Source organism: Elephantulus edwardii, unplaced genomic scaffold (genome assembly GCF_000299155.1).
Source record: "Elephantulus edwardii isolate Elephantulus edwardi_28Jun2011 unplaced genomic scaffold, EleEdw1.0 scaffold00015, whole genome shotgun sequence".
Classification (NCBI taxonomy): Eukaryota; Metazoa; Chordata; class Mammalia; order Macroscelidea; family Macroscelididae; genus Elephantulus; species Elephantulus edwardii.
In genome coordinates, this window is record NW_006399765.1 from 17,765,411 (window position 1) to 17,883,283 (window position 117,873).

A 117,873-nucleotide genomic window follows, 5' to 3' on the forward strand; every position below is an offset into this window, starting at 1 on the left:
AATTTTTATGGTATTATTTTTATGTGTACCGTCAAATCAGATCTGACTGGTACAGGAGGAGATTGCCCCTTCCTTCTCCAGCAGAGCATCTGGTGGATTTGAACTGCATACCTCTGGGATTGACGAAATAGTTTTGGGGAGAAGCCAGGGGGTTCTCTGTCCCTTCCACAGTTCACTTTACCTGTCGAGCAGGAGTCTCCAAGGATCACATGCACACTCAGAAGTGGCCATGTTGTCATTCCTTTGTAAAGAAATTCCCAGGTGGTGGCCACCTCCACCGTGGGGGAGACGCAGGGAGTCACCAACAACACCATGAGATCACTGTCACTGTGTGTAGAATGCAACTGAGGTTCCAGTGGGTATTCTGCCCAAGGTCATGGATAATGTAACAGAAACAGAATTGGGTCCAGTGGAGGCCAGAGGCTGAAGGAGACCCCTGCCATAATCATATGATCCCGGCCCCTCCTGAGTCCCTGCTCCCATCTCTTCTGGCACAGACACATCCCCGACAGAAAGCGCCAATCTCAACGCGCCCAACAGCCTGGGCGTCAGCGCCCTATGCGCCATCTGTGGGGACCGGGCCACGGGGAAGCACTACGGGGCCTCGAGCTGTGATGGCTGCAAGGGCTTCTTCCGGAGGAGCGTGAGAAAAAACCACATGTACTCGTGCAGGTGAGGAGTCTGGGGCCTTGATTTCTTCAGCTGGGAAATGGGGCACACTTGGGCTAATCTTCTTCCCAACTGGGGCCCAGAGGCATGTGTCCTTCCAGGCCTTTAAAGCTTCTCTCATTTCTTAGGCCTTGAGGACTGAGATGAGCACATCTGGTCGAGAAATCCCACTCACTTCTTGGGAGGAGTTGGCCTGTCTTTCTCCCTCAGTGAGGCTGGTGGATTCAAACTTCTCACCTTTGATTTGTCAGTGCAATTCCCTACCCACTAGGACGTCAGAGCTCCCAAAAAGTCATATTTCTTCTATTGTGCTGCTGTGTTGGAATCTACTCATAGCTGCCCCTACAGTGGGTTCTCGAAGGCTGTCAATCACATGGGAGGAGATTATCCATCTTTGTTCCATGGAATAACTAGTGGATTTGAACCACCAGCTTTTGGGTTGGCAGGGCAATTCCTTACCCACTAGGCTACCAGAGCTCTCTATAAAATTTTGATTGTTGTGTATCGCTGAGTCAGAACCAACCCATAGCTGACACTCCAGTGGGTTTTCAAAGGCAATAGTCTCACAGGAGGAGATTGCCCGTCTTCCTCCCACAGAGCAGCCAGGTGTACTCAAACTCTGTGTCTTCAGGATTGCAGTGCAACTTCTTACCACTAGACCACCAGAGCTCCCCATAAAGTTATTCACTTCCCTTGATAGAGCACTTGCTGAATGCCAGGCACCATACTTTCTTGGGAGCTCTGGTAGTGCTGGAGCTAAGGACTCAGCTGTGCACCAGAAGGTCAGCAGTTTAAGCCCATCCGCCGCTCGACAGGAGAAAGAGGTGGAGGTCAGCTTCTCCAGCCTTGGAAACCCTACATGGCAGTTCCACGCTACCCTGTGGGTCACCATGAGTCAGAAGCCACTCCCTGACCCAGTAGTGACAGCAATAGTAAACTAAGTCTTACACACATTGTTTTACTGGACCAGACTACTTATTCCCCAGTTAGCAAACAACGACCCACAAAGCTTAGGATCTAGACTCCTCTAAAGTTTCAGAGAGTGAAGCCATCCTTCAGCCTGGTACTTTTCTGGAATGAATAAGGGGTTGACTGCAGACTTTTCCACTTACCACTCCCCTTTTCACAAAGACTTTCCATTCAGGGTAATAGCAATAACAGAAATAATAGTGTTGTGTTTATGTGCTGTTGAGTTGACCACAACTCAAGTAATAATGCTGTTGTTGTGAGGTGCCATCGAGGATGACCCTACAAACAACAGATCTGAACCTTGTGCCGGCCTCACTTGAGCCCACTGCTGCAGTCACTGTGTCAGTCCAGCTCCTTGAGGGTCTTGCTCTCCTTTGCTGACCCTCCACCTATCTGAGCATGATGCCCCTTTCCATGTAATAATGCTTTTGTTGTTGTTGTTTACTGTTGAGTCAGAACCGACTCATAGCTGACCCTCCAGTGGGTTTTCATAGGCAGTAAATTGCATAGCAACAGCTAGGGGATTCGAACTGCATTCCTTTGGGTTGGCAGTACAACTCCTTACCACACTAATCCAGCAGTAGTTGTCAATTATGAGCACTTGCTAAGCACGTGATATGGATGATCCCACTTTTACTTGCCAACACCTCCCTGAGGTGATGAATTAATGTACTCATTTTTTAAAAATTATTTTTGTGCATGTGTACCATCAAATTAGATCTGACTGGTACAGGAGGAGATTGTGCCTCCTTCTCCAGCAGAGCATCTGGTGGATTCGAACCATGTACCTCTGGGATTGCAGTACAGCTTCTTGCCCCTAGGCCACCAGAGCTCCCTTAATGTACTCATTCTATAGATGAGGAAACTGTGGCTTAGTAAGGACTAGGAATTTGTCTAAGGTCACCAGGTTCGAAGCAGTGAACAGCCAGGGCAGACCCTCACTCAGGGCCTTACCCTGGTCTGTCACTCTGCTGGACTGTTTTTTCCTCCTTCAGGAGAGCAGTTCATGCAGGCAGCCTGCCATGAACATCAGGCATTCAGAGTCTCAGAAATGACAGTGGCTGGAACTCAGAACGCGAGGGGTCCCTGCTCAGCTCTGCCACTGACTCAGGGCCACGTGTAGCCTCTCTGGGCCTCAGTTTCTTCATATTTACCAAGGTGGAGTTGGACTGTTGTCCACAAGGCCTTTCCAACTCCTGGTCAGTTAGCAAGGGGGGTCCTGGCATGAGAGATTTGAGTAAACGGGCTGGGGGGTTGGGGGGGTCAACCAGATGGTCCATGGTCGTGGTTCTTTCCTGGGAGGAGAAGGCTGTCTCTTCTCCATCCAACCATCCAAAACCTTCTCCAGATTTAGCCGGCAGTGCGTGGTGGACAAGGACAAGAGGAACCAGTGCCGTTACTGCAGACTCAAGAAGTGCTTCCGGGCTGGCATGAAGAAGGAAGGTGAGCCCAGCTCTCCCTGCCCCGCTGCCCCACCCACACCCAGGGCTTTGAGAGTCATTTACGACTTTATGACTAGGTGACAGGCCCCAGGGTGACCGGCTCCTTAGCCCAGAAAGGACTTGCTAATAACCAGGGGAGGGAGGGCCCAGAAATCTGACCATAGGGAGGGACTGGGTTTGGTCTTGGGAAAGAGTCAGAGAGATAAGGGCCCACCCTCAGCAGCTCTGTAATTGCCGGCTGCCTGTCTCCACCACTGCAGGGCAGCCATACTGGGGGCGGGTGGGGGACGGCGGTCCAAGCCACTATTTCAGACATCACTCAGATCTCATAAATATCATCTATTGGAAGCTCTATTGCCAAGTTTCCTGTCCCAGAGCGTGTTATCCAATTCCTTGAATCCTCATCTGTATGTACCAGATGATCTCCAAAAGTCTTCCATGTTCTAGAAAAATGAAAAGAAGGCATCAGACTTGTCCTGAGTGAAGCAGGATGGGAAAACGGGAACATGATATTAAGGAAACTTTGCTCCCAGTAACTAACTACCAGTCGCTGAGCTGGGCATTCCTCACCTTTGGGGGCCCTTCGTGGTCCTGGTGTTCCTGTGTGGTTGGCACTATTACTGTCCCCTTCTTTTTATGGATGAAGGAAAGAGGTCTTGAAAGGTTTAGTAGCTTACCCAAGCCCTCACAGCTGGTCAACAGAAGACCTGAGGATTGAACCCTGAAAGCCTGGGGAGCAATTTCAGTGTTGTTTAGACAACTCTGCAGACCCCAGAAATATTGAAAAAATTGTTTTCAATCCAATCTCTTAGGACAAGACGGTTTGAACTCCTTCTCAAAGTCGTCTGCGTTCATTTCCTAATCTCTTTCTTTTCTTCTTCCCAATCTCACTGCTCCCAGGTCAGGGACTAGCCCCAGACCTCCAGTTCCAGCATAGAGCTAGGCCACCTGACCCAGACCAAGTGGAGTTCTGTACCAGCACACACACGCCATCCACCCCACGAGCAGGAACCTGCGAGCCAGCCTGTCCCAAGCTGGCTAAGGAGGGGACACCGGGCTTTAGTAACCTCCTTCTCCCTTGACTTCCTTCGAACCATTTTCTCTGCCTGCACCTTCGCAAGCACCTTCTGTGCCATTCAGAGTTGGCCCTACAGAGCTTATTGTCTGAGCACATAAGCCTTGTTGGAAGAGCTGGGCCTGCTGATCCCGTAAAGGAGGAGGGGATTTCCAAACTGCAGTTCTAGCCTCGCTCTGACCTCGGTGATTCTCACAGTGGGAGAGCGGCTTTTCCAAACTAACAATGCTTCTCCCTCCCCTGCCCTCCCCTCCTCACTTTTCAGCAGAGTTGAGCCTCTCTGGCCTACTCTCCCCTCCAAAGTGAGACCCATATTGTGGAATGAGAAATATTATGAACGGGAATGTGATACACAGTTGGCAGCAAGAAATAGATGAAGAACTACAATCTAAGAGCAGAATTGTCTGGTTTATATCAGTGGTTTTATTAGTCTTAATTAGAATTCTATGATTTTCCAGAGGTGTTTATTCAAAGGCCTTCTGGTCAAAAGAATGAGTGAATCTTCCATGTTGAAATCTCATGCCTTGAGATGGGCAAGCGAGGAGAAGGGTTGGCAGCTCACCTCAGTAGGTGGCTCCCTCCATGAGCTGGAAGCAGCCGGTCCTGCAGCAGTCAATCTGTATTTACGCTCCTTGTTAAAAGTACAGAATCATTTCCACGTATGTAACTTCAGGCACACTTTAGGCTGCCCTGGCCTCCAGTTTTTCCATTGATAAGATGAGGGGACTGGGTAGATGGGTCTGGCTCTGTGGATCACACCTGTCTGGGTAAGAAAGGACATGTGTGCTTGTTCTCTGGCCTTCTCACTGAGCTACCACCAAGCCACCAGTTTCTATCTCCTGGAAGGGGCTGGAACTTCCGCCCATCCAGCCTGAGCTTGACGTTGAAAATAGATGTTTGCTTCTTGACCCAGGAGAAGGGATGTCAAGCCAGGATTGAAAGGTTGCCTGATAGCAAGTGAGTGGGGCCTAGTAAACATTAGCACTAATTTGCATACTTCTGTTAATCAGAGGACAGCTTGGGTGCAAATCAGTTAGTTGGTTGCTTCGAGAAGGTCAGGGCTGCAAAGTGTCCATTTTGCTGCCATGGTCAAGATCTGGGGAGGAAGATCATTCCTGTTGTGGTTGTTGTTGTTCTTAGTTGCTACTGAATTGACTCAGACTCATAGTGACCCCATGTCCAACAGATCGAATCCATGCCCATTCCTGTGCCATCTTCGCCCATTGCTGCAGTCACTGTCGTTGGAATAAGTTCATTTCGTTGAGGGTCTTCCTTTCCTTCTCTGATCCTCCACCTTTCCAAGCATTGTTAGTTCTGCCTGAATTGTATGGAGCTCCTTAGGTGACAAAATGATTAATGCACTGGGCTGCACTGAAAGGTTAGACGTTCAAGTCCTTGTGCAGGTTCCTCAGAGGAAAGGCTTGCTGATCTACAGAGCGCAGTCCTCCATCTGGTCACCTTGAGTCAGAGGAGATGGGCTTTACCTACATCTTACAGCCTCACCATGGCCCCTTAGCCCTGACAGGACGTTTTCCACAGCCTCTCAGTGGGAGCGTCACTGATTGTAAGAATCAGGACAAGCTTTCATCTCTCATCCTTGGTAACTTCAGCAGGATCTGAGAGGGCTGGAAACCAAAAGCAATCCTTGAGCTGTAGCAAGTATGAGCTGGAAATGCAGGATTATAAACCAGCCTAGTCTATAAAAAGCCATCAAGTCCATTTCCTCCCCCCTTCACAGAGGAGGAAGCGGGAGGCACAGAGGGAATGTGATAGGTCGAGACTAGAACCCAGTTCCCCAGTGCTGAGCAGACACCAAGTTCACTGGTGGAGTCTGAGGTTGGTTGGCCTGGAGACTCCTTCTCTGGCTTAGATTCCTGGGCTTTCCTCTGGCCACAGGAAAGGGTTCCAGCTCTCAGGGCCTGTCCATCAGCCTGGGAACTGGTCCACATGGCTCTCAACAGGTTCCCTGAAGGCACAGACACTCGAGGCAGAAACCTGGGGGCCCAAGATTATGTTTCCAACAACCACATACTGGAGAGGTGGACACCCGCCAGGGCACAACCATCAGTCCTGGGAAGTGCTCAGAGCCTGGGGTTTGAAGCCCAGCCCAGGTTGCAGGGCCTGAGCTCAGGGCTCATCAGGGCTGAGGGAGGGGCAGGTGTGGTTGGCGATGGACCCTCCTTGGACTCGAGGCCCACCACCACCACCAACCCTCTACCAGGGGCTCTCAGAGAAGACAAGCGCATCCTCCCGTCCGCCTCTGCCCCTCTGTTAATATTCAATAGAAGTTGCATTAGGTCCCCGACCCTGCTAATACTGAGCAAACATTTGGAAAACATCATTCCGTGACTGAGCTCGCGCCGGGCACTGATAACACCAGCCTAACCTTGAGGAGCCCTCCCGGCAGCTGCTGACAACAGCCTTTTATTCTGCCCGCCTCTGCCACCGGCGCCCAGTGGGTGCGGACGGCCTGGCAGGCCCAGGAGTCACAGGAGGGTGGTGGCAGGCAGGGCGGGGTGCCAACCGGGGCAGGAGGGCTGAACTGTGAGCCGGGGTGACCAGTGGGGCCTCAAGAAAGAGGAGTCTTCTTACCTCCACTAAGAGAGAGAGGAAGGTTCCCTTTTAATCTCCACGGACTCCCAGGCTCAGGTGGGGGTATTTGGGATTTCTTCGGATGTCTTCTCAGCAGCTATGGATGAAATCAGGGGAAAGCTTAAGAACTGAAAAAGTCAATGTTCTCTTGCGAGATAAGAGACTGGTGAGAACAAGAACTGGTCTCATGCCACGTGTCTGCCCAGTCACGCCACAAATGTGTCCTGAGCACCTACTGTGTGCCAGGCACTGTTGTAAACACTGGGGCCACAGCAGGCAACATCTTGGTGTTTCTATTATCTGGATGTGGTTCCTGTTTTCTGGAATTTTTCCTTCTAGTGGAGAGTCAGACAGTAAACAAATGAGTAAGCAATTCTACCCTTAAAGACAAGGAGAAACCTAGAGGGGACTAAGGCGGCAGAGCCTGCGGGAGGAGGCGTCACATGAGACTGGGGGTATCTCAGAGTAGGGGGCCTTTGGCAAAGAGACATGAGTGGAGAAGCTAAGCATTATGGGAAAGAGTTCCCAGCATTGGGCACAGCAACTGCCAAGAACCCCAGGGGGGAGTAGGCAGCACGTAGATCAGAAAGTTGCTGTTGTGAGGTGTCACCAAGTGGATTTCTGACTCATAAAGACCCACGTGACGGAGAAGAACTGCCCCTGAGGGCTTCCTAGGCTGTAATCCTTACAGAAGCCGATTTCCAGCTCTTTCTCCTGTGTAGCATCTAGGTGGGTTTGAACTGCCCACTCTTCTGTTAGCAGTGAAGTGTTTAACCACCACACCACCAGGGCTTGTTGGAGGAAGGGCCAAGACAATAGGGTAGGGGGAGGTGAAAGATGAGGTCAGGGAGGAAACAGGATGGGACTTGGAGGGTCTGGTTGTTGTGGCGAAGGGTGTTATTATACCACCTCAGGCTCTCCACCAGAGTCAGCTTTTAACTGGATTCTTCTCTCATCTGGGGGGTCCTGGGTAGTGCAAATGGTTATTTCCCTCATCTGATAACTGAAAAGTTGGGCAGTTCAAGTCTACCCACAGGTGCTTCCAAAGGGAAATCCGGCCATCTACTCCTGAAATGCCAGCCATTAGAAGCCCTCTGGGCAGTTCCACTCTCACACAGAGGGTCGCCAGGAGGTTAACTTGACTCTGTGGCAACTGGGTTAGTTTGTTTTTTTTTCTGTCTTCTGAGGCAAGATGCTAGGAAACGAGTGAGGAGAGCCCTAGCCTGACCCCATGTGGGTAGGTGAGGTGCTGGGGCCCCGCTGAGGGGCGCAGAGAGGTACCAGTTGAGGGGACTGTTGTGTTGGGATCACTGACAGCTTTGGCGGTGGATTTGACGTGGGGCATGGGGCGGGGAGGTATCCAGGAAGACACCCGGGCTTTTCCCTGGAGAGATGGAAAAAGCTGAGGAGAGGAAGCCGGAGTGTCAGAGATGGGGAAACTGAAGCATGCCAGGAGGATGTGGTGCCCTCGAGAATGCAGGCGAAGGTCTCCAGTTACCTCCCACCTTCCAGCTTCAGCAAAGTCTCCTTGCACAGTGAGGCCACTTGAATCGGAAAGGGATGGAGTGTGAGCAGTGGACAGCCCACTGACGTCTTAGGTCAGGACTGGCCCGGATAGGGGTGAGCAATGGGACCTTGGTGGCCAGAGACCCAAGATCCCAGCACTTGGACGGCCTGCCAATGGGAATAAGGGGCCCTGCTTTGAACTGCTGTCCTTGAGAGGCTGAGACTACTGAAAGGGACCATCCAGGCGGGTAGGGGCTTCTGCCCGAGGTCTCTGTCCCAGAGCTCCGCGCTGGCTTCACCCAGAGTCATTTGTGTTGCTTGTTTCAGATACTTGATTTTTATATTATTATTATTATTCTTGTTCATTTGGATGGATGTTTACAAGTCATATTGGTTTTTCATTAGATCATTCATAGACATTTTGTTTTACAATATGAATTACAGTTGATTGAAGTCATTAACTGCACTGTTTATTCAGCCCCTGGTTGTCTGTTGCTCTCCCTCTCACTCCACTCACCTATTTATTAATTTCCACTCTCCTCCCTCTCCCTTTGTTTCATTACACTGGCATCTGGAAAGAAATGGGACTCTTTTATTAAAAAACAGGGGTTGAGAACCTCGGACCTAGTCAGACACCTTCTTCAATGTTCCAGGCTCACCATAAGCCTCCTTACTAAACCATTAGTCTCTTGGATGCCTCTCCTGATGAGTGGCTCACTCTTGGACACGTGTGTGTGTGTGTGTGTGTGTGTGTGTGTGTGTGTGTGTGTGTGTGGTGGGGGCACAGAGTAGAGTAGAGTGGTTCTGATGCTTGAAAACTTCTTCCACAAGCCAAGCTGGAAGCTTTCTTCCCTCATCCCCCCCACGCTGATGTAGGTGTTCTGCCCCTCCTGGGGCCATCCCTCCCACCCCCACGTGTGTTTCCTTTCCTCCAAGACAGGCTTGCATCCTCTCGCTGAGTCGAGCTCTCTCCCCGCACCCTTCACTCACGCTCTGTGAGCCACGTGGCCCCCTTCTAACCGCCTACCACCCCTGCCTCCTCACAGCTGTCCAGAACGAGCGGGACCGGATCAGCACACGCAGGTCCAGTTACGAGGACAGCAGCCTCCCCTCCATCAATGCCCTCCTACAGGCTGAAGTCTTGTCTCAGCAGGTATGGGGGACCCCTCCACTCATCTAGGGATCCCCCACAATAAAGAAGAAGAATAGGCTCACCCTTCTCCAACCCTGTTTAGCCAACCTAGGCTCTGGAGCGGGGGGGGGGGGCGCCTCTGATATCTAGAGGGGAAACTGAGTCAAGAGATTCTAAGTGCCACAAATGTCTCATGACCTGCTTTGTAGTAAAGGCAGGACTTGAACCCAGGTCTGGTGCCCTTGGGCACTTTCTGGTCTCTCTTCTGCCTGCATTTGTAGACTGAACAGGGTCTTAACTCTCCCTGAGGCCTGAGATGGACTTAGCATGGAAAGGACTAAAGAGTGGACAGAGGGGGCAAATGGGCCCAGCCACCCCTTGCTGTGTGACCTCAAACAAGTCACAGCCATCTCTGATATCACCAATGAGGATCGTAATGTCTACCCTTCTTCTCCCCTGGGGCCAAAGGGTTCTTCTGAGTTCTAGGGAGCTTGAGGAGGGGCTACAGGGGGGCAGGAAGTAAGGGAGGGCCCAGGAGAACCCCCTATCCCTCAGCTGTCCCTCAGCTGCCACCTTCTGCTCCTGTGCTTATTCCAGAACTGGGAGGGCGCCCATAATGCAGAAGCCCCCCCTTTCTCCAGACATGAAGGGCGCTGTGCAAAGGACAGAGTGTGAAGGGGGACTCGGCCATCCTTCTCCTTCTCTCTCTTTTCCAGATCACCTCCCCCGTCTCTGGGATCAATGGTGACATCCGGGCCAAGAAAATCGCCAGCATTGCTGACGTGTGTGAGTCCATGAAGGAGCAGCTTCTGGTGCTGGTCGAGTGGGCCAAGTACATCCCAGCCTTCTGTGAGCTCCCGCTGGACGACCAGGTGGGAGCCGGGGGCGGGGCCGGGGCACACAGGGGCCTGCTGGCCGGTCGTGGGTACAGCTGAGGGGCTGGTTTGATGTTATGTAGTGAAGCATGCCTGGTGTTCACGTGCCCAGGAGATGTTTGAATTGCTTTACAAATGTTAACCCCTTCAGATGACGACACTGTGAGGTAGATAGTATCATTTTCCTCATCTTAGAGGTGAGGAAACCAGGACACAAGAGAGAGATAAGTAACTTCTCAAGGCTACACAGGTAATATCCTGCAGAGCTGGGATTAGAACCCTGGCAGGCACGCTCCAAAGTCCACCCTCTAACCCCCGCACCTTGCAGCTCTCCTGGGGTGGGGGGTGGTGTCAGGAAATTTGAGCTTGAGCCCTGACTCTAAATCTGTGTTATCTTGGACAAATTACTTCCTCTCTTGAGCCTCTGTTTTCTTTTTTTATTATTTTTAATTTTTTGTGTGTGTACTGTCAAATCGGATCTGACTGATACAGGAGGAGATTGCTCGCTCCTCCTTCTTCAGCAGAGCATCTGGTGGATTCCAACCACATGCCTCTGGGATTGCAGTGCAGCTTCTTGCCACCAGGCCACCAGAGCTCCCTAGAGCCTCTGGTTTCTTGTCTGTAAAATGAGAACAGTTACTTACTGAGAACGGTCCACTATTATCTGAAAAGCACAAAAGCATGTCACTTGACATCACAGGCCATCCTCAGTGTTAGTTTATTTCTTGCATCCCACCAAGACGCGTTGTCTCAGCACTTTCTTTCCCAAAGTGCATTCACTGTGATATCAAGTGTCCCAGGGAAATAAGTGAGACTGGGTTGAGGAAGTCTGAAGACAGATGCGTTTGTGAGTTTCCACATACAATGGCTCCTGCACAGAGCAGTGTCTGAAAGGAGAGCTAGCTGACCTGGTCCCCATCCTGGCTCTGAAGGCAGCTTGGGCTGAAGACCTGGCCAGAAACCAGCTCCTGGCATATCTGCTGAGATGTTTTGGGCACATTTGCATAAGAGACTTACTAAGTACCTTGTCTGCAATTAAAGTTTCTGAGAAGTTCTACGGTTGGGCTGCTGTTAAACTTTGAGGAGCCCAGAGCTTCCCAAGCTCTTTGGTCCCCAGAGTGTACAGGAACATCTTGTGACATCCCACAGGCGGACACACAGCATGAATGCTGGTTGGCTGGCCTCTGGCCTCACACAGGGCTGGACAGGGATTCTCCTCCATTGGGGAGAGCTGGCGGGGCAGGGATTTGGGCCAAGCTGCCCCTGCAGCTCCCCTGCTGCTCGTGCTCTGTCCCCTGGCCCCTCTGTCGAAGAGTCTCCATTAATGTTTAATCCCTTCTCTTCCCTCCCAGGGGCTTATAGGGTAACAAGACACCCCCAAGCCGTACAATTGTTAACCTTGATTTCCCACCCAAACTCCCTGGCCAAGGCTCAGAGCATTCTCGGAGAGCAGTGATGGGTGGCCTGTAACGTGGGAAAATCATTAACATCCCCCCCAACCTGCCTGCCCACCCCCAGAATAGCCATATGTCAGAGCACTGACTGTTGGAACCAGGAGGTCCCGAGCTCTCCTCTTATGGACCAAAAGGGACTCATCTCCTTCAGGACGGATGGAGACATCTGGACAATTAGGAGGCACTGTCCTCCAAAGGACACCCCAGTTGTGTCACTGATGCCTCTGGAACCAGCTTCAAAGTTTGCTGATTGGCTGGTTGGTTGGTTGGTTGGTTGGTGTTGGACGTCAATCCCTGGAACTCTAGAAGGTTGGGGGTAGTTGGACAAGAGGACTGAAGTCGAGAAAGGCAAAAGGATTTGTCCAAGGTCGCAGAGCAAGTCAGTTCCAGAGCTGGGCTCCCAGGCCAGGTCTCGAGCCTCTGGAAGAAGAGCCCTAACTGGCGCCTGACATATAATAGATGCTCAACAAACAGCTTTTGCTGCCCCTGGGCCAGGTCATGGAGAATCTCTCCCAATTCCTTTCATTTTCTGTCATCCTCACTTACAAAGCTCTAACTATACAGGGATAAAGACAGGTGGCTGTCCAGGAAGAGCCAGAGGCGGAGAGAGAATCAAGAGTTTGTTCATTCATTCAACAACTCTCCCATTCACGCATTATTTTGTGTTTGTTGAAGGCTTGCTGTGTGGCAGGGTCCCTGGAGTCCTAGAGGGGCCTTCTCAGTCTTCCCATCCAAAGCATCCCTCCTGCCTCATTGCTGTCCAGCTCACCACCCTTACCTCCGTCCTCCCTCCATACTCCTTGTCCCTCCCTCTTCTCCTCCCTTCTGGGCTCTCTCCCTCCTCCTTCTCTTCTTCCTCTCCTCCCTTCTCCCTGCCCCTCTCTCTTCCTTCATTTCTACCTCTTTTCTCTCCTTTCTTGCATGCCTTTATTTAGCTCTATCAACCTCTATTCTATTTATTGTTTTCTGCTTCATTCTCTTCTCCATGCATCTCTCCCTTGAACAGAAGCACCATGGAGCTGCAGGCCTCTGGCCTTGTTTTATTTACCATTGTGTCTCTGAGCGCCCTGAATTTGGTAGTCACTTAGCATGTGGTGATTGAAAGAATTAAGTGGATTCGTAAGCAATATAATTTTACTTGTGTGACCTGCTTAAACAAAACTCTCTAAATTCCTTGACCTCAGCTTGCAGGTAAAACCCGTGAGAGGACCAGCTGGTGTTCATGCAAACTTTAAAATGGTTCTGGAAGGGCGGCTGCTGTCCTGTAAACTGGATTGGTTCCACCTTAGAGTTCGGTCTTCACAAACTATACCTTGTCCCCCCTACAGGCAAAGGTCTGTCAAGCTGAAGACCACAAAGACCACAGCTTACACCTTAGCCTGGGGAAGGGCATCTTTGAGACCAATAATTTCCTCAGAATTCCTGTAACTCTCTGAGTCTCAGGGTCCTACAGCACCAAATGGCAGCTGTTCTGTCCTGATCTGCAGGACCATGATCTTCTCCTCTCCTCTCCTCTCCTCTCTCACACATACAGACACACAGACTTGACTGGGAATCTTGCTACATGCAGAGCTTCCTGGGCCCCACTCTATACGTAATGGAACCAGAATCTCTGGTAGCAGGACCACAACATCCCTAGTTTTATAACATATGTTCCATCATTTTCTGTAGCCAGTTCATGGGTAAAAGTTCAGAACCCACCAATTTAGAACTTTGAAGGGATGACGTCTTAGCTCCTTTGGAGCATCTGAAAACCTTTTAGTTGCTTCTGTTTTCGCCATTTACAGACCCAGCCCTCAGGGGAATAGCAAGTGCCTGTGGGCCCAGCAGAGCTAGGGCAGGGTCAGCCCAGGGGCTCCTGGCTCTGAGCCGCATGGCCTTGCCCTGCCAGGGTTCTCCTCGGGCAGTGTCCTCAGGGCCCTGGTTCAGGTAGGGAAGGAAGGCAGCAGTGCTGATGTCCACGTTATTGTCCGGGGAGAAAGAGGCAGGCAGGGAGCATTATGGTAACCTGGTGGCCACTGAGTTGGAAGCAGCAGCCTCCCAGGGATGCAGACACCAGGACACTGTCACTTCTCTCTACCAGGTGGCCCTGCTCAGAGCCCACGCCGGCGAGCACCTGCTGCTTGGAGCCACTAAGCGATCCATGGTGTTCAAGGACGTACTGCTGCTAGGTGAGGAGTTGGTCTGACCTGGACAGGGCTCTTTGGGGTACAGCCAGTGAGGTACACTCCCCAATATGGGAGAATACCAGGGGGACAGGCAGGGGGAGGGAGTCGGCTCAGAACAGCCTTGTCCTAAAGTCTATGAATTGAGGACTCAGCTCTCAACTGAATACTTCCACCCCCTCAAGATGCAAGGGATTAAAGTTTCCCAGCATTAAAAATAATAGGACACTCTGAGAAACAATAATGAGGAAGCATTGGGCTGTTAACCAAAACGTTAGCAGTTCAAACTCATCCAGGAGCTTTGCAGTAGAAAAGCTTGGCCGTCTGTAAAGGTTACAGCCAATAAAATCCTGGGGGACAATGAATGAAAATGTGCATGCAATGAAAAATTGACGAGTCAGGTCCTAACAACGATAACAGAACTACAGTTAAAGCCCAGCCGGGCTCATCCCTGAGTTCACGGTGCCTTCATGAGCTTTTTAGAGTGGGCCCAGAATGGCACATACCACCTGTGCCTCACAGCATGCTTATTTCTTTTTTAAAATATAAGGCATACTCTGTGCCAGGTACCATTCCAAGAACTCTATATACGTTGACTCATTTAATACCAACACGTTACAAGTTGAGCTGTATAGTTTATCCCATTTTGCAGATGAGAAAACTGAAGCACAGAGAAGTTAATTGAGTCATTTGCCCACAAGTGCCCAGTGAAAGAGCCAGGCTTCAGTCTGGGCAGTTCAGCATCAGAATCTGAGCCCTTAACCTTTATGCTTGGTGCCTCCTCCCATGTGAGCTTTGATTGTCATCAGTCTTTTGAGTTGTGCTAAGGAGTGGAGCTTGGACAACATGAAAGGAGTCCTAGAAAGCAGGCTCCAACCTCAGCTGGCTGACTTCAGGGAGCTTACCCCCCTGATCCTGGCCTCAGTTTCCTCATCTGTCAAATGGACATGACAAGTCCCCATGGCTGCCTACCTCTATGGTGCTGGCTACATTGCTGACTGCAAAGCACACACCTGGGCAAAATCAAGACAGTGGTAAAGGGAAGGGTGACCGCCCCTCATCACCTCCTTCCTCACCCACCAGGCAATGACTACATCGTCCCCCGGCACTGCCCGGAGCTGGCCGAGATGAGCCGTGTCTCCATGCGCATCCTCGACGAGCTGGTGCTGCCGTTCCAGGAGCTGCAGATCGATGACAACGAGTATGCCTGCCTCAAAGCCATCATCTTCTTCGACCCAGGTACAGGCCAGCCTGACCTTCTGTCATGCTTCTCTTACGGGTCACATGCACAGAGTTCATCACCTCCTTTCACACTTCAAACTGAGAAAAGCTGTTTAACTGGTCCCATTTAACAGATGAGGACAACTGAGGCTCAAAGAGATGGCATCAATGTCCCTTGTGGTCAGTAGTGACAGACAGGGCCACAGCACTCTTCAGGTTTTCCAGGTTGCTTGTGATGTAGACTTGGGAGGGTGAAGCCGAGCAGGCTTCCTGGAAGAGGTGAACTCTAAGCTGAGATCTCAAGATGACGAGAGGTGGGAGCTAGGTGAAGGGATGAGGAAGGGAAGACTGTTTCAGAAACAGCGTGTGTTGAGGTTGGGACAGTGGGACCTCAGCTGCTGGACCTGCCAGCATAACACAGGCCATATACTTTCCTTGCTCTGTGCCTCAGTTTCCCTCTGTATAAAATGAGGAGGTTGTTGGGTGCTCTTTTGAGCATGTTCGTGAATCCTATCCCTCTATTCCAACCCCCTCTCAGTTCTACCCTATAGGAAATGTGGCAGAAACCTGATTCTGTCTGAATCTTGTGTTGTGTGCTGTTGAGTCGGGACCAACCCATAGCTGGCCCTCCAGCAGGTTTTTAGAGGTTGTTAATCGCATGGGAGGAGATTGCCCATCCACCTCCTGGCTAGGGAGCCACTTAGTGCTAAGATGCCCTGGCGCTGAGGACCTTGAATCCTCAGCCAGCCCAGCCAAGAACTTGCTATGTGATTTTGGACCATTAGGTACCCCATCGTCTGAGCCTCCTAAGTTAGGGTCCTGACTCCTCAGACCCACCACCTGGGTCCCCTTGCCCAACCTTGCCCACCTCCTCCTGTTGCAGATGCCAAAGGGCTGAGCGACCCGGGCAAGATCAAGCGGCTGCGTTCCCAGGTGCAAGTGAGCCTGGAGGATTACATCAACGACCGCCAGTACGACTCTCGAGGCCGCTTCGGCGAGCTGCTGCTGCTGCTGCCCACGCTGCAGAGCATCACGTGGCAGATGATCGAGCAGATCCAGTTCATCAAGCTCTTCGGCATGGCCAAGATCGACAACCTGCTGCAGGAGATGCTGCTGGGAGGACCGTGCCAGCCCCAGGAGGGGCTCCGAGGTGGGCAGCAGGGCAGGGACGAGAGCTTGCGGGCGTAGCTCACCTACCCAGCTCCACTGCTTCCTCCCTGGGCGGCCGGGAGCAGGTCACATCCCCTGTCTAAGCTTCAGCTTCCTCTTCTGGAAAATGAGACAATGGTCCATTTGTTCAGCCGCTGACAGTCTAGCATTGCTAGTCCTTGTTATAAATGATGAATGCTCAGCAGAGAACTAGATCTCTGTGCTCCCGGAAATGGTGTGTATGTATGTGTATCAGAAGGGCCGTTGGGAACCAGTCTATAAAGAGCAAAGTAACTACAGATTTTTATAATAAATTGGTGGAGGGAGACCTTCTTAAAGTTGGGACTTTTATTGTAAGACCTGATGGATAAGGATGAAAGGATACAGAAAAGTCACACACACGCACCCCCAAAACAGCAAACTCATTGCCATCAGCTCGTAACTGACCTTCCAGCCTGTTTCCAGAGGCTATAATCACATGAGAGGAGACTGGCCATCTTTTTCCATCAGAAAAGCTGGTAGATTCAAACCACCTAACTTTGGGTTGGCACCATGATGCCTTAACCACTAGGCCACCAGGGCTCCTGATAGAAAAGTCAAGAGGCGAATATTCCAGACAGAACTGATAAGTATTAAGGGCCTGTGGCATCAGCAGCTTATGTACTGAGAAAGGCAAGACTGTGAGACACAGACGAAATTGGACCAAAAAAAAATCATTAGCATATGGTGGTAGGCTATGGTCAGAATCTTTTGTTTGCACTGTGGAAACTGTTAGACAAATGATAATCAGCCTGCTGTTTTCAACAGATGACTCTGTTGGCTGGAGAGTGGACTTCAGGGACTTAAGAATGGAGGCAGGAGACCCTTAGGACATTACTGTTGCTGACCAAGTAAAGAATGGGATAAGGCTGGATTGAGACATGATAGTGGAAATGGAGTAGCACAGATAATGTTGAAGATATTTTGGAGGGAAAGCTCACAGGATTTGCTCATCAGTTGTATGTGTGAAGTGAGGGGAAGAATCAAAAAAATGACATCCAGACTTTTTCTTTGAATGACACGAATGGTGGAAGAGTTATTCCATAAGGAAGCTGAGCTTTGGTGGTGGTGGCTGTGTAGAGAGGGGTCGAGAGATCCAGTATGGGCTTTAGTTAAGGCTGGGATGATGTCCAAGTTGAGTTACATAAGATACCAAGGAGGCAACAAGAAGTATGAATTTATTGCTCAAACCTAAGCTCAAAGTTCAGAGTGAAAGCCAACTCCATGGTTTTCCAATGTTTCTGAAGGCAGAGAGGAGGCACTGTTGAAGGAGACAGAGGCAGACTAGCTGGGAGTTAGGAGAAAACCCACGAAAGTGCTGGAGTTTATAATCCATGAGCAGCACAGTTTCAAACAGGGATGTAGCAGAGAAAGACAGAGACCCACTGGGTTTGGCAACCTGGAGACACTTGGTAGTTTTATAAAGATCTGAGTCAGAACGCACTAGGAATGCAAACCAGAAGGGGAGCGTTCCAAAGCCATTGAAAAGGACATTGGGAAATGACAGAAGTGGAGACAGTGAGCGTAGACAATCTTCTGTGTATATTTTGTTATGAAGGGGAACTCTGAGGGAATTGAAGATTCTTGCAAAGACAAGCGCACAATTGAAGGCTGTGGAATCGAGGCAGAATTAAAAGGAGAATAAAGACGGGTGATAGATGTGTACAGTGAGGCCCGCAAGCTCAGTAGATTTGAAGAATTTCTGCAGTGACAGTACTGGGTTAGGTGTGTTCTGGATGATTCATTGTGGGGACAGTCATGTACATTGTGGGATGTTTACTAGTCTCCCTAGCCTCTTAGATACCATAACTTACTCCAGCTGTGACAATAAAAAAATGTCTCCAGGCGGTGCCAAATGCCTCTTAGGGGGAGAAAATGACAAACTCACCCTTAGTTGAGATCCTGGTTAGAGTGTGGCCACAGACTAGATGGCAAGCGGTAGGGCAAAGGAAAAGAGAAATTTGGTCAAGTAAAGAGGGTACGGTGTCTCTGGGTCAACCATGGGGGTCTTGAAGTAGTCAGAGCAACCGAAGCAGAAGAGATGAAGACGACGGTGAGCTGGACTGAATGGGAAGTGGAGATTATCATGCAGAACTCTCAGAGGGTCTCCTCAAATGACATGAGACTCAAAGGAGCTAGAAAACAAGAAATTATTATAAAGAGGTAGGAATTCTCACCTGGCCTCTGCTTCTAGCCCTTCCCCATTCAGTGTTTATTAAGTGCTTTGTGTATGCAAGGCAAGTGGGGATCTTACTGGTGAACAAGAAAGAGGAAGAATCCTCCCTGCATGGAACTTAAATAGACAAATTATCACTGAAACAGTGAATTACAAGTGATAATACCTGCTCTGATGGAAGAAGATAGGGTTCAATGGGAATGTGATTGGATTAGATAAGGCAGAACCTCTGTCAGGAAGTCACATCTGACTGCTTGGTTGGCAGAGAAGTAGACAGACCACAGGTTTAAGGAGGAATAAATAACAGGGCTTGGTAATAGTGGGTGTAGAGATGAGTTCAAGACTGCCCAGGTGGGTGGCCCGGGTAACCTAACTGTCTCTCGAGGTGCATTTGGATATGCTTCCAGCTCCTCCCACTTCCCCATTCTCATCAAAGCCTCATTGAGCTCCTGGGCACAGTCAGGCCATTTGAATGAAGGTGAATGGGAAGTGAAGAGGGCATGGCGTCGTCAGTCCCAGGTGTGGACGCAGTAGGAAGTAGTTTCTGTCGCCCCAGAAACGCAATAAGGAAGGTGTCCCTGCGGATTCCCAGCAACCTCACCTGTGAGCCAGCAGCCTTGATGGTCATGAACTTGATGGAAATGAACTGAAGCCCCCACGTGGTGCCATAGTGGAACCAGCACGTGCAGCAGCATTTTACTGGCCCCAAGGCACTGCTAGCTATGACAGAGTCTCTCGGTCAAGGCCTGTTGATGTTTTGGTTTAGACAATTCTTTGCATTGGCGATAGTCATGCGCACTGTGGGTCACAAAGGAGCGCCCTTGACCCCCACCCATTAGATGCTAGGAACGTATCCCTGCCCCACGCTCACCTCCAACTGTGGCAGACTTAAATGTTGCCGGGCATTACCAGGTAACCACCACCGGGACAAAACTGCCACCAGTAGAGAACCATCATCATCTGATAACTCGTTTAATTCTCCTTTCAGCTCTGTGCATATGGGTTTGTTACACATTCGTTGTCATTGAGATGTGCCTTGTTTCCTCTTCGGTAAAATGGGAACATAACGGTGTCTATCCTCTAGGGTTGTTGTGAGAACTGAATTCTTTAAAACACAAAAGTTCTGTAAAACAGTTTCTGGTGCATACATGACAGGGATTCTACAATTGTTAGCCATTATTGAAACAAGTGTCCTTTAGAGGCCTAAAATCCCAATACTATCATTACTGTATTTGTGAATATGCTGTATCACTTAATCACACTCTGTATGATTTTATTACTTTCTAATGACTTTTCTTGATCAGCTGTTGGATTCCAGATATTCTGACTGAACCTCAACGAAAAAATAAAAATACACTTTTAATAACCATCCACAGATATAATGCTCAAAGACAAAGGAAGGAAAAATAGATTATAAATACATTATGTGATCCAGAAGAAAGGAAGATTTGCTTCCTACTGGAAGTGGGAGGAGCAAGAGAGATTTCCCTAAAGGAGGAAATCTCTGAGCTGGGATTTGGACTTGTAGCTTGGGATGGGGGATCTTTAGGGAAGAGTTCTCTAGTGGAAGCAATGGCAAAGATCCTAGAAATAGGGCCACAGGTGCTACGTAAGTAGGGCTATGTGGCTGAGCAAAGGTATGAAAGATGAGGCTGGAAGGTTCTTGAGACCAAATGGTTGAAAGGCTTGGATGTTAAGGAGATCTGAAAGCCATTGGTTAATATTCTAACACTACATGCAATCAATGCCCTACTTAAACAATTTCGGAGTTTCCTTATCTAATCCTTTCCAATCCCTTGTGCTCTCCTGGTTTGTGAAGCCTCTCTCTGCATAGGGATCATAAGCTCTACTTATTCTTAGCTCAAGAATAAATCACTATTAATGAAGCGTGGGCAAGTTAATTGGACATATTTGAGGAAGATGATGCCTCAGCGTCTGTGGTCCTCATCCCTCTGTTCTAACTGGGCTCTCTCTTCACCTGCAGGGTCCTCCAGCGATGCACCCCATACCCACCACCCCCTGCACCCTCACCTGATGCAGGAACACATGGGCACCAATGTCATTGTTGCCAACACAATGCCTGCTCATCTCAGTAATGGACAGATGTGTGAGTGGCCCCGTCCCAGGGGGCAGGCAGGTGGGCAATCTGAGGGTCTACCTACAAAGGGGTGAGGATGGAATCTGAGAGAGGGGGCAAGAGAGGGTAGGTTGGGTCTAGAAAGTGAAAACTAGGATGCATCAGTGCTCTGCTATAGGGTAGAGAATGGAGGATGAGATTGCTGATTGGTGAAGGTGTTTGTTTATTCAGTGAGGCTGTCTACTGGGGTGCCGACAGTCTCCACGGAGAACAGCTGTTTGGGGCCGAGGCAATCCACACGGGTAAGACTGCTACTGGGTGAAGATAGTCATTGAATGAAAATTTGCCTAGAAGATATTGTCCATGAGGTAAAATTGTTCATGAAGTAAGGCTGCCTTTTTAGCAAGAACATCTACTGGACCAGACTATCCAGGGGGGCGGCAATAGCCACGAGGCTACACTGCTGTTCTCTTGGGTAAAATGTCAGAAGAGTGAGTTTGTCGCTTGGTCAATTTCTCCAAAGAGTAAAATTATCAATGGGATGAGGTGGTCCCCTGAAATTGTTTCATTTCATAGAGTTTGTTCTTTGAGAAAGTTGTCCATTGAGTGAAGCTGTCAGTGGGATAATATTGTCTATTAAGATGAAAGTGGATCATTGGATCAAAGATACTCTCTAACGGGGTAGGACCGATTAGGTTTTTTACACTAATCTCTTAAATACTAGAGAAATAGGTTTGTTTGTTTTTTTTTTTTAGTCAGTCAATCCGACCCTTGGGTCTCATTTACTGTTGCTTTTTATTGTCTAGCAAAAGAACGTCCCTGTCACATGTCCCATCACCTTTGGGGAGAGTCAGATTGGGCCCTGGGTTGGGAGAAGCAGCCCACACCTTCACTGTAGATGGTGGAGAGAGCATGGAGGTTAGTGAAGTTTGAACAGAAGGCTCTGGCCACCAAACCCGCCCCAGCCACAGCCTTTTAATCTCATAAAGTTTAATCTGTGTGATGTAGGTTCAAGTGGTAAGAGCCTTTAGGAGTTACCTACTTCAAGTCTCTGAGTTCATAGTGATGAAAACAAAAGCTCAGGAAGGGGAGAGAGCTCTCCTGTCAATCTTTACTTGTTTGAAGGTTTGGAATTCTGAACTGTCCTTGTCTCTCTGTCTCTCCAGCCACCCCTGAGACCCCTCAGCCTTCACCGCCAGGTGGTTCGGGGTCTGAGCCCTACAAGCTGCTGCCGGGAGCCATCACCACGATCGTCAAACCCCCCTCTGCCATCCCCCAGCCAACCATCACCAAACAAGAGGTCATCTAGCAAGTCGCTGGGGGTCGGGGGCTTTGCTGGCTCCCCCCAGCCCCCTCAAAGACACCTGATAATCACTTGACCACAGCCAAGGAAGGCATGCCAACAGGCCAGTCCCGGAGCAATAACGGAGAGACTTGGGCTGAGGGGTACCTTCTCTGGCCAGCCTTCATCCCCTGCTCTGGATGAAGGGGCTTTGACTCGGGGAGACTGACTGCAAAGTCTCAGCTGCCGTGGACAGCTTTTCTCATGCAGAAGCCACTGCTTTCACCTTCACCCATCCCCACCCCCGGCTTCTTCCCCTCAAAGGACAACTGTGTGGAGACAATCTGGAACCTTCTTCCAGCACCGTTCTCTTCTCTCTTTCCAGGCACAGCACCCTTTGAGGCTGAGTCAGAGGGGGGCACCTTACCCTCCCAGTTCTGGCAGCCCAACTTCAAAAGCTCCTCCCCTCTGTTGTCAGTTTTCTCAACAACAGCAAATCGAGTTGCTGTTGTGTTGGTTCTGACCTGTGCTGGCCTCATGTGTGCCAGAGTAGAACTATGCTCCGCTGAGCTTCAGGGGCTGACTTCTCAGAATCAGATCACCAGGCCTTCCTTCTGAGGCACCTCTCAGTGACCTCAAACCTCTCAGCCACCAAGAGCATTAAACGTCTGCACCACCCGGGGGGGTGGGATTCCACTTTTTTCTCAAGCCTCCTCTCCAGAACCCTAGGAAAGCGCCTAACTAATTCCTCCAGTCCTTCCAGGAACGTGTCTAAAGATTACGTGGGGTCCACACAATCTAGGAGCCCATTGCTCTACCTCACCTCACCCCACATCCCTTCTTCAAGGAGTTGGGTAGGTGTTTGGCGTCATGACTAGAGGCTTCCAATGGTGAGAGAACCATCCAAGGTTGACAACTGCAGTAGCGCTTGGAAGGAGGCTGGGATGTTAGAAAAAGCCTGTTTGAAAGAGGTGATGGAGGAGGTGAGACAGGACATTCCATGGGTGAGATCACACCCTGGACAAAGGCTGGAGGGCAGAAGAACGGTGTGGGAAGAAGATAGTGAAGAGACCAGGCTGTCTGGAGCAGGGAGAGCTTGCTGGAAAGCCTTGAGTGCCAGACTGAGGTGTTAGACTTGAAGCCATGAGTAACTGGGTTCTCAGATGAAGACAGCCGTCTTACAGAGCTTTGTGCTCGGCAGCCCAGATTTCTCGACAGCTGCTTCTGTGCATCCAAGTTGAACATAGTCATTGAGAACTTCAAGCCAAAGCCTCTATTTGATTGGACATAGGGTCACTCTGAGCTGTAATTGACCTGACAGCACCAAACAACCACAACAATAGAAGTTAATGACGGATTCAGACATATCAACGCTTGCAGGAATACGGCACAGGATCAGGTCACGTTTTTTGTTCTGTTAACAAAGTTAAGTCATAACTTGGAGCCAACTCCAAAGCAGCCCATCAACAGGAACAGAGGGGTCCAGGGAGAGAGGGAACAGGAAGTCAGACAAAATCCACAGGATGAGTTACAGTGTAGGGGTGGAGAGGAAAGAATGAGGAACGAAGGAACACACACACACACACACACACACACACACACACACACACACACAGAGGAATTCTATTAAAGAGGAATGATGCCCCAGGGCCAGGAACTCTCTGAAGGCCTTTGACTCTGACTCGCATCATCTAATTTAGCCTCTCAATGGCCCAGGAATCACTACAGAAGATAAATGTGACCTGCTGGCAGTTAAGTGGTTTTTCTGGAGCTTACAGAGGTAGTAAGTAGCAGAGAGGTCTGGAACGCAGGCCAAGTGCCCCATCAGAATGGAAGGCTGAGTATCCTCTCTAAAAGCTCCTCTGTCCTTTCTGTCTGCTTGACCATCTCCTTCATCAGGGGAGCTCTAGTAACCTAGTCTGCCTTTTTTTGCTAGTGTGTGGTTCAAAGCTACCACAGCTCCTTGGTAGACAGATAGGTAGTCTTTTTCTGTTGTGATTTCCAGCCAGGGGAACCTGTTGGAGGGTCCCCATGAGTTGGAATTGACTGACGGCAATGAGTTGAGTTTTCCATCAGCCTCAGAAGCCACCCAGGCTCCCTCCTACAACTAAGACTGTCTCCAGGTTGTATCAAAATCCATTTAGGATCCAGGATCCTCTTTGCTGATAAGCACTGAGGGCCTCTTTTTACTCTTCCCTCCCCAAGTATTGGAGAGGGAGAGCAGGAGGCTGGGTCTTGGGAGTCGGCCTGGTAGCCAGCAGGCGGGACAGTGGTGATGAGAGGAGAGGACAGTGGTGATGAGAGGAGAGGACAGTGGAGATAAGGGAGAGGACAGTGGAGACGGGAGGCATGCGAAGGGTACAAGACCTGCCTTTGAAAACAAAACAAACAAAAAAAGACCTGCCTTTGGGAGCACCACTCAACGTTTTTCCCAGAAACATGGTTAATGTTCCCAGAAGGAACAGTTAGCACCTCACTTCTTCAGAATCTTGGTGACTGGGGAAATTCTGGAAAATACTACTGGCCAACAGGAATAACAGAGCTGTGTCCTAGGACTGGAAGCATGGTCAGGCAGAAGAGGAAACCGCTTCCCTGGCTGTCTAGCCCACCCCAGGTGTGACCTACCTAGCAGATGGAGAGTGCCAGGCACCATGTGTCCAGGAGAAATCTCCCCATCTCCAGAGCTGTCAGGGCAGATTCCCAATCTGGGGAGAGACTGTTCCCTTCTCAGGGCTCGCAGTCATCCTCAGCCACCCCTTACTCCTCCAAAATTTCCAGCCGTAGGGCTCAGATTGGTCTGGGGGCAAGGCAGAGATGCTACAATCATCTGCTCCGCATAACTACTTCCAATCTTCATTCCTTCACCACCAACAATTACTCAGACTTCAGTCACGGAAGCTAAGTCAAGATAAGAATTTTCTATGGCACAAAGTAGGGGGTGTGTGAAGGTGGCTTCTCAAGTCTAACAATCTTCTGAAACAGTTCTCGTCCTAATTTTGCCTCTTTTGGGGGAAAAAAAAATAAAAGGATGGGAGACACCCAGCATGGGCCCCACAAGGCTTCTATCTATCTACTCCCCGTTCCCATGCAGAATCCACACAGCTTTGCCTTTGATAGTGGACAGAGGAAAGAATTAGAAATGGATGTGGCTGGTTTCTTGTGATGACCAAGCCTATTATTGCTTTTGCCAAGTTGTTCTGTGATCTACTGTGATCAAACTAATCGTGAGACTCACATCAGGTTGGAGGATCCTGTCTTGTCAGACCACTGAGCATCTCCGTGTGGGTGGGACTGTCCTCAGCTTCCACGCGGACGCCTGCAGGTCCCAGTCACGGCAGCCCAGCAGGGCAAAGAAGCAACCAACATTTCTTACTTGTGTATATTTTGACAAAAAATTTTCTAAAACAAAAATAAATGGCACGTGTGTTTTCTAACTCCTGGGATCAGCGTTCTTTTCTCCTTTCAGGCTTTTACAGACAAGAATGAAACTGGTTGTCCAATTCCTTAGCATGTTTAAACTGTGCTTTCCTATTTGTAATTGGTTTTCAGTCTTCAAGAGGTAAGCTGCTTAGACATTATTGTTAGCCCTCACTTTATAGATGAGGAAACAGAGGCTTAGGGGGAAGTTATTTTCTTTAAGAGGTTTCAATGAGAATCTAACTCAGGTCTCTGAATTGAGCGAGAATGAGAGTTGATCCCCTCTGCTGAGGAGGCGCACAGGGCGCTACAAAGCAATAGAAGGATCTAGGGAAATGATAGGAGGGCTCAAGAGGTTGTCAGCTTCCAGTAGAGTCCAAGAAAGAGCCCTGCACAGTCACCTCCAGGGACCTATGTCAACCACGTTCACCTACCAAGAGCGGCAGACGCGATACATTTCCAAAAAGCAAGAGTTGTGGTTTGGGGCTTTGGTTCTGTTTTTGCTTTTGTTTGTTTTGTTATTTGTTTTGCTTTAGTTTTGCAAGTGTTTTTTTTTTTTTTGCAAGTGTTATTTTTAAAAAGCCTTCCCAGCCCTCTTTGTAGTTACTCTGCTTTTGTGAACCTTGGCCATTAGAGATCATGGCCTTAGCACCGTCACTTGATGGTGTGCTGATGTCAGCGCTCCTGAGAGCTAGTTGTTAGTTTTCTTCCTAATTCTGTGCTTAGTGGGACCATATGCATCACTGTCAATGACAATGGCTACAAATCTTGGACTTTTCCCCCAGAACATTCACTGATGGGTGTAAAAGGGGCTTTACTTATGGTGGGGCTGTGGTACCCCTAGTATAAGACACATGTCTGCAATATTCTAGACATGGTTGAGCTGGATGGCCCTTTAAGCACTTCACAAAAGGACAGGGAGGGGTTTTGATCTATGAGTCAAACATTTTGGCAATCAGTGTACCCCTGGGCAGATCTCTCTACCTCTCTACCCCTCATCTGTAAAATAAGAATGTACTTACCTATTACACTGAAGGTTTTTAAATTTTTTTTTTAAAGAAAAGATAAAAGAATGCACATGTTGCAAGGAGGGACCAGTCCTTGGAGAGGGACATCATGCTTGAGAGGGTGGGGGGACAGCACAAGAGAGGAAGACCCTTGATGTGATGGATTGACTCAGCGACTGAAGTAATGGGGGTAGGTGTGTCCGAGACAATCAGATTGGCTTGGGGTAGGGCAGGGTTCAGAGCTATTGTACATAAGATCGCTATGAGTTGCAGGCAATTTAATGGCACATAACAATAACAACTTAGCTCAAGAGACAGGATTAAATGGGATGACATGATAGCTAACCATGAGAGCTACATACTGATCACACACACACACACACACACATCACCGTAGTTCCCCGCATCTACTGGGACTCATGAGTAGAAACTCTTTCTCGAGTACCATATAAGTAAGAGGTTAACCATGAACTTCTCCAACCTCAAGAGCACCCATTAGCTTCCTGTCTGACCCTGGGGTCATTCTCATCTTCCCCTGTCACTCTCCTCAGCTCATCAGAGTCAGGAAATGTTTTGCATAATGCAATGGAAGCCTTGTCCACGCCGCCTCCTGCACGGCCCTGGGGTGGGGGCCCAAGGAGATTCTTTCAGTCCTGGAGTGTGCTGCTTAATAAATCCGTATCAAAGCCATAAAGCCCGCGCTGCCATAAATTCCTCTGGCCTTGGCTCCTCCACCTCATCAGCCCTTTGCCCCAGTTTATCTCAGATCTCACCGTTTGGTTTCCATTTAAGTTGCAAAACAACAGCACTTTGAGTAACAAACAGCAAATCTCCTTCTCCCCATTTCAGAGATGATGAAACCAAGGTTCAGAGAGGTGAAGGGACTTGACTTAGGTCACATAGTGAGTGGCTGAATGAGGACTTGAGATCACACCTTCTCCACCTACCCACGTAGTCTGATTAAGAATTGGGAATTCTGTAAGATCTCCTTTTGGAGCCTCTACAAAAGGATGTTCCTTTAACCATGCTGCTCAAAACTTCTTAAGCCCACCAGCCCAAATGGAGCTCATTTCTCAGAGGAGAAACCAGAAGGGACTCTGGGTGATAGTCTCTGAAGACCTATGAAGTACAATTGACCCACCATCTCAGATGGGTAGGATTCTAGAGCCCACAACACCTTTGGTCTACATTTCTCAAACTGCTGTGTCATATGTAAAATTGCAAAACCTGATTCAGGACACCTGAATTCTAGGATCCCAATTTGCAATCTGATGACAGTGGAATGAAAACTCAGAATCATGATGTCAAGGACAACATTTATTGAGCGTCTCCTCTCTGCCAAACCATTATTGGGCACAATTCAATCCCCGTGACCACCCTCTGAGACAGACAGTCTCGTTCTGTTTCACAAATGAAGAAACCTGGATTCAGAATGAGGACGACACTGGCCCAGCCAGACCCTCGCCCGTAAAGCTGAGAATCAAACCATGGGTGTCTGACGGTGCCGAGGGGACACCGTTGATTCATGGTGAGAGCAGGAGAAGTAAGTCAGTGGTGAGTTAGTTCATCATGTGGCAAGTGGCCGTGGACAAAATCAATGCCGAGGCGCCCCAAGCTATGAAAAAGCAGAAATATAGGCCGAAAGGAGTCACACCCCAAAGACACATTACGTGATTCCATCCATTATGACATTCTGGAAAAGTCAAAACTATAAGGGACAAAAAACTCTAGTTTTTAGAGGTTACTGGAGGAAGGTAGAAGGACAGTGAAAGAAAGAACATAGATTCCTCAACCAGGTGGGTTGACACGGTGACCACAGCAAAGGGTTAAGGTGTATCAGAGACAGTGAGGATGGCACAGAATTGGACTGGGTTCAGATCTTTCGTTCATAAGGTCACTATGAATCGTACTCAACAGCATCAATAGCAATAGTAGGCTGCAATCCCAGAGTGTGTGGTTCGAATCCACCAGATGCTCTGCTGGAGAAGAAGAGGCGATCTCCTCCTGTACCAGTCAGATCCGATATGACGGCACACACACACACACACACACACACACACACAAATAATAATTTTTTTTAAAAAAAAGACCCAATAGTAGGCGCTATGGTGGCTCAGTGATAAGAAGCTGCAATCCCAAAGGCACGCAGTTCAAATCCACCAGATTCTCAGCAGCATAATGGGCAATCTCCACCAGTGTGGTGTACTGTCTCTGAAAACCCACTGGAGGGTCAGCTATGGATTGGTTCCAACTCAATCACAAACAATAACAACAAGGATTTGAATACAAAGGGGCAGAAAGGAGGGGAGTTCTGGGATGACGGAAATGTTCTATGTCTTTTATTGCGGTGATGGTTACATTTCTGCATCTGTTTGCCAAACCTTGTGAACCATACACTAGAAAGGGTAAACTTTAGTGTATGGAAATTATACCTTCTTCTTTTTTTTTTAATGGAAAAAGAAAGCACCAAATTACTCATTTAAAGAGGGAGTGTAGATAGGGAGGGGTCTCTGAGTCACGCACACAGTTAATGAGCACAGATACAAATTGGAAGGCTGGAGGCCGGTGTGCCTTCTAAGAAAGTCTTAGCAGTCTACTTCCAAAAGAGCTACAGAAAAACCCCCAACACACATGGGGCTCTCCTGAGACAGAGACGGCTCTTCAGCTATTGGTTTAACTGGTAGACAAGGAGGAGACATAGTGAGAGCTTCCCTCTGAGCCTTGTCACCACTGAGGCCAGAAAACCAGAGGTGGGGGGGGGGCCTGGAAGGGAAAAGGCCCTAGGATTGCTGTAGAAGGGACCTCAGCGAGCCTCGTTTGGGACATACTATGTGCTAAGGGTGCTGCCACCCCAGCACCCTCGCTGGCTTAATGGCCCCCTGATAAGGGCCTGCGGTGTGCTGAATTAACTGCGCTCAGTTTACGTTGTTGTTAAGCACCGAGGAGTTGAGGACACTCATAACAAACCTACAGACAACAGCTCTAAACCCTGACCTATCCTGTACCATCGTCATCAGCTCTGACATGCTTGAGCCCATTGCGCAGTCTCTATCAATCCATCTCATTGAGGGTCTTCCTCTCCTGCACTATTCCCCCACCTCTGGAAGCATGATGTCCTTTTCTAAGGAATAGCCTTTCCTAGCAACATGCCCATATGAGATAAAGCTTCACCATCCTTGCCTCCAAGGAGCACCCTTGTGGCCCTTTCTCCAAGACGCCCCTGTTTGTTCTTTTTGCATTCCATGGGATATTCAGCACTCTTCTCCAACACCACAACTCAAATGCATCAATTCTTCTGTCATCCTTATTCATTGTCCATCTCTCAGATACATAGCAGGTGACTGGAAAGACTGTGACTTGAACCAAGTGCACCTTAGTCTTTAAACTGATATCATTGCTCTCTAGGGCTTTGGAAAGACCCCCTGACAGCAGACTTTCCCAGTGCTATACATCTCCTGATCTCCTGACTGCTGCTACCAAGGGATTTGATTATGGCTCTAAGCAAGATGAAATCATTGACAATTTCAACCTTTTCTCCATCTATTTATTATGTTGCCAACTGGCCCAGTGGTGAGGATTACAGACACAGGGACATGACTCGTCCTGGGGAACTCAGTAATAAGGAGAGAAAACCCCAGCTGGTGTTCCCTAGGAATGAGTCGGCGAACACACAAATTATGCCCTCCTTCAAGGTGCCAAAGCTTCCCGAGCAAGTTCAAGCTGAGGATATGAGAACGTGATATTTTTAGAGAACTTGGAGTCATAAAACTTGTTCCATTTCCCCAGCTTGTGCAACACCCAGCCCTTCCCCCTGGAGCTCTGAAATTGCTCCCTGGCCTTGGGAAGCACTCTGTTCCCCGCTCCCCCCCAGGCTTATCTCAGGGGGAGAGTGAAACTGTAAAAGCCTTTATGGCTTTGAGATCACGTCTGGCTGAGGCAGTGATTGTTGCCATAAACCTGAGCTTGTCCCTGCAGGGTGATGTCCTGAGTCAAGGGGACCGGGGAGCGGCCAACTGCTGAGCCAGGCATTTGGGGGCCTGTGGTCAAGTCCATCAGACTTATCTCTTGCTCACACAAACCCCAAGAGGCAGCAGTCACGACCATTTTTTTCTTTTTTTTTTTAATTCTCTCACACACCTTTGTTCCCATTCTGATATCTCTAGAGTTAGCATGAATCTTGGATCAGGCTGTGGCCATCACAGCCTAATTGGTTTAGTGGCAAAATAACTGATGGATGCAAATGGACTTGCTTCTCATCTCTTTTTTAAATTTCTTATTTTTATTATTTTTGTGTGTATACTGTCAAATCGGATCTGACTGGTACAAGAGGAGGTTGCCCCTCCTTCTCCAGCAGAGCATTTGGTGGATTTGAACCACATACCTCTGGGATTGCAGTGCAGCTTCTTGCCACTAAGCCACCAGAGCTCCCTCTTCTCATCTCTCTTAAAGTGATTTCCCCAGCCAAACCATTTCAAGTGTGCCTTCCCCAGAGTTCTGAAAGGGAGCAAGATTCCATGCTGTTGGGAGGGTTTATAGGAAGCTTTCTGCGCACTCATATTTCTCATTATCCCAGCCAGCAATCCCAGTCTGACCAAGTCCATTGTGAACAGCACCATTCCTTGTCCTTGCAGGTCCCCCGGTACTAAGGATTATGTGTCTGAAATCAACCCAATATAACCATCTGACCTTGGATCAGGCAATACCAAACTCTCGCCTTATGTACCTGATGGAGAAACTGACACCCATTGGTTTGCTTAATTTGCCCAAGGTAATTAAGCTTAATTTGCTTAAGGCTATGGCAGCACAGGATCTGCCCCTCAAGGCTCAGACTCACACAGCACCCAAACAGTGCCCTTTCCAATGGCACATGCTTCTTCGATCCAGAAGAGGTACACTGGAAAAGGAGGGCAAGGAACTCAGAGCCGATCACAAGAAAGGACTTCCTGATGAGAGGGATTGCCACGTCATCAAGAGACTGTGTGAAAGGTCTTTCACCTGTGGCTTGTTAAGGCCAACAGGTGATCTCAGACAGCTGCACTTAGGGAGCTGATGAGAGCGTCCGGTTGTTCAGAGGATGGGGCCAAATTACATCAGGAATCTCTTCCGTTCCTATCAGAGCTGACCTCTTCCCGCTTAAATCATGGCTTTGTAGCATCCCTAGGACAGAATCCAAACTCCTCCGTTGGGCTTTCATAACCTAACTCCTTATCTGTGACATCCCCATCCACTCTCTCCTTTGGATATTCCATCCACGCCCCTTTGCTCTCCTTGCTCTTCGACACACCAACCTGTTCTGATTTCACAGCCTTTATTCTAATACTCCTTTTGTCTGGAGCAGTCTTTACCCGGCCCTCGCCATGTTGCTGCCAAGTCAACGACAACTCACAGCAACCACATGAAAAATGGGTATGGACCTCGCGCTATCCTGTGCCATCCTCATCATCTTTGAGCTTGTTGTTACAGTCACTGTGTTAGTCAGTCTCACTGGGAGATCAATCTTCTGTCTTTTACAGACCCTCTCTGTGAATCCACCTAACGCTTCTTTCCCCAGGAACAGTTTTCTAAGACTGTAGCCCACTTCCCTGTCTTGAAGGAAGCACCTGTAAGCATCATCTTCCCCGAGTCCCTTATAAAAAAGTATAAAATCCATCCTCTTAACTCCTAGTGAAGGCTGGTCTTCTGCTTGAGAGCCAGCCCGGCAGTTTCTCCTCAATAAACTATCTTTCTTGGCCTGCACTGGGTTCTGTCCTTCCTTGGTGACCTTACATCCTTCATGGTTCAACATTCCCCCAAATGATAGACTGTCCTGTAAGGTAAACAGTAACACCAAGGAGGTTCCTTGGAACAATCAATCAAAAGAGATCAAGAGGGCAACACTTGCCTGGAGATCAAGTTCAGAAAGTGAGAAGGGATAGGAAGGTGCATACATGAGAGCAGTTCACTTAGAGAGGAAGTTCAAAGAGTGCCGCTCCATTGCAGAGAATGCAATCAATGCCCAAAACAAAATATATGTTTTGGATGTGAAACCAATTTGCTCCATAAACTTTCAGTCCTATCACAATACAAAGTTTAAATAATTTTTTAAAAGGCCATGTTGTGCTACCAAACACATGAAAATATATTCAATGTCATTAGGCATCAAGGAGATGGCAATTCAAGGTCACCACGAGATACCATTTCAGTCCCACTGCCAGGGCGAAGATAAAAAAAAAGACAGGAAATAACAAACGTCAACAAAGATGGGGCAATCATTGTTGGTGGGAATGCAAAAGGAAACAGCCATTGTGGAAAACAGTGTGGCATCTCCTCAAAAAGTGAAAAATACAACTACACTGCTATAAAGACCTGATTCCAACTCACAGTGGCCCCATGCGGCAGAGGAGCACTGCCCCACAAGATTTCCAAGCCTGTAAATCGTCTGTCTCTGGGGGAGCAGCTAGTGGGGCTGAATCAACAGCCTTTTGATTAGCAAACCAACCCTTCACCCACCGTACAACCAGGGCTCCTAGGTCTACATTCAAAAGACTGGCAGGCAGAGACTCAGAGACTTGTACACCTCTGTTCATTGCAGCACTGTTCCCAACAGTCAAATGGCAGAAGCAAATGAAACACTCATCTACATCCGAATAGATAAAATGTGATACAAACAGACCATGGAATCCTACTGAGTCAACAGGAGAAATGAAGACTTGAAATAAGCAACAGTACATGAATGGAGCTGGAAGACATTGTGTCTGGCCTCACTTATATAAAGGTTCTCTTACTGCCATCACGTCAGAATCCACTCATAGCTGACCCTCCAATAGTTTCTCAGAGGCTGTAAATTGAGTGAGAGGAGATTGCCCACCTTTGGCCCTCAGAGCTGCTGGTAGGTTTGAACTGCCGGAGAGATGCTGCTTTGGGGTTAATATCACAACTCCCTACAAACTGCACCACCAGAGCTCTCTTACACAGAGGCAAGAAAAGGCAAATCTATTCAGAACAAGGTTTATTAATAGTTACCAAGGCCAGGAAAGAAGAGAGAAGGAGGGCAAAGACGCTGGCAATATCCTGTCGATTACGGTTGTCCAGTTATTCTTTCCAATCACTGCAAACGATGTCAGTAAGTTCCATACCTGTTAAAAGGAGAATTGGCGGAAGTTGTACAGCAAACATGTTTACAACAACGATCAAAAAACAAAACATGAAACGGCTTAGGTTGCTTAAGTATAACCAAACACTTAATGGGATTTGATTGCTTGGTTTTGTGGTTTAGGGTCATGGTTTTATGGGATATACCGCTTAATTTGCCTCATAATGTGTTTAATGCTTCTATTCTATCTCCTGGTTTGTTTTTTGGTTTGGGGGGGGGGGTCTTAAAAGCTTGCGAGCAGCCATCCAAGGAACAATAATGGACCCTATTTGCCTGGAGCAACAGTGGAAGAAGGAGAGTCGTGAATAAGAGGAAGAAATGGTTGAATGGTTCACCACCTCCATGAATAATTGCCTCCTTTGCCATGAAACCAGAACAACTGGATAGTGCCTAGTTATCATTACTGGACATTTTGATAAAAGAGCCTATAGAAATATTCTGATCAAAAGGGGAGACTAATGCAGAACAGAATATGTCCTTATTGTGGTTGTTCTGAGGCTGGATAACCTCTGAAACGATTTCTTTATCATCTTTAAACTTTAAAACAAAAATATCCTCTGAAATCTTCTTAAAACCAAACAGCAGTCTGTCTATTAAAAATGTCTGCCTTGAGCATTATGCTTTTTTAAGATCTGTCAGTATGGGATCAAATTGGCAAGAGCAACACATGGGATTAGAAGGGAACCTTACAGTGCAGGAACTGATGTTAACACGGGAGGGACAAAAGAGAAAAAGAGGATGAGAATAATAGTAAGGTCCTAAAATTGAACACAAAGAAACTCTCGAATTGGTATATGTTTTTCTTCTGTGGTATTCTCAATAACAGGGAGCTCTAGTGGCCTGGTGGTAAGAAGCTGCACTGCGATCCCAAAGACAAGCCGTTCGAATCCAGCAGCTGCTCTGCAGGAGAAAGACAGTCAGTCTCCTCTCATCCAATTTACTGCCTCTGGAAACCCGCTGGAGAGTGTGCTATGAATCAGCTCTGACTCAACGGTACGCAACAACAACAGCAACAACAACGTTCTCAGTAACCGCAGCTCATTGCTGGAATTACTAACAGTTGGGAGGCCTGCAGTTTTGCTGTGAGGAATCTCAAGACACAGTCCTTCCAAGTGGGAGATGTTAACCTTCTGAGACTTCAGTTTCTGTGTTTTTAATACCCTCTAAGGGAGCTCTGGGTGCACTGCCGACCCAAAGGCAGGTGGTTCGATTCTAGCAGCTGCTGTACAGCAGAAAGACAAGGCATAGCGTTTACAACATCTGAAAACCCGCTGGAAGGTCAGGCATGAGTTGATTCCAACTCAACAACACATGTTAACCCAAAGGCAGAGCCTTTCCAGCAGTTCAAATCCACCGGTGATTCCCAGGGAGAAAGGTGAGCAATTCCCATGCAATTCCCAGCCTCAGAAACCCAAGGAAGGATCAACTATGAGCCAGTTCTGCCTCAAAGGCCATGAGTGTGTGAGTGAAAGTCTCTAAGACGAGGATGATATGATTCTGAGATTTCAGGTTCTGCTTCATGGACCCCATAATTCTGTGAGTTTAACATTATAGGATATATTTATTAGCACAAGTGCAGCAATCTGTCCCTGCCAGGCACAATGCTGACATCTGGGGATGCAGTAGAGAAAAGACAAACCCTGGTCCTGACCTTCTGTGCCTCATAAGTGAGGGGAGACTGGTCAGTACAGAAACACGGTCAGCACAGGGGCCAGAGGAGCACACTTACTGGAAGGGACAGTACAGAAAAAGCGTTCCACCTTCCTATGAAGATGGCACAGAAAGCCAAGAAGGATGCCCCTAAAAGGCATCCAAAGAAATCTGGATGTCACCCACCTCCGGTCACCCACCTTCTGGTGGCCTGAGACACTGAGACTCCAAAGGCAGCCCAAATATAAAAGGCAACCTGGAAGAGCACTCCCAGGAGAAACAAGCTTGACCACTATGCCATCATCAAGTTTCCCCTGATGACTGAGTCAGCCATGAAGAAGACAGAAGGTAACAACACTCTTGTGTTCATTGTGAATGTCAAGGCCAACAAGCACCAAAGCGAAAAAGCTGTAAAGAAAGTCAACACTTTGATTAGGCCTGATGGAGAGAAGGCCTATGTCTGACTTGCTCCTGACTATGATGCTTTGGATGTTTGCCAACAGAATTGGGTTCATCTAAACTAAGTCCAGAGGGCTAATTCTAAATACAAATTTTTCTTGCCCAAAAAAAAAAATAAGAAAGAAAGAAAAAGAAAAGTGTCCCAGAAGAGGAAGCAACATCTGAACTAAGTCAGGAAGGAAAAGTGCCCTAACCTGAGGAGGGGGCGCTGGTGTAGCCCATGTTTCAAGCAGAGAGAACAGAAGGTGCAAAGGTCCAAGGGTGGGAGTGAGTGCATCGAGTACATGGAGGAGACTAAGCAGCTCCGTGTGAACCAGGGCAGAGCGGGACAGGTGGAGCAGGGTAGCAAGAGGCGAGGATGTGATCAGATGACGGGGCGCCTACTACACCATGTCGTGGAGTTTGAACTTTATCCCAGGGGCAAAAGGGAGCCGGTGAAGGGTTTTAAGAGGAGGAGAACCGCCGTCTGCTCCGTGTTTTGAAAAGCCTCTGGCTGCTGTGTGGAGGGGGGTTTGGAAAGAAGAGAGAGCAGAGCAGAGGTTTGGAGTCGACTCCAGGTGAGAGACGAGGCTCAGGTGACAGGGCGAGTCTCCACGGTCAGTGTGACGGTGTGACCATGTGACGGTGTGACGGTGTGATGGTGTGAGGGGCGCTAGGGGTGGACAAGGTTGCCGACCTGCGAGCGAGCCCAGGACTCCTGCATCCAATGTCCCTTCTTTCTTTAACACAAAGGCCCTTTGAGATCACTGTCTAGTTATAGCCCTTGACATTGCCCTTCACTCTCCCTTCAGAGCCTCAGTTTTCCATTTCACAAACTGAGGATTATCAGTGCTTTCCCATTTGCAAAGTGGGGCCAATCCAGGCCCTGCTTGCAGGCCAGCCATGTGGGTGAGAGCGTGGAATCCCCACCTGCACAAACAGGTGGCTGCAGCAGGTGTGGGCTCAAGGCACTCAACACACGGCCAGTTCAGCAAAGACCTTGGTCTTGAAAGAAGAATGGTCACAGTGAAGCAAATAGAAGGGTGAGAATGGGCCCTGGTCATGCCTGGCCCTGGGACGGAGGCTGTGCTGGTGTCTGAGTCTGGGCTTGACACTTGAGCTTGTTTGCTTCTGGTCAGAGAGGAGTATGAGTCAAGAGTTACCTGTGATACTGCCCTGTCCAAACCTCTGACGTTCACCTTTCAGATAACATTACCATCATATCAGCTCAAAACTGCAAAGTCTAGCTTGGGAATCGTTTACTTAATGCAGCATGGCACTATGTGAAAATTACAACCTCATGTTCTGTATTTTTCACTGATGAAAGTTGTCAATGATGTAACATTTCCCCTCCAGCGCCCCCCTCCCCAGGATTTTCTCATTCTACACCCAGCAGAACAGTTTCCGATTTTTTGGCAGTAGCAGAACCAGAACCCACTGAGCAAGAGTCTGATGCCAGGAGGCCTGGGACACCTTAGTGCAGCCTGAGTCTGTGGAGAGCAGCACACATGCGCATGCGCACGCAGCCCACCACCCAGCCCACCTGGCTGTCATCCCCAGCACCTTAAAGAGCAGGAAGTTTTAGGAATCTAATTTAGCAGGATTTTGAGACTCTGTCTCACATACTTTGGGTATGTAGCCAAGAGAGGCCAGTCTTTGGAGAAGGATATCATGCTTGGAAGGGTGGAGGGACAGCACAGGAGAGGAAGACCCCAGATGATTGACATAGTAACTGATAATGAAGGTAGGTGTGTCGGAGACAGTGAGACTGGCTCAGGGTAGAGCGGGGTTCAGCACTATTGGGCATAGGGTTGCTATGAGTAAGTAGATGGCACATAACAACAACAATTTAGAGGGGTGGAGCAGAGCGGGGAGCAGAGAGGAGGGGATCCACCAGGAGGCCCTGGAACCAAGGTCACCCCAAAAGCAGAGCAGGAAGAATGAATGACAGGAGCCTGCAAGGGTGTGGGGAATGAGAAGCAGCATGCGTTTGGACCGAGCTCCCTGGGGCTGATTCTCCAGATCTCTTTGGCTCACTTGAGAAAATCACATTTAAGGAAGGCCCCCACAGACTGGGCTAGATAGAAAGAAGTAAGCTCTGTGGGCCCCTTCTCTGATCCTGCCCCTTAATTCCCAGATAGCTCTTAGGAGATAAGACTTCTAACAGATAAGCCACCTGGATCCCAGTCGGCCTTGACCCATGCAGGCGCTCAAATACAAAAGTATTAGTTATGACTTGCTGAAATGACCTCTCACAGCTGGTGGTGGAAACTGCCCTCGTTAATAGAAACTACTCAATGGCCACTTTCAGGCGGGGCCCTTGGCCTGCCTCAAATGTGGCTCTGTCCAGACATAGGCACACTTAGGAGTTGGTGTTAAAATTCTCCCTACCTGCAGCCAGCTGGCCCTCCCAGAGGCCTCCTCCCCCCAACTCTTGGTCTTACACTCTCCCAGGGGCGGCAGAACCCTGCTGGGAGTCGTCTAGCAGGAACAAGATTTCCTGGGGAGATTGGAGCCAGCCAAGCCCTGCCCAGTTGTTTGGCTCCAACCTGCTTTCAATCCAACCCACCCTCTAGGGTGAAGGCCCTACTATACAGGTGACTTGTGAGCTCAGACAAAAGTGGGTCTCTGACACAGAGACCACACTGTCTCGTCAAGACGTGGACATGGCCCCCAAAACCATACCCACGTCCTCATATGCACTCCTGAGATATATATAGTTTGTTTTTTGCCAGTGGTTCAACTTCAACTCGGTTCAATCATAGCTCATCAGTCAGGTAACATAACTGTGACTGCCCCATGGAGATGACAGAACACTGAGGGTCCCTCTCTCTGCTTCCAGGAGGAAATGGGGAAGCCAAAGCTGGTCTGCCTAGAGCCACCCAGTGAGGCCTGAGCTCTCAGCCCACTTCCTTGTCTACAAGCAGTAACTCTGCCAACATCAGAGGAATTAAGTTCAAATAGGAAGTTTTAGTGGCACAGAACATGTGTATTTCTATCATTTCCATCCAGGTCCATTGAATCCAAATCTTCAGGATTCCCAATTGATTTCTCCTGGCTCTTACAGTCTTATGTACATATCACCTGAGCATTTATGATATAGGTTCTGACTTACTATATCCTGGGTGGAAATGCAAATTTTCAGAGAAGGACAAATCAGAATGAAGGGTTGGAGACTCAAGATAAAAGTCACTGGAGAGAAAGATGACCTTGGGGAGGACAGCTGAGGGGCTGTGTCAGAGATAGGTTGAAGATCTAGATCTTTTTTTTTTTCTTTTTACACTCCCTCCCCAAATACTGAGACCAGAAACTGATGATTTGGATATCCCAAAGCATGCAACAGAGACAAGTCAAAAAGAATCAATGTTAGACATCTTCATTTAAAGACTATACAAAGCAAGCTAGTTGTCACCAAAAGAAGACCTAGATTTCATGTGATGCCCTTTTGTACTTTTTGAGTGTTCCTCCATCCCTCCCCCCTCAGCAAATGCACATTCCAGCAAGTGCCAATCAATCAAACAAATAATCACAATGCAATAAACAATGACATGAGCCAGGCCCTTTTGTAACTTCCTGCCTTTGCCCGTTGTCCCTTCTCGTTGAAACATCTTTCCTATTTTGGTATTTTGTTTTTCCTTTCTTCCTCCTAGAAAAACATGCATCTTTCAAGAGCGTACTCAAATGTCCTGCCTTCTGGGGTCTGTTTAGACTTTGTATGATGGTAATTCTTGACTTTTCTACTGTCACCACTATAGCCACAAGCATACTGTCACCTGCCCTCTTAGGGTCCCAGAGGGCTCTATGGATCACACTTGAGCACTTATGATTTTGACTTGTGGTTGGATTGGTCCAAAGGAAGGAATCAGTGGAGATTAAAGGGCAGGATGAGGGAGAAGCGGGGTGTTTATACCACCAAGACCCTTGCTATCAGGCCTTGATTTTAGCAAGGGCTGCATTTATCCATGAGCTCTCAGGGTGGCACTAACAGTTTGTACTCGCCACTAACTGAAAGGTTGGTGAGTTAAAAATTGCATGTCAGCTCTGATAACAAGTGTTGAAGAATAAAGACCTGGCAATTTACTTTCAAAAAAATGAGCTGCTGAAAGGGAGCACAGATATGCTTGAGTACATTTCGGGTTGTCTTGAGTCAGACACAATTTGACAGCAGGCTTTACATTTCCTCAAGAACTCAGCTTCTGTCTCACACCCACTTTGATGGCTACTAATGGCACCCCCACATATGCACAGTAGAACTGCTCTGTAGGGTGCCCCAAAGCTCCAGCTTTCTAGAAGCAGAATGCCTTATATCTTGATATCATTCTTTCCCTGGGTTTAGGAGGTTCTCAGCACAGGGACCACCAGGTGCAAAGAACAAGCTTTTTCCTCCACCTTCTCCTTCCTCAGCGGTAAGAGGTCCCTCCTCCCTGCTTACTTCTCTCTTCTTTCATCTCTTAGAAGATAAAAGGTAATGCAGCCCACATGCCAGGGAAACCTCCTTTACATGTGATTGGAACTGTGACTTGAGAAGGGTGTGACATCCCATCCTAACCCTTCACAGATGATTGGTTCATACCATCAGATCACATTATGGAGTGATTACCTCATCATATTACTGCCAAATTCTGTCATTCTATTGCTAAACCACTAACAATCACAATCTTACTGAGGCTGACGAAAAGGGGAGTTCAATCCCTGACAATTATGAATGAATGACACAGCTGGTTACCACTGGGTTTGTTGTGACTCACAGTGATCCTGTGTGTGCCAGAGGACATCTGTGCCCTAGGATTTTCAATGGCCAATTCCTTGGATTATCAGGCCTTTTTTCTGAGGCACTTGTACGTGGAGTCAAACCACTAACTTCTTGGCTAAGAGCTGAATTTTTGCTACTGCTCGTACCCAGTAAAGACAGAAACAGGTTTTACAAGACTAAGCGTGGTCACTCTTTGCTTTCCACTCCTCATCTCTATTTGCTCAATTATTCTTATGCAATTCCTGCAGGATGTCCTCGTAAATACTAGTTCTAGAATTCAGTAACTTTTTTTTTGTTTTTGCTTGTTTGTAAACATGGTGATTTTATTAATGTTGGATGTTTTTTGTTTCGATTTTTTTTTTTTACATCCAACTCTCTTTTCTGGGAGGGGTGGGGTAGAGGTCACCCCCCTCAGGGCCCAGCGTGCTCATCGTCGCTGCTTCCTGCATTTTCTTCTTGCATCTCCTCCTCCTCCTCCCCCTCCTCCTCTTCTTCTTCCTCGTCCTCCTCCTCCTCCCCCTCCTCCTCTTCTTCTTCCTCGTCCTCCTCCTCCTCTTCCCCCTCCTCCTCCTCCTCCTCCTCCTCCTCCTCTTCCCCCTCCTCCTTCTCCTCCTTCTCCGGCTCCTCTGCCTCCCCCGCCTGCTCCGCCCCCTCCGCCTCCTCCGGGTTGGAGTAGGGTTCCATGTGGAGGTCCTCAAAGGTGCCATCCACCCACAAGGCTAGCCCCACCGTGGCCCGGTCCCAGAGACTCGCCGTCTTGCCGGTGAAGCCGCACTCGAGGAGCGTCATGTTGTCTTCGTCCAGGAGCTGGTCGTCCTTGTAGAGGCACTGTTCCTCAGGCAGACGCTGAAGGATGCCCTCGATCATAAGCTTCAGCTCCAGGACGGTGCTCGACTCCTTGGAGTCGATGAACACGGTGGTCTTGTGGCGGTGAACCATCAGAAACACGTCCATGATAGCGGCTGCCTCTAACAGTCAATGCACCTGCGTGCCCCGATGCAACTGCGCACCCTGATGCGACTCTTATATGACAGCGTGCTCTCAGTCTTCCCGCGTGTCAGATCGAATTCAGTAACTTTTGTACAGAGAAATTCCTAAAACCCAATTCTGACTTACAGCAACCCTCCGTTAGGATTCCTTAAAGAGAGCAGACAGTCCATCTTTCTTCCATGGAACATCTAGAGGCTAATAGGTACACAAACATCATGATAATGGAGAAGAGATTGAAATTGTCAACTGTCTCATCTTTCTTGGATCCACAATCAACCTTGGTGCCAGCAGTTAAGAAATCAAAAAATGAGGCACATTGGGAAAATTTGCTATCAGGGATCTCTCCTGAGCAATAATGTTCATTTAAAGACTAAAGTGCACCTGATCCAAGCCATGGTCTTCTGAATTGCTTGCTATGCATCTGAAAGCTGGACAATGACTAAGGATAAGAGAAGAAATCAATGTCTTTGAGTTGTGATCTTGGAAAAAGATTACTAATTATCCCATGGATTTCCAAGAGAATAAATAGATCTATCCCTGTTCAAGAAAGTAAACAAACAGGGTGGCCCGTGGAGACAAGAATGGTGAAACTCCATCTCATATACTTCGGGTATATGGTAAAGAGAGGCCTCTTTCTGGAGAAGGACATTGGGCTTGGAAAGGTGGAGGGTCAACAAAAGAAAGGAAGACCCTTCGGGAAGTGAAGTGACACAGTGACTGTAACAATGGGCTCAAGTGTGTCGGAGACAGTGAGGATGGCACAGGGTATGACAAGATTCAGATCCATTGTTCTTAGACTCCCTGTAAATCAGTCAACTCGATGACATCTAACACCAAATCATCTGCATCACACAGGTTATTAACAAGTCTTCCTCCAATCCTGATGCTGCGTTCTTCCTCAGCGTCCACCTTCTTGAATAATTTGCTCAGCATACAGATTGGATAGGTATTGAGAAAGGATATAACCTTGACACATGCCTTTCTTAATTTTAAACTATAAAGTGTTCCCTTGCTCCATTCACACAACAGCATCTTGGTCTAGGTATAAGCCTCGCATGAGTATAATTAAGAGTTATAGAATTCCCATTCTTTTCAATGTTAGCCATAACTTGTCATGCCTTTGTATGGTCAATGAAGCACAAATAGACATTCTTCTGGTATTCCATCTGATATCAGCAATGACATCCCTGGTGCCACAGCTTGAATTCTGCTTGAATTTTGGGCAGTTCCTTACCTCTGTACTGTTCTGTTTTTTTAAGATCTTCAGCAGTATTTTGCTTGCATGTGATATTAATTGTATTTTTTTTTTAATTTTGTGTACGTGTACCGTCAAATCAGATCTGACTGGTACAGGAGGATATTGCGCCTCCTTCTCCGGCAGAGCGTCTGGTAATTGTATTTTCTAATTTTCACATTCTATTGAGTAACCTTTCTTGGGAATTGTGACAAATAATGGATCTTTCCCAGTCAATTGGCCAGATAGCTGTCCTCCAAATTTCCTACCATAAACTGGTGAGCACATCCAGAGCTGCATCTGTTAGTTGAAACATGCCAATTGGTATCCCATAAATTCCTGGAGCCTTATTTTTTTTGCTAATGTCTTTAGTGTAGCTTAAGTTTCACATTTCATTATCATTGGCTCTCATTCATGTGGTGCTTCCTGAAATTTTTCAGTGTCAAATTCCTTTTAGTATAGAAATTCTGTGCATTCCTTCCATCTTCTTTTGATGCTTCGTGTTATCATTCAAGACTGTACCCATAGCACCTCTCAGTATTGCAACCCAAGGCTCAAATCTGTTTTTCAGTTTTTTCAGCTTGAGAAACGCCAAGCAAATTCTTCTCTTTTTATTCTCTCCCTCAGGCTCTCCGCACATTTCTGTTTTGTTTTGCTTTTTTGTTTTGTTTTTTTAATGGTCTCTGGAATCTTCTCTTCAGTTCTTTTACTTCGTCATGAAAGAAGTTCTTCATTCAAAACTCTTCGCTGCCAAGTCAGAACCAACTCATAGGAGACCCTCCTGCGGGTGTTCTGAGGCTGTAAATCACATACATAGGAGGAGATTGCCCATTTTTCTTCTGTGGAGCCACCAGAAAAGTGTCGCCTTTGGGTTAGCAACACAACACCCCACAACTATGTCCTCAGAGCTCCCAAACAGAAGTTCAGTGGGCCCCCCCCCCACTCTTGGTAACCACTGATACACTCTGAACTATCTATACTTGCCTAGTCGAGATATTTGGGAGAAGTGCCTTTGACTCTGTAACACTGTACCTTGCTTGGATTTTGTACCATGTGCAAATCCATGTAAGCCACTAATTAAAACAAATGAGTCTCTGTGAAGCGCCTGGGAAGCAACCTTCCTCAGCTACATACTCTTCACTGTTATTTGACAAATGCTGAGTCCTTCATCCAGTGTGAACAGAAGTGATGAAGTCACAGTAGGGTGAAGAGCTGAAGGCACGGCTGTATTGAGATGGGGTGCCAGCTGAGATGGGAAGGGGACTTCTTTCAGTTCTGTCTGAGGCCAGGTACTTTCCAGACTTCTTTTATTGATTAATGACTGCATCATAATCATGTTATATATGCATATGTCTATGGGCTCAACAGAGGGGATGCTGGTGGTATAGTGGGTAAGGAGCTACTCTGCTAACTCAAAAGTTGTCATTGAGTAACATTGAGTCAGAACTGAACCATAGCTTCCCCTCAAGTGGGTTTTCAGAGACTAAATTGCACAGGAGGAGATTGCCATCTTTCTCCAGCAGTCCAGCTTGTGGACTTGAACCATGTGCCTTCAGGATTGCAGCACAGCTTCTTGTCACTAGACCATCAGAGCTCCCAAAGGTAAGTTGTTCAAATCCACCTACAGGAGCAGGATAGGTAATTGCCTTCTGTGTCATTTACAGCCTCTGAAAATCCACTGGAGGCTCAGCTGCAAGTCTCTGACTTGAAAGCAAAGAGTTGGTTTTGACTTGATGTCAGTGTTAGAAGCCCTGGTGGTGAAGTATGTTACATGTTAAGCTACTAATAAAAAGTTCAGCGGTTCGAATCCACCATGAGAGAAAAATGAGGCAGTCTCCTCCCATAAAGACTTACAGCCTTGGGAACCATGAGGATCACCATGAGTTAGAATCGGCTGGCTACTGGACTTGATTCTGGTTTGGTATCTTACTGGGGGAATGGTTGTGAGATTCTCTCAAAGGATATTGTGCTTTCTTTTTTTCATTAATTTTAATGAAAGTTTACAGAGACTTTAGATTTCCATTCATTCATTGTTGCACTATTTGCACTTTTCTCCCTGTCCAACCTCTCCCCCCGTTTGCTCTTCTCTTTGCAAAGTAAAAGAAAAATTCTTTCATTGTTATACAATCCCTTCCCCCAAGTCCACTCCACTATGCAGCCTTCATTTTAAAAAGTAAAATTCTAGGGGAGCTCTGGTGGCCTAGTGGCAAGAAGCTGCACTGCAATCCCAGAGATAAGCGGTTTGAAACCACCAGATGCTCTGCCGGAGAAGGAGGGGCCACCTCCTCCTGTACCAGTCAGATCCAATTTGACAGTACACATACACACAGAGAAAATAATAAACTTTTTTAAAAAGTAAAATTCTTTCATTGTTTACAACCCCTCCCCCTAAGTCCACTCCACTATGCAGCCTTCTTTTTGGACTCCTGTCATGACAATAATACCTAATCATATATTCCTTTTAAACAGTTTTCTCCCTCATCTATTTCAATGCAGCATACATAATTCATCCCATCTTTTTCAGTATCCCCCCATGCCCAATGTCAGTCTTATTTTGCAACAGTGGCACTATGCAATATTTGTCCTTTTGTGACTGAGATATTTCACTCAGCATAATGTCTCCCAGGGTCACCCATTTTGCATATTTCATGAGTTCCTGGTTTTTCAATGCAGTGTAGTATTCCATTGTGTGATAATCAGAGCTTCTCTATCCATTCGTTTGCTGATGGGCACTTGGGTTGTTTCCAACTCATTGCCACTGTGAACAAAGCCATGATAAACATGGGTGTGCATATATCTGCTTGAGTGGTGGTTATGGTTTCTTTGGGGTTGTGCTTTCTTCTCTAGAATACTGCGTATCAGTATCAACTTCCCCCGTGAAGCTCCGTCATAGATAGACTGAAGTGTTCACATCTAAAACTTCATCTGATGATTTAGAACCATTTCTGCTTTCTTCATAGTGCTGTAATTTCCCCTTATGATGTGCTTACCACATGTGTTATTGCTTTGTTTAAACCAAGATCATTTTAGGTGACTATCTATCTCCCCTTCATAAGAACAGGGACTTGATCTAGTCTCATCCACCACTTAGTACCTGTTATATTGTTGTTCCATGCTGTCAAATAAGAACCGACTCATAGCTGACCCTCTAGTGGGTTTTCAGAGGCTGTACATTACATAAGAAGTGAGTGTCCATCTTTCTTCCTTGGAGTTGCTGGTAGATTTGAACTGCCTGCCTTTGGGTTGGCAGTGCAACTCCTTACCACGAGGAGGCCACCAGAACTACCAGGCACCTTTTAGGTGTACAATCCTGGCATATAGTAGGTGCTCAATAACTATATATTGAATGAGTGAAGACAGGAAGAGAGAGAGAGAGATTGACTCCTGAGTTGGAGAGAAGGAAAGATTCCTGAGTTGAAACCAGAAGGTGACTTATAGTTAACCAAACAAAGCTGAGGGCAGAGGGTTGGCCTTAGAGCCCAGCAGAGAAAATAAGATGTTGCAAGTACAGACAGAGAGGGAGTTCTGGTGGCCTAGTGGCAAGAAGCTGTACTGCAATCTCGGAGGAGTCCGGTTCAAATCCACCAGATACTCTGCTGAAAGAGGAGGGGGCAATCTCCTCCTCTACCAGTCAGATCCAATTTGACGGTACACATACAAAATAATAATAATAACAACAACAAGTGCAGACAGAGGTTGACAGGTTTGCAAACCTGAAGGAAGGTGATGGGGCTGGAGATGTGAAAACCAGGGTGCGAAGCAGGCAAGCCATGCAGTATTTTACAATCATTTTAAGGGTAGCAAATGCAAGGTTCAGAGAAGGCCCTAATTGTCCACTGGTGGGGAGTCTAAACTACAATCTAAGTTCCAACCCACTGTCTAATAGTTGTTGTTATTAGGTGCTGTCAAACTGAGTATGACACGTAAGGGCTGTATGACCGACAGGTCTGAATCTCGCCCTGTCCTGGGCAACCTCCTCATCTCTGATATCCTGAGCCTATTGCTGCAGTCACTGGGTCCATCCGTCTTGTTGAGAGTCTTTCTCTCTCTCTCTCTTTTTTAATTATTATTAATTTGTGTGTGTGTACTGACAAGTCAGATCTGACTTGTACAGGAGGAGATTGCCCCTCCTTCTCCAGCAGAGCATCTGAGTGTTTCTCTCTTTCAATGATCCTCTACCTTTTCCACGGATGAGGTTCTTTTCCAAGGACCTGCTCCCTTCAGCAACATTCCCAAGATAAGTGAGACAAGCTTCACCATCTTTGCCTCCAAGGTGCACGCCGGCCGCATATCCTCCAAGACCTAGTCCTTTCTCCTATTTGTCCACGAGACATTCAGTACTCTTCTCCAACACCACAACTCAAAGGCATGGAGTCTTCTGTCCTCGTTAGCCATTGCCTAGCTTTTCAGATGCATAACCAGTAACTGAAGACACCAATACATATTTATACAGCTACTAGGGACCTCTGGTGACACAGTCCATGGGGAGCTGCCTTGCTGACCTGAAGGCCACGCCTCCCCGATGGTTCAAATCTACCAAGAGTTCTAAGGAAGGATGAGCTGGCTCCACCCTGCAATTTACAGCCTCAGAAACCCATTGGAGGGTCAGCTGTGAGTAGGTTCTGGATTTTGACTCGTTGGCAATGAATGATGTGGCTACTACTTCCTCATTTGACTGGTGAACAAACCAAGACTCAGAGGGGTTGAGTGATTAACCCAAGGTCACACAGCATGGAAGGAGGTAGGCTGAAGGGCTTTCCCAGGCACCTATGGCTATTCTCCACCAGTCACCTTTCCCACAGCTTTGACCTTGCCCAAGACCCCACCTCGGACCCCTGCACACACTGTGAATTCAACCCTTGACCTTCTGTAGAATGTTGGGAAAACCAGAAAATGTTCTAAAACTCTCCCCTCCCCACAAGAGTGGGGCTCCCTCCACTCAAAACCGAAAGAGAACACACACTAGTCCTGCTTGCTAAGCTGCTGTGAGAAAAAAGCGATAAAAAACAATTACAGGACTCGTGCTTGATAAAAATAATCGTAGGCCTGCTGGCAATCAGCTAGAGCTGCAGCGATACTGACTAATGATAGCAGGAATTTATGGCCCTGAGGGCCCAGCCTTTTCTAGCTGGGGTGATAGGAGATCAGGTCACAGGTGGGGTCATGGTCAGAAAACTCCCAGCAGCCTTTTTCTGGGGAGGGTGTGGGCAGCAGCGCCCCTGGGCCTTCAGAAAAAATGGTCTCCCCTACAGTGTGGTGGTCACCATTGGTCACCCACACCCCTATTAGCACCTCCACCTCTTGCTTTTTTAAATACAGGCTCACTTCATTTCGTCATACATACAAATCCTGCGTTTTCTGACACATTGAAAGTTTCTGGCAACCCTGTGTGGAGTCAGCCTGTCGGTACCATTTTTCCAACCATGTGTGCTCAGTTTGTGTCTCTGTGTCTCATTTGGACGATTCTTACAACATTTCACACATTTTCCCCATCATGTTATGGACTACCTACTGGAATATAGTATAGTGTAAACACAACTTTATAAGCACTGGGAAACTAGAGAATGTGTGTGACTCACTTTCTGGCGACATCAGCTTTATGGCGGTGGTCTGGGACCAAACCCACAATGTCTCCAAGGGAAATGACTTGCGAGTTACAGAGACCGGCTCATTCCTGCATTCCTGGGCCTGAGGGAAGCCTGGCTGCAGGTACCAGGGGGAGGGACCCAGGCGGGACAGGACCCACATCTATGATTCACTCTTCCTGTAGTCAGTGTGTGTTTGCCAAGGGCCTTTATGTGCTGTAAGAAGGTTGACACTTACCTGCTAATCAGGAGGTTAGTGGTTAGAACTCACCCAGCAGCACACAACAGAAAGGGCCGGGGAGGAGTTTCCATAAAGATTCCAGCCGAGAACACCTCTGGAGCACCCACAGTTCTACTCTGTAACACACGGCATTTCCATGACTCAGAATTTACTTGATGGCCATAGGCTGGGTCTTTTTTACTGTATGTCATGGGCCTGGCTGGAAGGAAGGTGAGAGGGACACCAGTGACTTGCCAGGGACACAGAGGACTTCCAAGGTTGAGGGAGAGCGAGTCAGGGCTGGACGCTAAGTCCCTAACTTTAAGGATGGGTTTTCATCCTCACCAAAACAGAAAGCGGCTTGATCCTTTGGCAGAATGATTCTTTTCTTTTTCAGGTGATTGGTTTTGGTTTTGTTCTGGTTTTTAATATGGCACGGGATAAGATAGTGTCATTCACAGGGTTCCCAGGAGCCCTATTTGACAGGATACCATCTAACAACAACAACAACCACCCTCTTCGTAGATGCTCACAGCTAATCCTATAGCCCAGTTTAAACCCATTCCCCTCAAGTTGATTCCAGCTCACACAGAGAAGAACAGACCTGCCCCGTTGGGTCTCCGAGGCTGTCAATCAATCATTGCTGGAACAGACTTCCCTATGCTTTTCCTAAAAAGTGACTGGTGAGTTCAGATTACTCACCCTCTTTTAGCTGCTGACGGCTTATGCATTATGCCACCAGGCCGCCTTAAAGCACACCTTCGATTCTCACTGTTATTTTTGTTCTTTTTTATTTATATTTTTATTTTATTTTAACTGAGATTTAAACATAAGTTTACAGAGAGCTTGAATTTCCATTCATTCGTTATTGCACATTTTCCTCTCTCCCACCCCGAGATTGCTTTTCTCTCAAGATTCAGGATTGTTGGTAAATATGTGGCCCAATATCAAGCCTCCCACAGGAAACTGCTGAAGAAAAGGTATCTCAGCCAACATGTCATGTGTAGTTATATCTGATCCTGCAAGTAATTCTGTCTGTGAACTGAGAAAGGGTATTTTTGTTCTTTTTAAAATATGCTCTCTCTGCAATCCCAGAGGTGCGCAGTTCGAATCCACCAGATGCTGTGCTGGAGAAAGAGGGACAATCTCCTCCTGTACCAGTCAGATCTGATTTGACAATACATGCACATAAAATTTAAAAAAAAAAAAAGCTCTCAAAACTGAAAACCAAGGACCTCTTTGCTTTGGGAGCTTCCTAGAAATGTGCTCATCACTGTAGAGAAAGGTCAGGGGTTTCTACTTGGCTGAACTGTGTGACAAGGCAGGTCGTAGACACAGTGACTTCTCCCTGCAGGCCGACTGCAGCAATAACCAGACTGTCTAGCTGTGGAAAGCTGAGTAGGAGGCGAGGAGGACATCTGAGTAGAGAGTTTTAGCATCAGGTGGACATGACTTTGAATCCCCGCTCTGCTATGTACTAGCATTGTTACCTGGGGCTAATTTCTCAACCTCCCTGGGTATCAGTGTTTTCATCTGCAAAATGGGGCTGCTGATGCCCATCACCCAAAAGATGCCTATAAAACTGCTACAGTCTGACTAGTAAGTGGCTGTTTCTCAAATGGTCACGTGTGTGGACCTCAGTGCTAAAGTGCTTCTCAGGCACGACTTCATTAGTGAGAAACACAGGTAAAGCACACAGCAGGCCAACAAGAATGTCAGCTCCCCTGGAATATACGTTTCAGAAGGGCAGAGAATTGGCTGTTTTGCTCCTTGTATCATTTCAAGGTCTACAATCATGTCTGGCAGCTGGCAGTTACCCTCTAAAATTTTTCAAGGAAGAGGTGAATCTATTTTGGTGAAAATCAGTGACTCAAATGCTTTGCCATTTATTAGCTGAGTGATTAGGTTCATAACTCTGGACTTCAATTTCCTCCTAGATCTACAAGACATAGAGACACTGAGAAGGACTGAGTACTAATTCAGTACTGGGTCCTAGTCTAATGGCTTCTGTATGTGACTCTCTGTGTAAACCTTACAATACCTCTAAGGTGCTCTCATTAAACCATATTAAGGATGAACTAGCCAAGACACAGGGAGATTCATGAACTTGGCCTTGGCCAAGGACTTGGTCCTTCCTCCCTGCAGGTCTCTGACATCACATTGCACTTAACTGGCTCACCTCTACCTGCCTAAAAGCAACCCATCCCTAGAAGCTGTTGTTGTTTACCATCAAGTCAATTGATAGAGACTTTGTGACAAAGTACCAATGCCTAAAATCTTTTGGGGAGCAAATAGCCAAGTCTTTCCTCCCCACAGCCACTGGGCAGGCAGGAATTGCCCGACTTTTAGCTAGCAGCCATGTTCTCAGTCATTGCACCACCAGGGTCGTTTCATTAGCAATTGTTGTTGTTGCTGTTGTTGAGTACCGTAGAGTCTGAATCAACCCATAGCTGACCCTCCAGTGGATTTAAAGGCAGTTAAATTGCACAGAAGAAGATTGCCCGCCTTCTCCCACAGAGCTGGTAGATTCAAACTGGTGCCTTCAGGATTGCAGTGCGGTTTCTTACCACTAGGCCACCAGAGCTCCCTACATTAACAGTTGTTATTGTTGTTGTTGTGTACCATTAAGTTGGAACCAACCCATAGTTGACCTGGTGGGTTTTCAGAGGCAGTGAGGAGGATGGGAGGAGATTGCTTATCTTTCTCCCACTTATTAACAGTAGAGTGAATATATTCATATGGTGAATGGTACATTCATATGGTGGCCTGCTATACAACAATGAAAAAAGAGTAAAGCTTTTTCACCATGACACAACTGAAACTTACAGGCCATTATGTTGAAAGAAACCAAGTACAAAACTTTATAAGGGTTGTCCAGCAATACATAAGAACATATAGTAAAATCTAAATTTCAGATAGCAATGATTTTTTTTAAATAAAAGTATATCCCAGGGGAGATTAATATTTAACTGGTAAACCTTTCATTTCATTTGCTAAATCTTGCCACTGTAAAGATTAAGTATGAATTAGGCCTCTGCCCCATGAAACACAGTCCCTTCCCACAACGTTGGAGATAAAGCTGGGTCTTCCAAAAGCCTCTCAGGTTCCTGCAGATAATGACTGAGGAGACTAAATATACAGGAAACATGTCTGCAGGGAAAAAAGATTAATAAGTAAGAAATAACTTACATAATGTTACCAAGCAAAACCAAGCAAAATTGGCACATAATGATAGGAGTCAGGGTTGTAGCTCCCTTGGTGATAAGAATGTACAAGAGGAGGTTTAGATCTGTAGTTAGATGAAGGTTACTTGTATATACTTTAATGACTCAACTTCTATACTTAAGAGTTGCATGTGAGGAGATTTTAAATTATAACTCAATACAAAATTCTTTTTTGTCATTTAAAAGCAATGCATCCCATCTAGAAAATCCTTAGAAACAGTGTCTGACTGGTGGGATGGTTTACTCATTGTTGTTAAGTCCAAACCACTCATAGCTGACCCTCCAACAGGTTTTCAAGAGGTTGTAAATCATGTGACAGGAGATTGCTCCTGTGGAGTCACTAGTGGATTTGAACTACCACAGAGACACCCTCTTTGAGTTAGAAGCCCAGCTGCTTATGGACTGTGGCACCACAGCTCCCTGGAGTGGTGGTGGTTGTTGTTGTCAGGTGCCACTGAGTCGAGTACGACTCATAGTGACCCTATGAACAAAAGATCTGAACTGTGCTCTGTCCTGTGCCATCCTCACACTTCCTGACACACAAGAGCGCATTGCAGCCATCACTGGGGTCAATCCACCTGGTCAAGGGTCTTCCCCTCCTTCACAGACCCTTCCCCCTTCCCAACATCATGTCCCTTTCCAAGGAATAGCCCCTCCTAGCAACATACTCACTGAAAGTACATGAGGTGAAGCCTTATCATTCTTGCCTCCAAAGAGCACTCCAGCTGCACCCTTTCCAAGACATATCTGTTTGTTCTTTGGCCATACTTGATGCCTGCTTCTGTCATCCACATTCATTGTCCAGCTCTCAGATGCATAGCAAGTTATCAGAAAAACTATGACCTGAAACAGATGCACCTTATTCTTCAAACTGACATCATTATTCCTCAATAATTTGGAGAGGTCCCTAACTACAGACTTCCCCAGTGCAATGTGTTTCCTTATGTCCTGACTGCTGGTACCAACTGGTGTTATTTGTGGATCCAAACAAGATGAAGCTGTTGACAGCTTCAATCTCCTCTCCATCCATCATGATGTTGCCCACTGGTCCAGCGGTAAGAATCTTTGTTTTCTTGACATTGAGATGCAATCCATCCTGAAGGCTGCATTCCTTGATCTTCTGCAGCAAGTGTGGGGGTGATTAGGAAGATAAGATGAAATCTGTGTCACTAAATGATAAACCTGGAAAATGCTAAATTGGCAAATGTTGTGTTAGATTTATTTTACAATTAAAATGGACAAAATAAACAGAAGTCATAACGAAATGTATCAGGAGCGCCTTTGTCTTATTATTTTCAGTATCACACATATCACTCCCTCTCCACCGTTGTAGGTTGTTAGCAGCAGCACCGCCTAGTGTGTACGTTTTGTCATAGCACCTTCTTATTGAATACCATTCAGGGAGAATTGACTTACAGTTGACTTTTCAGCCTATTTTTTAGAGGCTGTAAATCTCACAGGAGAAGCTTGCCCACCTTTCTCTCTCAGAGAAGCTGGTGGAGTCGAACCATGTGCTTTTGGGTTGGCAGTACAATCCTTTACCACTAGGCCATCAAAGCTACCCACCTCATCTACTGGAATTACTTGAGTAGACCCTGATTGATGGTGACTCCCTGAGGGTCAGAGTATAGCTGTGCTCCACAGGGTTTCCAGGGGCTGAGTTTTCAGAAGCAGGTCACCAGGTCATTCTTCCAAGGCACTTCTGGGTGGACCCAAACTTCCAACCTCTAAGTTAGCACTTGTGTGTGTTAAACCACTTGCTTGCAACATACAGAGCCTCCAGTTACTGCAATAACCATCCTTTACCCACATTTGGCTTCTCAGTTCCAAAGGGCAATGCTTTTCTCCCCCTCCTGCTCCGGCTACATAAGAAATGACCAAAATCTACATCAGACTAGTGAGTTCCAAGTCCAACTTCAAGCCCTGCCCAAAATAGCCCCCTGAGTGTGTCCTGCCTGAAGTGCAGTCATAAACATGATCTCATGCCACAGTCCTAACGAGAAGGAGCTGTGGCACTCGAGTGGTTAAGTGCTCGACTGCTGACAGGAAGGTCAATAGTTTGAGCCCACCCGCCACTCAGCAGAACAAATGTGGCAGACTGGTTCTGTAAGGATTATTGTTGGTAGGTGTGACCAAGTCTGTTCCGATTCATAGGGACTTTATGGGCAGCACAACAAGGCACTATCTGGTCCTGAGCTAGCCTCAAAATATGTGCGAGCCCATTGTTGCGGTCAATGCATCCATACAACTTGTCGAGGGCCTTCCTCTTTTTATCCGACCTTCTGCTTTTCAAAGCTTGAAGTTCCTTTCCAGGGACTGGTCCCACCTATTAACATGTCCACAACATGTGAGACAAAGCTTGGACAGCCTCATGTCTAAGGAGCATTCTAGATATTTCTTCCAAGTGAATTGGAAGTAAATCCTTCTGGGAGTCCACAGTGTGGCCAATACTCTTTGCCAATGCTACAGTTCAAAAGCACTGGTGAGCTCTGGTGGCCCAGTGGCAAGAAGCTGCACTGCAATCCCAGAGGTGCGAGGTTTTCGAATCCACCAGACGCTCTGCTGGAGGAGGGACAATCTCCTCCTGTAACAGTCAGATCCGATTTGACGGTACACACATACACATAATAATAATTTTTTTGAAAAACCCCAACAAAAGCATTAATAATTCTTAGGGAGCTCTGGTGGCCTAGTGGTCAAAAGCTGTGTTGTAATCCCGAAGGCACAGGCTTCAATTCCACCAGCTGCTCTGTGGGAGAAGGATGGCCAGTCTCCTCAAATACGATTAACTGCACCTGGGTCAGCTAAGGGTTGGTTCCGACTCAACAGTACACAGAAACAATTCTTCAGTGCCTTTTTCATTATCTAACTCTCACATGCATATGAGGCAACAGCTTAGTCAGGTGTCCCTTAGTCCTCAAGCTGACCTCTTCACTTTGTAACATTTCCAAGAAAGGTTTTTACGACAGATTTGCCCAAAGTAACATGCCATTTGATTTCTTGATAGTTGCTTCCATAGGGGCTGATTGTAGATCCAAGTAAAATGAAATCTCTGACAATCCATCTTTTGTCCATTAATTATTATGTTTATTTGTCTGATTGTTGGGATTTTTGTGGGGTTTTTTGTGTTGAGATGTAATCCTTATTGAAGGCTGTCTTTCCGCCTCCCCACTAGTTTATCAGAGAGAGATCAGCTGGCCCAGTGGACAGAAAGCAATGCTATCAAGCCAAAGGTGGGTGACTTTTAATCCGTGGCCCTCAGGCCAGTCTTTCACTGTTTTTGTTCAGACATTCCTCTAGGTCAGATAGCCCTGGTGTACAAGTTGTGGTTGCCGTGAGGCTGAACACTGTGACACTGATGTGTCAAATGCGTTAATGGTCGGTTACCAATGTGGACAGTGTGGGGTGGAGCTCCCCGATTAAAACAAGCTTGGAAGGAAGAGTGGCATCCACTTCCATAATAGCTTGCCTCCAGAAACCCTATGAACCTGGAGAGAGGATGAAAGGCACCCAAGCATCGAGGACTCTCCTTTTTAGGGTCACTATGAGTTGCCTGTGACTCGATGGCACTTAACAACAACTAGTTTATCTACAAAATTCTAATACAAATTTGAACAAATTCTTTCAATTTCACTCACTCCCACCCATCAAATTAATTGTACAACCCAATGACTAATCCCCTCCTCCCCCTGCACATCCACATCTCTCTGCTTCCAGCCTCTCCCACCCCTCCTGGATCTTCATACTCATTCTTTTTTTTTAAATTTTTGAAAAAATTTTATTATTTTTGTGTGCGTGTTCCATCAAATCAGATCTGACTGGGACAGGAGGAGATTACCCCTCCTTCCCCGGTAGAACATCTGGTGGATTCAAACCGTGCACCTCTGGGACTGTAGTTACAGCTTCTTGCCACTAGGCCACCTGAGCTCCCCTTTCATACTCATTTTACAATAACAGTTTTATACTTTGACTTCGTCATTAAGTGCTTCGAGTCCGCTTCCTTTTCAACAAGTGCCATCTACAGTGCAAGTTGTTAATGAGCCTTCCTTCAATATTGATCCCACATTCTTCTTCACAGAGTCCAGCTCTTCAGATTATTTGCTCAGCATACAGGTCAAGTGACGATAGCGGAAAGATACAACAATGATGCCCAGTTTTTCTGACTGTAAATCATATCATGAAGTAATATCTGTTTGTTCTGTTTGAACCATTGCCTCTTGTTTAAAAGGTTCCATTTATACAATAAAGTATTCATATACCCATTCTTCACAATGTTATTCATAAATTGTTACGATCCACACAGTGAAATGCAGATAGAGAGCAGAATCTGGCTTGAATTTCTAGCAGTTCCTTGTTGATGTACTGCTGTAACTGTTTTTAAATTGTCATCTTGCAAAATTTTGCTTGTGTATGCTATTACTGATTCTGTTCAGTAATTTCTGCATTCTACTGGGTCTGCTTTCTCTGAAGTGGGCACAAATATGAATCATTTCCAGTTAGTTAGCCAGGTTCTCCACATTTTTTAGTGAAGATTGTTGTTGTTGAGTATGGTCAAGTCAGAACAGACTCATAGCTGACTCTCTAGCAGGTTTTCAGAGGTAATAAATGGCACAGGAGGAGACATCCCATCTTTTGCCATGGAGCAGCTTCTGGATTCGAACCATGTGCCTTTGGGATTACAGCACACCTTACAAATAAACCTCAGACTGGAAAAGCCTACAGAACAGTTCTACACTCAGAATGAAGTCAATAGCAATGGTGGTTGTGTGTGAATTTGTCATTTTTTTTTAAATCATAGCATTTACAAGTAGCATTGGCAGGCTACAAAATGCTTCCACTAAGCTGTGGTATATTCACACAATGGAATACCATGCTGCATTGAAAAACAAGGAACTCAGGCAATATTATTCAAAATGGGTGAGCCTGGAGGACATTATGCTGAGTGAAATATCTCAGTTGCAAAAGGACAAATACTGCATGATGCCACTGCTGTAAAATGGGACTGATATCAGGGTTGGAGTAAGACTGAGGAAAAACTGGATAAATTGTGTATACTGCACTCAAACAGATGAGGGAGTGAATAATTTAAAAGCGATGTATGATAGGGTATTATGATTATCACAAGAATCCACAATGAAGGTTGCATAGTGGAATGTACTTGGGGCGGTGGGAAGGGTGCGGGGGGATTGTGTACCAGGGAGGGAGTCTTTCTTTTACTTTTCAAAGAGAGGAGAGAAGGGGCGGGGCTGGCGGGAAAGAAGTGCAGAAATGAATGAATGGAAATCCATAATCTCTGTAAATGTTCATTAAAATTATTAAAAAATAACAAAAAAAGTATTTAAAAATTACTTCCACTGATAACAATCACAACTAGCTTTCAGTAAATGCTTCCTGTGTGCCAGGCGCCATGCCAAGAGCCATATGTCCATTTTCCTCGGGAACTTCTAACATAACATTTGAAGCGTATATGTTGTGTTGTTGTTGTTATTTGCTGTGAAGCCAACTGTAACTCATAGCGACCCAATGCACAATAGCTCTGAACTCTGCTGTATTCTGAGCCAATCTCACTGCCTCTGACGCATCTGACCCCATGACCTCAGTTACTATGTCAATCCATCTCATGCACTGTCCCTCCATTCTTCCAAGCATGATGTCTTTCCCCCAGGACTCGTCCCTCCTGGAAACAGGTCCAAAGAATGTGAGACAGAACTTCAAAATCCTTGCCTGCAAGGAGTAACTTGGTGATAATGTTCATTTGAAGACTAAGATGCACCTGATACAGGCAATGGTCTTCGCAATTACTTGCTACGCATCAGAGAGCTGGACAATGACTAAGGGACACAGAAAAAGAATTGATGCCTTTGAGCTATGGTGTTCGAGAAAGCATTGAACAGCAATCCAAGAGATGCACGGTTCAAATCCACCAGATGCTGTGCTGGAGAAGGAGGAACAATCTCCTCCTGTACCAGTCAGATCTGATTTGACGGTACACACACACACACACACAAATAATAAAATATTAAAAAAAGAAAAAAAGAGAAAGCATTGAACATCCCATGGACTGCCAACAGAGCAGGCAGGTCTGTCCTAGAGAGGGCGAATAAGCTCTGTCTGGTTGTGAGGTGGGTTTTTTTTTGTGTTTTTCTTCCCCTTTTTTCAATAATACACTTCCGGCATCTTCCCAGGTCAACAAACAAAGGTTGATAAGTACTTGATTCAAAGGCTGAGAAACTTAAACAGTCGGCACCCACTGAACAGGTGAAGATCAGTAACAGTTAACATTTATTGAATGCTTATTACACACCGGGTCCCATGCTGATTGTTTACTGTGAACTCTCTCTCATTTGATCGTCAGACAATCTTGCAATAATGTCAACTATTACTCAGATGAGAAATCTGAATCACGAAGAAATAAAGGAACGGCTCCAAGGTCAGACAGCTGGTGTAGGTGGTAAAGCTGGGATTCAAAGGCATGTCAGTCTGGTGGTGGTGCTGGACTCTTACCTGAGGGCCATGTAGGAGAGGACGCACAGGAAAGGCCTGAATGAGGAACATATTAAGTGATGAAGCCTGAAGGCTGCCAGGAAGGAGGTGTGGATTGAGGCCACATCTACAAAATCATAGTCCTCCACTGTGAGGGAATCAATGAAGACTTCTTGGAGGTGGTATCAGTTTGAAAAACTAAGTCTCCAGCCAGAAAAAAGAAGCCTCTTTGTAATTTTCCAGCTCCTGAGGGTCGAAAGCAAGGATTTCACATCGGATGAACCTGGGTCCAAATCGTAACTGTGCCATTTTCTAGTTATTTCTTCTTAAACAACAATTCTATTGAGTCTGCTCTGACTTCGTAGCTAACCAATAGGACAGAATCCATAGGGAGCTCTAGCAGCCTAGTGGTAAGAAGCCGCACTGCAGTTCCAAAGGCACACGGTTCAAATCCACCAGCTCCTCTGTGGGAAAAAGATAGACAATCTCCCCCATGCGATTCGCTATGGGTTAGTTCCAACATGACGGCAAACAACAACAACACAGGACAGGATAGAACTTCCCCGGAGGATTGCTTGCCCGGCCTGTAATCTTTACAGAAGCAGATTGCCACACCCCTCTCCCATGAAGATCCTGGCAGTTTCAGACCATGAGCCTTTCAGTGAGGATCCGTCCTCACAATCTCTGTATAAATCCATTGATGCAGTCACTGTGTCAATGCGTCTCGTTGATCATTCTACATGTACTTATTTATTAACCCGTGGACCCCATGGAATGTTTATTAGACTCCCCAAAGCTCAAGTTTTTAATATATGAACACAGTACATGGTGTGAGCCTTTGAAGGTCATGAAGACATAGTAAACCAGCACCTACATGGCATAGTGGTTAGCACATAGTAGGTGTTAGCGCACAGTAGGTATTTCACAGTGATTCTTTGATTACAGTTACACCTCAGCCGTCCTCTGGCCACTCAATTAAAGGACGGAAACCTTCTCCCTTGCAGGTACAGGCACACATCATTTCACCACACTTCACTTTTATCTCCCTTCATAGAGATTATACTTTTTTACAAATTGAAGCTGCTTTTTATTTTAATATAAAATTTGTATTTGATACTGGCTTACTGACAAAGTTCATATACATTGTGTTTCACACCAGATCTTTCCTATTTCTTTACTCCACCCCTCCCCTCACTCATCAAATTGTGCGACCCTGAGGGGAGGGAATTGTACAATAATGAAAGAATTTCTTTTCAAAGAGAAAAGCGAACTGGAGTGGGGTAGGGAGGAAAATGTACAACAATGAATGAATGGAAATCCACGGTCCCTACAAACTTTCATTAAAATCTCAATTAAAATTTAAAAAAATGTTTTAAAAGGAAAAAGAAGGGGGGGGAGAGATTGTATAACAATGAAAGAATTTTTCTTTTACTTTTCAACGAGAAGAGCAAACTGGGGGAGAGGGCAGGGAGAAAAGTACAATGTGAATAGAATTCCAAAGTCTCTGTAAACTTTCATTAAAATTAATAATAATTATAAAAAAGTATATGAGCTTTGTAAGCAAACCAGTATAAAATAAAAATTTTCTTTTAAAAAATGAAAAAAAATTGCACAACCCTATGATTAACCTACCCCGTGCCCTTCCTCACCCCTCTGCTCCTCCCTCTCCCCCTTAGATCCTCATACATGTTTTACTAGTTACCTATTTCTACAACAATGGTCTTATACAGTATTTGTCCTTATAGGACTGAGTTAGTTCACTCAGCATAATGCTCTCCAGTCCCTCCCACAAACTGAAGCTCTGTGGCAATTCTGCACCAAGCAGGTCTACCAGCACCATTTTCCCAGCAACATGTGCTCACTTAATACACATTTTACTAACCCTCATGATATCTGTATACTTAGTAGATGCCCTCTCCCATTGCTGGGGAGCCCAGTTTGACTCAGAGTGGACCCCCAAGTGGGTTTCCAAGCTGTAAAGCAGGGGATTGCCCATCTTTGTCCTGTGGAGCAGCTGGTGGATGTGAACACCAGAGACACTCAGCCTTTGGGCCAGCAGTACAGCTTTCTATCAATCATGCCACCAGAGGCCCCTGGCTAATAGATGCCCCCCAAACCCCACTTCTTTTTTTTTTAAATAAATGTTTATTTTATGTAAGAAAAGTAATATTTAAACATTATCCAAAGCTTGTATTCAGTTTAGCAAGTACAAAACAAGACTTCTGAGAAAAAGTTCACAATCAGGTACAAAATATTTGAGAATATACTTTTACATTCAGTGGATTTTTAAAAATAAGTTTTGCTAATGTAGCTTAAAACAAAATATATCCATAGCGCCAGTTAAACAGTCCTTATTGAGGAATTTCTCTCCTTGGACAGATAGGTGTCATTTTAAAGTAAGAATTTCCTTTAAAACAATGGTAAACTTAGTTCAACAATGTACTTATTCAAATGCCTTAACATTTCCTGGACAAATAACATTTTTATGCTTACTCTTCAATGAGCTTTTAAAATCATTTTAATGAAGAAATTTCAGTGAAGCACATGATGGTACCACCCAGTATCTGATACAAAAGCATTCCCTGTGGTCATCGCAAAATCACATCATATTATAAGGCTTCTGCTTCTCCATGTATATCTTTTTGTAGGTTTGAAACATTGTTTTTGAACTTTTTACTGGGTTTTGTGATGTCTCAAGTCCTTCTGCACTGAGGCTTCTCTTCGGCAGTTTTGATTTAGGCAAAATATTGTTATCTATTTTTGGTGGCTGGCTTCCCGCATCCTTTTCTCCGTATTAACACATTTTAGCCATGCTTCTTTTGTACTTTTTATTCCTGAAACTTGAATAGGTGCTTGCTCTTTCTTAGGTATAGGCTTCTGCTTCCATTGGTCCCAAACCCCACTTCTGTAGAGCTGATTCTGACTTATGGCAGGGCAATAGGACAGAGCCCTTTAGGGGTTCTAGGGCTGCGAATCTTTATAGGATGAGGCTGTTTCATCTTTCTTCCACAGAGTGGCTGATGGATTTGAACTCTTGACCTTTTAATGAGCCTCCCAGTGTTTAAGTTTCAATGCCTCTAGAACACTTTGATAGACTCCAGGATAGTACAGACATGACTCGCCCAGGACATGAAGTTGGTCCTTCTCTATGTCTCCTCCCCTCCCCCATAGGTACGACCAGGGGTCCAGGGCCAAGAGGAGGAAGGGGGGGAAGGGTCTCACTTTAGTTGCACCACCCTGACTGGCCTTGAACTCTTGGAACTTAGACACTGGTCTGTGGGTAGCATAAACTGTGATTCGATGCTAATGTAAAAGTTGGAGGTTCAAATTCAATGGCCCCTCTAAAGAAAGGCGTGGACTTCCGCTTCCATGAAAGAGTAAACCAAAAAATGCCCTGCCCTTGATTCCAGCTCATGGCAACCCGCCATTGTGTTTCTGGGGCTTTCTCCTGACGAGCAGCTCAAACCACTCAAAGCGCAGTGGGCTCAAACCATTGACCTTTCAGCTAGCCCATGATGGGTGCCCTGCATCCCGAGGGCTCCTTCCTGGAGGAGTACCGTTGCTCTAGTCTGTAATACGAAGCTTCCTAGGGAATTGTCTGGCTGTTCCAATCCATCAGCCACGACTCTGGAGAAAGATGGGCAGCTGAGTTGGAACTGAACCACAGCTAACCTGCAGCTGAGTTTCCAAGGCTGTAAATCACACGAGAGGAGAGTGGCACATGGCGGGATGTTAATAGCACAGTGGAGGCTGGGCTGAGCAGGCCCTTAGGCTGGTACTGATGGGGCCACGGGTGTGCAGACCCCGTCTCTCATTAGCCCAGATCCTGTCTGGGAATGCTGTAGCCCAGCTGGGCTCCAGGGCACCTGGGAACAGAGAGAATGTCCTGTACTTCCAAGAAACTGTGCTGACTCAGGTTAGAGAATCCGTGTGTGACCAGGAAAAACAGAACTGGACTCTCACCTCTTCTGGGAAGCACACACAGCCAGGCCACGGGCACATCACGCCCCTGAGCCTGACCCTTGGCCAGCTCTGGAGGCCCAGAACAAGAAGGCTGGCACACAGAGACCCAGGAGTCTCCGGATCTTTGAGACACTCAGGACCCACAGGGTCCCAAGCATTGCATGGGGCAGGCATGTGCAGTGCCTGCCAAGCCGCTGGCTTCTTCCAGCCCTGATGTGGACCCTGCCCGAGCCAAGCCAGGCTCTGGATGGCTGGCTGGGCAGCCTGTGACCTCAGGTTGGGTCAGGCCCCTGAGATGAACATCTCCGCTTAAGAGCACGGAACATTTCGTTCTTTAGACTTCCTATGATCAGTGGGTGGAGCATCCCCACCCCCAATCCAAACCCCACAAAACTGTGTGTGTGTTTTCCCCTCTGTCAGATGCAGGCTAGCAAGGACCTCCCCCTCTGAGGGCTGTTGTGAAAATCAGGTAATGAGTATTAAGGGTAGCACACACATTGGCAGGCAGGCAGCTCGGGGGAGTCCCTGAGTGATTCAGATCCATTTTTAACTGAAAGGTTGTTAGTTCAAACCAACCCAGAAGCACCTCAGAAGCTAGGCCTGGCAAGCTCTGGGGGCCTAGTGGCAAGAAGCTGTACTGCAATCCCAGAGGTGCGTGGTTCGAATCCACCAGATGCTTTGCTGGAGAAGGAGGGACAATCTCCTGTACTAGTCAGATCCGATTTGGTGGTACACTCACACAAAATAATAAAATTATTTTTTTTAAAAAGCAGCAGCAGCTAGGCCTGGTGACCTGCTTCTAGAAAGCTCAAAGCCATTAGATACTGCAGGGACCAAGTTCTATCCTGACCTAATTGGGATTGCCGGGGTCAGAAAGACTCAGTGGCAACTGGTTGGTTGTGCCAAGTTATTATTATTGTTACAAACACTAGATACTAAAAAAAAAAAACAACCCCAAGAACAAAAATCCAACGAAAAAAGCCAAAACCACCAAACCAAGAATAGCCAGAATCTAGGAGTCTCTGGCTCTTTGGAACACCCAAGCCCCATGGGGTCCCAGACTCCACAGGGGCAGAAGGCATGTCCAGTGCCTGCCAAGCCCCTGGCTTCTCTCAGCCCTGACAGGAACCCAGTCCAAGCCAAGCCAGGCTCTGGATGGCTGGTTTGGGCAACCCGTGACCTCAGTCTAGAATAAGACTATGGCTCCAGGAGCCAGGCTGCCTGGGGTCGAAACTAGGCTGCTGTAACATCTTCTGTGTGGCCACATGTAAGATTCACAACCTCTCTGAGCCTCAATTTCCTCTTCTGTAAAACGGGAATAATAGGGTTAAATATGATTGGATAAACTTAACTTTTGCTGTTGTGTACTGTCAAGTTGGAAGCAACTGGCAGCTAGCCCTCCGGTGGGGGGGTGGTTTCAGAGGCAGTAAATCCCACGGGAGGAGATTTCTTATCCTTCTTCCCACAGAGCAGCTGGTGCCTTTGCGATTGCAGCACAGCTTCTTACCATCATGCCAGCAGAGCTCCCGTGGTAATCACGTAATAAGCATTAAAGGAGCTCTGATGGCTTGGCGGTAAGGGGTTGCAATGCCAACCCAAACGAAGGCAGTTCAAATCTGTCTGCTGCTCCCCGGGAGAAAAATGAGCAATCTCCTCCTGTGTGATTTATTGCCTCAGAAAACTCGCTGGAAGGTCAGCTACGAGTCAGTTCCAACTCAATGGTACATAACAACATGACAATAAGCATTAACTGTTTTTAATCAGATTCACAACGATGTTTCTATTGGCACTGCGATCAGAGAAGTACAGAGATTTGTAACGGGATGAACAGAGAAGGCAGCTCATATTTGGTGAACACCTTCTCTATATCCGATGCTACCAGAACAACCCCTCCACACACACACACACACACACACACACACGTGAGGTAGAATCTTCTGTGATTATCTTTAAAATTATATTGTAAAACAAAACACAGATACAAAAACTCTCATACAAATTATATTTATACCATATGAAGTTATCTTAAGGCAAACACTCCTGTAATCTATCACCCAGGTAAAAAAAAAAATAATTTCTAGCTACCCCAAAACTGTTCCCTGTGCTTCTTCCTACTCACACTGCTCCCCCTGGAAGTACTACCAGCTTGATTTTTTATAGTAAATATTTCCTTGTATTTCTTTATCGTTTAATCATTCAAGTATATATCCGTAGATACTAGAACTTAGTCTTACCTATTAAAAAAAAAACCAAACCAAAACCAACCAACCAAACAGACAGAAAACCAGCTTGAATTCTTTCTCTCAATCAGTTGTGTGGGTTTTTTTTTTAATAATAAATATGTTTTCTTTAAAATCTGTGCTTCGGTGAAAGCCGGCTGAGACTCGGTTGGCATCAGCCTCTAAGTCACTTTAAGTCTGTAGATTTTCTCCTCTATCCTAGCCTCTTTCTAACAGTCTCTGACACAGGCTTTCCCCCCCAAATTCAGAGTGTTGTTTACTGCGTCCACGCGATATGGTTCATCAAGGTTCCGTGACCTCTGCGTCTTCTGGAAACGGGCAGCTGGCTCAGACCCAGCCTCCATCCCTTTGTCATGATTATCAGCGGGGCTGGCTAGATTCTGTTATCAAAAAGCACACAAATGCCTGACGTTTGCTCGGTTTTGGTGTTAACCGCCACCGCGCACCATGCCTGAGGTTATTGTGCCATCGAGACCCCATCGAGTCCGTCTCACCTCACAGTGAGCCGGAGCCAGTCTTTGGAAAGGGACATCATGCTGGGAAATGTAAAGGGTCAGCGAAGATCCTCAATAAGATAGACCAGTGACCGCAACAATAGGCTTGAGCTGCGTGGAGAGCAAGCCAATGTCACCAGCACAGGGCAAAGTCCTGTCTCTTGGTGAGCTCTGGTGGTCTAGTGGCAAGAAGCTGCACAGCAAACCCAGAGGTACGTGGTTCAAATCCACCAGACGTTCTGCTGGAAAAGGAAGGACAATCTCCTCCTGTACCGCTCTGATCCAGTTTGACAACACATGCATGCATGCATAAATAACATACCTACATACATACCCAAGTCCTGCCTCCTGCACACAGGGCCACTATGAGTTGCAGTCTACTCAACAGCACTTAACAACAACTAAACACTTTTTCAGGGAGCTCTGGTGGCCTAGGGGCAGGAAGCTGCACTGCAATCCCAGAGGTACATGGTTTGAATCCACCAGATGCTCTGCTGGAGAAGGAGGGACAATCTCCTCCTGTACCAGTCAGATCCGATTTAATAGTACACACACACACACACACACACACACACACAAAATAATAATATTTTTAAAAGCAAAAAAAAAAAAAACAAAAAACACCACAACCCTTTTTCGAGCTGAACTCTCTCAAACTCTCGTTGCCATTGAGTCAGAGTCAACGTATGGCTGGCCAACCCTCGAGCGAATTATTAGAGGCTGTAAATCACAGCTGAGGAGATTGTTTCTCTCTCTCCCACTGGACTTGCTGGATTTGACTCACCAGAGAGGCAGCTCCCTACAGCCTATGGCACCAGAGCTCTCGGCTAGATTGGAATGCTCTTAGCAATGCACGGAAGCACATCACCATCCAGGAAGATGACTTGGGACCGGACAGTGCTCATGTTGTAAGTAGGGTTATCACGGGCCAGATCTGCTCAGTGGTAACTAACAGTCACAACAACAAATCATTTAGCCTTTGACCTTACAGAAAGCCTCATACACGCACCTCTTTCAGAGCAGCTCACATCTTTCCCAAGGTCAAGTGCTGGTCTCAAACTCTCTCTTTTTTTTCCCTTTTTCTTATTAATTTTAATGCAAGTTTACAGAGACATTTGATTTCCAATTCATTCATTGTTGCCACAAACTCTGTCTTGTTGCTGAATATGAAAACACAAACACTGATGTTGAAGCTCAAAGACTACAGCCTTCACTGTGGATTGCACTACAACATCAAGAAAACAAACACCCTCACCAATGGACCAGTAAAGAACATCATGCTGAACGGAGAGAAGGTGATTGACTATCAAGGATTTTCTTTTCTCTGGGCCCACAATCACTGCTCATGGAACCAACAGTCAAGAAATCAAGCAATAGATCGCTACCATATCACGCAAACCTGCTACAAAGGGTCCCTTCAAAATACTGAGGAGGAGAGATGTCACTTTTTAAAATTTTATTATTATTATTTATTATGTGTGTACCATCAAATCAGATCTGACTGGTACAGGAGGAGATTGTTCCTCCTTTTCCAGCAGAGCATCTGGTGGATTTGAACCATGTACTTCTGAGATTGCAGAGCAGCCTCTTGCCACTAGGCCACCAGAGCTCCTTTGAGATGTCACTTTTGAAGACTAATGTCTGACCCAACCCACCATGTTTTCAGTTGCCCCACAGGGATGATGAAAGCTGAACAATGAGTATGGAAGGCTAAAGATGAACAGATGCCTTGTAATTGTGGTGTGGGTGAAGCATAGTGGACAGCACGGACTGCCAAAGAACAGACAAATCTGTTTGGGGCAAAGTAGAGACTCCTGAGAAGCAAAGGTGTCTCACATACTTTGAGCCTGAGAAGGGGCCGGGCCCTGGAGAAGGCCGTCAAACAGTAAAGTAGAATGTCAATAAAGAGAAGACGTCCTTCCACGAGACAGACTGACAGACACAGGGCTGCAGTACTGGGTTCAAGTGCAGCAGAGATTGTGAGGGAGACCCAGGACTGGGCAATGCATTTCCTTCTATTATACAATAGGGTTTCTCTGAGTCAGAGCTGACTCGAGGGGAACCTCACAACAGCGTGCTGTGATTCAGGGGGTTCCAGATCTCACGTGGATCAGAAGCCTTGTTTCCGTATTCTTTCTCCTGTACAGAAACACTGAAGGCACACCTGCCTTGTCACCTAGTTCTGTTGTAAATAATGTTCATGAAATTGTTTTATGTGACGATTTCAGAAACTCTCACATCTAGGCAGGGTGTCACCACCTCCACCTTGTCTGAATTTCCAAACGGTTATCATTTGAACAGATGAGCACACGGATCTGCAGGGAAGGGGCAGGTGGCACACTGGTTCTCACCATCCTACGCCTAGCAACAAAGGGCAAAGTGAGAGCGTTTGCTTCCATGCCAACACAGAGAAGCAGCTTGATGTAAATCCCTTCCCACGCCCTTCTTTCCTACCTCCACCTGCTTCCATAATGCCGCTTGGAGACACTGTAACTGAAAATCACATGAGATGAAACCCGCAACGAGCTTCTCACACTGTCAGTGGGAAAATGCTGAGTAAATGGTGGTGGTTGCTGTTAAGTGCTGGCGAGATGTAGGCGACTCATAGCAACCCTATGAACGAAAGTTGTCGACTCTAGCCTGACTTTCATCCTTGCTCCAGGTTCATAGGGTTTCCAGAGGCAAGCTATTTAAGAAGTTGATGCCACTCCTGCTTCCCAGCTTGTTTTAACTGAGGAGCACCACCAAACACTGTCCACCATGGGTAACCGTTATCACATTTGACACATCAGTGTCACAGTGTTCAGCCTCACAGCAACCACAAGTTACCTCTGTACAGCAAGTGGACACACCAGGGTTATAAGACCTAGAAGAATGTTTCACCAAAAACAATTAAAGACAGGCCCGAGGGCCGTGGATTAGAGTCATCCACCTTTGGCTTGGTAGCATCACTTACTGTCCACTGGGCCAGCTGGTCTCTCTCTGTGTTGTTAAGTGCCGTCGAGTCGTAGTAAATGGTAGCTACTGATATATTGTTGTGCACTGTAGAGTCAGAACCAACCCATAGCTGACACTCTGGTGGGTTTTCAGAGTCTGTAAATTACACGGGAGAAGATTTCCCATCTTTCTCCCGTGGAGCAGCTGGTGGCCTCGAACTGTGTGCCTTCAGGATTGCAGCGCAGCTTCTTGGCACTACGCCACCAGAGCTCCAGAACTGCCTAGAAGAAACCGATGGTTAAACCCATTTCCACCACTAGATGGAAACTGGTGGCCTAGTGATAACTCCGGGCATGTTACTAGGAGAGGATATTCTTCGGAGGACATCATGCTTGGAAAGGTGGAGGGATGGCGAAGGAAAGGAAGACTTGCAACCAGGTGGACTGACCACAGTGATGGCAGCAATGGGTTCGACTGTGTCAGAGATGGTGACGACGGCACACGATAGAGCAGGGTTCAGATCTGTTGTTCATGACTCAACTCGATGGCACCTAACAACAACAACAACTGGTGCAGATATTTATTAATATAAGAAACTAAGTATTAAACCCCGTTCCATCCATTAGATCTTGATTCTTAGCAAGAGGACAGAGGAGAAGTGACCTGAGGTTTCTGAGACGGTAAATCTTTACAGAAGCAGATTGCTCCATCAGAGATGAAGCTGTCATCCGCAGTCATTTTCCAGCTCTCTGATGCACAGCAAGTAATTGCAAAGACCATGGCTTGGATCAGGTGCACCTTAGTCTCTAGACTGACATCTTTGCTCTTCAGCATTCTGGAGAGGTCTCTGATTTTCCCAGTGCAATTTGTCTTTTGATTTCCTGACTGCTGGTGCCAAGAGTGTTGATTGTGGAACCAAACATGCGGAAAGTGTTAACAATCTCAATCTCTTCTCCATCTAACACAATGCTGCCAATTGGCCCAGTGCTGAGAATTTTTTCTTGATGTTGAGCTTCAATTTATATTGAAGACAGTCCTTGACCTTCCGCAGCAAACCTCTCAGGTTCTCCTTAAGTTTCAGCATGCAAAGTTGTGAAATCTGTATAACACAGGTTGTTGTTGATGAGTGTTCCTCCAATCCTGATGCCACATTCCTCCTCATAGAGCCCAGCCTCCCGGATGATCTGTTCTGCATATAGATTGAAAAGGTATGGAGAGAGGTGGCATCCCTGGCATAAACGTTTCCTGATTTTGAACCATGCAGTGTTCCCTGCTCTTTTCTAACAACTGCCTCCTGGTCCAAGCATAGGTTTCACATGGCTCACTAAATTCCCAAATTGCTTTCTTCACAAACCAGATGAAGAAGTAACCTTGGTTAAACGTTGAACTGCTAACTGAAAGGTCAGTGGTTTGAACCACCAGTAGCTCCATGAGATAAAAGCCCTAGTGATGTGCTTCCATAAAGATATAGCCCAGACAACGGTCTGGAGCAAGAGGTACATTACTGGGTGGGCTGGGAGAGTGGCAGAGGGGCGGGAGAGAGGGAAAGGTGCAAAAAAATGACAAATAAATAAAAAAGTTAATTGAGGAAGGGGGAAAGAAGGGGAGGGAGGAAAATGTACAACAATGAATGAATTAAAAACAAACTTTTCGGTTAACTTTCCTTAAAATCACAATGAAGTCGTTGCGTTCTGTAGAGTCAGAACTGATCCATAGCTGACCTTCCAGTGGGTGTTCAGAGGTACGGGAGGAGATTACATCCTTCTCCTTCTCCTGTGGCGCAGCTCCTGGCCTCGAACCAGGTGCCTGTAGTCTGGAGCACAACTTCTTGCCACTAGGCCACCAGAGCGGATGAGATATAAACCAGCAACCCTGGGGAAGTCGTCCTCAGTCATACAAGAGTCTGAAATGCCTGTTGACGCACAGAAACAGCAGATGGCGCTGGTGACCCAAAGCAGACTCCCTGCAGTTGAGTTGATTGAGACACATAGCCTCCCACGGGGTTTCTGAGGCTGTAAACTTTAGGGCCGGGAGCGGACAGCGTCATCTTTCTCCAGTGGAGTGACTAGTGGGTTTGAGCCGCTAGCCAACACAAGAGAAAATTGTCACTTCCACTCAAATGACCCTGGAAGCGAAGCAACCAGCTTGTGCTTAACAGCTAGGTGAGGATGTAAGACAATATTGAATCTTTCTGGAGCCTGGGGCAAAAGGTTCATGGTTTGAACCTAGCAGCGCCTCGAAAGAAAGTCCTGGCAATCTCCTTCTATAAAAGATGACAGCCAAGAAAACCCATATGAAGCAGTTCTACTCTGTAACACACGGGGTCACTATGAGTCAGAATCAACTCAGCAGCCATGACACTTAGAAGTTCAGAGTGGAGCTCTGGTGGCCTAGTGGCAAGAAGCTGCACTGCAATCTCAGAGATGCACAGTTCAAATCCACCAGATTCTCTGCTAGAGGAGGAGGAATAATTTCCTCTTGTACCAGTCAGATCTGATTTGACGGTACACACACACAAAATAATTAAATAAAATTAAAATAAAAAGAAGTTTAGAGTGTGTTTTTTTAAATCAGAGTCTGATTTTTTTTTACAAATTTTTCCATCAAATTTATTACTCCAGAGGGAAGAGAAATATAAACAAAAATCATTATTTACAATAGATGAATTTATCATGGTAGTAAGCTCCATGAGGACCCAAACCAGTTAGGCCCATTTCATCCACATTTTTAAGCTATTTATTGAAAAGACTATCTGTCGCTTTTCAGTCAATTAACTATTTGTTGTATATTTTTTTGAGCATACAAGGAAGGAAAGCAGAAGGCCAAGGCAAAGATCAAACTAGGAGAAAGAAGTTCAAATCCCCAAGTCAAACACTGAGTCACCACATGACCTTGGGCAATTTTTTTTTTCTTTTCTCTGAGCTCCTTTCTCAACTAGAGGCCAAGTCAGCCTTGCCTCTAAGACAAAGCAAATTGGAGATGTTAAGAATCTTGAGATGAGGAGATTACCTGGGTGAGCACAGGTGCATCCAGAATGCTCCTTGGAAGCAAGGACAGTGAGACTTCATCCAACATACTTTGGGCATATTGTTGGAAGGGTCAGACCTGGAAGAGAACATCATGTTGAAAAGGTCTGTGAAGGAGGGGGACCACCCTTAACAAGATGGATTGACACTGTGACTTCAACAACAGGCTCACGTGTGTCAGATGATGATGGCACAGGATAGGGCAGGGTTCAAGTCCACTGTTCCAAGGGCTACTATGTGTCATGGTCAACTGGATGACACTTAACAGCAGCATAATTACAAGGAGTCCCTTGCCCTAGTGGCAAGAAGCTGCACTGCACTCCCAGGTGTGAATGGTTCAAATCCACAAGATCCTCTCCTGGAGGAGGGACAATGTCCTCCTGTACCTGTCAGATCCAATTTGATGGCACACACACACACACAATAATAAAAATTTAAAGAAAAACAACAAGAAGGAGTCCTTACAAGAAGAAAGCAGGAGGGGCAAAGTCAGCAACAGGTGATAAAACAACAGAAGAAAGAGGTTGGAGTGACTTGGGAGAAGGATCCGGGAAAGGAGATGGTCTCCAGTTGAAAAATTCAAGGAAATTCGTTCTCCCCTGAAGCCTCAGAGGAAACGTAACCCTGTTGATGCCTTGGTTTTTTGATTTACGACTGCCAAACAAACATAAGCAACTCAAATCATTAACACTGATTCAAAGTCTTACAGAACGGAGTCAACTGCCCCACAGGTGCCCAAGGCTGTAATCCTGAAGGGAGCAGACTAACATCTTTTTCCTGTGAGTGGCTGGTCGTTTTGAACGTCCAACCTTTAAGTCAGGAGCCAAGTGTTTAGCAATTACATCACCAGAGCTGTTTCTGAGCTCCAGGAGTATAAAATAACAAATTTATGTTGTTTTAAGCCACCACATTTGTAATGATTTGTTCTTGCATAGGTAAACACACACAGAGAATGCCCAGTTAAATTTTAGTTTGTATAAACAAAGGTCTTGAGAGCACACCTGGTAAGAGTACACCTGGTAAATTCTGGATTGCTAACTAAAAAGCTTGTTGTGTGTGCCCATCCAGCAGCTCCACGGAGGAATGACCTGGTGACATAAAAAATTTTAAAAACCTCTCTCACGTGCAATTCTACCTCTTATCATATGGGGTTGGTACGAGTCAAAATCCACTCCAGGACATCTAATAACAATATGTCCCAGACGCTGCAGGGAGTATCCTTAAACTTTTTTTTTAAAAGTGTTTATCTGAAATTAAAATGTTACTAGAGATTCTGTATTTTACCTGCAATTCCAGATTACAGGTCAGGCCCGCTTCCGTAACTCGCCCCCCACGCCGACACTCACACACACATATGCGCCCAATGTAACACCTGGAGGCGATTTCCAGGTTGTTGAAGATCCATTTCCCACCTCCTTGGGACTCACTCTTACCCTTAGGGTAGGGAAAGAAAGTGGCTATTTGGAGTTTTCACTCTGAATCCTCCACTCCACCAGAATGTCTCTCTAGAAATAGATGTTTCTTTTTTCTTTGAACAACTGATTTAGGAGATGTGTCTCAAAGTTGCAGGTATACAAAATGAGTGGTGAGGTGGTGGTTTTAACGGGCTGAGAGTGAGATTAATAAAGCCCTTTTCAAACCATCTGGTGCTTCATTACCTCCAAAGTGGGGCACATGCAATTCGTGAATCAGGAGTGCAGAGGACGAATAATATTGGAGATGAAGAAACCGAGGCCAGAGGAGGACTAGAGGGAGACTTGTCCAAAGTCACTCTGCTAAGGGTTGAGAGATGTCCCTCGGTGTAGAATCTCCCCCGATGGAGCAGCCAGTTCTGATGACATCGGTGGTGGAGTACCTGGGTTGGGTGCCAGAATCTCTTTCATGAAATAAGGGCTTTCATAAAACATGAAAAATAATGAGATAAAGGAATGGGAACACCAGTTGGTTGGTTCTCGAAGATGCAATCTTTCATCTTTCATGCTCTCAGCGGGTCCCCGCTGTCATCCCTCCAGGACGCCGCTAGGTGGGGACAGAGCGCCAGCATGGTGGCGCTGTACTGCACATGCGCATTTCCATCAGGCGACCCCGCCTCCGCACATGCGACACTTCCGGCGCGAGGGGCCGGGCCGGGATGGGCGGGGCGAGGAGTGCGGGTAGGTTCTGTGCGCGCTGCCGGACGAGGCTCCCGCTGGCGATTGACCCGCGCTCCGCCCCGTAGCCGGGCCGGTGAGTGCCCGCGAGCCCGTCCGCGTGTCCGAAGGGCCGAGGAAAGGAACCCCCTGAAAGGGAGGGATAACCGGAAGTAGGGGACTCGAGGAGAAAGAGACCCCAGGAAATAGGGACACCTGGGGAGGGGGTTACCGCCGGAAGTGGGGGCTGGCCAGGTTGTCAGTGGTCCGTGGGGTTTCTGACCTCTGCGCGTTGAGACGAGGGCGAAGAAGGAAGATGCTCCACTGAATTAGAGGCTGATGAGAAATACCTGTCCATCTGTGGTCCCCATCCCCAGGAATTCCTGGGCTCCCCTAACAAGAGGCGCCTGTATCCCATTCATACGCCCACCTCTCGAGACGCTGAGCCCTGGTGGTCCACTACTCTCGACCCTGCTGGGGCCTCGGAGATTGAAGCTCCAAGTGGGGTGTGGAGGCTGTGTTGCCAGCCTGGAGGTGGGCACATCCCTGCCCTGCCTCACTAGGTGTGCACCCCACCGATGGGCATGCCATTTAACCTCGTCTCTTCTACAGACGTTTGCTGAGCGCGGTTATGTGACTGTCACGGGGGCGATCAGTGCCAATGCCCCGTCATCACAGAATTTACATTGTAAGATGGGATCAGTAGTGATGCTGTCATCAAACGCTGTGAAGGTTACAGGAGAAAACAGATGTAAAGTGCTTAGTACAGTCCGGGACGCACACGTAGCCAGTGCTTGAACGTGTTGTGTGCTGTGGAGACAGGACCCCCAGCGGGTGTTCAGAGGCAGTTAGTTGCAAGGCAGGAGACTGCCCATCTTTCTCCCTCTGAGGAGTTGATAGATTCGAACCACGTGCCTTTGGGATGGCAGCGCATCTCCTTACCACTAGGCCACCAAACCTCCCTATTGAAACTCATTCTTTTCTATGGTAATGGAGGTAGGTATGTTGGAGACAGTGAGATTGACTCAGGGCACAGTTCAGAGCTAATTGTACATCAAGTCGCTGTGAGTCGCAGGCAACTTGATGGCACAACACAACAACATTGTAGGATAATAAAACAATTACTATATTATCATTATCCACGGGAGAAGGATGGAAAATCTCCTGTGCGATTTACTGAAAAACCACTGGAAGGTCAGGTATGGGTCGGTTCCAACTCGCTGGACATCAACAGCGATTATTGTAAGCAGACTCTGGAAGATGTAGTTTGTGCTCGACTCGTCAAAAGATTGGAGGTTGGCACTGCAGATGAAAGGCCTGGCAATCCATTGCCATAAAAGAGACAGCCAATCCTAAAGGAGCAATTTCATAGCACACGGGGTCACCAAGGGTGGGAATTGAATCGATAGCAATGGGCTTACGATGTAAGGTTTGTAAAGGCAAGTCTTTTTGCACTGCAGTCTCCCTGGTGCCTGACACATACAGTGAATGGCCAGTAATTATCTGATGTGTGAATGGTGCAGCTGACTAAGGAGTTTCTTGTGAACACACAGGACCCGGTGCTCCAAGTTCTGTAAGAGCCCTAGGTACCAGTTCAGTGGGGGGAAAAGGAATCGTCCTGAGAGGTGATGGTTTGCCTGGTTGGCAACTAGGACAGGGAATTCCCAGAATTTGCATGCCAGTGCATGAAGTATTCCTAGAATACAAGTCACTCATTTGTTTTGGCTGGAACTAAACAAACATTGAGGAGGAGAGGGCTGGGGGATGAGGCTGGAGAGGAGATTTGAGGCCAGGTGTGTGTGTATTCCATGGATGCTGTGGTCTGTCTGTGAGGTAGTTGCTAGATTGGGATTACAGGCAGTGTGCTGACTTCCCTGAAAACAGAGCCTGTCACCCTAAATTGTTGTGTTATTACTAACTCATTATGTCTCAGCCAAGGTGGTTAAACTCATTCAGCAAATATTTATAGCATTCAGAGTATGTATCTGACACCATGTTAGGTGCTGGGTTTAAGGTGATAAACAAGACAGACTTGGGCGTTGCCCTCAAACTGCCTCCAGCAGAGTGGAGGAAGGGCTGTGCCAGGAGTAATAGAGGCTCCTGTGTGGGAGGCCCCCAGGTTGGTCTGGGATCCAGAGAATGCTTCCACTTCTAGCCATCGTCACAAGAACTCCTAAATAGTCTGTCTCATCCTTTCGCATTCTCTGGAAAACAGAGTGCTCCTTTTAAAACATTAATCCAGTCATTTCATTGTACTCAAAACTGTCCATAGCTCCCCGCTCACTCAGTGTAAAGGTAAAGGTTCTGTTGTTTTAAATGACCCTGTACTGTTGGGGCCCCCATACCTCTCAGAACACTGTGCATTCTTTACCTTGCTCAACCCCAGCCACAATCACCTGCTTGCTTTTCCTCCGACAATAAACCCAGGTGTGTCCCTGCCTCAGGCTTTACCATTATTCCTCCAGATACCGGCATGGTTCGCTCTCTCATGTCCTCCAAACTCCTACCCAAGTGTCCTCTTGGTGAGGCCATTCCTGACCACTCTGCTTAAACCTGCATCCTCCAGCCCCAGGCACATCCAAGCCCCCTTCCCTCCTCCACCCAAAGCACTTACAAACTTCTTTTTTAATTTGTCCAAGATTTTAATCAGAAATAAAAGCTGAATGTTCTCTTTCTTTGGTTGTCATCAATTAAGATTGTAAGTTTTCATAAGTTTACTTACCAACTTCTTACAGACCAGATAGCTTGTTTTTCTGATAGTCAGTGTCCACAGTGAGAATTTAAACTCATTGTTGGCAAGTTGTTGGTTTGTTGGTTGGTTGGTTTGTGGTGTGCCCCTGGAGCCCCAGTACTTGGAAGAAGGCCTTGTTATTTGCTGTTGAGTCAGAATTGGCCCATAGCTGACCCTGCAGTGGATTTTCAGAGGCAGTAAATCTTGTGGGCGGAGACTGCCCATCTCCCACGGAGCATCTGGTAGATTTGAATCGTGTTCCTTTTGGATTGCAGCACAGCTTCTTACCACGAAGCCACCAGAGCTTCTGGAAGAGGGCCTGTTGTTGTTATGTGCCATCGAGTTGACTACAATACAAAGCAAACAGTAACTCTGAACCCTATACATAATAATAAATGCTCAATATTTGTTGAACGAGTGTATGACCTGGAATTAAGTCTAACTGGAGACTTAAAGATTAATCCAGTCCTCTAAAGAAGAGGATGAACATGCTCGTTGGAGGGAACCGGACGGCACAGCCTTGGGAGGAAATGACAGAAATGGAGCTGGAGGTGGCACTGAGGGGAGGAGGGGCTGGCCTCACATGGAGGGAGTGACCTGGCACCCTGGCTGAAGCCGCCTGGGGAGACGTGAGGACCCCAGAGGTATGTGAGGAGACCTTTTTTTTTTTTTTTTCCTATAATTATATTTTATTAATTTTCATAAACATTTACAGAGATTTTGGGCTCCCACTCATTCACTGTTGCACTATTCTCTCTACCCTCCTCCCAGTTTGTTCTTGTCCAAATGCCACAGTGCTTGTCAAAGCCAGTTCTGATTAATCTTCTTTGTCAGTGTATCCTTTGCCATTCCCTATCACTGTGAGGAGACCTTTGAGGTGGCCCCTGCTTTGCTTTTTGAGCTCAGCGTGGAGGCTCAGTGACAGTCTGTGGACGAGAACCTAGATGAAGGACCTGGGCAGACTTCCAGCAGCCTCTTCTCTAGAATCTCCAGGGCAGCTAAGCTGCTGCTTCTGGTTTTGTTTTAATCTAACAAATGTGTAAATTCAGATTCTCCAAGAAGCAGATCCCAGGGTGAGATTAGACATGCAAGAAACGTAGGAAACCCCTGTGGAGGACTAAGGGGAGGGGAGCAGGCGAAGGCAGGGCCTTTCATCTGTGTATCAGACCCCATCAAAGCAGGTTCCGTCAGAGAGAGCGTGGGACTGCAGCAGAGTTCTCAGAGTGGCCTGGCCAGGCCCAGAGAGCTTCCACTGGCTCGGAGCATCTTTTAAAAGTGGGGCCTTGGTTCAAAGCAGGGGGCGGAGGTCAGCAGGTGACTCCAGGGAAACAGGAACTGGAGCCACTCTTTAATACTGCTTACCCAGCAGGCCATCTGAGCAGCCCTCTTTCATGACAACTGCATTCAATTACATGTGTACATGGTAAAAAAGTAAAAATTCAAACAATATAATAAAAAGTTAAGTCTCTTCTCTACCTTAGAGGTGTCTAGTCCTGTTACCTAGGTAATAAATAGTGAATAGTTTCTTTTTTTTTCTTTTTTTTTGATAGTGTCAGTCTGGAGACTAAGGTGCACCTGATACAGGCCATGGTCTGTCATTACTTGTTATGCATCAGAGAGCTGGACAGTGACTAGGGATGATAGAAGGAGAGTTGATGCCTTTGAGTTTTGGTGCTGGCGAGGAGTATTGAATATACCATGGACTGCTAGGAGAACAAACAAGTTCATCCTGCAGAGGGTGAAGCCAGGCTGCTCCTTCGAGGCAAGGATTTTGAAGTTTGACCTACTTTGAACATGTTGCAAGAAGAGGGACGTCATGCTTGGGAGGGTGGAGGGACAGTGCGGGAGAGGAAGACCCTCAATGAAATGGTTTGATTCCATCATTGGGGTAATGGAGAAAGGTGTGTCAGAGACAATAAGATTGGCAAGGGATAGAGCTGGGTTTAGGGCTGTTGTACATAGGGTCGCTGTGAATCGCAAGCAACTCGATGGCACGAAATTACAACAACAATAGTTTATTAAGAAAATTCTAATAACATTTTCTGTTGTGGTCGTTGAGAATATATACAGCAGAACGTACATCAATTCAACAGTTTCTCCAAGTATAATTCAGTGGCATTGGCCTCTCTCTGAATTGTCCTTTCCCTGTTAACAAAACACACTGCCCCTAAGTTTCCTATCTTCCAAGTTTCTTTTGTCAATTTGATCTTGTCTGAATTGTTCTTGAAAGGATGCAATGCGCTAGGCAGACATTGCTTACTAAACAAGCTGGACTCTTGTTTGTTTTCTGCGCTCTGGTGGCGCGGTAGTTAAACATTTGCCTGCTAACCAGAAGATCAGCAGTGCAAACCCACTGGCTGCTCCCTGGGCGAACGAAGTGACAGTTTGCTTGTGTCAGGATGTACGGCTTTAGAAAGAAACCCTACAGAGGACTGTTCTACTATCCTATAGTATCTATGAGTCAGAATCAACATGAATGACAATGAGTTTATTTTTTTGTTTTGTTTATTGTTTGTTTGACGTAAAGAAAGCTTCAGGGCATTTATTTGGGTTTTACATAGATATTGAGACTGGAGGTCTGCTAACTGGTGGGATGGCTGGCATCTCAATGACAGCTCGTCTCAGTGGCTCTCAGGCCCTGGTCTGTCCACTTACTGTACAGAGGTAACTCGTGGTTGCTGTGAAGCTGAACACTGTGACACTGATGTGTCAAATGCAATAATGGTCACCCATGGTGGACAGTGTTTGGTGGAGCTCCCCGACTAAAACAAGCTTGGAAGCATCCACTTCTGAAATAGCTTGCCTCCTGAAACCCTATGAATCTGGAGAAAGAATGAAAGTTATACAAGTGTTCCAGGTCTTTCTTTCATAGGGTGCTATGAGTCGCCTATGACTTGACGGCACTTAACAACAATTGAGAAACCACCCTCCAAAGATAATGTATTTTTTCTCCTGCCTTCACCAAGACTCTGTGAGTGCTTGTTTTTCTTTTTTGACTGTCTGAATCTGTGTCATTTTTCACGTACAGTGATTTAATTCTAAGTAAGCTTGAGGACCTCTTCATACATTTATAAGCAAGATAGTAGTTGTGAATGAGGACGATGTATAGTCTGATGTCACCACCTCAGCCAGCCTGAGGTAGGTGTGTGGTTCTGGCCCATTTCATTCCCTAGACTTCAGATCAGGCTGCTCTGTGCTCACCTGACCTGACAAAATGCTCCTGACCCCCTCCGCCCTTGAAACCCCGGGGTGGGTTTGAAATGAGCAGTGCTGGGCTTTGTTAACTTCCCTGGGGACTTCTGTGTTGACAGGATCCTTGTAGCTAATGTCAGAGGAAAGCGACTCGCTGAGAACCACCCCGTCTGCAGCCTCGCTTTCGGAAAATGAGCTGCCACCACCCCCGGAGCCCCCCGGCTATGTGTGCTCGCTGACCGAGGAGCTGGTCACCAAGGCCAGGGAGGAGCTGCAGGAGAAGCCGGAGTGGCGGCTGCGCGACGTCCAGGCTCTGCGCGACATGGTGCGGAAGGAATGCCCACACCTCAGGACCTCCCTGGACGACGCCTTCCTGCTGCGCTTCCTCCGGGCCCGCAAGTTCGATTACGACCGGGCCCTGCAGCTCCTGATCAAGTACCACAGCTGCAGGCGGAGCTGGCCTGAAGTCTTCACCAACCTGAGGCCCTCGGCCGTGAGAGATGTCCTGGCTTCCGGCTTCCTGACCGTGCTGCCCGCCACGGACCCCAGGGGCTGCCACATCCTCTGCCTCCGCCCAGGTAGTGTCCGAGACCCTGGCAGGGCACGAGTGCGTGGTCTCTGTTGGGATGTGTGTTCATCTGGCAGGGCTACCCTGATGCAGTCCCGCAAGCCCAGTGGTGTCAAACCACAGACGTGCCTTCCCGAAGCTCTGGAGGCCGGGTCAGGAATCAGAGCATCACTACGATTGACGCCTCCTGCAGCCGGGAATGCCTTTTCTTTTTATTATTATCATTATTAATTTTAATGAAAATTTGCAGAGATTTTGGATTTCCATTCATTCGTTGTTGCACTTTTCTCCTTTCCCACTCCTCCCCTCCAGTTTGTTCTGTTCTTTGAAAAGTAAAATTCATACATTGTTATACAACCCCTCCCCCCAGGTCCACTCCACTATGCAGCCTTCATTCTGGACTCCTGTCATGACAATAATACCTAATCATATATCCCTTTTAAACAGTTCTCTCCCTCATCTTTTTCAATGCAGTATACATTATTTATCCCATCTCTCTTCGTCTACTCCCTCAGTCCCTATGTAAGTCCCATTTTACAACAGTGGCACTATGCAGTATTTGTACTTTTGTGTCTGAGATATGTCACTCAGCATTATGTCCTCCAGAGTCACCCATTTTGTATAATATTTCATGAGTTCCTTGTTTTTCAATGTAGCGTAGTATTCCATTGTGTGAATATACCAGAGCTGCTCTATCCATTCGTTTGTTGATGGGCACTTAGGTTGTTTCCAACTCTTTGCTATTATGAACAAAGCTGTGATAAACATAGATATGCAAGGAATGCCTTTTCTATGTCTCTATCCCAGTTTCTAGTGTTTTCCCACAATCCTTGGTGTTCATTCCTTGGTTTATAGATACGTCGCTCTAGTCTCTACTCCTATTGTCTGTCACCTGGCTTTCTTCCCTTGGTAGCTCTCTGACTGCATCTCTTAGTAGGTTGCTATTCATGTTAGGAGGATACTACCCCTTGTATTAACCTAATTATATTTGCTGGGGGTGCTGGTGGCCTGGGGGGTCAAGCGCTGCAGCTCCACAGGAGAACAATGGACAGTCTCCTCCTGTGTGTTTTATGACCTCTGAAAACCCGCTGGAGGGTCATAACCACAATTATATTTACAAAGACCCTACTTCCAAATCAGGTCGTATTAACAGGGGTTAGGACTTAATTTTTTATGTAGAACACAAATCAGCTCATATCAGAAAGTGTCTGTTCTGTATCCCTTTTCCCATTCCTGCTTCCTTACGACTCATTTCAGTCTAGGCTCTTCTCATTGCAAATGATAAAAATCTACTCAAACCCCTTAAGGAAAAAGACCAAAGAGCTAAAAGTGCAACAGACTTCACTGGGCCCTGGAAGTGAGAGTCAGAATTCCCTCAGGAGCGAGGACGGCCACATTTCTGATTGACTGTCCATCTATGTGTCTCTCCAGGCCACACATCCTGCAGCCCTTTCTAGATCTTCTCAGCTCTCCCCTGCCGCTAGCTTTTGTGCTTCTAGATAAATTCATTCCTCCCTAACAAAGTTCTTTCAATCCAAGTTCCAGATTCTAGGAGAGAATCAGTTCAGCTGAGGAATACTCAAAGGATTCACTTATTCACAGGTCTTAATGATCAGGATACCCTGCGTTTCTTTGACAATGCAGTTTTCAGCTGGGGGACCACTCCCTACCCATCCCCTCTTTCCAAAGAGCATTTAGAATTGTGTGGGAACATGCATTGATTGGCTTGGTGATTAGGGGCTGCTGGGGCTCAGGCTTTCTAGTTCTTAATCCTATTTTCATTCCCAGTACCTGATGTTATCACACACACAAAGGTGTTCTCCACTCCATTTCCAGGTGCACCACTGTCCATCACACCAGAGTCGGGGGATGACTGTGAGAAAGTAAAACAGCTCTTGCCACCCAAAGCAAGAACATGAGGCCGCACTGTGTGTGCATGTGTCCAAACCCCTCTTGAGGGAAAGTCCGATGGGAATTGGAGTCTCGGTGCACCTCCCTTTGTCGTTAAGTCCCTCGTCACTGCCAGCCCTCTTTGGAAAGGAAGCCATTCTCTGGAGCCCTTCCTGTGCGTCAGGCACAATGCTCACGGCTTTACCTGCTCTTCTAAGCACTTCTCACGTAGGAATGTCTTTTGAAATAAGCAACACCCTGGAAATTTAAGGACACTAGAAGATCTAGAAACTAGCTAACGGCCTTTTATGCTTTTCTTCTGTAATACAACACAGGAATATTACCAAACAGTCAAATCTTGCCATCCTGGGTTCTGCATTTTGCTTGTGTGGTTTAAACTCTTTAGTAAGATGTCTTTTTCTTCAGGTATCTGGATCAGATCATGATCCCTTCCTATCAGCCCAATTTTTTTAAGCAGAAACACGCATAAAGAGCTTTGCTCTCATCCGGGCATCAGTTTTACCTTCTGTACTCTTCTAGAACATAGGTAATTGGAGACGATGAAGCCCAGCTATGTAGTTGTTGCTATGTGCTGACCCTCCAGTAGGTTTTCCGAGGCAGTTAATCACACGCACAGGAGGAGATTGCCCAGCCTTCTCCCATGGAGCAGCTGGTGGATTTGAACTACGTGCCTTTGGGATTATAGTGCAGCTTTTAACACTAGACCACCAGAGCTCCCCCAGCTATGTAGAGGCAAGTTTAATCAGCAGCAGTATTAAACAGCAAGCTGGGTCCATTTGAGGAGTAAGAGTTTTTCTCTAGAAAGTTTTCACATGTTAACATCTTCCATTGATGTCGATCATGTGTTAGTTTCCCTCTTTCTAAAGAGAGATTGGTCTATAGATTTTGGTGAGAATCTTTTTGGAGTAGCAGTTAATAATCAAAAGCTGTCTAGGAGAAATATTAAAGAATACTAGGAGAAATTTATGGGTGAATATATTAGAAGAGTGGGAGAAGGATGGGCAGTCTCCTCCCTTGCTGGAGAGTCAGCTAGGGTAGGTTCCAATTTGACAACACACAGCAACAACAGCAATAGTAGAAGATGAGATGAAAGGAGCTTCCAGCCCCAGGAGAGGAAGGTGATGGAGACTCTCCTAAAGATCAGCATTCCCAAGAGCCCTGAGGGTCGTGTGTGAGTTAAGACTCAGTCTTTGAGTGGCAAGCGATAGAAAGCCAGTTCAGATTGACTGAAACAAAAAAAAGAGACATTTGCTCAGCAGACTGAAAAAAGTAAATGGAGCAAGATCCAGGGGCTGCCCGTGATGTTGGGAAGATATCTCCGTATCTGCTGTTTCAGCATAGATTCATTCGCAGGCTGGCCCTGGCCGCTTAGAACCCCTGAGTATTAGGCCCACAACCTCAGCATTGCAAGCGGAAAGAGAGAGAGCTCTTTTCAAAAGGCCCAGGTCCCAGCGTTGAGTCTCATTGGCTCTGCTTGACCTGACCAGGCAGGAGAATACAATGACCCCCGATGGCCAGGAGTCAGCTCACTTCTACTCGGATCAAGAGAATCAGGGTGATGGTGAGAATAAAAGGACCGATCTGCTGCCAGCCAGTGTGCGTGTCTGCTGAGGCAGAGAACCCGATCCCACTCTACTCAGAAGGCGGGGAGCTCTGGTGGCTTAGAGGTAAGGAATTGCACTGCCAGTGCAGACGCACACAGTTTGAATCTAGCTGCTCTGCGGGGGAAAGACAGGAATTCTCCATGTGATTTACTGCCTCTGAAAACCCACTGGAGGGTCAGCTGTGGGTTGGTTCCTACTTGACGGCTCATAATAACAGCTGCTGCTTCTAAGGAGCTCAGAGGTCACACAGCTTCTAAAATTCAAATCCAGTGTGCCTGACTGCAGGGCTTATCCTTTAAGTAGCCTCAGCATTCATTTCCATTTCAGAATATACTGAAGTTTAACGTTAAGGCACGTTACTGGTTCCAACCCTTAGTAGCCCCGTGCACAGGAATCGGGGCCACTAAAAATCTCTTTTCCAATTTAAACAGCCATTTTAGAAGATCTACTTTAGCTTCTTTGATCGCTTGTTTGCATTTCTATTTTTTTTTAAAATTTTAATGCCTTTTTTTTTTTAATGTGTGTACCGTCAAATCAGATCTGACTGGTACAGGAGGAGATTGTCCCTCCTTCTTCAGCAGAGCATCTGGTGGATTTGAACCTCACATCTCTGGGACTACAGTGCAGCTTCTTGACAGTAGGCCACCAGAGCTCACCGCTTGTTTGCATTTCTTTCCGTAACCTGCCGACCATCTCTTGCTGACCGTAGACAGATGGGTCCCGAGCAGTTATCCAATTACCGAGAACATCCGAGCCATATACCTGACACTGGAAAAGCTCATCCAGGCTGAGGAAACGCAGGTGAATGGAATTGTAATCCTCGCAGACTACAAAGGAGTGAGCTTATCAAAGGCATCTCATTTTGGCCCTTTTATAGCCAAAAAGGTGATTGGCATCCTCCAGGTAGGACCTGTTTTCTGTTGTGTGTCCATTCATTCCAGGGGGGTGGTGGCTTTTTCAAGACCCTATCCGTTTAGCACCCCTGGTGCCGTTAAGGAGGACATTGTTGGGAGCGCTGATGGCCTAGTGGTAAGAAGCTGTGCTCCAATCCCCAAGGCGCTCAGTTTGAATCCACCAGATGTTCTGCTGAAGGAGGGACAGTCTCCTCCTGTATCAGTCGGATCTGATTCGACAGTATACACGCACAAAATAATAATAAAATTGGCAGGGGGCGGGGGGAGAAGGAGGACATTGTCTTTCTCCCCAAGAAACAGCTAGTGGATTCAAACTACCTACCTTTGAGTTGGCAGCACAGATACTTAAGGCTAAGCCTAGGGCCTCATGCTGAAGAAGGAATGGAATGGCATGGCTGGTTTGCAGAGACTCTGGGTGATCTAACAGCCCTTTCCTTTCCCTCACAGGATGGTTTCCCCATTCGGATAAAAGCCGTCCATGTGGTAAATGAGCCTCGGATCTTCAAAGGCATTTTCGCCATCATAAAACCGTTTCTGAAGGAGAAAATAGCCAACAGAGTAAGTGAGGACCCTGCCGACCACAGAAGCCTTGAGGTGTTTCTGGTTTGGGTTTCTTAAAGGATTTGGGGTCCCCGTGATTTATTTAACTCGTGATGTCTTATTACTTAACCTTGGTTTATTACCTTTGCTCTCCTCATTTGCTCAGTGATTCTTGTTCTGTAAGCAGGTGGGCTGCCCAGTCTCCTGGCTCGGGCCTCTTGCAGCACAGTTGGTTTTATGTGGAGGAGGACATGGAAAGGGAAGGGAGTGGGGGACAGTAGGCACCTGACAGAGTTAAGAAGAGTTACAGTGATTTCGTACATAGCACCACGCGGGGACAGTAGGCACCTGACAGAGTTAAGAAGAGTTACAGTGATTTCGTACATAGCACCACGCGGGGACAGTAGGCACCTGACAGAGTTAAGAAGAGTTACAGTGATTTCGTACATAGCACCACGCACCTCGGCGTTTAAAACCACTAACTCACTGTATAAAATCTGGAGAGAAATTCTGCATTTATGGGACATGTGAGCTTTGAGCACAGCTCTCATTTAAGCAAAGAGAGGTGACGCTCTCGAAGACCATCTTGCTCTCGGATCAGAGCAGCCACTTCTCTGTTAATCCTTTCCAGCAAAGCTGATTAAAATGTGGAGGGTGAGAGTTTTATCTTCCCTCTGTGGGCTTGCCCTGAAGACTAATTTAATACTATATCAAAGAGCAAGTTCATAGTCCAGACTCTGAAAGGTCAAAATCATGGAAGAAAATGAGAGAAGCAAAACTAATAAGCTACATAGTGCGATGTCACAAATGAAGCCATCAGGGTTGCTGTGGAGGGAACAAAGCATAATGGTTCCTAGATGGAGTCTGACATCTATGGGTGGTTGTTTGTTGTTGTTGCTATGTGCTCTCAAGTCACTTGATACTCATAGCGACCCTAAGCACAAGAGCTCTGAAGCCTGCCCTACCCTGAGCCTGTCTCACAGTCTTGGACATACCTACCTCCCCATTCCCCCAGTTACTGTGTCAATCCGTGTCATCCAGGATCTTCCTCTCCTGTGCTGTCCCTTCATCTTCCAAAACATGATGTCCTTCTCCAACGACTGGTCCCTCTTGGTCACGTGCCCAAAATATATGAAACAGACGTCTCTGGGTAGCTTGTCAAAAATCCAGATCCCAGATCTGTCTCCTGAAGACTTGGATTCATCACCTCAGGGCAAGTCCCAGAAGTCTGTGTTTTCAAATCTCCTTGGTGATTCTGGTGCACAGCTGGGTTTGAGAACCACTCACCTCCTGGCCTCCGTGCCTGGATGTCAGCCCATGTTCCTGAGCATCCTGTGTGGAATCTGCTTTTCTTAAAGTAGTCCTTGGACTCGGTTTTCAGATCTGTGGGATACTCTAGTATTTGTGGCCCATGGTTTTCTTCATTTGTTCTTTTGCATATTCATTCATTTACTCAAACGTATTTGTCAATCAACTACTATGTGCAACTGGATAAAGAAAACAGATAAGAATTCCAGCCCCCAGGAAGCTTACCTCAGACAGACAGACAGACAAGGAATGTGGTATGTGACCTAGTAAGGCTGCGTCTGTTCAGTGCAAAGGGTGAGGGGAAGGAGGGAGAGGGAGGGAACTGTGCAACAATGAAGGAATGAAAATCCAGATTTTCTGTAAACTTTGGTTAAAACCACAATTTAAAAAAAAAAAAAAAGATTTCCAGAAACCCAGGAAAAGAATCAATGTGCTCACTGCTCCAAATTAGAAAAATGAAGAGCTCTGGTGGCCTAGTGGCAAGAAGCTGCACTGCAATCTCAGAGGTGAGCGGTTCGAATCCACCAGATGCTCTGCTGGAGAAGGAGGGACAATCTCCTCCTGTACCAGCCAGATCTGATTTGACGGTACACACACAAGAAAATAATCTTTTTTAAAAAAAAGATAAATAAAAATTAGAAAAATTATTATCAAAAATTAAGAGCTAGGAGACCCTAGGGTGCAGTTCTGTCCTGTCCTGTAGGGTTGCTGTGAGTCACAGTCAAGGGCTCATTCTGTCGCCACCACCAGCAGAAGCTTTTTGGGCTGTGGAACTGGAAAAGAAGGGTGGGGCTGCCCCTTGATGCATTCAGGAACACTCGTTTGAGCATCTCCCATGAGGAGAGTACTTCGTGTACCTCAGATTAACCAAAGGCCGTGTGTGTTTTTATTCTCCCCCCCCTTAGTTCTTCCTCCATGGGTCTGACCTGAACTCACTCCACACAAGCCTCCCAAGAAGCATTCTCCCCAAGGAGTATGGGGGCACCGGCGGGGAGCTGGACATGACCACCTGGAGTGAGGTGCTGCTGGCCTCCGAGGAGGACTTTGTGAGGGAGTTCTGCCAGCCCGTCCCTGCCTGCGACAGCATCCTGGGCGAGGTGCCGTTGCCCGAGGGGCTGCCCTCGGACGCACAGTGCGATGACTCCTTGCGGGCTGTGAAGTCACAGCTATACTCTTGCTACTAGCTGGAGTGCCCGGTGGCCCGTCCCCTGTGAAGTCACAGCTGTACTCCTGCTAGCCAGAGCGTCCCATGGCCTGTCCCCTTTGTGCATCACACGCGACCTTCCCTTTCTCCTTTGGAAAGGCAGAAGGAGACAAGAATGTACCATAGACTCAGTCTTGCCTCTTACAGTAAAACCGCAGCCTGTTGAAGCATGGGGGCAAGCCGTGGGGTGAGCCCTTGGACACTTGAATGAATCCATGAAGGGCTTGCACAGTGGCACCATGTGGCAATTCCCAAGTGTGCGACCCTTAATGTGGAAGTGATCTCAGATTTTGATGCATCTTGAAGCAAGGAAAATGAGGAGCAGAGTGAAGCAAGAAAAATGAGGAGCAGAGTCATTTTGATGCCGCTTGGTGGGAGGACACAGTCTATCAGCACACTTCCGTGAAGCCGTCTGGCCACGCCTTTGACTCTGTGAGACGGGAGCCCTGGACGTGAGGTGCTTGTTAACTCACTTTCAACATTGAAATCAGGTGACAGCAGGATTGCCTCATAGGGTTTTCTATGCTGTGATTGTCACACAAGAAGATCGTCAAGTCTTTTTCCTGGGGCAGAATGGCCACGCATGGGATGCTGGGAGTTTGTGTCCATCATGCGAGCCCAAACTACGGATCTCTGTTGCTCAACAGGAAGCTTCAGGCTTGAGGTCTAGGCCCCGGCTGCCCATGTACGGGTTGGAAAGCACCTTAATTGCATCCTGCAAGCCTCCAACAGCACTTCTTGGTCACATTCAGGAGCCAGAGACTTCAAAACACCTCTGGGATTCACAGGTTGAATCTCACCATAGAAGCTTGAATTCTCCAAAGCCTTAGCCCTGGTTTTCCATAGAACCATGCAGGTTCCCTGAAGTACATAATGGACTCAAGGCCAATGTGGCTAAATGAATTCTGGCCTAGGAATTAGAGACCTGGACCAGGCACGGGCCTCTGTGGGCCTCAATCTGCCCATCTGTAAACTGAGATGCAGTGAGGTCCTGTCTGAGCCCGCTTGACAGCTGAGGTTTGGGGGTTTGATCTAGTTACTGAATGGTGTTTGACATCTATTTTCTATCCGAAAAGTAACTCTTTTGATGCAAGCAGTTGCATCCTGTTTTCTGGTTTACACATGGGCCTTTCTGACACAGCTGTGTCACCATTGGGCCCTGCCTTTAAAGAATACACATACGTATATGTTCCTGGGGCTCTGTACCGATTGATTCCCTGCTGTGGTGAGAGTTCAACTTCCAGGGATGGTTTTTGTAAAGACTTAAAAAGCGGATGGGATGATCAGGATCTTGTATGGATCCCTTTTACCACTGACACTCTGATGGTGTATTGTAAACGTGGCAGCAGTGGACAGCCACATTGGCTAGTCTTAAATTCTGCTCCCTAGAAATGTACAGGAGGGAGGGCCGTTGCTGGGCCACCTCTGGAGTCCTCGCCCTTCCAAGTCAACTTTTCTCTCCGACGGGCCTCAGTGGGTCCAGCAAGCCTGAACGGTAGCTCATTTTGGCCCCATAGACCCTTTCTGTCCAGAATTTATCCTCAGCCCACACATGAGATTGTTCATCTGATGGCTTTGGCCTGTTTTCTTCTTCAGTCCATGTATACTACAGTGTTAACAGTGGTGAGTGTTTTGTGTTGTGTATCTTCTCTGTCTAACCAGGCAAGGCTAACAGCTCATTCAGGAAGACACTTGGTAAGTACCGTCGGCTTGAGAACTACTCATAGCGACCCTCTGAACATATCTGAACCCTGTCCTACCCTGTGCCAGCCTCATCATCTCTGATAAACTTGAGCCCATTGCTGCAGTCATGTGTCGACCCGTCTTGTTAAGGGTTAAGGAACCTCATTAAAGAAGAGAATAATACTCTTAATATTCAAAGCCTAATCTGTTGTTACCATTTCTCTTTATAGCACTTTTTAAAACTGTCTGGAGAAATTGGTGATGGAAATAAATTTACCTTATTTGTGCCAACTTGTAGGAAAAAATCTTTTTTTCACCATGGATACTAAGCCTGGACCCTTTAGTGACCAAGAAGAGGAAGAAATGCCAGCGCCACAGACCCTCACCTGCTTCCAGTTCCACCTGACAATGGTGCTGTGGCAGGGTAGCCAAGGTCGACGATTCGGACGCCTCCCCCAGCTGTCTGGATAGGGCAGCTGGCTTGCTTAAGTCCCAAGAGGAATGAAAAATTGTAAAAAGAAAAAAAAATCCTAGAGAAATTAATCACTCATCTCCCCAGTTCTGAGATGTCATTTCTACCTTTGGGTTCTTGGCCAACTGCCTGTGTCTGAATTCCTGCGAGATGGTGTACAGGTCCTTCAAACGCTGATTCCCACTTCAGTCACGGGATTGTTTTATCATTTGTGTCAGCAGAAGCTCCAGTACTATTGCAGTGATGTTATCTCATTTAAAGGTTTTAAGCTCTCAAGGTTTTTCCTTTGAAACCTTTGTTACCATGTTCCATGGAGTCGAGTATGACCCACAGCGACCCTGTGAACAACAGATCTGATCCCCGTCCTATCCGGTGCCGTCCTCACCATCTCACACACTTGAGCCTGTTGCTGCAGTCACTGTGTCAGTCCACCCCGTGGAGGGTCTTCCTCTCATTCGATGACCCTCCACCTTCCCTAGCATGGTGTCCCTTTCCAAGGACTACCCCTTCTATCAACCTGGCCATAGTATGTGACATGAAGCTTCACTCTCCTTGCCTCTAAGGAGCTCTCTGGCTGCACCTTCAGTTAATGTCCAAGTGTGGCTGTCTTGGAATCACATGAAGGTGTGGGGACACCAAACCCAAGTCACAAGTCCAGGAAGCTGTCAGCTCCAGTAACACTTCCGTGTTGAGGTTAATTGTGTAAACTTCAAGTGAAGTTCTTTCTCAACCTGAGTCAGAAAATTAAGTTTGCTTGAAGCCTTAAGCAGCAGGCCACTAGTGGGTTTTGGTTCTACCAGTTAACTCTCTCTCCCCATGGAGGCGCTGTGGTGGCATAATAGAATCCATGGCGTATTCCACTGCAAACCAGAAGGCTGCCTGTCTCCAGAGGTTCGAATCCACCCAACAGCGGATCCATGGAAGAGCAACTAGGATGATGGGCTTGATGAGCTCTGATTCCTTGGCTCTTTCTCCTGCCATTGGCCGATGGAGGGTAGCTGAGACCTAGTTCACTGGACAGCAGCGGGTGGGGCTCTTGACAAGAGTGCGTACTCCATGCAGAATCCCAGTGACCAGGGATCGGGATGGTACTTTACTGTTTTTCTAATTAGCTTTTAAAAGATAAAACTCTAGGCGAGCCCTACAGCGGTTCAAACCCACCAGATGCTTTGCTGGAGAAGGAGGAACGATCTCCCCCCATACCAGTCAAATCTGATTTGACGGTACACAGACACACACAAATAATAAAAATAAATAATAAAAAAAAACTGTCAGGAACATGTTACCAGTGAAATAACCAAACCCTCCCTGTGGCCCAGAGCCTCCGATGCCACTCTGCTGGGATGGGAAGTGAGGCAGCACCGCAACCCCAGGCCACATGCCTGGCTTCAAACTTAAGTTGTTTGGCTACAAGGGTATGGGGACACACAGTGGTGGATTCAATGACTTCAGTATTTAAAAGTTTCTTTTTCTAGTGTATTTTCTAAGAGTGGTGAAAACATGAATTATGCATGACTGGGTCCTTTTTTTTTTTTTCTGAAGTTTTATATTAATCAGCAAAGGTCCGAAGACAGGAAGACCCTCAATGAGATGAAATGAAACAGTGACCACTAAAATGATGGGATTAAACCGAGTGGAGGGTGTGAGGATGGCTCAAGACATGCCTGCCATGAACTGGGGAACTGGAGCTGACTTGGTGGCACCGAGAAGAACATGTGGAAACGAGAATCATTTCCATCTATTGTGCTAAATGAGATCTTATTAAAACCAGACTCTCAGGTAATGATGGTGGGCAGGAGAGACAGCAGCCCAGGCCTTCTTTTGAAGGAAGACACAAATAACAGATACAGATGATTGTTCCGGAACCCTGAGGTTAAAAATCAAAGTCTAATAACACTTCAAAACAGCGACGGAAGGAAGAAACACAGAAAACTCCTAACGGCCATCTGTTTCTGGGGGCTTTTCGGCCACGTAGCCCCTCTGGAGCAGTTCCACTCTGTGACACTAGGGGCTGACAGGAGTCACCAGATGACAATGGTTCTCAACTCCAGCTCCATATTAGAACCCCCAGTTTCACGATTGGGTCTGAACACCGTAAGAATCCCCTCGAAGGCTGAGTGGGTAAAGTTCTTTCGTCCAGCAGAGCCTCCTGGGCAGGCTGCCCGGGACACCCGTGCAGTTAAAAGACAACACGTGGCCAGTGCGAGAGACGGGGGAGGCACTTCCCCCCGCCCTTTCAGCTCTGGAGGCCCAGCTGTACACTGGTCTCTTTCAATAATAGCTTCATTAGTCTTAAGTGGGCTGTCAATCATGCAAAGATAAAATTGTAATTTCATTTTCAAGTACTGTACTGTATTATTACTGCCCTGGTTGAGGGGGAGAACCGTTAAGTAGCTCGCTCCAGCACACTGCCAGCCACGCAGTGGAGCTGGGATTGAAAGCCAGGCTGATGGGGCCCACACGTCCTCCTGGTGGGTGGAATCAAGTCGTACATGCCTCATTCTCCAGCCAGACAACTCCCAGAGCATAGGAAGGAGAGGGAAGCCTTTTCTAGGGTCACAAGTATCTGCACTTGGCTTCCTAGCAGACACGGCAATTCTTAACTTCTGACTTGGGTTATAACTGAACATTGCAATGTCCTTGTTGTTATGTGCACTGATCAACTAGGGTTCATAGCGACCTCATGAACAAGACCTTGTCCTGCGTCCCCTTGAGCTCTACTACACTTGTGCCTATTGGCTCTGTCATCATGTCAGTCCCTCTTGTTGCTGGCCCTCCTCTGACCCTCTTTTCTCAGCATGATGCCTTTTTCTAAGGACTGGTCGTTCCTGACACTAGGCCCAAATTCAGTGGCTTCTTGCCATTTCACCATCCTTGCCTCTAAGGAGCCCTGGTTGTACTTCCTCCCTGATAGACTTGGCCTTTTGACAGTCTGTTTCATTCTAGTAGCACCTACGACCAGACACTCTTTGAGGAGGAATTAGGATCTGCTTGATGAGCTTTGATTCCATAGGTGTTTCTTCACATGCCTCCCATGTTTTTATTTTAATAAAGTTAAATTTCTTTTATTATTTTGTGTGTATTGTTAAATTGGATCTGCCACGTACCTCTGTGATTGCAGTGCAGCTTCTTGCCACTAGGCCACCAGAGCTCCCTCAAAGTTAGATTTCTTAGGAAGTTCTATCACCAAAGGGATGGACCTCCCCGCTTGAAAGGAAATATGGAGGCGAGACCTGCGCGTTGTTACTGAGGAACACACCATCGGCCCCAGGGGACACAAAGCCTAGCTCCTCACCGTGGCTCTGGCATACCGGTGAGTCAGGTGAGAACCACTTTGATGCAGGCTGTCCACACACTTATTGTTGGTTCTGATGATGCAATTGTAGGACAACCAGCTCTTCAGGTCAGCGTTTCCCGAAGATGCAGATTGAACCAGCATCCTTCAGTTCAGTGTCGCTTACCTCTGGAAGCAGCTGGTGGCTCCGATTCTTTACCTTTCGCTGGGTTTGCTGAGGCTTTGCAGGTGGGAAGCACTTTATGGGCCACAGGGCTCTCTCTGTAGTAAGCACTTTCTGATTTTTTTTTCTCTAAATACCTTTGACTTTTCCCTCACTCCTGCTAGTACCGTTCTGGTAATTCTACAAATGTGTAGCACCAAGTGTTCTGTGATGTCTATGGGCTGAGAGAATGGCATCTGATTGAACAAGAACTCTGAAGTCGGTCCTGTGTTTCTCTGCTTCTTAACCTCTAGTTACTGTGCAACCATGGGCAGGTCACTAACTTCTCTAAGCCTGCCTGATCTGTAAAAGAGAGAATAACCACCTGAAGGAGTGTGATGGTGGGTCACTGCTGGGTACAGGCACCTGTTCATGTGGTATTTCTTACTCTTCACCTGAGGACTGAGGCATCACATGGCTTGAGTTACCCAGGTAGAATCAGGACATTGCCCGATAGGCGGACTCATCTGGATTCTTGGGTGACAAGATGAAAGAACTCCTGAACAGGAGTGGAGAGGAGCAGCAGTTCCCTTTAAGAAGCCTAAACCCAGTATCCCTGATCAGAGTCAATCTGCCTTGATGAAATAGCTGCCCACAACAGGAACTTCAGGCTCAGCGTGTAAAGGGGAAAGTAGCCTGGTTTACACTCTGTCGGGGTGTGCTTCAGTCTAGACATTAAAAGCACTGGCAAACATTCCACGTCCATTGCTGCAATCTGTTTAATTAAAGAGATTTCCTTCCTAACCAGTCAGGTTACAGACCAGCAAGGGCCTGCAAGTGTTCCTTCTGGTCCATCTAGGTCGAAGGGGCAGCCCGTGTTATTCCTAGTGGACACTGTTGGTCTCGAAATGCCCTCACTCAGCAGTGACAGCAAGTACGAAGGCTCATCTGGGATGGGGAGGTTGATGCTGCAATACGGCCTGGCTCTGTGTGTGTGGTTTTAAAAGACTGTCTTGTTTTACAGTATGCTCCTGGGCTTAGTCAAAATGTTGGAATTACTGTGATGTATGATGCAACACTTAGAGTATAATTTACCCACACCTTGAATAAACTATTGGATTTTCTACAAACAGGCAGACTAACTCATTCTTAGGGTACCATCAAGCCAATCAGGGATGGTATCCCCAAATTCTAAGAATTTGTTACTTCAAGTTAGGACTGAAGGTATGAGGGGGGGGGAATTTATTGGACTTTGTTACACATATTTTACAGTTTTGTATTGCTTTTATTGTCAATTACATAAGGCAGGGGATGGGGCATAAAATATCTGTTAAAGCTTAGGATCTTTATAAAGGTATTGTTGGTCCTCCTATTTTAAAAAGTGAGGTTTTCAACTTGAACTCCTATTTAAGAAGTGGGGTTTCTAACTTTACCACCTTACAGTGGTAAAACAGCAAACTCTCCCATTTCCCAAACCTCTGCAACTTTCTCTCTGGACCCTGACATCAACTTCTAGTTTGAAATACATTGTCCCAGCAACTCAAGCCCTGCTTCTCTAACCGTGACCTCGATCCCAACTATAGAACGTACCATGTTCCATCTGTTCACTTTTCTACAGAGCAGCTCCAGTGTCTCCATCACATCTGGGCTAACATAACACACCTCTTACTTCTATACCCCACCCCATCCATTCTCATTCTAGCCCTTATTGAGATGAGTAGGTACTGTCTTGACTGCCTAACCTGGGCCAAGCATTTTGTAAAGTAACTTTTCTCTCTAAACAATCAATTGTACTAAGAACTATCTTGTACAAAGGAAGATAACATTGAAGCTCTGAGAGGGAAAGTCCAGAAAACACAAAGTATAGCTGGCCAGTTTGACAGCTAGGCAACGGCAATCCTGGGACTCAATTTCAGTCTGACTCTCAAGTCTATGATTTTAACCGTTCTGAACTCAACACCCATTCTTCTAGCCCTACCTGCTCCTTTTCTTCATCTCCCTCTTAAATAAATGGAACCACTATTTGCCCAAGGAGTTAAGCCAGAATGATCCCATTACCTACTTTCCTTCTCTCTTCCCCATTTTATCACTTGCCCATTTAAATTCTATTACTAAGTAGTTCTAAATTTCTCCTATCCTTATTTCTGTTTATTTCAGATTCCACATGGACTATCCCTCGTCTAAACTCTTTAAATTCATTCCCTGTATTTGTTTGTATCTGAGCATACTCCTGTTGACCCTGATAAAAGGTGCAAACCTTACTGTGGTTTACAAAGTCATTCAACCCTGGTCCAGCTCCACTTCCCTCTTTTCCATTTCCTTGCCTTTCGCAGCTTCACCTGCCTTTCGGCAATGCCTTCCCACTACCCCATTTTTCTCTCAGTTTATACTTATTGTGCCTTTGACATCACTTCCTCCAGGAAGCCAATCATGCTATACACCAGGCACCTCTCCTTCGAGCTTTTTGCAATTCCTAAATCAAACTGTAACCACGCCAGTGCTCATTTCCTCCTCTAACCTGGAACTCCAAGACAGCAGTGCATGTCTGTCATAGTTAATGATGTATCACCAGAATCTAACAGCACCTGGCAGAGAAGACACCCCCAGCAAACATTAACTGCAAGAACAAATGATAGTGTTCTACCTCTGTGCGTGTTGCCTCACACAAGTTTCCTAGCAGTTCCCAGTTTCCATTAGCCAGAGTGTCTTTCCCAGAGAAGATACTTACTCAACCTTTGAATGAGGCAGAAGTTCATGCACCAGGCAAAGCTGCAAGGTGTAGAAAGCATGAGACTCTCTCGTCCTGGAAAGTATTTGCTAAATCTGCCTCTCAATAAAATCCAACAAGTACAGAATGGCTGCTGAATCATAAAAACTCCTAAAGAAAGGGTCTTAAAGTCTTTCTATTTTAATCAAATGCCTTTATAATAGTGCAAATGTAATAAATTCACATGCATTTCACTTTTATATAATTACAACAAGAGAATTACAGACTGAAGCTGCAGTATTTTCCCAGCACATCATCACTTTAAACAAACCTCTAAAGCATTTCTTAAAATTAATCTATCTGGAAAAGCCACAGACTGGAATGAAGCAGCATCAATGCGGTAGTGTAAAAAACATAAAAAGAAAAAAGTAAACAAAAAGATTCAGAAACGTGAACACAGCAGCTACACCAGCAACTACAGCCCCAGCCCCAGTGGAAGGGCCCGCACGGGGCTCTTCCCCTCAAGCGATGCTGTACCCCTTCAGAGTGTAAGCGGGGAACAAAGAGGGTGTGAGGGCGTGTGTCACACCAATTCAGGCTTTCCCTGTGGAAAACCATCATATAAATGTATTAATTACTATTTTGCTTTTTTAAGAATATTGCAATACAAATATATTAACGATGGTCTCAAATATCCAGTAATTTTTATCTTAAATTTTAAATCATAGTTATAGGAACCTACAGGTCTTTGTATAAAGAATTCTCTTCACAGCACAGCTGTACTTTAAAATGCAAAAAATGGTCCTTGTGCACTATATCCTTACAAGTGAACATAATATACACATCAGTGAAAAGCTAAGATCCTGCATCAAGCATTACTCAATCTTGTCATTTGATATTAACCAGGACATAGTCAATCTGCAAAGCATTCACTTAATGTTTTAGGTGAAGCAAAGACAAAGGGGGATATAGGCTTTCAGCAAAGGAGACTTTCATGAATTTCAGTGGCCTCCTGGCACACGAAGATTCAGCTGAAGTCCCGACCAGTGAGGATGAGCGGAGCCACAAGGGTCCAGACGTAGAGAGCGAGGCAGACCCAGCTCGAGGAGATCTTGACCCACACAGCCGGCCACTTTCTGGTCATGCTCTGGAACTCCGCATCAGGGCTAAGAAAAAGGAGAAAAACAGGTCAAGGAGTTGAGAGCAGCATTCAGCAACCCCAAGCTGTAGCCCAGAGAGACCCTGTGAAGCCTGGCAGGCACTGCCCCCCATTATGGCTCTAGAAGGGTCTGTAGGAAACTGCTGCTTTCAGATTTCCATGAAAGGCTGCGGACATGACCCTTCAACAGGCTCTCATCTAACTCTCTTCTACTGGACAGTTTGAAGAACTTGATTATCCCTTGGGCAAAGTTCACCAGGAACACCTTCCTGTTCAGTTTCTGGCCCGTGCCCACATTGCAGTGACCCTCCTGAAACATCCCTCTGTATTATGTTTCTTTGACCAGAAGACTGGCAGGGCTGGGCCTCTCTAGACAAAGAGAACAATGAGTGAGCAAGAGGGGGCCAGGTCACTTTGGGTCATGATTCTTCTCTCTAGTAACTTGAGGCTACTTGAGTCTGGGTGGAGGCCCCACGATTTAAACGGCAAGAATCCCAGCTGGGGTTTTTAATGCAAAAGGAGATGTCAAAAGTATTCTAGAAGAGTCAGCACCGGACACGACTTTCCTCTATGGGCAAGAGTAGGAGATTCTTGGATGAAGACAAGGACGGATGAGGATTTTCCAGGCAGTCCAGGAGGGTGAGGGGTCTGCCAGCCACCGTCTTATCTCCTACCTGTACCAGCTCGTCAGGGTCATCATGATGTACAAGGAGGCCAGGCAGAGCATGAAGTGGAAGAAGGAGTAGTTGTACTGCACTCCCTCCTTCTCGTTGTCCACGGCCCGCCGAAGCTGCCCGTCCTCTTCATCGCCGGCACCGTTCGCAGCTGTGTCACTGAGGATCACGCTGTCACTCCCGGACAAGGTCAGCTTGTTCACCTGGCTATTGGTGGAATTCCGAATGCTAGAAAATGACCCCACAGACGACAATCAGAAAGAGGCCGTGATGATCAATCTGCTCCCAGGTGACCTACTCACCTTTTAATTCACTAGGAGGCTTCTTCTCAAAAGTCTTCCCTGACGGCCCTACACTGGCTTAAGAGCCCCTGACTGAACTCCCGAGCCCACTCCCGTATTTGTCCCCATCTGCCAAAGCCCTTATCATATTCAACAGTGTTTTCCTACGTGCTGCTCCTCTTTAAGTAAATCCTTAAGAACAATGACCTTAGAAATCCAAAGTCTCTGTAAACTTTCATTAAAATAATTTTTTTAAAAAATAAAGAACAATGAACAATGAATGATGTCATGCATCTCTAGCAGACAGAATGTACTGACAAAATGTTAACTATTCAGAACAAGAACGAACACTAAAAACAGGCTCTTCCTCCTTTTGCTAAAAGGCATTTAATAAAGATTGAAGAATTGATGCCTTTGAATTCTGGTGTCTCAGAGGAGAGGACTGAATATCTCCGGGGTTGCCAAAAGGACAAACAAGTCTGTCGTAGAGAAAACTCAACCAGTGTGCTTCTTAGAGACAAAAATGGTAAACTGTCGTCTCATATACCTTGGGCATGTCAGGAAAGGCTAGTCCTTGGAAAAGAACATCATGCCAGAAAAGGTGGAGGGTCAGAGGAAGAGAGGAAGACCATGAGCAGGTGCACTGGCGATCATGAAGAGTGCAGAGCAAGGGCCCAGAGCTGCTGTTCAGACAGCCACTAAGGGTCATTGTCAAGTGGATGGCACCTAACAACATAAAAACCCCACATCTAGCATCAGACTTCATGGTAAAAAGGGATGCTTCCCCCTCAAGATCAGGAACAAGACAAGAATATCTGCTCTCAACATTTCTATTCAACACTGTATTGGAAACTCTTACCAGAATAAACAGGCAAGAAAAAGGAATTAAAATTATAAAAAAAGAAGTAAAACTGTATTTGCAGATGACTTGATCTTGAATACAGAAAAATCTTAGGGAATCTACAAATTAACTGCTAGAACCAACAAAGGAGGTCATTAAGGTTGCTAGCTACAAGATCAATATACCAAAAACCCCCAAATGTTTCTACACATTAGCAATGTATACATAAATTCAATTAATAGTTCCAGTTACAATAACATCATAGCATAAAATACTCAGAAAAATAACAAAAGGATGACTTATATACCAGAAACTATAAAAATTCCAAGGCATTAACAACTGCTTACAATGTATGTGAACTTTATGAGCTTTGTATGTAAACAAGTATAAAAGAAAATTTAAAACCAACCAACCAACCAACCAAAAAAAACGAACACGCCCCCATCCCCCCAAATGGCTTACATAAAGACAACCCATAACTAGGGATTGGAAGACTTAACATTTACAGAACAAAACTTCTCACATTATACTATAGATCCAAAGCACTACGAGTATAAATAGGTAACACTGCTTATCTCTGGGGTTTGGGATTTCAAGATTTTAACCGAGATAGGTAATCCTGAAGTTGTTTAAATATTATTTACTGTGCTTGAGATTCTTTATGAAAATCTTGTCCAAGTGCCTGATAACTTACCTTGAATATAAAAGGCAGAGAACAAAGATGAACAGCCCAATGAAATTCTCTTTATCCAGCAAAGGCCCATTCTCTTCTGGTGGTGCAGCTGTTGGCACCGGAGCAGAGGAATTCCCAGGAGCCAAAGTGGGTGCAGCGATGCGCGTAATGATGTGCAGCAGGTCCGGGTTGCAGGAGCGATCTGAAAATGAGACACGACCATCACCCTCTTAGAGCTCTAAGGTTCCGAACAAGGTGAGCTTAAACATTCAGTCACAATGGGAGACGTGGGACTTCTACTGTACTTGAAAGATCCTAAAATGTAGCTGTTGTTCCATGCTGCCATAGTGACCCTAGGAACAACAGGTCTGAACCATGCCATACCTTGTGTAGTCAGTACCACGTATTTGTATTATAAATGACTCCCATTTTAGGAAAAAGGAAAAAAACTCCAATCTCTATCAAAGTAAAAGAGTTCTTGATTTCACTGGTTTTGTGGTTTCAATAGTAAATGGTTCTACAGCTGTGCAAAGACTTTGGTCATAAGAAGTCTCTCTCTAGTTATGTTTGTATACAGCTATAGAGCAATACAACTGAAAAAAAAACCCAAATCATCATTAAGGAGCCTTTCTTAACTGTTTACCTTTATTTAAAGTGTCTATAAAGTACCTACTGAAAATAAACACTATAACGGCAAAATGAGACTGGCCTCAGCTGCTTTTCCAGTGCCCACTCCACCAAAAGTCAATGAAAGCAATTCTCCAAAGTGGTTAAACAATGCTGCTCTGAACGCTCAGGCTAGGAATAAAGTCTACGTAAATGTCGGCACATCTGCTATGAATCAGCTGTAAGGGAATAAAACTTGAAAGTGAAATATCTGAAATATAGTGAACACTGTATATTCAAGTGGATTTCCCCTCCACATTGTTCTCTCATTTTGCATCCACAAAAAAGGCAGTTTCTTTTCATCAAATAAAAGTGCTGCAGAGTTCCCCTTACTTACCAGGTTCATTGGACATGGCTGACCAGGTGAGGTACATGGTGTAGATAGTGATGATGGAAGACTGCAGGAGGCCAGAACGAGGTTGGTGTTCCTGTGGAATCAGAGGGACAACAATGCCACAGGTCCTGCCCAGGCTGCCTCTTTAAACTCAGGGGTGGAACATCCCTGATGCTCAGTGAGTTTTATCAACAGAGAGGCTCTGGATTCTGCTTGACAGCTGAAAGTCAACAACCAACCTTGTGGTCTGAGTTTGCTGGCAAAAGAACTAAGAAAGCAGCAGCATGGACTAGCAGTTAGTTCTGAACACCTCTGATAACTTGGAGTTTCCCTGCATCCAAAAGGCTTTGGTTTCTTCTAGGCCCCAAGCGGAAGAGAGTCTCCTAGAGGTTACCTCAGCTCTGTCACTAACTAGCTTAGTGACCCAACACTTCAAGATGTCAGTTTTCTCATTTTTCAAAGGAGAGACGATCTCCAGATGTTCATTTCATAACTAAAACCCTTAAGATTATTTTTAAAAGCATAGTGTTTAAAGGATGAAACTCAAGAACATACGCTTTCTTCTTAAACCTTAAAATTAACCCTTCCAAGTTAATTTCCCTAAAATGTCTTGGCTAATGACTCAGGAGACTCATTTCCATGATCTAGGTGTCCAGACAATGTTAATGAAAAGGGACTCACAAATGAAGAAAACAACCTACCTGAACTTTTGGATGAATTGATAGGATAGAAACCGCAATGCACAGTATCAGATTAATGCTGATGAACAGCTTATTTTCTGTGCAGCCGTCCGGCTTGGTGAAGTATATGTAGAATATCACGACAACGATGAGGGACAGGATATAAAAAAAGCTCGTAACAGACAGTAAAACTGTAAAACAAAGAAAGAGGGAAACCTGCATAAATTTTAAAAAAGAAAAAAAAATCTTACAACACAGACCACGTTTCCCTCATTTTACCTAAAAATAAAAAAGCATTATCTACAGGGCTCCCAAGGCTGAAATCTGATTGTGTTAAGAGTTGACTCAATGCTGGATTTCAAAAGTGACCAAGCAACTGAATCTACATCCTGGATTACATAATCTGGTTTCCTGAGCTGTGTAGACAAGCTATCTGATCATTCCAGCTAGAGTCAAAGATCAATTATATGCTGAATGACAGGCATGATAAATAAGCTTTCCTTAGGAATGCAGGAGATTTGTGAATTTTCAAAACAGTTTTCACTGAAAGCTCTGCAGTGATTTTCCCATTACAAAACAACGATAGCACATTCTTGAGTTGGGAAGTGGCTCACGTGCTATTTTTAAATACTTAAGCTGAAGTTCCTTTCCATTCACAAAGCACTGGTTGTATAAACTCTGAAAATGAGAAAACACGAAGTACAGCAGGGAGCAGTATACTTAAACGGTCACACAATGTTGAACTCAGCTCACTTACCTTCAATTCAAAGCACAAACTTTCTTGGAAAACAGTCTATATAATCACCAATGTTTTTCCATCTCTATATACAAGATCTCCCTACTAATAGTTACACCAGAGCACGGCCAAAGCATGAGTCATTATTATTAAATTTTTTTTAAATTGAGAACATGGATTTCTATTCATTCATTGTTGCACATTTTCCATACTACTCACATGTACTACAGAAAACCAAAGTAAATGAAGAAGGAAAAATAAGTAAATTCTGTATTAGACAAAAGTTTAAAAAAAAAAACACCAAAAACCTCCAGAATCCTCAACCCGTGACGATAATGGTAAAGATTATTTAAAAATCCTTTGTCTAAAGAAATAGTCAGTAGAAACCATTTGAGTGACAACACTGTTGCTGTTAGGTGCTGTCAAGGAGTCCTGACTCATGGACTTCATGTATAACACGACACACTGTCATTATCTCTGACATGTTTAAACACAATGGTGCACAGTCACAGTGTCAAATCATCTTACAGAAGGTCAACTTTTTCACTGACCAACAATGATCTCCTTCTCCAAGGTCTGGTCTTTCCTGATATGACGGACTAAGAATGTGAAATGAAGTCTTACCATCTTATAAAGAGTAATCTGGCTACACTCTTTCAAGATGGATTATGGTCATTCTTGTGGCAGTCCAGGGTCTATTCCATTTTCTTCATCAACACCATCATTTAACTACATCAACTCTTCACACTGGTTTTCCTTATTCACCCTCCAGCTTTCACATACACAAGAGGCAAAACATCACAGCTCGAGCCAGGTGCATCTTAGTTCACAAAACACCACCTCTGCTCTTTAACTGGCCAAGTCTTTTGTGGTAGATTTGCCCAGTGTAACACAATACTTGATTTCTTTTTTTTTAAATTTTATTTTGTGTGCGTGTACCGTCAAATCAGATCTGACTGGTACAGGAGGAGATTGCTCCTCCTTCTCCGGCAGAGCATCTGGTGGATTTGAACCGTGTACATCTGGGATTGCAGTGCAGCCTCTTGCCACTAGGCCACCAGAGCTCCCCTAATACTTGATTTCTTGACCACTACTTTCACAGATATTGACAGTGGATCCAAGTAAAATGAAATCTTTATGTTATTAATCCAGTGAGGGTATCTATTTTCTCTTTGAGGTGTAACCAACACGGTCACTAAGTCGATCCAACTGGAATAGCTTTCCTAGCCCATTAGCTTTGACTTCCACGACATGCTGGGTGGGAAAACGCAAGCCAGGTGTGTGAATGACTCCTGATGGGATTGGTCTGTTAGCCTTCTTGCCAGGTTTAATAGCAGAAAATGGCAATCTCCCACCAGCAAGGAAGCAGCATCATCTGCTCTTTGGGGTCAGATTCCTATGCCAATCAGACTGGGACCTAGGTAAGAGGAGTGGCAGCAGTAGAGATATGGAGACTGGCAGACAAGGGAGACACAGCTGATCTAGGACTGGCCCAATGGAGCCTGAGCTGGGGGCCTTCACTCAAGTCTTGCAGAAGGATTCGGGGGGGAGACACCATAATTGGCAGGACTGAAAAAGCTTTGAAATTGACCTAAATAAAACCAAAATGCTGAAGGTGCCAAGGTTTGTGAGCAATCTTAATAAGCTGTTTTGACTGAGTAAACTGTATCTTGTTGCCACCTGAATTGTAAACTGTTAATTTCCCTAATGAACCCGACAATCCTATGTTCTTTGAGTTCTTTGTGGCCACTGCAACAGGTTAGTGGATTCCATGAGAACCTGGCAGGTGTGCAACCGAATGAACTCCCGGAGTGTGGGGACATGTGTGACCTCTTGGAAATAGGTTTTGGAAACAGGTTTTGGAAATAGGTGTTGCTGATGGGCTTTCCCATTGTGAAGTTAGGGAGGTCAGTCTAGGCCACTCCCAAGCTGCCTCCATTCTTTCATCCCTATGCTTTTCTGAGCAGGGAGCTCTGGTGGCCTAGAGAGGAGAAAGGCTGCACACTACAAGCTCAAAGGCAGCTGGTTCAAATCCACCAGCAATTTCATGGGAGAAAGATGGAAAAATCTCATCCGTGTGATTTATAGCCTCTGAAAAGCCACTGAAGGGTCAGCTAAGAGGAGAGTAGATGAGATGAGTGACTTCTCTAAGCAGGATGTCCTTTTGAAGGAACTGGCCTCGCTTGATAACATGCCCAAAACATGTGAGATGAAATCATTATCTAAATACATCCAATTATATTACAAATCCCAAAACAAATGAATTGGGAGATTCCATTGAGTTCTATTATCTGTGTTATTCCTTTTTAGTTATGCATGTAATTCAGAATTAACTAACTTTTAAATTTTTCTCTTGAAGAGTGGGAGTTTGGATATTAAATCAAAAGAAGTTGTACTGTGCAGTGTTTAATACAGTATAACTCAGAATGACTGGTGAGTTTAGACGGTTGTTATGTGTCACTGTGTCAACTACTACGACTCATAGCATACAATGAATAGCACGTCAGCACCCCACCCTCTCCCATGCCATTCTCAAGATCTCTACCCAACACCTCATTACAACAATTACTGTGTCAGTCTATCCTGTTGAGTCTTCCTCTCTTTCTCTGACCCTCCACCTCTCCCTGCACGAAAGCAGACACCTACCAGCATACCAGAACCTTGGGTTTCCTTCTTCCATTCGATTGACCCAGGTCTCATTCAAAGAGTGAGCCATGTCCACCAACAGCACCAGCTGGATAAGGATGAAGATGAAGGCCCCAATCACGCCAATGATAAACCAGACTACAAACCAAAAGAACAGAATTATTCCTGACATCTCACAATGTAACTGGCCAATACTCTGAATGGACTGCAATTCAAATGAGAGCTGATAAGTCTGTATTCTGTCTCTGGTAATAATGCAAGATTGTTTCAACTCCAAAACCATTCTCTGAAAAGTGTTCTGTTGGGTTTCAGACCTTTTAAGATTTGTTTTAACTTGTACCAAGGGGAGCCTAGAACATGACATTCTCAATAATAAATATTTTCATTTACTTCAGAGAAATAAAAATCTCAATAGAAATTCCAGATGTCACTTTTGGAAAAAAAAGGAGTTTAAAACAAACAAACAAAAAAGTAGAATACACAATCCTTGTGCTGTCAAACTGCTGGTAACAGATTAACAGAAAAGCTGAACAGAAGGTGAGATGTAAGCTTCCTGGCTTTAATCAATCACTCAGTATTAGAATCAGGTCACAAAATCAAGTGGAATCTCATTTAGTACCCAGTTCTTCAAGATCACAAATGAAGGGACAGGTTAATGCAGTCATCTGCAGTCTGTATGTCCTCTAATTAACTCCCTCAACAGGAAGCGTACCTGTGGTGAAAGGACCCCCAGGAATGTAGAAAGATCCAACCATGATGCCAATAATTGCAGCGATTTTGAAGAACCAAAACCTATGAAAATAGAAAAATGTGTTTTTGAAATACAAAAATAAAAAGCCTAGCTTTACCAACATTAGGTTTAGTTCTTCATTTGACATGGTCCTACTCATTTTCACACAATTTAAGGATGGAACATTAACACAAAAAAGAAACTGCTTTCTTTGTATTTATTAACCATTTTTTAAACAGTGATTTGAGTGAAGGTTTTCAAAGAATCATTTTCATAAAAAACAAAAATTTTAACTGTTTGCTATCTTCTTACTTTAGAGTGTAGAGATAAGATTCTCCTCATGGCTTAGAATCCTGGGGAGCTCTAAACTCTTAAAACAGATTTAACTACATACTGATAAAATTATTAGATCACGGGCTGGGGGACGAGTATCACCCCATCTTTCTTTTTCAAGAAGGAGACGATGGTCCAAACAAAACCAACCCAGTTTTCAGGCCATCCTTACCAACAGCCTTACATGCCAGAGAGGAAGGAAACAGGCTGTGGAGAGATCTGAATTTCAATCCCAGCTCCAGCCCTTACTAGCTGACCAATCTCAGGCAATACAATCAAACTCTCCGAAATTCAGTCACTGAAACTGGAATTTCAATCTTCTAATGGGAACTAGATATATGTGTAAACGGGAAACAGGTGAGGCATGAGTGAGAAGCAAAGATATACGTAAGTCAGTGATTGAGATACAGTCACTGTTAATTTTCGTATACTGTTTAAAAGACATCAAGTGTATGTTTACTATTCTTCAATGGTTACAAGGGATTAGAAACGAGGGATCCTGAGAGAAAATCATTAAGAGACACAAGTCCACAAGTCCAGTGAAGGTAAAGATAGTATCTATTAAGGGGGTGATCGAGACAGTATCAAGAAAGAAAAAGACATGGAGAGGTATTCTCAGTCACAAACAACAAAAGGAAATACAACCACATATCCAACGTGCACCACCAGTAATAAGAAAGATCAAGTATTAATGCAGACGCAGACACATCAGGAGATAGGCAAGATGAACACATACAGTCAGGGAAAGACACTCATCTATTTGAATTAGTCCATTTAACAACCATTTGGCAAGTGCTATGTCTACATATACTGTAAACACATCCACATACACAGCAAACGGTAGGCAAAGTTACATGAGCTTCACAGCCATAATCAAACACCCTGAGGGAAGGAGATGCTGGGTCAAGAGGCCTTAGGACCACAATCTTAGGAGACACACACAGCCAGCCAATATAATCCACAGAGACAATGTTCTACATCTTCCTCTGTGAGTAGTGACTGGGCTCTAAAAAGCTTTGGAGCAGCTGTCTAACGCATGACCATTGGGCTCCTCACATCTACGAGTAAGATGACACAGTCGCTAGTTCAAAGTGCTGTTGTGTCTAACGAATCCAGAGACACACCGCAGGATTACAGGCAAGGGCCTTTATTAGCTGAGCAGCAGAAGGGTCCCAGCAATGAGGCAGGATCCTCTCCTCTGATGTCTGTCAGGAAGTTTTTTATATTCTTGCTCATCCCAGGTGCAGTCTGCCTTTGGAACACTTCAAGGGCACAGAGATACACAGACAGCATTTTGCTGTTGAAACATTTCAAGTGTACGTGGAGTGCAAATATCTACAGACAATAGCAGTTACTGTGCTGGGAAGCAGCTCAAGACAAAACACGAAGGCTGCGGGGGCAAAAATTTACTACACAGGGTTTAAAATAGTCTGTCTGGCTTCTCAGGGCTAACGGGCCACATGCCCTCAACCTCCACAACCTGGAGACCAAGAGGACGAAATGGTGCCTGGTCACCAATGCTGACCGCTCTGAAAATGATCACAACAGAGGGCACTGGATAGGGTGGGAAAATTAATACAATCATTAAAAAAAAAGAGACCAGGCTGACTAACTTGGTTGAGAATGCTAGAGCACTCAACACTGTGGCCTTTAACCGCCAAACACCAAGGCCTTAAATCTCAGCATGGGACTGAGCTCACCCCTGGGGTTTGATTTTGAGCCAAACAATGGTCAGGCCTGCAGCCAGCATGAATAACAACTCCTTAGAACACTTAGAAAACTCCTTAGAACAAGTAACCATACAAGAGCAAAAGGAAAGTAAAAGAAGTAAAAATATGTTAGTAAGTAGCAAAGTAAAAGAAATGGCTGAACATGGGGAGGAAGTGAGAAGAGGGCTGCTGCACTGAGAATGATGGTCAATGGCATGAAACTGCTAAATGGAGAATCAATTAGCTCTGTAACGCAATAAAGTTTTTTTAAAAGGTGTATGATTCTATTAAAACAACAAAGAATATATACACACAGAAGCGGAAGTATGCACTTACGTAAACATAGTATTCACAAACAGATACATAGAAAGTAGTCAGCAAAGTGAGTGATAATTAGTCAACAAAAATTTAGGAACATGAAAACCAATGATATTTCCTATGAAAAACAGAGGTCTTCCCAGGCTGCTCCTGCACAGTGTTACGGTAACTAGAAATGGCATTGAAACAATTTCACATGTGAAATAATTCCAAGTCACTGATTTATCTCGTCCACTGTTTCCAGGGAGAGGGTAACATTAACTGCTAAAGAAAATCCAGACTGTAACATAAAAAGTTAATGGAAAAAAAAACCTTACATACCCATTGTGTATTGCAGCTCTAGGATCTTTACTCGTTTTCACGTTGAACATGAACAGAAAGAAGGCAAAGAAAAAAATGGCCAAGGCAAAGTTGATGCGATACACAGCTTTATAACGGACCAGCACATCGCAATCGTCCTTGTTATCGGGCATCTTGATTTTAAATCCCCCTCTACAGAATCCAGGAATCTGAGAAAAGCAATTTCAATGCTATGAAATGATCCATATTCAAACACAGAATCTATTCCACTATAAACAAGCCTGGATTTACAGACTAGGTCACTTCCACAATTTGTTTATCTGGGATCTGCCTGCGACAGCTATCTCTTTGTAAAGGAAAGTGGCTAGTTCAGCCTAGCTATTAAATTTAAAACATATCAAAAAGCTAATGTTTTGGGGCCATTCTTTCAATGTTTTTTCTCAACTATTAGGTTAGAACGTGAAGATGTTCATACTTACTACCTCTATTTGTGGAATAAGATTAGTATTTTCATTCTCTGCATTTTTGCAATGTTCAGAAATAACATAAAACTCCAACAATGATGTTGAACTTGACTGAGTCTTCTAGTGTCAAGAAATCAGTAAGAACATCAACTAGAGAAATCAAATTGTCCAAAAGGTAAAAATAACCAGTAAATTAAAGTTACTGCTGTGTCTGCTTACCTTCTTGAGCTGCGTTTCCATCTCATCCGTCAGCATGATACAGGACACGATCGTGCCCAGGAGGAGGATGAAGGCGTAGACCAGGCGCGTCAGAGTAGAATTCTTAGCGCTGGGGCAACAACCACAGAGTAAGCATGACGCACCGCTGCAGAGGCATGGAACCTGCAAGGAAGAAACCACTGATGATAAAGATTTCCTTCAACAGACGCTTTCACGACACAGACATGGTAGAAATTCAGGATAAAGTAATAGAAACTTACATTTTAAACTAGATTTTGACCAGTTAAAACTCAGAGAATGTAACTGGGGGCAGGGGACAAAGGTAGAAGTGATTAAAAATTTTGGGAGTCAGGCCTGGGTTCAGTATGACTTGTGGCCTTTTACCCCAGCAACTTCTATAATCAAAACCTATTTCGGGGAGGAGGGGTGGGCAGGGAGAAAAGTGCAACAATGAATGAATGGAAATCCAAAATGTCTATGAATTTTCGTTAAAATTAATAAAAAAAATTGAGGGCAAAACCCCCTATTTCTCCATTTTCAAAAAAAGACACAACAAAAGACTCTTCCTGTAAATAATCCAATAGAAAAATGGGCACAGGATATGAACAGGCACTTCACCGAAGACGACATTCAGATGACTAACAAACACATGAAGAAATGCTCAAAATCCCTAGCCCTAAGAGAGATGCAAATTAAAACAACTATGAGATATCATTTCACCCCAGTCAAAATAGCAAAATTTAACAGAACAGCAAGCAACAAATGCTGGCGAGGTTGTGGAGAAACTGGAACCCTGATTCACTGTTGGTGGGAGTGTAAAATGGTGCAACCCCTGTGGAAAGCAGTATGGCGCTTTCTCAAAAAGTTGCAAATAGAGATACCATTTGACCCAGCAATTCCACTACTGGGAATATACCCTGAAGAGACCATAGCTGACATCCAAGCAGATATATGCACACCCATGTTTATTGCAGCTTTGTTCACAATAGCAAGGAGTTGGAAACAACCTAAGTGCCTATCAACAAACGAATGGCTAGAGAAGCTGTGGTATATTCGCACAATGGAATACTACGCTGCATTAAAAAACAAGGAACTCATGCAATATTATTCAAAATGGTTGACTCTGGAGAACATTATGCTGAGTGAAATATCCCAGTCACAAAAGGACAAATATTACATGATGCCACTGTTGTAGAATGGGACTGTCCTTGGGGTTGGGGAGACACTGAGTAAGATGGGTTCAATAATGTATACTGCACTGAAGCAGAGGAGGGAGAGAACCGTCTAAAAGAGAGATGTAACTGGGTATTTCTGTCATCACAGGAGACTAGAGCGAGGGCTGCATGGTGGAGGGGACCTGGGGGAGGGTTTGTAAAACAATGAAAGAATCTTTTCTTTTACTTTTCCATAATTTTTGGACTCATGTACTTATAACTTGTTAGTCAAATTTGTGTCTTCTAGGTTGCAACACCCCCATGATACATCTTGAAGGATATGTACATGTACAGCCAAGCACAATCAATAAGAGTGCATCTGAATTCCAAAATCAATCTCCATAATAGTCTATGTGTTTCCTACTACCAAAGGGGCCCTTTAGAGTAGTGAGAGAAGATCTTCACCCTGAAACCCACAGCGTCCCTTTTCAGCAGGAAGTAGCTAAGAGAATACGCCGTCCCCTTTTCCTTATGACTCAGGGTGAAGTCTCTCTCAGGGAGGAGTGATAGGGAATGGCAAAGGATACACTGACAAAGAAGATTAATCAGAACTGGCTTTGACAAGCACTGTGGCATTTGGACAAGAACAAACTGGGAGGAGGGTAGAGAGAATAGTGCAACAATGAATGAGTGGAAGCCCAAAATCTCTGTAAATGTTTATGAAAATTAATAAAATATAATTATAGAAAAAAAAAAGACTCTTCCTCCCTAAGATGCTACTGTATTAAAAGAGCACTTAAAAATAAAGAGCACTTAACAATGTATGAAATAAAATGTGATTCGATAAATATTAGTTATATCCATGCACACAGGATTTTTGTTTTACAACAACAGGACATTTAAATATTTAGAAAAATGGAAATCCAACTCTACTTCCTGTTTATTGAGGACACAAATTTACTAAAGCTTAAGTTGTTGTTGTTGCTAGGTGCTGTCAAGTCAAACACCACTCATGGCAACCTATGAACCACAGATCTGAACCCTGTCCTATCCTGTGCCATCGGCATCATTTCTGATATACAACCTCCACCTTGTTAAGGGTCTGCCTCACTTTTCAAGACTGATGTCCCTCTCCAAAGAATAGAGTCTCCTAACAATATGCCCAAAGTATGTGAGATGAAGCTTTGTCAAAGCTTTACTAAAGCTTGCAGTATAAAACAGTAATACATGTGAACCCCCTTATAAGCAATAGTAGATGGATCACTGGTCAACTTAAGACTGTTACTGAGCACTCCAGATGAGGGATGACGTAAGCAGAGTCTAAGCAGAATCTCTTTTATATCAGTAAGAAAATACTTTAGTGGCTTTGACAGGTAAGCTCTAAAGTCATAAAGGTAAGTGAATTCAAGATCATCACCAGAGGCAGCAGATGTAAACAATGGGGCAGACTGGTCTTTTTTTTTTTTTTAATTTTTTTTATTTTTGTGTGAGTGTACCGTCAAATCAGATCTGACTGGTACAGGAGGAGATTGTCCCTCCTTCCCCGGCAGAGCATCTGGTGGATTCGAACCGTGCACCTCTGGGATTGTAGTTGCAGCTCCTTACCACTAGGCCACCAGAGCTCCCCTTTAGACTGGTCTTAAAGCCTAGTTCTCAGTAATCCCAGGCTGTGGTTTACAATGGTTTTTTGGCATGTGGGACAAGATTCTTAACTTCCTAAAGGCTAAATTTTCCCAAACTGTAAAAACAGCATCATAGTAACTACCTACCCAACAGGTTCGTGTGAAAAATTAGATGTTATCAAATAGTAAGCAGCAACTCAATGAGGTCTTCAGTAAGAACCAACTCACAGCTGACCCTCCAGTGGATTTTCATAAGGCTGTAAATTACATGGGAGGAGATGGCACATCTTTTTCCTCAGAGGCACTGGCAGATTCACTTGTAGGTTTGCAATATAACTTCCTATGGATGAAGCCCCCAAAGGTCCCTGTTAGGAATGTAAAGCGCCCCTAGGAAATGCCAAACACAGCAGAGGATCACTATGTGGTGGCAGTCATAATTATTTGTTATGACAAAAGTAATCTGGGCCAAAAGACCTTTATTGTACAATTCCCATAATCTCCTTACAGTTCTTTTCTCGTGTCTAGACCTCATGCAAATATAAATACCTAGACGGGCTGAGTACATGTAACAGGTACTTGGTATTTACCACGTATCCTTATACATGGTATGTAACTTCCTTATCTTGACAATTCTCATCTTCCTGTTGTTGAGACAGAGGTCATCTAAGAGCCAGCAGTCTCTCACTGGTGGTTTCAATCCATCAGCCACTCCACTGAAGTCATCCTTGCTGCCTTTTTTCCCAAACCTCTCATCCAATCTGCCAGCAAATATGCTTTAGCCTCAAAATAGATCCACAATCAAGCCACTTTATTACCTCTCACTTGGCTTAAATACAACTCTTAATAATCTCTGCTTCACCCTTCCCTTTTTACCACAAGCTCTGGTGGCTTGGTGGTAAGAAACTGTGCTGCCAACGCAAAGGCATGCAGTTCAAATCCACCAACTGCTCTGCAGGAGAAAGACAAGACAATTCCCCTCCCCACTATGGGATCTACTGCCTCTGAAAACGTGCTGTGGAGCAGTTCCAGCAGGAGAGTCTGACTTCATAGGTCGGTTCTGACTTGATGGTACATGAAACATTCTCCATACAGCACTAGAACACATCGTGTTAAAAGATCACATCATTCTTGTTCCAAAATCTGCAACAGATTCCTATGTCACTTAAAATCACCTCGAAGGCCCTAAGAAAGCTGTCAATATAATCTAGCTCTCTCCTACAGCGATGACTCATGTCTTGTCCTCACCCCACCCCCAATTCATTCTGCCCTGGTGCACTGAACTTTCCATTCAACAAAATAAGTATGCTCTCATCTCTGGGCTGCTGGGCTTTCTGCCTACGACATCACTGCCCGACGTATTATCAAAGCTCATGTTGTCACTTCCTTTACTCAAACAAGTCTGTCACCTTCCATGGTCACCCTATCCAAACTTGCCAACCTCTCCACACCCTGACATGTCTATTTGCCTTTCCTGATTTACTTTTCACCTTAGCACTTATTTCTAGCAGAGTTTATTTTTTTTTGTCTGCTTTATCCAACCACAGCAAAGGGATCTTTTTATCTGGTTGAGTATTCCTGGGGCCTAGAATAGCGGTATCTCAAAATGCAAAGTAAAATAAAAACAAAACAAAAAAAAATCAAACCAAGTCAAGGTCAAGTTGATTCCCACTCAGACCAACCCCTCAGTAAATGTTAACATCAAGAAGAGACTGCCTATCTAGCTCCTGATGAGCTGCAGGTGGATTTGAACTGCCAGAGAGCCGTAGCCTTTTGGTAGCAACAAAATTAGCTATGCAACAGCCCAATCCACTACAGTCAAGTCTATCCTGACTCACACTGTCTCTCCAGGCCAGGGCAGAAATGCCCCAGAGTTTCCAAGGCTGCAAACCTTTATAGAAGTACAATGCCACATCTTCCTCTGGCAAGCAGTCACTGGTATAACCTGACAACCTTTTAGTTAACAGCTGACTGCTTTAACAATTGCACCACCAGGTCTTCCAGAGAGCCCCTAATCTGTCACACTGCTGTCAAGGCAGAAGCAACTCACAGCTGACTCTTTGGTGGGTTTCCAAGGCTGTCGATCACATAAGAGGAGATCGCCCTATGGAGCTGCTGGTGGATGTGAACATATCCAAAGTATGAAAGATGAAACTTTGCCACCTTTGCCTCCCAAGAAGCACACAGGCTCCAAGGAGCACTTTTCCCAAGACATATCTGTTTGTTCTTTTGGCAGTGCAGGGGATTCAGTATTTTCTTCTCCAGCACCACAACTTAAAGGCATCAATTCTTCTGTAATCCTTACTCATTATCCAGCTCTCTGATGCACAGCAGGTGATTGAGAAGACCAGGGCCTGAATCAAGCATACCTTATTATAATGAAATGTGCAAAGAGGGGGAGCCAGACAATAAAAAGGAAGAACTCATTTGGCATTTCTCAAGCTGAAAGAACTGAAAAACAAATTCAAGCCTTGAGTTGTAATACTGAGAGATGCTATGGGCACAATCTTGAATGATCCAGGAAGCATCAAAAGACAGAAGGAATACAAAGAATCACTGTACCAAAAAGAATCAGTTGACTGAACTAGGCCACTAGAGCTCCCTAAAAGGTACTGAATATTTACTAACTGAATAGGATGTACAATAAAACTGTCTATTTTCTCAATCTGAGCCGGTATGGCCTTTTCACTGCATTCACAGTGTATTGAACAGGAAAATATCAAGATAGCTGGATTATCAAGATAGCAACAATAAATTCTTTTCAAATTACCAATTCATCCCTTAATTAATAGCCTTCTAAGTATTTTTTCTTTTTAAATTTATTATTAATGTCAATGAAAATTTACAGAGATTTTGGATTTCCATTCATTCATTGTTTGTTGCACTTTTCTCCCCTCCCAACCCTCCCCCGCAGTACACTACCCTCCCTCTTGGAAAAGTAAAAGAAAAATTTTTTCATTGTTTTACAATCCCCCGGGTCCACTCCACTATGGAGCCTTCGCTATGGACTCCTGTCATGACAAAAATACCTAATCACATATCCCTTCTAAGCAGTTTTCTCCCTCATCTGTTTCAATGTAATATACATTATTGAACCCACCTTTCTCAGTCTCCCCCAGCCCTGAGGTCAGTCCTGTTTTACAACTGTGGCAACATGCAGTATTTGTCCTTTTGTGACTGAGATACTTCACTCAGCATAATGTCCTTCAGGGTCACCCATTTTTAATAATAGTGCATGAGTTCCTTGTTTTTCAATGCAGCATAGTATTCCATTGTGTGAATATACTACAGCTTCTCTATCCATTCATTTGTTGATGGGCACTTAGGTTTTTTTTCCAAGTCCTTGCTATTGTGAACAAAGCCGCAATAAACATGGGTATGCATATATCTGCTTAGATGTCAGTTATGGTCTCTTTGGGGTATATCCCAGTAGTGGAATTGTTGGGTCAAAAGGTATCTCTATTTGCAACTTTTTGAGAAAGCACAATACCGCCTTCCACAGTGATTGCACCATTTTACATTTCCACCAACAGTGAATAAGGGTTCCAGTTTCTCCACAACTTTGCCAGCATTTGTTGCTTGTTATTCTGTTAAATTTTGTTATTCTGACTGGGGTGGGATGATATCTCATAGTTAGAGGTAGGGATTTTGAACATTTCTTCATATGCTTGTTAGCCATCTGAATGTCTTCTTCAGTGAAGTGTCTGTTCATATCCTGCGCCCATTTTTCTACTGGATTATTTACCTTTATCTTGCTGTGGTGCTCAAGTATTTTATAAATTCTGGATATAAGTCCCTTATCAGACATGTCATTACCAAATACTTTTTCCCAGTCTGGGGCTTCCCTTTTTACCCTGTTGGAGAAGTTTTGGGATGTGCATGGCCTTCTAAGTATTTTTAAAACCATGGATTCTATTCACTTGTGAGTTGCAAAAAACAATTGAGTTGGATTTTGTTTCATGAAAGAAAAACCACACAGCAGATGACTGGTGTTGCTGGGGACTACAGAGTCGGAACCCACTCATAGCTGACCCTACAGCGGGTTTTCAGAAGAAGTTAATCACAAGGGAGGAGTCTGCCTGTCCTTCCTCAAGAAGCAGCTGGTGGCCACGTGCCTTCTGGATGACAGCTCAGACAGTCACTAGGCCCCCAGAGCTCCAGCGGATGATAAGGATATCAGGATGATAAGAATTACTACACAACTTTTGTGACTACTTGGGTTTATCAGATGACTGGGCCTTCATTAAGAAAATTAAAAAGCCAGTGTGTTTCCAAATAACCTTCTAATTGATCTGTAGAACCGTTTGTCCTCTTGGACTACGATTTACAATTTTAAAGGACATGAAAGATACTTTATCCGCAAGATGGAACAGTGGAATGAGTCATTGGTCAATCAATAAATCGGAAAATTAGGAAACTGGAGAAGTCAAGGCACCAAGCGCTTCTAAAATCTCGGCATACTCTCTAGTAAGAGCAGATCCCACAAATTTCCTTCAAAAACATGAGGTTCGCAATTTTCAATGCTACCCAATCAGTTCGTTCCCTTTATCTCGACAACAGGAATCGTGGCGGAATTCTCACCCATTTCAGGGCGCCCAAGTGTCAGGGAGGGTGCGAATGGCACAGGCCAGGCCAGGAGGTTTCATAGGGTCGTTATGGGTCGTACTCGACTCGACGGGCCCCAACAACAACCACAATAGGGAGCCCAAGTTCAGAGATCTGCACAAGGCCCCCAAATTTCCCAACCACATCTTCCGATTTTCGATCATAATCCACGAGGCCTCCTTTCCCTTGCATTACAAAGAAAGGCCTGGGTTGGAATCTCAACCTCTGTCAAATAGTCTTTAGCAAAGTTCCGTGCTACGGAGCAAACATCATTCAAGACATTAAAGGATTTCATGACACCACCATAGGAAGATGCTTAAAGAAGAGGAAGAAGATGCTTCAATCAGGCCGAGCGAGCCCCGGCTGCGGGGTCTCCTTCCCGGGTCCTGGGTCCTGAATTCCAGCTCGAGGGGAAGCCAGCACCGGAAGGACCCGCGGGGGCGGGGCAACGGGAACTGTAAACAAAGGCTGCCTCGCTTCCTGTACCTCCCCCCACAACCAACTCGGACCACGAGGCCCTCGATCGGGGTCTGGGGGCATCGCGGGCTGGGGCCTGAAACCCCCAAGACCCCGCTACAGCCCAGGGTCTAGGCCTCTCCAAGCTTCAGGGACCGAGGCCCTTTCAGAGTTCAGCTTGGGGCTCCCGATCGCCCTTCCTAGGACAGCAGACCCCAGAACTCACCCAGCTGGCGAGGGAGAAGACGCCCAGCACAGCCCCCATGGTGACGCTGGAGGCGGAGGCGGCGAGTCAGGAGGCTCCGAGCGTGTTGTTCTCAGCCAGCCGTGAGGTCTCCTCGGAGAAGAGCAGGCCGGAAGCGAGGCCCGCCCCTCTTCTACGTGATTACGTCATCCGCGGCTCCGCCCGCTGCCATTGGTTAGCGCTGCTGGGAAGGCGAGGTTAGCCAACCAGGGGTTGATTTAGGTACTGTATAGAGTCAAGTGCAATCTGTGAACACTACACCTGAACCCTGTCCTAGACTGTCCCATCCCTAGCATCTCCGACACACTTGAGCCCATTGCTGCAGCTACTGTGTCAATCCATCTCATTGAAGGTCTTTCTCTCACTCGCTGACCTTTTTTTTTAAATTTTATTTAAATTTATTATTAATTTCAGTAAAAATTTACAGAGACTTTGGATTTCCCTTCATTCATTGTTGCACTTTTCTCCCCTTCCAACCGCCCTTTTTACAGACATACCACAGAAAGCTGCATGGTCCAAAGTAACTAGCAACAACACCAAAAAGAACTCAACACAATGATATCAATAAAACCTAGCCTCTCAATAGTCACACTGAACGTGAATGGTTTAAGTGCACCGCTGAAGAGAAAAAAGAATAGCAGATTGGATAAAAAAAGCAAAATCCATCAATATATTGTCTACAAGAGACACACCTGAAAAATGAAGATAAAGACAGGCTAAAAAGGAAAGGATGGGGGAAATATACCAAGCAAACAGCAACCAGAAAAAAGGAGGAGCAGCGATATTAATTTCTGGCTTTTCCAATAGGGTAGTGTACTCACTGATCTTTCCAAGCATGCTGCCCCTTTCCAAGAAATAATTACTAATAACATGTCCAAAATATGTGAAACAAAGCTTTGCCATCCTTGCTTCCAAGGAGCATTATGGGTGCACCCTTTTCAAGACATCTGTTTGTTCTTTTGGCAGTCCATGGGATCTTCAGTACTCTTCTCCAACACCACAATTCAAAGGCATCAATTAATCTCTATCATCCTTATTCACTGTCCAGTTCTCAGAAGTTTAGCACATAATTCGAAAAACCATAGTCTGAGTCAAGCGCGTCTTAGTCTTCAAACTGTCGTCATTGCTCTTCAGTATGCTGGAGAGGTCCCAGACAGCGGACTTGCCCAAAGCAGTACTTATCTCCTGATATGAAGGGATTGTGAATCCAAATAAGATTAAATCATTGACCGTGTAGTCAACAACCTCTTCTCAAAACGTACTTAACACATATTGCCATGAGTGGGAACCTACTCATAGGTGACCCTCCAGTGGGTTTCCTGAGGCTGTAAATTGCACAGGAGATTGCCTGTCTCCCACGAAGGCTTTTGTGGAATTGCTTGCCTTTGATTGGCAGTGCAACTCCACCAAGCGGTCAGAGCTCTTTTGAATGAACCTGTAAACAAGAATTTGGAACTTTGCCCTATGCTCAAACCCATTATTGCAGTCAATGTGTCAATCCTTGTCCTTAAGGGTCTTCCTCAAATCCTCCAAAGTTCCCAGCATTCTGTTTTTTTTTCCGAGGGCTAGCCCCTCCTCTTATGATACTTGCCCAAAGTATATAAAACAAAGTTTTACCAGACTTGCCCCTAAGGAGAACCCTGTTTGCAGAAGTTGAGGGGGAAAGAAACTAAACCAGGTGGGAGAGGGGAGAGAAGGCTGTACTATACAAGTGCAGGGCTACAGAGAATCTCTCAACTTTGTTAAAGGTAGCATTAATAAAGTTAAAAACTCACACCCATGTTTATTGTAGCTTTGTTTACAATAGCAAAGAGTTGGAAGCAGCCTAAGGGCCCATCAACAAACAAAGCTGTGGTATATCCACACAATGGAATACTACACAGCATTGAAAAACAAGGAACTCATGCAATATTATTCAAAGTGGGTGACCCTGGAGGACATTATGCTGAGTGAAATATCTCAGTCACAAAGGGACAAATACTGCATGGTGCCACTGTTGTAGAATGGGTCTGACAT

At 45.9% G+C, this 117,873-nt stretch overlaps 4 protein-coding genes across 8 annotated transcripts in view; 2 read left to right on the plus strand and 2 right to left on the minus strand.

Moving 5' to 3' along the window:
* The window catches only part of HNF4A (hepatocyte nuclear factor 4, alpha), a 26,054-nt gene extending 4,204 nt beyond the window's left edge, over positions 1-21,850 (plus strand). Inside the window, exons 2-11 of one of the 4 annotated variants that reach the window (XM_006881551.1) lie at positions 498-672; positions 2,987-3,081; positions 9,300-9,406; positions 10,102-10,257; positions 13,798-13,885; positions 14,963-15,118; positions 15,984-16,224; positions 18,978-18,983; positions 20,459-20,601; positions 21,708-21,850. In XM_006881551.1, coding sequence (XP_006881613.1) covers positions 498-672; positions 2,987-3,081; positions 9,300-9,406; positions 10,102-10,257; positions 13,798-13,885; positions 14,963-15,118; positions 15,984-16,224; positions 18,978-18,983; positions 20,459-20,601; positions 21,708-21,850 — 1,310 coding nt within the window. Of the gene's footprint in view, positions 1-497; positions 673-2,986; positions 3,082-9,299; positions 9,407-10,101; positions 10,258-13,797; positions 13,886-14,962; positions 15,119-15,983; positions 16,227-18,977; positions 18,984-20,448; positions 20,602-21,707 lie in introns of all 4 variants that reach the window. The other 3 variants (XM_006881553.1, XM_006881550.1, XM_006881552.1) reach the window with 3 other exon arrangements.
* A 14,209-nt stretch (positions 21,851-36,059) lies between these two features.
* Positions 36,060-41,174, minus strand: LOC102856114 (transcription elongation factor B polypeptide 2-like). The gene is made up of 2 exons (XM_006881723.1): positions 40,860-41,174; positions 36,060-36,140 (listed from the first exon to the last, which is right to left on the minus strand). The coding sequence occupies exons 1-2, from the start codon at positions 41,172-41,174 to the stop codon at positions 36,060-36,062; spliced, it is 396 nt and encodes a 131-aa protein (XP_006881785.1).
* A 31,602-nt stretch (positions 41,175-72,776) lies between these two features.
* Positions 72,777-86,697, plus strand: TTPAL (tocopherol (alpha) transfer protein-like). 2 transcript variants are annotated; one of them, XM_006881554.1, is made up of 5 exons: positions 72,777-72,842; positions 78,788-79,246; positions 83,461-83,654; positions 84,113-84,223; positions 86,419-86,697. In XM_006881554.1, exons 2-5 carry the CDS (start codon positions 78,802-78,804, stop codon positions 86,695-86,697), a joined length of 1,029 nt encoding a protein of 342 aa, XP_006881616.1. In that variant the 5' UTR covers positions 72,777-72,842; positions 78,788-78,801. The 2 variants fall into 2 exon arrangements, with proteins under 2 accessions (XP_006881616.1, XP_006881617.1); XM_006881555.1 differs by lacking the exon at positions 72,777-72,842 and having other exon boundaries at positions 78,802-79,246; positions 83,461-83,552.
* A 9,346-nt stretch (positions 86,698-96,043) lies between these two features.
* SERINC3 (serine incorporator 3) lies at positions 96,044-115,878 on the minus strand. The gene is made up of 10 exons (XM_006881556.1): positions 115,840-115,878; positions 107,780-107,941; positions 107,118-107,305; positions 104,419-104,498; positions 103,707-103,844; positions 100,346-100,515; positions 99,648-99,738; positions 98,666-98,846; positions 96,850-97,077; positions 96,044-96,182 (listed from the first exon to the last, which is right to left on the minus strand). Exons 1-10 carry the CDS (start codon positions 115,876-115,878, stop codon positions 96,044-96,046), a joined length of 1,416 nt encoding a protein of 471 aa, XP_006881618.1.
* Between the last annotated feature and the right edge of the window lie 1,995 nt (positions 115,879-117,873).

Excerpts from the sequence above, each read along its gene's own strand:
- LOC102856114 (XM_006881723.1), bottom strand. The coding sequence starts at position 41,174 with ATGGACGTGTTTCTGATGGTTCACCGCCACAAGACCACCGTGTTCATC. Across the intron at positions 36,141-40,859 it reads AGGCGGAGGGGGCGGAGCAG|CGCCCCTCACACCATCACAC; the intron begins GCGGGGGAGGCA and ends GTCCACCCCTAG.
- TTPAL (XM_006881554.1), top strand. The coding sequence starts at position 78,802 with ATGTCAGAGGAAAGCGACTCGCTGAGAACCACCCCGTCTGCAGCCTCG. Across the intron at positions 79,247-83,460 it reads CATCCTCTGCCTCCGCCCAG|ACAGATGGGTCCCGAGCAGT; the intron begins GTAGTGTCCGAG and ends TGCTGACCGTAG. Across the intron at positions 84,224-86,418 it reads AGGAGAAAATAGCCAACAGA|TTCTTCCTCCATGGGTCTGA; the intron begins GTAAGTGAGGAC and ends CCCCCCCCTTAG.
- SERINC3 (XM_006881556.1), bottom strand. The coding sequence starts at position 115,878 with ATGGGGGCTGTGCTGGGCGTCTTCTCCCTCGCCAGCTGG. Across the intron at positions 103,845-104,418 it reads TGGGGGTCCTTTCACCACAG|TCTGGTTTATCATTGGCGTG; the intron begins GTACGCTTCCTG and ends TTTGGTTTGTAG. Across the intron at positions 96,183-96,849 it reads ACCCTGACGAGCTGGTACAG|CCCTGATGCGGAGTTCCAGA; the intron begins GTAGGAGATAAG and ends CCTTTTTCTTAG.